The sequence below is a fragment of the Marmota flaviventris genome, chromosome 3, assembly GCF_047511675.1.
Source record: "Marmota flaviventris isolate mMarFla1 chromosome 3, mMarFla1.hap1, whole genome shotgun sequence".
Classification (NCBI taxonomy): Eukaryota; Metazoa; Chordata; class Mammalia; order Rodentia; family Sciuridae; genus Marmota; species Marmota flaviventris.
This window is the reverse complement of record NC_092500.1, coordinates 103,252,742-103,396,920: the sequence shown is the minus strand read 5'-3', so window position 1 is coordinate 103,396,920 and position 144,179 is coordinate 103,252,742. Positions and strand designations below refer to the sequence as shown.

Sequence of the window (144,179 nt, the reverse complement as noted above, 5' to 3'; positions counted from 1 at the left end):
ACTGTGATTATAGGCATGCACCACTGCACTCAGCTTCCTTTCATTTTTGATAAATCATTTTATTTTTTAAAATTGTAACTATAATTATTTTTTTGGTAGTAGGGATTGAACTCAAGTTAGCTTTACCTCTGAACTGTATCATCAGTCATGTTATTATTATTTTTTTTTTTTGAATCAGAGTCTCACTACAGTGCTGAGTGTTTACCTAAATTGCTGAAGCTGACTTTGAAATTGCAATCCTTCTACCTCCACCTCCAAGTCTCTGGGATTACAGGCATCTGCCACCACACCCAGCTGATAAAATAAAACTATTTTTCCCTGTATGCACAATTAAATCAACCATTTTTTATACTTTAGAAGGCCCTCCACCTTTTACCTCTAAATTTTGTTTTTGTTTGGCAATTTTGAAAGTCGAGATCTCTGATATTATAAGGGATTCTATGCATTATATTAATTTTGTCTCTTAAAAATTGTTAACATTTAAATCTATATCTAAGTTTGCTACTTTATGTCAGGTGTTCTTTCACTTATGTTAGTGTGGCTTGGGAGATGCTGCAGTACCATTTTAATTATAGTGTAGAGGGAAAATATACGTAGGAGATACGCATTTTAGAGTTCTTATGTATTAAAATTACAAAAAAATGTGCCCTTCCAAATAAATGGTCCATTTTGTTGACTAAAGTTTTAAAATTTCAGTTTTATCCCCAAATTCCGAGCCCCTATTATATTTTCCTGATGCTTTCAGTCCTGAATGCTAGTTTTATTCTCTTTACACTTTACAGAATGTTATATCTTTTCTTTCTATTGTTTTTCTTTCTTCCTCCTTTTTCTTTCTTTCTTTTTATTGTTATGAATATTTTGGGGGGATTAGAAATATAGCCAACAAATGTTTGAGATTTGATGGATTTGTTCATTTTTCCTATTGGAAAGTTAGTCTGCTCACATGGTCTATGTCAAGATTTTCTTCACTGCAGAAAAGCTGTCCAATACCATTTACCTTTTTTTTTTGGTTCTGTCTGATCATCTTTTCATACCAGTAAAAATAAAATGATGATATCCTTTGTTGTTTCATGTTATTTAAATAAATATAAATTAATTTACAAAGGGATTTTGTGGAATACATTTAAAATCATACTTAAGTGATGTTCTAATCCTAATTTCCAAACTGTATATTAAAATGCCTATTGCCAGGCTCAAGTTATAGCTCAGTTGGTAGAGCATTTGCCTAGCATGTGTGAAGCACTAGGTTTGATCCTCCACACTGCATAAAAATAAATAAAATAAAGGTTTTGCATCCATCTATAACTTAAAAAAATACTTATTGCCAGTGCACTTCACAGGTAACAGTTGGGGTGTGGCTATATAAAATAGGAGACCACTTTGTGGAAATGTAAGACTCTAATTCAGTTTTTTTTTAATTGAAATTTCTTTTGGTGTGTAGGAAAGGGAGATTAAAAATTTAATGAACTTTAAAAAGTTTAACAGAATAATGGTAAATGCACAATGTAATTCTGTAGAAATATCTAAACTACTGAATATTCTGAATCTAATTTTTAAATGGGCAAATTCTGCACATTTATACAGGGATGGAAATATGTTTATGGTATTATTTTGGCAAAAATACACGAATGTGTGTTTTTGGCTGAAATATGTGTGTTTATAAATACATATAATACATACATATGTGTATGAATGAAATGTAAACTTCTTTTAGTGGGACATGGGGCTCAGTGGCTAAATACACTTTTAAATTCATACACTTTCAGTTACAAAATATGTGCTTAATTTTAAAATAAAAATTAACACTAATAAAATATTAAAGCATCAGTAATATGAAAAAACTGCCAAATATAAGCTTCTAGCAATGCAAATTTATCATAAATTTATATTTATTGTTCATTTTTAATATTTTCTTTTCAGATGTTTTATTTTGTTTAAGAAAACATGTAAAATAAAATGCAAATTGTTGATCAGTAGTATAAAATGTTGAAGGGTTTAGGATAAGACATTATAGTATCCATGTCAATTGATAGTTATTTTATCAAAACGTGTATAAGAATTATAAAATACATAAATAGAAAATGTCCAAATGGTGACAGCAAATGTTTCCAAATCAAATAAATAATATAAGATGATTGAATTTCATTTTTTTAAAAGATGAAGGAGGAATACAAAATATACTTTCATGTAAGTCATGATTTTGCCATTTGAATAATTAATGTTGTCAAAATTTCACTACTCATTCTAACCATTTCTTATGTAGTCATAAAAATCTTATGAAAATTCATTATTCTTTGTAATTCAAACACCTATACCAGATATAAAGACCAAGATAATCCAAAGTAATTACACATTTTTCTGTTTCAGATATGTAACAATTTTGGCAATTGTCAGTGCTTTCCTGGCCATAGGCCTCCAGATTGTACATTTCAGATTGGTTCACCAGGGGGCAGTATTGATGATGGAAATATTCTAAAATCTGGTGAGTAAAAGTTCAACTTATAAAACAAAACAAAATTTTGTTTGTTTTACAGGGTACTAATTAAATAAATCTACTTCTGCTTCAAGTCTTTCATGCTCTCCTGAGAAATTCAAAGAGTTACATGTATGGTGTTTCTATTTAAATTAATGTTATACAAATTTTTAATCATATTTTCTGAGACATCCAAGATTTATTTATTTAGTTAAATAAGATAACATAAAATAGCACTCCTAAATTTTAGTTAATATTTTAAAAATCATATAGAATAACAAAGAATACACATGTGATTTGCATTTCATATTATTAAAAACTTTGTAAATCATTTAAAAGCAACTGTAGGATACAGTGTGCAATTAATTTGAATGAAATTTGGAAAAACATATGGCAAAATATAAAAGTATATTTTATATGGAATAATACTAAATCAATTACATTTGGAGTGGGAGTGCATATTTATATTTTCCCCTGTTCCTATGAATGAATACAATATCCTCAGGTACGTTGCTTCAACCATTCATTCATACTTTCCCTCCACAAACGTGTTGTTGGATATTTGGAGAGGCAAATTAAGATCCATATTTCATAAACTAGTTATCTAAGTGTTTTATGGTTTGAATGCGAGTTCCCCCAAAAGTTCACGTGTAAGACAATGCAAGACGGTTTGGAGAAGAAATGATTGGGTTATAGCCTTAATCTAATCAGTGTATTAATCCCTGGTGTGATTAACTGAGAGTGAACTGGAGACAGGTGGGGTGTGGCCAGAGGGAGTAGTTCACTGGGAACATGGCTATGGGGTATATGTTTTGTATCTGGAGCATGGAGTCTCTTTCTCTCTGCTTCCTCACCACCATGTGAGCCGTTTCCCTTTGCCATACTGTTCTGCCATGATGCTCTGCCTTACCTTGAGCCCCGAGGAATGGAGTCTTCTGTCTCTGGATTGGGGTCTCTGAAACTGTAAGCCTCCAAATAAACTTTTCCTTCTTTACAACTGTGCTGGTTGGGTCTTTATGTCACAGTAGTGAAAAGAGCTGACTAAAACAAGGTGTTTGGTAATGTCAGACTGAATGAAAATATATTACTTGAAAAGCAATGACTTTAATTATAAGGGCCTTAAGCAGACAATGAAAGAAGGGAAGACAAGTAAGTTGTTATATAATATCAGGTATTTGTAAGTAGCAATGAGTAAAGAAAAATTATGGAGAAAGATGTTTGAGAATTAAAATTGATACATGGAGAAAGATATTTGAGAATTAAAACCAAATTTTCATTAGAAATCAGAAGAAAGCTGGGTGCAGTGGTGCATACCTATAATCTCAGCCACTCTGAGGTAGGGGGATCACAAGTTCCAGACCAGCCGTAGCAATTTAACAAGGCTCTAAGCAAGTTATTGAGACCCTATCTCAAAAAAAAATTTTTTTTAAAGGCCTGGGGATGGAACTCAGTGGCAAATTATCCCTGGGTTCAATCCCCAGTACCTCAAAGTAAAAATAGTAATAATAACAAATAAAAATAAAATAAATCAGAGGATGGACAGACATGAATATAATCCAATTTTCTCAGAGATTAGTAATCCATAGTTTATGGTTAAGTCATCAAAGCAATTCATGGAATGATAAAATTATGCACAATGAGTTGAGATATAACTTCAGGAAGCAAGAAGAGTTTAGAAACAAAATCTCTGAGATGATTAATAATCCTGGAAACAGAGAGAATGAAAAGGAGCAGCAAAACAGATATGTACTTCTGGCCATGGCAAAGTAATAACAGAAAATTACACGAATGTTTGTCAACAAGTGACAACAACAACATGGAGTATGATCCTTGAGAAAAGGGAAACATGAAATGAGCAGCACAATGGTGAGACATTGTCAACCATTTTTGTGTGTATGTTTTGGAAGATTCAGATGAAGAGAAGAAAGTTAATGTACAGAACAGATATTTTTTTTTAAGTAATGGCCCCAAACTTCCCCCAACCATTATTCTTTTCTAGAGATCAACCAGCAGCTGATTATAATGAATCTTAACATAACAGGAGGTGGTTTGGATCATCCACAACTTTCTCATGCTCCTGCAGCACACTGAAACCTGGTATTAACTTGGCCTCCTTATGGATGAAAGTCCTTTTAGGTTTTTATTCATGAAGACTATTTCTGATAACAGAGTGTGAGGTCTGTGACTTACTTCCATAGGCTGCATCTGACTCAGTTCTCTCAATGTAGTAGTTCAACCAGTAAGAAGCTAGTGTAAAAAAGCATTAGCTTTGTTTTCTTCAACAACCAAAAGAAAAACAATAACCAAACCAAAACAAAATGGTAAACCCCCAAGTAAAGAAGGCAGAATGAGATCTCCAGTTTTCTTTTTTTATTTTAAGAAAAGTTTCACAGGACTTTACCCATTCATAGTTCACAGGAACAAAATTAACAAAAAACATCCTCAAGGAATCCCCAAATATGATGTGTTAGACAAAGGCTTTAAACTTTAAATACTCTCTTATTAAACCTGCTCAACACCTACAGAGAAACATGGACAAAGAACTAAAGCTAATCACAGAAAAGTGTGTGAACAAAATGAGAATATCATTAGAGCTAGGAGTTATAAATAGAACCAAACAAATTTTGGAATTAAAAAAGTACACTAACTAAAATGAAAAATTATAAAGCAGATTTGAACATATAGGGAAAGCAACAGAAAATTTACTGGTAGTTCTGGCTGGTTTGAATGATTTAAGAATTGTTGGTTGTTACATGAATGTCAGTGGTAAGTCTGCAGGTACTAATGTGAAGGAAGCTGAAGGATCTTTGCAAACTCTAGATAAACTGATTACGGAGGAAAATTACTTGTGAGAACAAATATCCAATATGGATGAAACTTGTGTTCTGGAAATGGATACCTGAAAGGCATCATACTTAGAAGAAAAAAGTAATAATCACCCGCATCATACTTAGAAGAAAAAAGTAATAATCACCCCCATGGAAGTTTACAGTGAAGGGTTTAGTAGATGCTTTTGTAGTAGACCTCAGTACACTTCTCAAAAGATTTGAAAATATGGACTCAAACATTAAAAGCTTTTTATTAATAGAGAACGTTCATGGTCCATTCCACCATGGACATATTTCCAAAGAGAATAAAACATCCTTCTCCAGAAGAGCTCAGACAAGTCCTTCAGGAGGCATTTGGAAAAAGACATTGTTGTCGCAGGAGATGACAGCTCCTGTATGTTTTTGCCCCTGAAGATCTTCTAGTGGGACAAGATGTGCAAGTGGACCAGTGAAATTTATTATCTGTCTGGGGCTAAACCTAGACTAATGTTTGTGTTTATATGTTTTTAATAACAAATAAACAGTAAAAAGTTTAATTTTTTTAAAAGTATGTTAAAAACATACAATAAGTGTACAAAGAAAAAAATATTTTACACAGCTATGCAAAGTATTTGTGTTTTAAACAAATGTTATGACAAAAGAATCAAAAGATTAAAAAATAGAAATTTTATAAAATAAAATATTACAGTAAGCTAAGGTTAATTTATTATAGAATTTAAAAACAAAATTTACTGAAGCCCTACTGTCCAGTGTTTATTAATTCTTCTGTAATCCAATCCTTCACATTTACTCACTGACTGACCCAAAGCAACTATGTGTCCTGCATGCAGTTCCATTCATGGTAAGTGCCCTATACAGTTGTATCTTTTTAAATTTTTTTCCTTTTCTTTTTTTTTCGTGGTGCTGAGGATTGAATCCAGGGTCTTGTGCATGCAAGGCAAGCACTGTAACAACTGAGTTGTATCCCTAGCCCAGTTGTATCTGTTTTTATTTTCATCTTTAAATACTGTATTTACTGAACCTTTTCTATATGTAGATATGTTTAGATAACCAAATGCTTATTGTGTTAGTTTTCTCCAATATTCAGTGCACTAATATTTAGTACACATTTGTAGGTGAGAAGAAAAAGGATATAATAATAGCCTAGATATGTAGTGGGATATACCATATAGGTTTGTTCAGGTACATTTGTGATTGAACAATGACAAAATCACCGGTTGATGCATTTCTAAAAACATATCCCACTCTAAGTGGCATATGACTGTATATTAATAGTCATTGTATCTTCCTGATAAAAAGACCCTTTTATCATTTTACATTCTTTCCTTTGTGTCTTGTGACAGTTTGTCTCATGGTGTATACATTTGTAAAATCTCATCTAATTGTACAGTTGAATATTTGCATTTCATTGTATATAAAAAATATAAAAAAGGAAAATACCAGAGCTATGAAATAACCAAGATTTTCCTTGGCTATTGATGGGAATATAATTGTTTCAACCACTTAAGAATATCACTGGAATTATTTACTAAAATTGAATAAAGGTATATGTTGTGAACAAGCTTTGCCACTCCCGAGGTGTACATGTGCAAGAGAAAGGCAAACATGTTGATGAAAAAAATATATAGTAGGATATTCATGGCAGCACTATTCATAATACCCAAATGGCAAAGTACCCACACATCCTATGGAATAGAAAGCTTTAATAGCTGTTATTTCTTTGCAATGATATAGTATCCACCAAAAAGCATGAACTTTTTACCACAATAAGCAATGATGTGGGTCCATCACAAAAGCCAGCAATATTGAACAAAAAATGTGAGATGGATTAAAAGTACATATAGTATAATACCATTAATATAACATTTAAAGTCTGTTGAAAATGATGCATGTTTTTAGAGGCCAAAGTAGTTATTTTTCCTTGAGATGGAAAACAGTAGCCTTGGGAAGTTCTGAGGTGCTGGTAAATGTCATATTTCTGGATTTGGTGGTGATTGCATAGTCATGTTCAATTTAGAAAATTCTTTGAGCTATAATAGTATATGCACACATTTTAAAAAATATTATGTTACACTAAAAATAATAAATAAATGATAATTGGAAAAATAAGTGTATATAGATTAATGTATATATCTATACATAGATATAGATATTTATATATACAGGTTATATATATTAGATATCTGTATTATGTATATATTATATTTGGGTTCTGTTTTTGAGTCCAGGACAGTAGGCATATGCATATTAATTTTATTAATGCATTATTAATTCTACAAGTATATTGATATATTGTATATTTTTCTAAATTGTGTAATACCTTAGCTTTTCAAAAGTGTAAAAAATAACCAAAGGGCAAAACCTTGTAGAATATAAATGAAAGGAGAAGTATATACACATATCTAGAAACACAGATATAGATATTGACACCAGATGGGAAGTCATGGAAATTGCTTCTTGCAAGGAGAGGAATTAATTTAGCAGTGTTATGGACCAGGCTGTATGGGCAATGACCAAACAGACTCCATTTTACCCTAAGACTTCATATCATGTAAGAAATGCTTCCCCCATTGGAAAGCTCCGCCTCTGTACCCATTAATAGTGACCAAGCATAAGATACTTGGCAACACAAAATAGCAATTCTTATACAATATAAAATTGTTCTCTTTGGTTTCCATTTTTCTTGGGCAGTGTACCTTGTCATACATTGATTGTCTAGATGTTAGTAACCATTCTCTAACTTGAACTGAACTTAGGTCATTTTGACTGCTTCCATTCTACTTGCTTGCTGCTATGACAACCTGGAAAGTCCCGTGGGAAGTACCAATATATCCATTGCCCCTAACTGCCCAATTCAGCTTCTGTACCTGCTTGCTTGCAGCTACATCAACCTGGATGTGGTTTTTTCAGCTTTTGCCATTAAATATCCTAAAATGCTCAGGTTCAGGGATGTTCCTTGCAGACACAGTTATGGGTCCTGTAGGTATTGAGCCAGCTGGCCAGCTAAATAAAGACTCTTCAGTTTGGACAGGGGACTTGGTGTGTTTTCTGAGCGACCTGCCCTACAACAAGCAGGGAGTGGGTAAAGTTTTTACAATTTTTTTTAAAGTTTAGCTTAAGTGTTTTTAAAATAATAAATTATTTTTATTTAAATTAATATTATTTTTAACTTTTACATAAAACATGAAAGTTATACATACTAGTGGGGTAACATGTAGAACTTCAATACATATATACATTGTGCAATACTTAAATCAAGTGAAACATACCTCCTCAAAATTTATCATTTTTGTGAAAACATTCAAAACTTTCTTCTGACTCTTAGAAATACACTATCATCATCCGTGGTCACTCTACTGTGCAACAGCACAGTGAAATTTCACACTCCTTCCTACCTGAGAAAGGGAAAGGTTGATCAATGAGTCCTTTTAAATTTTGGTGTTACAAATGAATCCTATGCAGTAAATAGCACTCAAAATGTATACAGCACCATAGTGTTTAAACAAATATGTATAAAAGACAAATTAGAAATGTATGAAAGTATACCATTATGGTTTGGGGATTATGAGCTTAAATGGTTTTTTCCCCTTAATAATTGCAATGTGTTAAAATTTTATGTGTGTGTGTACATTTATATGATTAAAATAAGAAAACTATAATTTATTATAAAGTTTTCAACAAATCTGTACTTTCTGATGTTGCATTTCTAGATTTATTTTTTCTTAAAAAAGGCTATAATGCACATCGGTACAACTGGCTTATTCTGAGTTTCTACATTTTTCTGCCATTTTTTATTTCTTTCATCCTTGTTATCATTAAGAGAAATGAAAGGAGAAAATCAGACAACAGAGAGAAAACAGAATGTGAAGGGTAAGTATGACTCTTGTAGTTAATTTATTAGGTTAAATTGTACTTAATATTAACCATTGTCATAAAATCATACTAATGTTATATAGCATCTGTCATTTTTACTCCTAAAGATGTGCATTTTAATATAATATAAATGCCTTTTTTACAATTTTGCTTTCCAATAGTTTGTTAGTTTATTGAGCCAAGTAAAAAATTAGACTGTGCTAAAACATTTCCTGGTGAGTGTTCCACACTGTACTGGGGTGTTTATAAATCAGAGAAGAATATATTTGGTGCATTATTTTAAGCCTCCTTCTATTTGAATCTAACTTATGTATTGGATTTGGCTTTTTTCAAGGAAAGCCTTTTTTAAATTTAGGAGTTGCATTAAAACTTTTATTAGCAAATTATTTTAATTTCATAATCTTTCTGTCTCAAATAACATAAAAAATCTCACTTAAGATTTCCTCTGAAATTATATACTGTTTCCTGTAGGTTTGTATATGCTATTCTTAGATTTGTGCTTTTTTTCTTCTGATGACCAAACATTCAATTAACTGAAGGCAAGAAACTCATATTAAGACTCTAATTGCAGCTTGGTTGTCTCAGTCTTTTTCTGTTATTACAATTGAATATCACAGACTGTATAATTTATAAATATTTATTCAGCTCACTGTTCTGGAGGTTGCAAGTTCCAAGACTGAGAGATTGCTTCTGTACTGAGGTTCTTCTTGCTAGTGAGGGGGACTCTGCACAGTCCTGAGATGGCACAGGGCATCATATGATAGATGGGGCATCCAAGAGACAGAGACAGAGTGGCTTTTTTATGACACAGTCACTCTCAAGAGAACCCATTAATTCATGAATCTATGAGTAGATTATTTAGTTCCTGAGGTCAGAGTTCTCATGACCTAATTACCTCTTGAAAGTCCCACCTGATTTCACCTCTGTAAACCTCACAATGAGGGTTAATTTCAACATGAGTTTTGATGAGGACATTCAAACCATAACATTCACAAATTGTTTCATCTTCAAAGTGTTGTTTTCTTTTAAGCTGTTGTTATGGATCTGTTTCAGGAAGATACTTTCAGTTTTATACACACAATGCATATTGTTCCAGCAAAAGAATAAGTAACTTAATTAGGCTACCAGCATTTTTCTGAAGAAGAAAAAAAGGCCTTGCATGCTTGCATATGATACAATTGAGGGGATCTGGGTGATGTATGTGCTCAATACATCTCCATAACCCAATATTTTTATTTTTTGTATTTCTACAAGGAACATTTACTTGGATATATTGAAAAGTTATTTTAACCAGTTGTGGAAATATAGGAATATACTCATTTCCACCATGTATTACCTCTTTATTGAATTTTATAAAGGGCTCTATAAAGGGCTTTGAGTCTCAGGAATCTTTGGATATACTTAGTATAGAACCATCTGTCTTGCTGCCTAGCTTCAAGAGTTCCCTTGAGAGTAACAACCTAAGGCTTAGTCCTAGAAAGTCTTTTTTCCTACCCTTGAGTTAGTTCAATTTTTTGATGTCTTAGGTTATAAGTAAAAAAAAATTGACTATGGAATATTTTTTTTCATCTATACCTTGAGTGAATATTTAATGTAAGATAGAGTTGGATTTCTTTTGGTTTCTTTTTTCTTTGTTCATTTATAAATGAGTTTTCCAGAGTAACTTTTTATCTATTTCTGATATTTAGGGGTAAGGATGGCCTCTGCAAACATGCTTTTAGTCATTCTTATCCTTAACATACTCGATCTTTCACTTAAGTAAACTCATGTAAAGTCAATAGACAAAATATTGGACTTTCATATAAAATATGGTAATGATCATTTTCATTCAGATCTTCATAGAAATAATCACTGAAATTAACAGTGAGAATTGAGAATTTCTTTAATTATGTGAAATCCTAGGCACATTCCCAGGTAGAGTAGGAAAAAGAAAAATGAGGAGAGCTCTAGCTAGGCTGGTAAAATTAAGCAAGGATGTTGGCAAAATTTGTAATCTTTTTGGCTTCATGCACTCCCAGGAAAAAAACATGGCCATTTAAAATTTGGAGCGAGGTAAGTTCAAACCCGAGAGAAAATAAGTCTTCCCAATAAGTAGGGATATGATTTTATTGTGTATTAGGGTGTGTGTGAGGAGAGGAGGTGGTAATTGTATCTAACTTTTGTAAATTATACTTTCCTCTCTTCACATATAGTTCTTATTGACTGAAAAGTTGTGCGGATTTCTTGAACCTTGTGTCTTTGTAAAAGATGTCAAGTAAGACATAAGGCATTGTAAAAGTATAGCAAAGTGTGTTAGAAGAGAAGGAAGGGGGAAAAGACACTCTCAAGGGAGAGAGAGGTTGTATTTTAGAGGAGATAAAGAACCTACTTCTTGTGTCCCAGCTTTTATGGGGATTTTGGGGGGAAGTTTCTAAAGGGTCCCACATGAGAATCATCTCCTAGCTTTTGATTGACAGTTGGCTTATATCAGATTTCTAAATCCCTGTTGCATATGTTTACTAATGAGTGTCTAATGAAATCCATGTGGGTGAAAATTTATAATTACACTAAGATCATATCATGTGCCACAGACCTAAAGGCAACTGGAATTTTTAAAAATATATATTTTATAGTAGTCTTAGGCCAGGGCACTCTGTCTTCCTTTTATCAAAGGAGTCATTTTGAATAGACACCTTTTAGCCCTAGGGATAATGTTGCAGATTATTTTCATAATTAAGTCAGAGCAGTTAGTGTGACTTTGTGTAATGGTTTCCTTAAAAACATGTTGAGGGCTAACACATAAGCAGGGTCTTTGCAATTAATGCCTTAATCTCTGTATTTTCAGTGCTTATGTCTACCTGTTCCTTATCATTTCAACTATTTTTCCTCCCATTTGAGCTCTTATTTATTCAATGATTTCACCATCAGGAGAAACAAAGTAGATTGACACTCCCTTAATTATTGTACTGTTCTACAAATCTATAACCATCAAAAAATTAGAAATCATAAAGATTCTTTCTTCAAAACTTCCTGCAAAATATAAACTCTATGAAAGATCAAGGCAAGATAATGATAGGACATATCAAGATGTTAAATTGAAGCCTAATTGTTTCAAGAGTCTTAATAAATTTAAGCAGTCTAAATCCCTTATTTACAAAGCAGATAATACCAGATTGGATAAAAATAAAGAGAACTATGAGCTGACAAGAAACTCACTTTAAACACTTTAAACTTGAAGTTCTGGTGTGCTATTGTGACAAATATAATAATAATATGCTATGTATTTCAAAAAAAGTGGAAGGATGTAGAATATTTTCATCATGAAGAAATGAAACATATTTAACCCCAATTAAATTGGTGTACAGTATATATCTGCAAGTAAATATCACATGGTACTCCATTAATATGTGCAATGTTTATATTTATATGTAAGTTAAAAACCAAATTAAATTTAACAAAATGTCTAAAGTTAAAATACATATTTTAACTTTATACATATATAACTAAAAATATTTATAGTTATGTACACCATGCTAACACCAACCATAAGGTAACTAGTTATACTTGACATGGAGAGCTATGTTAATATCAGACCAAAGGCTTTCTGAATAATTATTTTACATGAAGAGGATAATTCAGTATGCCAATTAGAATAATATAAAAATCAAGTTATTATGGAGACACATAATTGTTTTGTTCTAATAAAAAATTATTTTTATTAATTTCTTTATTTTTACCTTGGCTTTGTGTACTTGAACTTCTGTTATTTGGTGCATGAAAAATGAGCTACAAATATTTGAAGTGTCAACAATCTTCTCTCAACAATTGATAAATTAGTAGGCTGAAGATATAATAAGGACCTAAACAATTGTAAAACAGTAACCAGTAGCAGGAACTTTCAGAACACTCTGAGATACATCCATCAGGAATCATATTTAAGTGTTCCTGAAACTTCTGACAAACTAGACCAATTCAGTGCCATATAAATGTATCAATAATGGTCCCATCATGAGTCCATTATGAGTGTATCTTTTCCCCCACATTTATGCCAACATTTATTGTTGCTATTTGCTTTAAGTTTTTCTTATTCTGCAAAAGCATAGGTAGTTAATGCAAATGGCTGGGCAAAGATAGCATTGGCAAAGGTTTTGTTCATGGATTTACAGAAGTTAGAAAGATAGAAAGCAGAACACTAGAAGACAAAATGTTAGAAAGATATGTAGTAACATTATCAGGCATCCTTGTATTATTCCTCAAAGTGAAGAAACCCATCCCCATAGGTAACCAGCTGAACAAATCATATAGACTTGCCTTCCTTTATTACCTGCTGCAACCAGTGGGCTTCAGGCTGATTCTTTCTCCCCCAGTCCCTGTTTCCCCAGAAGTGTTGACACAGTGCAACATGTTGTGTTTGCTATCATACATACTCCTTCATGTGGTTCTAGTAAATTTTCAGGAGCAATTCTGTTATGTAGGATTACCAGGAAAAAATACAATTATTTTTGTTTAGCAGCAATATTCTTGTAATACCTTGTGCTATTTGACCTGTGGTGGTAGAAAAATTTCTCACCATGTCTTGGCTTATGTATTCTCCAGCACTGCAAATAAGAATAGCAGGTATGTGTTGACCCTACCTTATCATCATAACATGTAAACATGCTTCTTTTTCTTCTGGAAATGGAGTTATGGGGATTTTCCCACTTGAAATCATGTTTTGTGTAGCAAGAGAGGAGTAAAGGAATGCCCTAAAAGGGAGGTATTCCTTCCATCAGCTCTCTAAACAAGGGATTGGTCCCATCCTTGAGTTGGTGGATAAATACTTAAAATCACAGACAAAAATGTAGACTTTGGATTGCAGATAATGCCACCAAAAGTACTTTCATTTATTTCTTTATTGACCAGGAGGATGAAAACTGTATCAAGGCAAGGATGGGTGTGGCCACAGAAGTCAACTGAATGACATTTAATTTGAAGGAGTGTCTGTCATAGCCTCATATTGTTAATCTGGGTGAGACACCTATCTATAAAGTTGGGAATAGATCATGGAGATCCTGGTGCATAGTTTTAAATTAGAATAGCAACATTTATCTGGTGAACGACTTTTATTTAGAAGGTAAGATCTGAAAGGGGAAGATCTTCATGGATTATGACAGTAGGGATGGCATTGAAATTGGTTATAGGAATAATTAAGGGCATGCGTTGGTCATGGATCTATTATGAAATCAGGTGACATATCCAACAGTTGGTTAAAACCATTGCTAATTTTATGACACTTTGGGACAACTTAATTAAAGCATGATCTTTCCAAGTTTGGGTACAGTTATATATGGGCTCTTGTGGGTTCTAGCAGTTAGGATAATAATGATGTTGAGTAAGCAATCTAAAACATAGGGAAAGTAGCCTTTTGGGTGCAATATGTTCAAAATTATTAATATTCATAAGAACAAAAATTACTCTTGGTAGCTAAAACTTAGCATAAGGACACATAAAATAAGGATATTAACTGAAGAAGTTACAGCCGTTGAGCGTATATGATTGATTATGCTTACAGAGAATATGAAATAAGGATTATCAGAAGAAGTCATCAAGTAACTTGTAGTGTTACTAGGGATTAGATTAGTCTCTAAATCAGTCAAAATATCCTGGCTTGGTCCAGAACCTTGGGTTTGTAAGCTGACCATGGTAGATATCTACAACTTCTTGATTTTGAGTGTTAAATCATCAATAGGAGTAACTTCCCAGGAGGATTTTGACATTCTTTTAAATTGAGAAACATGAATCCAAAAATCATTACACTCTTTTAGAAATCTTAATGAGACCCAAGCCCTGATCACTGTCAGGGTATTTGAGGTGCTGGGATGAATATTCTTTATGGGATCCACCTCATGGGTGAGACAGGATTTTTCCTTCTGACCAGCAATGGGATCTATTTATTAGGGGAATTGTATGAAAAAGCACCACATCTTGGAGTCCTGAAACCTCCATGAAGTTCCTAATCACCTAGAAATACACCTAAGGGGCAGGGAGGAGTAGATGCCCTCTTCTCTTTGAGGTGAAAATACCCTCACCTCAAATATCTTTTGTTGATCAAGTTAAGCAACTTCAATTTTCCAATTGCAATTTTGGAAATGACCAAAAGATGTCACTGTGAACTCAATGCAACAAGCAGAGCCAAGCAGGAGTGCACCCCATCTTGGAGCAGCTTCTGTGACAGATCCATATTAAAAATTTTGCCGAATACTATACAGAGACATTTGCTGAAGATCCCTTTACACATTTTTTGTTTCCTTTTACAAACTTAGAAAGACAACCAATATATGCATCATTATATGTAAGGTATAGAAACCCAGATAGTTTATGGAAACAAGAATGTAAAGAAAAAGAAAAGAAAGAGAAAGAAATAAAGAAAGGGAGGGAGGGAGAAAGAAAGAGTCATTGCAAAATTAAAATTAGGTAAAATACTCCTAGGTAACAATGTTCTTTCCTGCTGTTTTGTTTTTGTTTTTATTTTTTAAATAATAGTCATCCTAATGAATGTGAAGTGGTATCTCAATGGTTTGAATTTTCATTTCCCTGATGATTGGTGATACTGAGCATCTTTCCTTGTACCTCTGAGCCACAGGGGATATAGGAAGATATTGTTTAATGTGTATGAAATTTCATTTTTGCAAGATGAAAAGAATGGTACAGTCGTGGTGGCTGCACAACAATATGAATATGCTTAATACCGTGTAACTTAAAATTGGTTAAGATGGCAAAGTTATGCTATGTGTATTTACCACAATAAAATGTATTATTTAAAAATAAGTAAATTGTGAAAAAAATTGAAATTAGCATGTTACAAATTCATTAGCCATAAAATGAAAACTTTTCCATGTTAATTCCATTGTCTTTCCATGTGTGAACGTCCATGTGTGAACATATTGGTGGGGGGAAGGTATGACCGATCTTTCAAATGCTAAAGCCATGGGGCTTTCCAAGAAACAAAGTTGTTCAAAACTGAATAAATAAGTGGTAGTTTTGTATTATGGTTATTTCATAGTTGTATTTTTTTTGTCTGATACTTAAATTATAAATCAGTACTAAAGTCATAAAACCATACACTTTGTAGTTAGCTTCTTGCTTGGACTACTCAGACAGTATTCTTAGACTCAAATTGACTATAAAAAAATTTATTTTTTATTTGTTGATGTTTTGTGTGTTTTGAACTAAAGCATAAAGTAGAACTCCAGCAGTAGATATGGTTACAAATAGGCAACTACTAATGATCATACTGAGAATTTCTTTCTTTTCCTTTATTACAGTAATTCAGCTATTGTACCAGAAAGCTATGATGTGAAGTATTAATATTGCCAAGAAGTTCACCACCAAATGGCCTAACAGAGAAAATGTGCTTTATAACCCCATGTTATGCCCAAATGCATTGTAAATGTCAGATTTTGGAAAATAAAGCCCACATACATAGACAGCAGGCTCCTATGAGTCAAAGGCAACTTGCTGTGGGTGGGTGCTCCTGAGGCTGCAAGTGACACTGGCCTCTGTGTTCACAGAGCTGGGGCCTGGGCAGCTGAGTCCTTCATACACCCACTGCCCTTTGACTCAGCCCCACTTCTACTGCCCCAGCAAGAGTCTAGGAAACAACAGGTGTTAGCCTGCCACAATTCAGCTCCGCAAGTCCACCACCGTGTCCTGGCTGACTGGTGCTCTCTCCTTCCGGTTTTTTCAAGCCTGGGCAAACTGGCATTCCCCAGTAGAATATTGCTGGACTAGGGCTTCCTATCATAGTGCCAAATGGTAAGGAAAGATTTTCTCTTGGTTTAGAATTTCAGACCAGGCTGAAGGGTCCAACACTGCCCAGTTTCAGTGCCCGAGAACTGTGGGGGCCCTGCTAGACCTAGTGGTTGAAGGGTTCATTGCATAACAGAGACACTTATCCCTCACTTACCTGACCTGCAGAAGAAGGTGCATTTCTCCTGGGGAGTGAGGAAGGAGAAAGCTTGATGGAGTCTGAGACCTACAGCCTATAGTTCTTCCACTCAGGGCTGAGGTTAGTAGGCCACAAAGTGTCCCTAGACAATAGTAGAGAAATTCTCTATCTCCTACAGGAGCCTCTCCCAGAAATCAAAGTATAATTTTATGGTGCTTATGGTGTATATGTGGGTGTTGGGGTTTGGAATTATAAAGAGCAATGAGAGATAAAAAAATAATTAAATGAAGAATGAGGATGCAGCTCTACACTGAGAAATGCCCATATAAACTTTGCTCCCCAAAGATTCCAAAACACCAGGACTGCAAATCACAGTGCCATAAAAGATAGGGGAAAACAACAATGAAGGAGATGTTTCAATACAGATAGCCAAGTTTGTGTGTGTGTGTGTGTGTGTGTGTGTGTATATATATACATATACATATATTTTTTTTTCAAAAAACAATGTGGAGAAATCAAAACCCTTGCGCCCTGTTGATGGCAGTGTAAAATGGTACAGCCACCATAAGAAGCAATATGATGAGTCCTCCCAAAATAAAATGTATAATTACCAAAGAGGAGAGCTCTTCCTTTTCTGAGTACATACTAAAAGAATTGAAAAGGTTTCAGGAGATATTTGTAGACCCACATTCCAAGCAACATTATTCTCAATAATAAAATACATTTATATATATATATATATATATATATATATGAATTATCTCCTTAGTGATTGGCCTATGGATTATAATTAATATAACTTACAATGGATTAATACCAACTTAATCTCAGTAGTATGCAGAGTTAGTTCTGTGTACCTTTGTTGTCTCCATTATGTTTGGCCTTATTTTCACAAACACTACTATATGCACAGCAACACAGATTTATAATTATTGCTTTATGTGATTATCTTTTAAATAATACAGGAGAAAAAGTTACAACAAAAAATGTGCTTGCACTATCTTTTATATTTACCTTTACTTCATAGTTTCCTTTATTGGCTCAACAGTTCTTCATATGCATTCAAGTTACTGTCTAATGACTGTTAAGGCATCCTGAGGAACTTCCCTTTAGTATTTCTTATAGGACAGATCTATCTGTTAGTGATAAAATCTGTTTTTTCTCTATCTGGGAATATCTTAATTTCATCTTCATGTTTCGAAATATAATTTTGCTGCTTATGAAATTCTTGGTTAATTATTTCTTTTAGCACTCTATTTCATGCCACCACCTTCTGGCCTCATGGTTCCTGATGGCAAATCAGCTGTTCTTACCTGGTGTCACAAGTCATTTTCTTATATTACTTTCACAATTTGTCTTTCTTTCAGTTGTTTGATTATATGTGTATAATAGGCTTTATTTGGAGTTCATTCCACTTCTTAGATGTGTAGATTTATACATTTTTATCATATATGGGAAGTTATAGCGCCCTGTTGATGGCAGTGTAAAATGGTACAGCCACCATAAGAAGCAAATTTCTTCAAACATTCTTTATGTCCCTTTTCTCTTTTCTCATTCAGAAATTTCTCCTATTATATGTAAAGGCATAATAAAGTCCAGCAGAATTTTAAGGCTCTGCCTTCATTTTTTTTTTTTTTTTTTTTTTTACTTTAAAATCCTGAGACAATGTTAAGGGCTGGATTGTATCCTGCAACATTTGTATGTTAAAGCTCAGTGACCAAGTGACCCAGAATGTGATTATATTTTGAGGTGAGACCATTAGAAAGGTAATTAAATTAAAGCAGAGTCAAGGTGAAGAACATAGAATAGACTGAGAATCAACCTACAGGTATAAGAACAGAGCAAAGATATGGGGACACAGCATGAAGGCAGGGGCCATTTTCCAACTAGAGACAGAGAGGCTTCATATAATAACTGTACAAAAATAGTATTATTAGGTATACTTTCTAACATTTGCAGTTATCTTCATACTAAAAATTTTAAAACTCTATGAAAGACAGCTAAGAATATCTAAACAGATGCACATGAATAAGAAGAATCAACATAATAAATTTGTCCATTTCTCAGTTCAATCTAATGATTTACTAGAAAAAAATAAAAATTTAAAAAACATCAAATACCCTAAAACTGCAGAACAAAATTGGAAGATTCACACAACGACAAGATATACTGTAACACCATATTAGTCAAGAACAGACACACAGATTTGTAGAAAGGAAAAACAAAGACAGTACAGGGCCTCACATACATACTCAGCTTGCATGTGATGATAGTGACAAACGAATGGAGAAATGATAGTCTCTTAACAAATGGTGCTGAAAGAATTGGACATCCACATGTCAATAAATATACACCTCAACACACACCTCATACATTCACAAAAATTGAGAATGGGAAGGAAATCTCAGTGTAAAGTACACAAGGGTAAAATTTCTAGAGGCAAATATAAAGGAAAGATTGTTAGGGAAATGCAAATTAAAACCTTAGCAAGACACAGTTAGTCATGCATCTATTAGAATAGTTAAATTTTGAAACACCTGACAATGCAAAACTCTGGTAAGAATGAATTGCAACAAGTTTTCTCATTCATTGCTGGTGTGATAATATCACCACCACTTTGAAAAGCCATGTGCCAACAATATCTTAGAAAGTTACACACATATTTAACACATAACCCAAACATCTCACTCCTAGTGGTTTGAAAACAAAATGTTAAGTATTGCAATACATAAATCACACTATATTGTGATCAGTATTTATTCAAAAATTTCAATTTAAAAAAGCAATTAATATAATTTATTAAATGAGTAGAATATAATTATCTGAATAGAAGCAGAAGATCTTTTGATAAAATGTAACATCTATTCATGATATAAATATTAGCAAACTTGGAATACAAGTAAAGGATCTTTTTTGGCAGGGGAGGGGGTACTGGAGATTGAACTCAGGGGCATCAGGGGCATCAAGCCACATCCCCAGCTCTATTTTTATTTTTATTTAGAGACAGGGTCTCACTGAGTTGCTTAGTGTCTCTCCTTTGCTGAGGCTGGCTTTGATCTCATGAGCCTCCACCTATCTCAGCCTACTGAGCCACTGGGATTATAGGCATGCACCACTGTGCCTCGCCAGAAGTAAAGGCTTTTAATCAAATAAAGGGTATCCACTAAAAACTTAGAAAAATGTCACATTTAGTCATTAAATATTGTAAGTGTTGCCTCTAATATTGAGAACAAGACAAGAATACCTGTTCTCATTCCTTATAATTACACTACAGGAAATAATGTAATTAGCCAAGTAAAGTGATAAAAATGTTGACAAGTGGAAAAAATTTATTTTTACACAAAATAATTGTGTTTATAGAAAATCCAAAATAATCTCCAAATTAGTAGAATTAGATTAGAGATATTAATATTCACCTTATATGCAAATGCCAATTGCATTCCTATTCACCATCAAAGAGGTAAAGTGAAATGCAAAAGGCTAGACTATATACAACAACATCAAAAATACCTAGGATTATATTTTAACAAGAGTTATATAAGAACCTCTTCATAGAAAACTGCAATATCCAAGAAATATTAAAGAAGACTTAAAAACTAGAAGGATCTAGCTTGTTTGTGTGTTGAAGAAGCCACCTTGTATTTGTGAACAGCAATCAATATTTCTCAATTAAATCTGTTTTCTCAATATGTTCTGGCCAAAATCCAAGCAGATTATTTTAGGAAACTGACAAATATTCAGTGCATTAAATACACTCAAAGGAATGTTGTGCTCATTTTGGCAGCACATATGCTAAAATTAGAATATTAATGAAATTTTACAAAATTGGAGTAAGTATACTGTTACATGTGAAAACTTCTTCTAAACATCAAAGCTAGATAAGTTATCACAGGAAAAAATAAACCATATACCAATATCTCCCCTGAGTATAATGATTCTCAACAGAATATCAGAAACTATTTTAGAAATTTATAAAAAATCATTAGACATTAAATCTGTTATGATTTATTCCAAGAATGCAAGAACAAAATCCAAATCTATTCATAATAAAAATTCACAACATCTTCTCTTTTCTCATTGGAATGATTAAGTTTTGGTGATCTTTTGCACTGCATGGGGGACAATGTTAATAATACTATATATATATATATATATAATATAGTGTATCTATATATAATAGATACACTATATTTTATATATATATATATATATATATATATATATATATATACACACTATATATAAATAAAAGATATCCAGATAGTGTGTGTGTGTGTGGATATATACACACACACACTATATGGAGATTGAACCCAGGTATGCTTACCACTAATCTACATCCCCAATCCCATTTTTTAAAATATGTTTTTTATTATTTTGGAGTCTCTATAAATTCCTTAGGGCCTAAATTGCTGAGGCTGGCCTCAAACTTGCGACCCTTCCTCAGCCTCCCAAGTCACTGGGATTACAGATTATAAACATGCACTACCATGCCTGGCAGTGTATTGTGTACTTCAAAATTGCTAAAAGAATACATTTTTAACAATCTTACCATGAAAATAAGCTGACGTGTATGTTAATTAGATTGATTGAATCTTTCTACTATCAAAACATTTGTACCCAAGAAATATGTCAATTAAAGACAAATAAATAAATAAAATCAGAACAGACAGAAATAGAGGGAAATATCCTCAAACTAAATTAGGAAAGAAGAAATAAAAGATATCTAGATAGCAAAGGATGAATTAAAATATTCTATATATCCAATCATGAGCTTGTGTATGGAAAATTTAAGGAACACACATACGAAACATTAGAATAAATATATGAGTTCAGATATGTCACAGGAAAAAGATCTAGATTAAAAAAAATCAAATGTATTTCCATATCATAGCATAAATAATAGGAAAATTAAAGTAGGAAATGATAGCATCAAAAATAATCAAATACTTAGGAATAAATTTAACAAAAGAAGTACAAGATTTAAAAATACAAAAGATTTCTGAGAGAAATTAAAGAAAATCTAAATAAAGAGACAATCCATGTTCAGAGGTTTGAAGAGTAAATATTGTTAAGATGGCAATTCTCAAAATGACCTATAATTCTAACACAATTCTTATCACGGTTCTTGAAGGGGAAATTGAAATGAAAAGATTACTATGGAAATTCAAATGAATCAGGACATGGGAAACAATTTTAAAAAATCAGAATAACTTTCAATTCACTTTCAATTTTCAGAACATAAACATAAGGCTAAAGTAATAGAGTCTGGTACTGATGAAAAGATGGACCTACATACCAATAAAACAGAATTGAGAGTATAGAAGTGAACCCTTGCATTTGCGATAAATTGACTTTCTATAATGGTGTCAAGTAAAGTCATTGCAGAGAAGAAAGCATATTCAAAGAAGTATGCTGAAACAATGATGTCTCTACATAGCAAAGGATGAATTGTTACCTTTACCTTACATCAAAAATAACTCAAAGTGGGCCAGAGATCTAAAATTCTAAAATAAAACTACAGAATATTTAAAAGGCCACTTCAGGAAAATCTTGATGTCTTTACTTTAGACAAAGAGATCCTAAATATGACACCAAAAGCAAAATTCATATAGGTGAAGTTCATAAATTGGACTTGTCAAATAAAAAGCAATTCAGTAAAGAGAGATTATATCTGAAAGGATTATAACAAGAGGGGGTGGAGAACTAATAGAGACAATTCTCTGATATAAGATTTGCAAGTATCAGAAGTCTTAGGAAAAAATGTTTTTTTTTTTCTTTTCTGGGGAGTAAGAAGTGTCATGATCAGATATCATCAGAGATGAGACATGTATCAGATACTGTTTAACCCTGGAGCCAGAGTTTTCACAGGAGGGACTATTAGGGAAGAGTTGTATATTGTCTTAGACAGAAGATGGGCCAAAGATCAAGGACCTAGCAGAAGGAAAGAAGGTTAATTAAAGCTTGGTTAACAAGAATGTTGTTATAAGTGTTGACCAGTGGAGACCCACAGTTCAATTTATCATTTATGAGGCAAATGGGATGGGGGATTGGTATCTGTGAGCCTTTTCAAGGCAATATAAGTGAAGTTGTGTCTTTGCATGAAGCCATTTTCCAGGACACAAATGGTGGGGGTTTTCTTATTTTTTGATACCAAAGGGATTTGGTAAGTTACAAAATTATCTGGACCTCATCAAAACTAACTACTTTTGTGCTTCAAAATGCAAACACAAACTGGAAAAAATATTTAAAAATGATTTATCTGACAGAGAACTTGAATCCAGAACACAGAAAGAACTGTTACCATCCATTTGCTCAGTTTCCAACACAATGCTTTGTTTGAATTAGGAAATCAATAAATATTTGTTGATTATACAATTGACTTACCCTTTTCACCATCTTGATGACTTTATGATCTGATAAAATTGCTTTCAATCTTCATCCATGGAGACTGAAGAGGGTTACTTTTTAAGACCCCAGACATTTGAAGATGAAAATAAGTCTCCTTATTGAAAATAGAATGATTAAATAAATTCATGCATACTGAAGAGTAAACCTGATCCTTTCTCCAAAGCCTTTCCATGACCTAGACATGGCGGCTGAAACTATAACTGCTGGATTGATACACACACCTCTATCATCAGAAAACTGATTCTGTCTAGGACAGCTCAAGAGATAAGACCTAAAGATAATTGGCATTTGGGGTTTCTCAAAGAACCAGACCTTTTCTGTACCTTTCTTGTGTACAGAGAAGTTTGCCATTTTAAAATGCCCACAATATGATTAAATCTGACTGGTAATTTCTACCATTTCCATTTTTTTTCTTCCTGGAGACATGCCTCTTTGGTATATCTATCTTCTCATTCTAGTCTGGATTATTAGACAGTTGTTATCCCAGGACTTCAGTTCCATCCTAGAAATTCTCAATGACCTCTTTTTTCTGTTGGATACCATCTTTTACTCCTCTGCACCAAGGGTGTGGTTTGTCAAAGAGCAAACTTTTCTGTATCATATTTCTAAGGAAAATTTGAAAATAGCTCCTTCTCAAGGGCATGAATATAGTTTTAAAAACTTTTCAGTGTGTCTACAAACTAAACATATACCCCATAATTATATTTACACAGAGACATAAAGAAATTCATTAAAATATTTAGCAGATTCTAATTTTTTTTAGAGATTATTCCCAGTCTGATTCTGGGATAATAGAATGTACTAAATGACATATATTAGGAGGAGGAACTAGAACCTCATTCTCACATAGCAAACTAAAGCCTACCAATAATCATCACTGCTTCCACCCCTAGTGAACAATCTCCTGAAGAGTCCATCCATATGCTTATGACCCTGACTTCAATTTTGCCATGCTGATTTTCTAGTGAAATTGATTTACCCTAGCTTGATCCTGCTGGTCTTTTCTTTTAGCACAGCAAGAAAACAAAATGAAATGTCAATGAATGCAAGGCAAGGCCATTCTCCCTCAGGAATTGTCACCTTACCCTTTCTTCATTAAAAAATAAATCAATTAAATGATCACACAATACACCTCAAATTGAAGTCATGCATTTTCTTTCCTGAACAAGACTTTGCAGTCAGCAGCAGTGTTCCCATGACCCATTTGATCAGGTCAGGGTTTGTGTACGTACACCACTGCAAGTAATGTGATCTCTCAAATCCAGGCAGAATATTTGAGAGGATTATTGGGCTCTCTGATTTTAATTAATTCATTTTCTGAAGAGGAAAGATTGGAGGGTCCCATTTTATTTTGTCTGTGGTTTCTACCAGGACACAGATAGTTCAAGTTTATACAGAATCTTTTGGGGTGTTGAAATGCAATAGACTGAGGACTGAACTAATTTCCTAACAAGTTCTGTATAAAATAATTTTACTCCATTCTGAACTGATGACTAGTAAAAGATTATGAAATGCTGGTGAAATTACTGAGTGTTCCAACCCTTGGTGTTAAAGGTCACTGAAGCAAATCCTGTCAAAAATAAGTAGGGATTTGTTTTAAAACTCACTCCCCCAAATTAATAGGAATAATAAAATTGGGACTTTTTTTGTGCTTTCTTACTTTCTGGTGGTTCAGAGACTATATTGGGTGACTCCTGGTAAAAACTAAAGATGATTATGCCCTACTTGCCAACACACATGTCATACTTATATTTTTTCTGTTATTAATAGATGCAAAATATTTTATTAATAGACATGATAACTAACAGGACAATTGCACCAGTGAGTACCAGTTATGATCTATTGCCTAACTTGGAAATACATAGTGTTCAACAGATTGTGCTATCATTAATTGTCCTTTAACAAGGTAAAAGCCCTCTTTCTTGACAGCTTCAAAGACGAGTATATCATATCTTCAACGTACTATGGAAATGACTTGATTTTTATTATTTTATTTTATTTTTTGTTGTGCTGCAGATTGAGCCTGAGATCTTGCACATGCTGGGCAAGCACTGTACCACTGAGCTATACCCCAGTAGTGTGATAGAACAGTACTCATAAATACTTGAAGAAAATGTGTGGAGTTGCATCATCCAGTGACCCAAAACAAGAACTAATGCCTGAATGCATGATTCTTCATACAAACAGCAACAGAATCCTGCCATTAGAAATAGAGAAGGAATCCTCCTTTGAAGGGAAGGGGCTTCAGTTGTTCCTCATGACTAGAACCATAATAAACAATGTACCTGTAATATAGAACATAAATATTACAATGTTAATAACAATCTTGCAGCCTTGTTTTTCAAAGTCCATTTTATTTTGATCAGTTCAGTATACTGCACTAATTACTTTAAGTCTTTTCATTATATGAAATCTACCATGTGTCAGAGATGATTTAATCTATTTAAGTGTTGAACTGCTAGCCAAACTTGTACATTTTATAGTAATTCAGAATTAGTAAGGAAAACAGTTCACCAGTGTTTAGTTTTATATTGGGGTGCTCAGGTTGGAATAAAGTGGTATAAAAAGCAAAAAAAAAAGAAATAAAGAAGGAAAGTGTAACTGGTATCTGGTACATGGTACTGTACTTGGTACATGGTACCTGGTACTGCATTTATTAGAAAATAAAAAAAGAGTAAATCCTTTTGTCGAACTCAATTCACAATTTCCCTCACGGTGATTTTTCAAGAAAATCTGTTTGAGAAGTCAAAAATTGTGCTCCATTTGTTTACAATGAATCAAACAGTATTCTGCTGTCATATATAACTAATTAGAACAATTAAATAAATTTTAAAATAAAAATAAATTAAAAAAGAAAAATCAGACAGAATTTGTTATATAGATCAGTGGTAAAGTGCCCCAAGTTTAATCACAAAACAAACAAAAAAGAATATTAAAAAAAAAACAGTGACTTAAGGATCATTTGATATTTTAATTTTCAGAACTCTGAAATAGATAATAAACATACAATTTTTGCTATTTTATTTAGAGGAGACAATAGTGTATTTTAATCTACACTATAGGAAATTACTTATTTTGTACTTATTTTTCAACAGTTTGTTTAAATGATGTTTATTATAACTTTAAATAAGGTTTATGATAACTTTAAGTCCATCAAACTGAGTCTCAAATAGTTTAGAATAAAGAGAGGTTGATCACAGACAGGAAAGCTGAACAAAAACATGAACTTTCCCAAATGCTCTAAACTGCCTTTAACAGAGTGGGAAAAAAAAGAGTCAGAACAGCCTAAGGCTCCTCTTCAGGAAGTACTCTTTATACAGAAAAAATTAAATAAAGGATTCTTTACTAGCCTTAAAAAAAAAAAAAAAGAAAGAAAAGAAAAAATAAAAAAATCTGTATGGTCCAACCCAATTTCAGAATGCACTAGATTTAGGAAGCCAAGGGATTTAATATACTATGAATTTATCACATTCTTATAAGCATCAGGAGTTGATACTCAGCAATAACATGATTAAAATATTAATCAAAGATATAAAAATTTCCAGCAAGTATAAGAAACTTTCCTGGACATGCAAAATGTGTGAAGGATCTCTGTAAAGTTAAAACGTCAAATGATTGCATAATGATTGTATAATAATTCTCCAGGAAGCATCTTTTAACATTCCTACATCTGCACATTACCATTTGGTCATTTTCAAATATTTCAAAATATTTTTCTTAGAATATAAAATACATACAGAAAAGTACACCTATCATAAGTGTACCTATCATAGTGTATGTCAGTTTTTATAAACTTATCTGTGCAAATATAACCTAGGAATAGAAATAGAACATTATCACCTGCCATGGTTCCACTGTAGGCTCACTTGTTTGGACTTTTACAAATGGGACTACTATGTGCCTAGCCCTTTTTATTTGGCTTTGTGTGTATGTGGGTGTGCCTTGTACGTGTTAGACAAATGCTCTGCCGCTGAGCTATACACTTAGCCACATTTATTTATTTGTTTACTTACTTAATATAACATTTTATTTTGAGACCAGGTCTCACCAGGTTGTCCAGTCAGACCTTAAACTTGTCATCCTCCTACCTCAGCCTCCTAAGTAGCTGGGATTAAAGGCCTGTGTTACCAGGCCCAGCTCTATTCACCACCTTTTTCTCATCGATTTATTTAACCAATTACCTATCATGGAAATTTGGATAGCTTCCAGTACAGAGCTTACAGAGATACCGATACCATAAGTATTCTAATTAACACATATTAGTAAACAATTCCATGTATTTTTATTGAAAATACAGAAAGCCATGAAATTATTGGGGCAATTGGTAAAAGATAATGCTACAGAACAAAACTATACAACTCAAAACATTCAACAATGATTTATTTCTAGAGGTTGACAGTGGTTGGGTGGGTGACTCTAATGCCTACTTTAGACCTGAGTCAGTAAGAGCAGCTTTCGGCCTAAGGTCTTATGTCAGGAAGAGTTCCGCGTTAGAGATATGGCAGCTGCTCACCTTAGATAATGATAAAAATAGAGGAGGGCACACTCAATTACAAAAGCATATTTGAAAAGAGAGGTTAGTGTAGACTAGGAGGGCGCTGGGGAAGAGAGATAGGGAGAGGATGGTCAATGGATGCAAAGTAACAAATGGTAGAATTAAGTTTCAATGTTCTATTTGCACAGTAGGATAATTACAGCTAACAATAATGTAATGAGTATTTCAGAGAAGATACAAGACAGAATTTGAATGTTCTCATGTCAAAGAAAAGATAGATGCTTAAGGTAATTACCTGATTTGATCATTATACAATTTATACATGAATAGAAATATCATTGTGCCACTTCCCCATATATGTACATTCATGTGTCAACTGAAAGGAAAAGACAGTACAACTAAATAAAATAAATTCTGATAATCTTTTCCTATCAACCTTTCCCTATCTCTTCCTCCAGAAATGATTAATGGGTACAAAGTTATAGTTAGATAGGAGTATGAATTTCTGAACAGTAGGTTGTCTGTAGATAACAGTTATTTACTGTCAAAAAGCTAGAAAATTTTTGAATGTTTTCACCATGAAGGAATGATGAGTGTTTGAAAATCTAGATATTTTTCACCTCACTCAAATATACTACAATGGTATCCCATTAATATGTAAGTTTTATGTAGTTACATTTCATGTAACAGCTAAAGTAAATTTAATTTTAAAAAACACAATGAAATATCGGTACAATGCTTATAATAGTATTTTAAAGAAAAAACAAAACCAGAAACTAACAAAATGTTCCATGTATGTGAAGTAATCATTGTTGGTGGGAATGTAAAATGGTGTGGATGCCATGGAAATTGTCTGGCAATTATTCTAAAAGGGAAACATTGAATTGCCACATGACCCAGAAATTATACCTCTAACTTTATACCAAAGAAAGTGTAGAAAATGCTCCGTTAAAAACAAACAAACAAACAAAAGTGTATATGAATGTTTATAGCCGTACTGTTCACAGTAGCCAAGTAGAAACAATCCAAATGCCCATGAGCTGATAAAAGAGCAAATTCGGTATATCCACACAATAGAATATTTTTCATCTACAATGAGAGAAAGTGCTGATACATGTTAAAACATGGATGATTTTTCAGAAACATGCTGTTTTAGTCAGCTTTTTTCACTGTTGTGACTTTAAAGATTCAACCAGCACAATTGTAGAAGAGAAAAGGTTTATTTGAGGGCTCAGAGTTTTAGAGGTCTTAGTCCATAGAAGGCTGGCTCCATTTCTTGGGGCTTGAGATGAGGCTGAGCATCATGGCGGAGTGTGGGTAGAGGGAAGCAGCTCACATCATGGTGATCAAGAAGCAGAGAGATGGATACAAATATAAACCCAAAGCCACGTCCCAATTCCCACTTCCTTCAGCCACTCCCTATCAGGGTTAAGATTCTTAGGACCCAATCATTTCTCCCTGGAACTTTCTTGCATCATCTCACATGTGAACTTTTGGGGGACATCTCACACTCAAACCATAACACATACTAAATGAAAGAAACCAGACGCAAAAGGCTGCATGTGGTATAACCCCGTTTATATGAAATGTCCATGAAACAAATAGATACTGAAAGTATTTTCAGGGGTGGAAGAAGAAGGAAATGAGTAATGACTGCTTTATTGAATAGGGTACATCTTGTTTGTTTTCTTGGTGTAATGAAAATGTTCTGAAATTAGATGGTGTTGATTGTGTAACAATGGACTAAATGCAATTGAGTTAGACACTTTAAGATGGCTTAAATGGTGAATTTGAGGTCATGTAAATTTTATCTCAGCAAATAAAATAAATTTAAGAACAAACAAAATAAGGCAACAACTGTTAACATTTCATTAATCAAAGCAATTTTCATGGAGTCTCATCCTCTTGCGATTCTACACATGGCTTTGGGTTCTCATAGAACTAGGATCCAGAATTTATTTCTCTCTCAATCTTTTCACCCAGTTAGAATTTCTCACAGTGAGGATCTAAGACCAGGTTTGAAAATCTAAAATATGAGCTGTGAAACTTCTTACAGTCTGTCTTTGCAAGTACGAACTATTATGTCTGCCATACTCTATTGAACAAAAAGTATTGAGAAAAACCTGGATTCAAGAGAGTGGGAAGCTGACTCCATTTTTTACCAGTTATAATCCACCTGGCCTCTCTCTTGAGCTGGTTCTACTTGCTGCCTAAAGGTTTCCTTGACAGATGTTCCATGCCACTGGCGTCTTCCTGGTGTCTCCATTGCAGCTTTGGCTTTATTCTCACAACTTCATGTGCCATCCTCTCAGGAGTTGCCCACAGGGATTCCATTGCTGTCACATACTGCCTGAACTTCCACAGTTACTTTTAAAATTCCAGTGGAACCCTTTATGACCCTGAAATGCTTACCTTCTTCAAGTCTGCAAAACCGGCACCACATGGATGAGGTCAAGGTCTTCCACCAGTTGGAACAGTAGTGGAACCCACTTGGACCATGGTTGTAGTGGCCGTGAAGTACCTGGATGGCTGCGTACCATTAAACAAATCTTGGGGCAACAACTTCCTAGGTGGCCCTTTGCAAGAAGGAAGCCCTGGCACTCTTTTCTCAAAGCAAAATCTTTGAAATGAATTTACACTTTTACACTATTGAGCGTGTGATGGGTGGGGTCTGGTCAATTCCTGAGATGCCCTTTAGTAATCTTTCCTACTGTCCCTGTGAAAAATATTTAGCTTTTCTTCAGTGGCACTAATCTCTTCAGCAACTGGATCTTCCTTGGCACCAATTTTACATGCACTTTTCTGTCCAAAATTCAAATTTTTAACATCTTTTTGCCCTTATTGTTGTTTCTGATTATCACAGTAAACCCGAATAAAAGCCTGGGACTGTGCTCAGTGGCAACGCACTGGCCTTGCAAGTATGAGGCGCTGGGTTCGATCCTCAGCACCACATAAAATTAAATAAATAAAATAAAGGTATTGTGTCCATCTATAACTAAAAATATGTTTTCTAAAAAAGCCTAAATGCCTGAAATTTCCTCTGCCAGATAATCACTTTAAATTCATTCTTACACAATGTCTCAGCACATGAAAAAAATATAGAACCAATTGTATGCCAGAATATAACATGTATGGTTCAATTCTTAATAGATCCTCACTCCGATCTGAAACCTCATGATCACAGTCTTTATTTACCACAGCTCTATCATCATTCTGGTCTTCTAAGTTCATATCAGAATGTTCCATTAAGCTCCTCTTTACAACATTCTATGGCCTCTATAACCTGTGTTTCTAAACCTTTTCAAATTCTTCCCACAAAACAGTTTCTGAAACAAACCTCATGGACAGGTATAGTATACCTCTTAGTGCCAATTTCCTATGTTGGTCAGCTGTTTGTCTCTATAACCAAAATACCTGGTGTAAACAACAGAAAAGGAGGAATGATTTATTCTTGACTCACAGTTTCAATGATTTTAGTCCATGGTCAACTGGCTCCATTGCTGTGGGCCTGTGGTAAGACCAGACACCATGGCAGAAAGGATGAAGTGGAACAGATATGATTTCCTCATGGTAGGTAGAACAGAGAGGAAGAGAGAAAGAGGTCATAGACAAGATATAATAGTACTTTGAGGGCATAACACATGACCTGCTTCCTCCAATGAATCCCTACCTCATCCATTTTCCACCACCTCTCAATAACACCATTAGTTTGATAATCCACTGATGAGGTCAGAGCCTTCATGATCCAATCACTTCCTAAAAGCTCCACCTCAGAACGTTGTTGCATTGGGGACCAGTCATAAATTTTTGAACACTTTGGCCCTAAGGTTAAAAATAAGTCAAGAATGTGTACTCTTATTACTTCTAAACATCACTGTAACTGGAGGATATTAGATGAATGTATAATAGGTAAGTGATAGATATATAGATAAAAGAAAGAAGTAAAACTGTACTTTTAATATGTGGAATCATTCTATATGCAAAAAATCCTAAAGAATATGCAAACCATAGCTAGGGATATAGCTTAGAAGCAGAGTCCTTACTTAGCATATGCAAGCTTACCAGGACAACTGAATAAATCTTAAAAGGTCAAGTGCCAGCATCTAAAAATAAATTGCACTTATATACTCCCAAATAAGTAGAAATGAATTTTAAAGAAATTACCATTTACGATAGCATCAAATAAATTTAGTGAACAGTTTTAGTGAACTATTTTTAAGACTTCAATAGTAAATACAAAAATTTTAGAACTTTAATAATTGAATTAATGGAGTATTATTATATTCATAGATTATATGATTCAATATTGGAAAGATATGAATTATCTTCAAATTGATTCATAGATTTAATGTAATGTCAATTCCCCAATAGGTATTTGATTTTAGGTTCTTGAAGTTTCCAGAAGAGGACTTAGACTAGCTAAAGTATCTACATAAAAAAGCCTTTACAAATAGTGGTGCTGGAACAACTGAATATTCATATAGCAATAAAGCAAAAAGTAAAAAAAAAAAAAACCTTCAAATTTGACTTCAGCTACACAAAATAAAATCAATTCAAGGTGAATCATAGATTTGTATTTATACAGTTCTTAAGGAAAATCTATATACTCCATATCCCCTTTCAGTTCTTTTTAGTTAAAATTTGTGACATCGGAACATGGGGGTAGGAAAGATAGTGGAAGGAGATGGATAACATCACATATATGAAGTACATGGATGAAGACACGAATGGTGTGACTCTACTTTGTGTACAGAGATATGAAAAATTGTGCTATATATGTGTAATATGAATTGTAATACATTCTACTGTCATTTATAACAAAATTAAAAAAAAAATTGTGACATTAGTTAAGTGGCTGATTCTTACTTGAATATTATATTTGTAACGGTTATGGTATTATAGTGATGTTCATTATTGATATTTGGTATTTGCATAATTTTTTGTTTTTTCAGGGTTTACATTTATTAATGTCTTTATTCATTTTCTTTCTTTTACATTTTTTGAGATTACTTTGGTTATTTTTCCAAAAAATATATATAATGTCAGCAATATACTTCCCATTAAGTGTGTCATTAACTGAATCCCACTCCCTAAAATTTTTGTTAGTATTTACTATCAAAGTCTTAAAAAATAGCTCAATAAAATAGCTCATTAAATTTATTTGATGTTTTTGTAAAAGATAATTTCTCTAAAATTCATTTCTACTTATTTCGTAGTATATAAGTGCAATTTATTTTTAGATGCTGGCACTTGACCTTTTAAGATTTATTCAGTTGACTTGAATCAGATCAGGCAATGAAATGTTTCAAGTTCCATATTAATTAGTATAATATTGTTAAAAGAAAAAAAATTAACAAATTTAACAGTTTATTTAAGCAAAAACTGATTCAGACAATACTCAGAGCTAGAAGAGGTTCAGAAGAGTGTTGTTCTGTAACATGGAATGAGCATTTATAGACAGGAAAGAAAGCAAAGCACATGATATTAGGAATTGAACTCAGGTCATCATACCTGCTAGGATTAGACAAGCACTCTACCACCAATCTGTATCCCTAGCCCTCTAATTTATGTTTTGAGGTCTTCTTAAACCAGTGAATAACATTTAAATTTTTATTCTTTTTCAAACATACAAGAATTTTCCAAGTAGTGTTTTCTTCTTCCTCCTCTTCCTCTTCCGCTTCCTCTTCCTCTTCTTCTTTTTCTTCTTCTTTCCTTGAGACCAACTCCTGCTATATTGCTCAGGCTGAACTCTAACTGCTGAATTTAGGGAATCCTCTTGCCTCAGTCTCCCAAGTAGCTAGAGATATCTACTTGAGGTAGGCTATCACAGTGGAAGGGTATGGTAGAGGAAAGCAGCTTAGCTCAGGATGTGATAAGAAGCCAACAGATTGCTCTGCTCAACAAGAACAAAATGTAAACCCCAAAGGCATAACCCCAAGGACCCACCTTCTCCAGCCACACCCTACCTGCTTAAAGTTACCACCCAGTTAATCCCTATAAGGGGATTAACGCTCTGATTAGATTAAGGCTTTTATAACCCGGTCATTTCACCTCTAAATTTGTTGCATTGTCTCACACAGGAGCTTTGGGGGGAAACCTACTATCTAAACATAATAAAAACAAAACAAAACAAAGCAAAACAAAACAAAAACGTGTTTTTAAGAAGAGTTCTTGCTATATTTCCCAGGTTGACTTTGAGCTCTGAGCTTAAGGGATCTTCTTACCTTAACTTCCTGAGCATTAAGGACTTTAGGTACATGCCACCAGACCTGGCTCAAAGTGTACAGAAATTTAGAACTGTAACTTCCTGACGAATTGAAATTTTTTATGTTATAAAATATCCTCGTTTATCTCTGTGATGATTAGTTTTATGCCAGCCTGGTTAGACTGTAATACTCAGATATTAAATTAAACACTAATCTAAATTTCTGTGAAGGTATTTTGTAGATGTGGTTAACATCTGCAACTAGCAGGCTTTAAGTAAAGATTAAGTTCAATAATTTGGGTTTGACATATTAAAGCAGTTAAAAGGCCTTACAAACAAAAATTTAGATTTCCTAAAGAAATTCTGCCTGTGAAATGCAACATAAGTGCCTACCAGAGGTCCCTAGTTTTTGAGTTGTCTTCCAGGTTTTGGACCTTCTAGCCCCCACACTCATGTAAACTGATTCCTTGAAGTCTGTGTGTCAGTCTGTCTGTCTATCAATCAAAAATTGAGTTCTGCTTCTCAGTAGAATCCTGAGTGATAGAATTTCTAATGATACTAATTGCTTCAAAGTTTAACTTACATAATTATACCAGTTGTTACTGCTAGTGTTTGTATGATGTATATTTTTATTCTCTTATTTTTAAGCTTTATTATATTTTAGATCTTCATATTTTAAATAGTGTATATGGGTATTTTTGAGAGTTTAATCTGATAATCTTTGAATTTTTTAATTGAAATATTTTGTATATTTTCACACAATTTATGTACCATGGATTTACTTTTATATCTAATTGTTTAGTATCATTTTTTTCTTCTTTAATGTCCTCTCATGTACTAATTAAGATTTATTTACTAACAAGCTTTTCCCAACTATTGGCTTGTTGATTATCATTTTATAATTTGGTAATCCAGGAGATTAAAGCAGAAATTTCCAAAATTCTTATACATTTGTTCTAATTCCTCTTTCCAGAACATAGAAAAATTTTAATATCATTTGCACCCCTCCTCACATTCATGAGTTGCATGATGTATTTTATCTATCTATCTATCTATCTATCTATCATTAATCTATCACAAACACCACACTACTTTCTTTGTTGAAATAATTGTTAATATTTTATCATCATTCATTTAGATTCAGCAAGATAGTTGCTTTTTTCTTTGTTCTTCATTTAGTGCTACTCTATGAGATCATTTTCCCTGTGCAAAAACAAACAAAAGAATTTTAGCATTTTCTTGATTATGAGCTTGCTGATGATACATTTAAAATTTTTACTTATCTTAAAAGAGTTTTATTTTATTTACACTCTTAAATAATATTTTCCATGAATACATATTTCTTGGTGGATTTGTTTTTCCTCCTCAGCATTTTTAAGGTATCATCACAGTGTCTGCAGGATTAAATAGTTGTTTTGAGAATTTAGCTGTCAGTCTTATTGTTGCTCTTTTAAAGGCCTTTGCTTTATATTTACTAGAAATTTTAACATTTTAGTGCTTTTTTCTTTGTTTTTGAGTCATGTTACTCTGATGTGATTAATGAAAAATTAATTAATGAAAAGCTGTGCTTTTCATTTCATTTTTTTATTATTGGTTGTTCAAAACATTACAAAGCTCTTGACATATCATATTTCATACATTTGATTCAAGTGAGTTATGAACTGCCATTTTTACCCTGTATACAGATTGCAGTATCACATTTAAGTCCATTTGAGAAACATACTATATTGTCGGTTTGGGACTTTCTGTCTTCTGTTTAAAAACTGTCAACCCCTATTGCTGTAACTACTGCTTACCCTATTCTCCCCTTCCCTTTCCCCTTCCACTAAAATTACATCTATATTACATTTCCTCACTGCACCTCTGTGTCTTATTTCCTTGTCTCTATTTGTAAGTGTATTTTCCCTCCCATCTTTAATCTGTACCTTCTTCTGTCATATCTGTAATTCCATGGATTATTTTTTAAATTATGCTAATTCCAGAATATTAATTAATTTTTTGGTTATTTATTTTGTTCAATCTGATTATTATTTTGCATTTGCTATAGTTTCTGCAGTTCCCAATTTTTTATTTTTTACTTTTTGAATATTATATTAAGTGAATTTAAAAATCCTCTGTAGGTCTTCTTAGAGTGTATTCTTGTCCAAAGTATTGTATAATCTGTGTGTTCATTTTTTCAGGGACTATTAGGTTTCTATTATAGTAGCACCAATACTTTCATGTCTAAGATGATGTTTTGTTCAGGCCACTGAAGGAACAGAAAATACTGAATCACTAATTCCCCTTCAGTAACATCATAAAATTTTCCTAAGAATATAATTATAAAAGTCAAATTTGTCACTATGTAACAAATTTTTTAGAAAATTCTTATTACTAGTAAGTGCTCTGGAAACTTTGGCTATTATTAATTTGCACCAAAAATGGTGTAAAACATAACCATAGAAATACTAATGGTGAATGTCAGTAGATGTTTGTATTTCAATGAGTTATTTTATTAGTCTTGCATGCTCCAGATCACTTGAGTTTTTTTAACCTGAGAATTCTCTTCATTTGAAAATAAAACTATATTTTACAAATTACCATAACATAGCATAAGTAGAAAGTTGGATGCATTATAGAGAATGCCATATTAAGAGGGAATCAATGTGTGTTTAGCACAGCTCTGAATAAAGTTCCTCTGTAGATCTACTTATAATACTGATGATGTCAAAGAAGTCCACAATGAAATAGAATAACAGGGTTTTCAGGTGAAGATGTGCACCAGGCATTAGAAATGTGTCTGTAGCAAAAGGGATAAGTCAGGAAATATAATCATTATAGAGAAAAGAGTAACCAAATAATCAAATCATGCAATATAACAAGGTAAACAGATCCAAGTAAAGGCTCAGACTTAAGAAGTCATGAAGCAAAATGCTGAGTTCTGGGTAAAGTGTTCTCTAACATAGTGACCTGGGCACAAGTAAAATGCTAAAGAGGAAGATAAAGAATCCAAATGTGACCATAAAATTAATATGCTATTCAGAAGCCATGTGAAAGGAGTTATTCAACAATAGTATAATGATATCGTTAGAGTGGACAAAAATTGAAATAAATGGGACTTAATCAAACTAAAAAGTTTTTTCTCAGCAAAAGAAACAATAAGAGAGGTAAATAGGGAGCCTACACCCTGGGAACAAATCTTTACTCCTCACACTTCAGATAGAGCCCTAATATCCAGAGTATACAAAGAACTCAAAAAATTAGACAATAAGAGAACAAACAACCCAATCAACAAATGGGCCAAGGACCTGAACAGACACTTCTCAGAGGAGGACATACAGTCAATCAACAAGTACATGAAAAAATGTTCAACATCTCTAGCTGTCAGAGAAATGCAAATCAAAACTACCCTAAGATACCATCTCACTCCAGTAAGATTGGCAGCCATTAAGAAGTCAAACAACAACAAGTGCTGGCAAGGATGTGGGGAAAAGGGTACACTTGTACATTGCTGGTGGGACTGCAGATCGGTGCAGCCAATTTGGAAAGCAGTATGGAGATTTCTTGGAAAGTTGGGAATGGAGCCACCATTTGACCCAGCTATTCCCCTTCTTGGTCTATTCCCTAAAGACCTAAAAAGGGCATGCTACAGGGACACTGCTACATCGATGTTCATAGCAGCACAGTTCACAATAGCAAGACTGTGGAACCAACCTAGATGCCCTTCAATAGACGAATGGATAAAAAAAATGTGGCATTTATACACAACGGAGTATTACTCTGCATTAAAAAATGACAAAATCATAGAATTTACAGGGAAATGGATGGCATTAGAGCAGATTATGCTAAGTGAAGCTAGCCAATTCCTAAAAAATAAATGCCAAATGTCTTCTTTGATATAAGGAGAGTAACTAAGAACAGAGTAGGGACGAAGAGCAGGAGAAGAAGATTAACATTTAACAGGGATGAGAGGTGGGAGGGAAAGGGAGAGAGAAGGGAAATTGCATGGTAATGGAAGGAGACCCTCAGGGTTATACAGTGGAGGAGGTAGAGAGAGAGGAGGGGAGGGGAGGGGAGAGGTGGGGAGGGGGGAGGGGGGAGGACGGGAAAGGCAGCAGAGCACAACAGACACTAGTATGGCAATTTGTAAATCAATGGATGTGTAACTGATGTGATTCTGCAATCTGGGTATGGGGTAAAGGTGGGAGTTCATAACCCACTTGAATCAAAGTGTGGAATATGATATGTCAAGAAATTTGTAATGTTTTGAACAACCCACAATAAAAAAAAAATGGAAAAAGATGAAACAACCAAAAAAAAAAAAAAAGAAATAAATGAAGATAAGACCAACTGAGAATAGCGTTTCAGAAATATGAAAGAAGTAGACTATGGGGGATTTTAAAAAGGTAGGGGTAAAATTGGAGCAGTAAAACCTTATTGTTCCTTCAAAGACAGGATATATTCAGTGAGGTAACTGGATAAGCCAAGTCAAAAAATCATTTTACCAAAAAAAAAATCATTTTACCAAGACAAGCTTCTTTAAAAATCAATTCTGAGACATAGTTCCAAGTCAAAACAATCCAAAACTTCATTCCATGTTCAGACTCACTTATAGACATATTCAAGAAGGAAAAAAAAAATCATATGAATACTCCCACATTTTCTAATTCTCAAGAATTTTTTAGCATCATTGTCTTCCATGTGGATGTGACAGGTCTTAGTGATTTGTCCTTCCCTGTGCTTCCACCACCCCACCCCAACTTGGGCCAGGTTCTAAATTTGAGTCTCCCGAATAATTTATTTTACAGAAGCTTAGTCATTGTATTCTCTTTGCTTTGTAATTTTGGTTTCAATATCCCTTACCTTTTTTTATAAAGAGGACATATTCTTGTAAAGCCCAATGCTTACAGAAAAGCCATAATGTAATAAAGAATAGTGTGAGAGCTATTTAGAATGTAACCAAAACTATGTGCTAGTAAAATTTACTTCAAGGCCTGATAACCTGGATCATAAACCTATATTGTCTATTAATGTACTGCATAATAACTTTCCCTATTTTCTCCTTTTGATAATCAAAAGGAGATATGACTTCTTCTATTTTCAAAATCTCTCAGTGAACAGACTTTCATGCATCCTGAAAACCTTTACCAAATGTATCATAAATTTTGTATTTTGAAAAAGAAAACAGTTTCAAGATATTTTATCCTTTGCTTTGACTTTTAACATATTAGAAAGTCTACAAATGTGCAAGCATATTGTTTCATGATTCCCTGGCAATCAAATATAGTACATATGCAAGACAACTTCCCTATAAGTGTAAAGAAGAGAGAAGATAAGCAAATGTTTATAAGAAAAATAGGAAGGTGGAGAGGTAATATCTTTCAAATCTGTCATGTTCTTCTACTTTTTCTACTTCAAAGCCATTGGCAATAAGCACTTCAGGGTCTCATGCATTGTATTCCAGGGCTTCTGAAATAAGATATGGATAGTTTTCAAAGACCCCTGTAAGTATAAATGAAAGCCAATGGCTGGATTGACTAAATGATAACTTAGATATAGCCATGGTAAAAATTGTTTGAATTGAAGATTTGAATTTTTCCATAAAATTTTTTTTCTTGTCACCTGTTCCCATAGTTCTTGTTATTTCAATAAAAAGTTTTATGGTTTACCATATAGCAGTAAGCAAATGATGTTCTTATTGAAAAAGCCCTGATAATGAATGCAAACTTTCAGTTTCTTCATATGATGAACAAAGATGCTTTGTGGTTTTATTGTTTATCAAATTACAAATAAAGAAAGTAGAAAATGAAACTATCCCAAAAGTGGAAGTCATTTCTTTCTGCTTACGTGATAAGCTGTAGTCACTGGCTCTAACAATGACTATAAAAAATAGATGTTCTGAAACTTCTTAGAGGCTGAGGAGGATCAGTGGAGTAGACCTCAAGAATGGCACATGATAAAATATCACTTATGGAAGATTCTTGGAAAATCCTTGAAGAGTACCATATAGATGAAGATCTGGGCTTCGCTCTGCCAAATCCACTGGTAAGAGAGGGTGGTGAAATAAGGGGAAATATCACAATTGGAGGCAGAGTTTGAATAACTGTGTCTCTCTGTTCTTCAAATTTTCCTCCTAGAAACTCAGTCATATATGTAGTTCTTATTTACCTAATAGAAATTAAGAATGATTAAATAAAGAAACCATGGAAGGTATTTTACCTTTACAAAAGGACTATACTATAGATACCAAAAGTTGACTGATTACAATCGTTTTTTCTGAGGGTATTCTGAAAAGGCCAAAGTTATTAATGTCCATGAGTCATGCAGAAGCCCCTTTTTCTAGTGATATCTGTCAAACTGGTCAAAGTTTGTGCTCTTGATTTGATTTGGTTTATGAAATGATACATCAAGTAACTTTCGTCTTGTATGAATAATGGTTACTGTTTACTAAGAGTAAGATGCAAATGAGTATGAAATACCTTAAAAATTATATTTTGCAAGTTTTAGCTGTAAAGCACAATGCATATGGAGAAAAATGCTTGCTTCAAAATTATATGTCCCTAAGTTGTATTCTAAAGAATGCCACGTATATCTATTTATCATTAATATTTTAATAATCACACATTTAGAGTCAGAGGGCAAGATAGTCATACAGAGGTGCCCAGCACTCACCTCTTTCACAAAGAAGCACCAGCATAACAATTAAAAGCTGAATTTTGAGGTGAGTGATTTTGGAACCCAGCAAGTTAGAGACAAGAACCCTGTAAAATACAGTCTTGGGAGAGTGGAGAGTATGGTATAAAGCTCACCGAAAAGTGCGACCCAGGTCAAGGAAAGGGGTAAAGTCCCAGCAGACCTCTGTGGCCATCAGCAAAGGCAACCTTGCCATCGACATTGGCAACCTTAGCGACACGGGGGACAAGCTTGGAGCCCAGTTAGAGGGACTTTCTGGAGCGTGCACGATAGCTTGGCTCTAGAGAAGGAGTTTGCACTGTCTCCCCGCACAAACCCCAGATCCCAGGATGCCGCAGGCGGGTCCCACATTGAGGGCGGAGCTATGCTGCCTTTTCTGCTGCTTACGGGATCAGGTTAATTAGCTAAGCAGTGTAATAGGCCCAAACAGCTTCCCTAAAGGTTCCAACCTCTGCCTAATCCGCCCAAGTTTCACCGTCAGTCCAGTTGCCCACAATCACGCTCAGCGGCGGACACAGCCGCAAGTTTCTGGAATAACCCGCCCAAGCAGCCGCCCTACCCCACCCAGGCGCGCAGCAGCTGAGCCACCGCTAGAAGTGGGCGTGTTGGGGGCGGAGTCACAGCGCGGTCCCTCTGGCTGAGGAGCCTGGCGGGGAAGCAGCTGCCTCGCTCCGCAGGTCGGGCATTGGAATCAGCTGCAGTTTCGCCTCCTTGATCTGGCCTGGGTCCAGGCTTCATGCCCCGGCGGCGGTGGACTCTCCCAGTCGCCCAAGCCGCTGTTGGGTCCCAAGGTGCGCCGCTGCTGCTGTGGAAACTCCATTATGCTCCGTTTCCAGCGCCATCACTGTCACTGCCAGAGTGACATCTACAATTGTGTGCAATTTATGAACCCTGACACCTCCCCCCCCGCCCCCCGTGGCTCCTGGAGACCTCAGGGCTTTCACACACACTGCGTCCAAACACATGGATGTAGCTGAAGAATCTCTGTGAATTTTATTTATATCGGTTATTTTGCTTTACAGTTCACTTACAGTCTTAACTTGGTTTTAAAGTTCGAAGCCTTACCCATGTGGAATAAAGTTAAGCCATTTGTCTTCAGTCACCACAGTCCATTACTGATGACCCAAAAGGCTCACTCTGAAGCAACCTGAATGAGGCATTAGGGCAGGGTATACAGGAAGTTGTTCAGACTTCTGCCTGTGCCTCACTTCAGGATTTTGCCTAGGTCTTGCGTTTGTGTTTCCCTTTGGGTTTTGTTTGCTGTTTAGGGGGGTATTAGGAATTGAACTCAGAGGTGCTTAGCCACTGAGCCACATCTCTAGATGCCATTCGGCACCTGGCTGTATATTTTCCTTTGATATGTGATAAAAAATATGATCAGATCAAGAAGACACTTTTATTTGAATTTCATTTGTATTTGTTGGGCAAAAATCAAGCCTATAGTGGAACCAAAGTAGGCAATTTACATGCATACAGTAGTCCACCCTCTATGTTTTTGCTTTCATTTGCTTCAGTGACCTGCAGTCAACCATAGTCTCAAAGTAAAATGGAAAACGCCATAAGTAAACAATTTATGAGCATTAAATTGCTCACTGTTTTTGAGTCTTATAATGAAACTTCACACCACTCCATTCCATCCCTCCCAGGACATGAGTCATCTCTTTTTCCAGTGTATTCATGCTATAAACTCACCTACCTGTTAGTAACTCAGTAGTGCCCAGGTTATGAGATGGACTGTCAAAGTTTTGCAGTGCTTGTTTTGCAACCCTTATTTTTATTACTAATAACCCCAAAGCACAAGAGTAGTGACGTCTCTTGACAATTTAGATATTCCAAAGAGGAGTTTAATGTGCTTCCATAAAGTGAAAAGGTGAAAGTTCTTGATTTAATAAAGAAAAAAAATTGCTGTGTTGTTAAGCTCTATGGTAAGAACAAATGTATCAGTGAAATTGTGAAGAAACTATTCAAGTTGTTTTTGCTGTCACACCTAAAACTGCAAAAGTTATCACCAAAGAGCATAGTAAGTGCTTACTTCAAATGAAAAAGGTATTAAGTTTATCATAGGATGTAGATATAGGGAAAATGCATAGTGGTTAAGTGCTATTTGCAGTTTTAGGCATCAACTGGGAGTCTTGAAACATTTGCTAGAAGCATAAGAGACTTTATCCTATACAGTTTCTTCTATATTTCCAGGTGTATTTCAGTTCTTGAAAAAGATATATAAATTTAAAATAATTTGCACATTATAATCCTTGTCATCAAATATTAAGACATAAAAAGACTATGGATTCTGAAATTGGAAATATATATGTCTGAATTACAATTTGTGTGTGTGTGTGTGTGTGTGTGTGTCACAAGTTATGTAAACTGAGGCCAGGTTCTTTTTATTTATGACATAGAGACAACTTTTGGCACAATTACAAGAATTAAATGAGAAATGCATATGAAATTAGTGAGCAGAAAGCCCAATCCACTAATGAGATTTTCTTCTGTTCAAAGAACTTAAAATCTAGTTGAAATGGAAAAAAATATAAAACACAAGATTACTTAATAATGACATGTAAGGTATACTCCATAGGATTTATAATGGAGAAGATTGATGTTGAATGGTATATACTAAGGAAGGTTTTAGAGCATCTGTTGGGTTGAAGTTTGAAAAGGATGCAAAATGAAAGTGCTTAAAGAGAGAAGAGGTGGAAAACAGAGAAGAGCTTGAGCCCTGTTTGTCAGGTGACAAAGCACAGGCTGGTGTTTTCAGACAAGTACAGGTTTGTTGGGGCAATGATGCACAAAATGTACTTAGAAGCAAGGGGAGTCATCCTCAGGAAACCAACACTATTTTACAGTAACTTCCACTAGCAAATCAAAGTCCTATTTTTTTCTTTCAAGGAGGAACTACCTCATGATTATGACTCCTGGATTTTCATTGCTAAAAATCTTCCTGAACTGATTGAGAATGGCCAACTTCGAGCAGAAGTTGAGAAGGTTTGAAATACATATTACATTTGTCTTCTTGTATGGTTGCTTAACATTTTTAAGTTGATTTCTAAGCCTAAATTAGAAATTGGATCAAGAGTGAATTGGGTCAAGTCTCTCCATTTGTTCTCAGATACCACTGCTCAGCATTGATGAGCTCCAAGGACATAAGTCACAGCGACTCGCACATTTGGTTCTGGGATACATTACCATGGCATACGTGTGGGATCGAGGTGATGGAGATGTCCGAAAGGTATGGAGATTTTCTGGTATTTCTTATGCAACATGAGTGAAAATGAAATCCAATTGATATTTAATGTAGACAATCCCAGTGTCTGGTTATAGTTTCCAGAGCATTTGCCTATCATGGGTGAGGTCCTGAGTTTGATCACCTGTACCACAAAAAAAAAAAAAAAAAAAAAAAAAGAAAAGAAAAAAGAAAGAGAAAAAATTTTCAAAAAGTACTATAACTGTACTTTTAAAGTTAAGATGAGAGAACAAAAAGAAAAGAAAATAAGTTTACTGATTTAGCATATCAACTGTTATGATTATACTTGCCTTTTTCTTGTATAACACAGTTGCTCCATCCTATCCATACACATATGCATTCGACTTCTTTAATTTAATTATATTGTGAACACTTTTTAGTTACTACACAATCATCCTAATTGTTTGGAATAATTGTACAACTGTTCATTGAGTTACTGAACTTTTGCTTACCTACTAAATCTTCTATTGATAAATATTTAACTTTTCAAAAACATTTCATTATAAACTGGGCATGGTCACACGTGCCTGTAATCCCAGCAGTTCTGGAAGTTGAGGCAGGAGGATGCAGTGTTCAAAGCCAGCCTCAGCAACTTTGAGAGACCCTCTGCAACTCAGTGAGACCCTGTCTCTAATAAAATACAAAAAAGGGCTGGAGATGTAGCTCAGCAGTTAAGTGCCCCTAAGTTTAATTTCTGGTACCAAAATAGAAAAAAATCAGTATTATATATGACACTACAATAAATATCTTTGAATGGCTCTTCATGGTTAATGTGTAAGTGCTTCCATCTATCAACATAGAAGAGTATCTTGGTTTCGTTCAACTCTTATCAACATAAAAAAAACCTTAATTTTAAATCATCTTGTATATATATTTATAGGTATGCATTCATGTGTCAGTCATAGTCTTACTATTAAAATAAAAATAGCAGTGAAGATCACATTGTAAATTAGGCTCATATTCAGTATCTGTCCTGTAATGCTGCTAAAATCCTTGCCTTCCCATCTCTTGTAGTGGTCCCAGATTGAGCCAGTGCAAACACAGGGGTTCCAGTTAAATTTGAATTTCAGATATGCAATTATTTAGTGTATGTGTGTGTCCTGAAAAATGAAAATTTGTTGGACATCCTGTATTTTATTTGGCAGCCACAATCTTATCAAACCAATACTGGAATTTATTTATTTATTTGGGGGGAGGTTACCCGGTATTGAACCCAGAAGCACTCAACCACTGATCCACATCCCCAGCCCTATTTTTTGTACTTTATTTAGAGACAAGGTCTTACTGAGTTGCTTAGCACCTTGGCCATTGCTGAAGCTTGTTTTGAACTCTATATCCTTCTGCCTTAGCCTCTGGAGCCGTTGGGATTACAGGTGTGCCCAACCCCACCCAGCTCTGAATTTAAGAATAAACTGGATTCAAAGGGCGTCTTCTACCACTTAGTGAACACTTTCCTTTTTCAGCAAAGCTAATTAGTGTTTTATTTAGTTATTTTTCTTATCACACTGTGCTTAAAGGCAGGTGATCACATATGATCCACCTATATGATGAGTCATTTCTGACACATAGGGATAGAAGTTGTTGTTCTGCATGATCCTGGGAACAACTCATGCTAATCATTAAACTACTACATCCAGATTGGGATGATGCCAAACAGTCTAAAACTGGTTCTAGTCTTATAATCTAACTTAAAGTTTCTTTAAGTGAATAATCTCATTAGATTTGCTAGAAATATGTGTGTCTGTACTGAAAATCAGTCTATGCTAGTTGCCCTGAGCAGAAGTCCAGAGGACTTAAATAGTAGTTGGTGTCACCACTAATGCTCAGAAGACAGAACAACAAGGCAAGAGGAAAAACACTGACCAAGAACGTGGAGACCAGAAGGCATATAGTGTAATTGAAAAATAATAAATGTATCAGACTTTAGGTCAGAATTAAGAAAGAAAAGATGAAAGTGTATTTTTAATTTATCATGGTTTCATAGAGTCTTATCATTCTGAAAATAATCTCAGGAGGTAGTTGTACTGTAAAACCCGTAAAAACATGTTTCAGTGGGGCAGTTATTAAGAAAGAAAAAGTTAATGAACAAAATGTAAATCAATATAAATCACATTTTGCTTGAGAATTGGCAAGAAGTTATCATCTGAGTTTCATAGCAGCTGTATCTGTAATAAAGACATGTTTGAGCACTTTATTTCCTTTTTCCAGATCAGTTCTAGTTAATTATTCAACTAAACGTCACCCTTTTTACCCCTCTGAACATTCTCTAAATCAGAGACGGACAAAATTATTTCCTTTTGAAAAATGTAACAATTTTGCCAGCTACAATGTTTCAGTCTTTAGAAGCACAAGCTCTTCAACATAAAGTATACATCCCAGTGTGATTTGATGACCAGTGATTTTGTCCTAACATTCTGTTCTCCTGGTTAAAGCCCTCAAAAGTCATTAAGCTAATGGAGAGTGACTTGGGTTATAACTCCTGTGGTTTTCACAAAACTGTGGCCCATGACTTATCATCATACCATCTCTATCCACTACCCCAGGCAGGCCATAATCCCTATTCTTCCCCTCCTTAGATACACACATATATCAGCCAAAGGCTGCTGATGACAATGATTATCCCAATTACTACATGGGACAGTACAATTATAAGCTAGGTGATAGTAGATGATGAAGTCAGGCAGATAAAGGATAAAATGTTAGTTTCATGGCTAAGGGAGTTATTGGAGAACTTGGCCTGGAAAGGAGGAAGCAGTGAATGGCTGTAAGAGCTCTCGGAATCAGCTTGCCTACTTAGCCATCTAGTTAGGCAGCATTAGACAGCTGCAGAATCACCCTGTGTGGGCAGAAGCCTTTTATTCTGTGGCTGATTGCAGAACAGATTTTACAAGTAGCAGGTTCAGAAAATGAAGAGTTGAGGAGGAAAAAGGGGCTGAGCTGTGTTTTCACTTCCAAACCCAGCAATTCGATGAGCCTCTATACCTCCTGAGGAAGAGAGAATGAAAGAGTTTAGCCAAAAGTGCCATCTCAGTTGATGTAGTTATTTCTACAGTGAAATACAAAGCCAGGGTAAAGGAGCTCTCTTCTTCCAGGACAATTAAATCTGAAAGATTTACTAAGCACCAGGGTCCTATGGTGAATCTTTCACGGGGAAAAAAAAGTGTCCAGGAGAATTTCCTTCTGCATTGAGCTTCAAGAGTAGCAAACTGCACTTCTACTGTCTCATATCCAAAAGTCTTAATTACAAAGACTTTGAGTATCTTTGACATAATCAATTTTATATTTTTATTTCTGGTGAATAATGTGGTGTCTTGCATAGAAAAATTACTTAATAATTATTCATGGGAGAAATGGATGAGTGAAGGCGGGAAAATAGCTCCCAAGGCCACTGGGAAGTAAAAGACCCAGGCTTTGTACTCTGTTCTTTTTCTTCCTTAGAGCCGAATTATGCCCACCCAAATTCAAAACATGAATGTTTAACAGTTGCCAGAGTTAAGTAATGAAATGTGGAAAAGAAAAAAAATCCACTTATTTGTTTTCAAATGCCATTATACAAAAAGCAGTCAAGGTTTTGGTACCCAGAAAGCAGCAAAAAAAGTAACACACTTCAATGATTCAAACTAAGTATTGTGTTTTAATTAGGTCTTGCCAAGCAATATTGCTATTCCTTACTGCAAACTCTCTGAGAAGCTGGGACTGCCTCCTATTCTGTGTTATGCAGATTGTGTCTTGGCAAATTGGAAGAAAAAGGATCCCAGTGGGTATGTAAACTGTGATTATAACAGATGAATTGGAATGTATGTTATTTAAATCAATATGTAGTTATTTATTGGTTTAATTTTTGACAGTACAGTTTCTCTGGTATTGTCTATTATTTCTTGGACTATTGTGTCTGAAACTACAAATGTACAAAAGTGAGAGAGTGCTGTGTATTTAACATACAGTAAAATACATAGAGATTCTAAATGTTCAATTTGAATTTGCCTTTTGTATACAGGTATGCATGTAACCACGTCCCCAAACAAGCTTACAAGCCACAGAGTACTTCTGTGACCTCCGAAAAGTTCTTTGTGTCTCTTTTTATTCAATTCCCTTCTCTGTTCCAGGCAAATACATTCTAATTTGTCTTATCAGAAATTAGTTTGTTTTTTATTGCATTTTGTATCAATGAAACCCTAGAGTATATATGCTTTGGTGCCTGAGTTCCTTGGATTAACACATTTTTGAGATTTTACCAATCTATTTTTAATTAATTAATTTACTTACATTTTTTGTTAATATATTATGATTAATGCAAAACACTAAAACTCATTATACCATATTCTACATGCACATACCACACTTTGATCAATCTCCTTCCACAGAACATCCCTTTTCCTCCATTCTTCCCTCCCCTTGATTCCTTTGCTCTACTCTGATAATCTCCCTTCTATTATTAATTGTTATTTTTATTATTATCATCATAATTTGAATTAATTTTTAAGTAGTAAGTTGCATGTAAGAGTTTCCAGCAGGAAAGCAGCAGTGTCTGCTTCTCAGAAAAGACTGCACAGAATTGAGGCCACTCCTATCCCTCAGTGATGGGATTTGCTCCAACAAAGACCTGTGGCCATGGGTGTATACAGGAAGGAGTGTTCTACAGGTGGCTGTACCACAAAATGAAAAGATTTGATCTAGAAATTATCTTAACAGTAATAATGAGTTTTTACTATGTGTTCCTCGCATATTTAATTTTTTTTATAAATTAGATATTTCCAATGCAATCCTGAAAGATACAAAAAAAACCAACAGTTTTTCTTTTTTAACTATGTCTTACCTCAGTTTGATCAATAGTATTCAATCTGATAATAGTAACTCAAAACCATTTTATTTCAATTACCTTTCTTTCTCTATTCCAATTGGCTCATGGCTTCCGGATTGATTCTACCAGGCCTATGACCTATGAGTAAGTATTCTAAGAACTATTTTTTATTCAAAGTGAATGTCGATTATCAAAGTATTACAAATACATTTTTAAATAGTTGATTGAGTTCAGGCAAAAATAATTTAGGTTATTATTAAAAGAGCAAATAATCCCATTCCTTAAAACTATATCTATGATTTTAATATGACCATGTCTATTTAATATTATAGGTAGAGACACATACAAAAATACAACTTGATATGAATTATGGAATTTATATGCCTAAATACAAAATGAACATACATCTATGTATCTGTGATCTAATGATCTCCCTGGGCAGAACTAGTTAACAATGTCAATAAGTAGTTATAAAGAAACCTGTTTTTGTTTGCTTGATTTTGCTTTTTACCAGTCCTTATTACTTTTGACCTATGTACTCTACATAGCCAAGAGCTGGAGAAACTAAGGTGTAAGCTTTTCCTAGTGAAGCTAGACTAATGGAAAGGAAAGGCAACTTATGAAAATTGTATAATGTTGCATGATTAATAGAAGGGACAAGAAGGTAAACTGCTAGGAGGTCTAATCAATTATCTAATCATATAACATATTTAAAGGGAAGAATCCATGAGGCAATTTATTTGAAGTGAGTCCAGAAGACAGGAAAGATGGCAGTCTATATAGCAGAGGACATAGCAAGTGTGAAGACTTGGAACTGACAGAAGTCTTGGTGCATTATCAATGCTGAAGGCTAGCTGGTGTCACTGTAGACAATGATGAAGATAACAGTAGGAGAAAAAGATGAAGAAATAAATTTATAAAAAGAAGGAGAAAAGGATGAAGAAATAAATTTGTAAAAAGATTATCACTTATCTTGCCAAGGGACATAGAGCAAGCAAATAAGCTACAGGGGTGGTCTGACTTCAGAAACCAGAATTCTAACTACCACAAAACTCACAGATACACAGACATTGAAACCATTTTTGTACCAATGCCAAGACTTCAACAGAAAAGAAAAATAGGGTCTAACCAAGTTATTTGAATTTCTTGGTCAATTCCTTTATATCAAATAAGCCACTGATAAATTGAGTGAGGTTCACAGAAAAAATTTTAATATATTTATTTAAACAAAAGATTACTCCTTCAAACTCTACCTCAGATTTCTCTTAAAACCTTGAATATCTATATCTATTTAATGGAATAGTAGAAACAGACATATTTGTGGACTTTCTAGTTCTAAATCTAGAACAAAATCCAAGTCCCAGTGTAATTTTAAATATTATTTATTACTAATTGTATGATCTTAGATAGTGTGCCTAATATAGCTGTGTGTGTATGTGTGTGTGTGTGTGTGTGTGTGCGTGTGTGGAGTTGTTGATTTAACATGTTTGCAAACTATAAGTTATACTAAAATATACTGTGATTTTGCTAAATTTCTTGCCTATTTTACCTGACTTTCTTAGCAACATGGACATTTTGTTCTCATTTCCTGGTGAGGACTGCAGTAAAGGATTCTTCCTGGTTTCTCTGTTGGTGGAAATAGCAGCTTCTCCTGCAATCAAAGTATGTCCACTTACTTTTGAAATTTTTATGTCAATTCATAACAGAGTAATTCCTTAGTAACTGAATTATAGTAGCATGAATTGAGTTTGTGTTGGTTAAATACAATATAAGATCACTTAATTAGGGGTAATGGATTATCTTATAAAAAATATTTTATTTGCTTTTGTGTATCATCTAAAATATAAAACTAGGGGTCATATATTTAGAATCAAATTTGAAAATCCTGTAAGTAATAAAAATTTTCAATGCAATTTGTCATTAATAATACATAATGACATAATCCAATTGTTTTGACTTTTAAAATATAAATGAAGAAATAAATTTAATTTGTGGGTTAAGCTGGGGGAATTTTATATCAATGTTTAGTGGTAGGAGATCTTACATGTTTGTCTTTTATTTTTATTTTTTAAGGCAATTCCCATTATACTCAGTGCTGTGAAACAGCAGGACCAGGATACTTTGCAAAAGGCACTTCTTGATGTGGTTTTTTCTCTGAAAGAAGCCCTAAGAGTGTTTCAGGAAATTCATGGCAAGTACTGTACACATTACAACATTCTAAGAACAGTCAGATGTTTCTGATTGTCTGAAGGGTACAATCGGTTAGGAAATGAAAGTAAAAAACAGCTGTCAGTGAGCGTGGTTTCACTTGTTATATTTATCTCATTAAATAATTCCACTTTCCATATGGTAGATTTTATTATCTCCATTTTACAGATAAGGAAATATAAATTCAAAGACATAAAACACTTAAGGATACACAGGTAGTAACTAGTAAAGCCAGAATTTCATACCAGATCTCTTTAATTCTGAAGAGTTTTTTGCTTGCTTCTAATAATTACGAAGACATTTGCTAAATGGGAAGGAAATTTTAAATTCTGAAAAAAAAATCTTAGCTTCTGCTTGATAAGAGCTCTCTGCTAATTCTGCTTCTTCACAAGTTCACTGAGAAGCAACAGAGAAAAGCCATTGAGCTCAAAAGTTGTTGCAAAATTAACAGCTAGAAAAGCTGCAAAAAACGAACAAACAACAACAACAACAAAAAGGTTTGGAAAAGGGCATCTGCCCTACCAGGTAACAGATTTAACAAATATGTGAGTATTTATCACTGGGCTTGGAGCTACTGCTGATTGCTCCTTGTCAAAGGAGACACATTTTCAGATCAAATGTTAGTAAGTTTTGGGGAGGGAGACCTAGGGATATATATATAGTCCATGGGGCTGCTGTGTTTGTTTGTTTTCTTTTGTTAAAATTTTTGGTCTCCCTCACTCTTCTGGGGGCCTCGTACATGTTAAGCAAATGCTGTACCACTAAGTCATATCTCCAGCCCGGGTTTATTTCTTGCAAGCACTTTATCTGTGTGTCAGTAAGAATACAAAGTAGTACTAGAAATGCTGACAGTTTAACTGGCCTGAGGATGTAGAGTAAGGAGGTGGGTGGCTTCTTAAACAAGCAATGTAGCAGTCTGACAGTGGACCCCATTCCATGGACATGGGTGATGAGCCTGGCACCTCCACCATTGGTAGGAGAGTGAGAAGGGCTTTTCCACATGGGCTTTGTTCTGCATAGACTGACCTGATCCCTTTCCTGAACCCTGTGATAAAATCCTGTGAGTTATTTACAACACCTTGAACTCCCTGTTTACCTCTAATGAGTCTTAATTAAACATATTCCATCTTTTTACAGAATATGTGGACCCCAAACTATTTTTCAATGTTCTTCGCATTTATTTGTCTGGGTATGTAGTATTATGCTTGAATTTGTTTTATTTCAACTAATATAAAAACACACCAAATACTTATTGATGGTTCCTCACCATTCATGAGGTTTGGATAACAATTATGCTAAAAATGTATTTTGTAGAAAAAGAATAGATAGTATTCTCTGTTATTACTGGTCCAGGATTGCCCTAGAAGGGGAATAGGGAAACTTGTCATTTTAAATAGAGTGAATGATCTGGCTAGTGCAAAGGTAAGTTTCTTTTCTGGGAGTATTTATACCAAATTTTCTCAGAATATCATTATTATTCGCATACATGAAAATTAGGGAGAGATTTGGATAAAGAATCACAAAATCTGTCTTGTCACCTTCTAATACCTCTAGAGCAAGATTTTAAATCAGAAAATTGACAATTAATATAAAGAATGATTTTTTTTTCTTTCCTTCCTGGTCTAGCTGGAAAGGAAACCCCCAGCTGTCAGAGGGTTTGCTGTATGAGGGGGTCTGGGACACCTCAAGAAAATATGCAGGGGGAAGTGCTGCCCAAAGCAGCATATTTCAGAGTCTTGATATCCTTCTGGGCATAGAGCAGATTGCTGGTGGAGGTGAGTGGAAATGGCAAATAATAATCATCGCTTGCAATAATATAACTTGTGTCTTAATATTTATAAAGCTTCTTCCCTTTGGCATCTCATCTAAGCTTATTGGATGCTTTCAGGAGAATCAGAAAAGTAAGGATTACATGGCCAACATCCCATTTCACGGACGAAGATGCAAAAACTTAAGAGGATAATGTGACAGGCTTCTTGTTAAACAGCTAGAAAGTGGCAGAGCCAAAACCCAGATCCAATTCATCCTTCTCTCAATCTGGATTTGAATATGTAATTATAGGCTGATAGACTCTGGGGGAGCCAGGATCACATGTTCTGAAAATGTAGGATGAGATTCAGAAAGAAAGTCACCTGCAAATGAAACCCAATTGTAAGCAGAAGTTGGGGAGATGAAGGCCGCAGTGACAGGAGAGGCCTGGCATATCTTGTGTGCAGCCATCCTACGGACCCAGCAGCCCAAACAGGCTTGCACAGGAGTTTAATGAGGAGCTACATTCTTCAGGAGCATTCCCACATACCTGTCATCCCATCTGCTGGGAAGGCTGAGGCAGGAGGGTTGCAAGTTCAAATCTTTAGCACTTTAGCAAGACCCTCCATCAAAATAAAATAAAATAAAATGAAAACATAGTTCAATGGTAGAGCATTTTTCTGGCATGTATGAGGCACTGCACACAGAAAAAAAAGAAAGAAAAAAAGATGAGCCACTTTTTTATATGTCTTTTTATATGTATTTCTTCTTAGAAAAACTTCCCACTTAAGCTTCTATTTTATATACTAAGAGGAAAGCACTGGGCTAGGTGAAAATGATTTTTTCTTAATTTAAAATGATCCTTTAAACTCTTTTAAACTCAATGTCGTGACCTAACAAGTGTAGATTATTTATACCCTGCCTATAACATCAGCCTCTTGGAAGAACCAAATACAGTAGAAAAATGATAAAGAAAACACATATGAACATTCTTAATATGAAAAATAATTTTTGCTCATTTTATTTTCAGAATTAACTGTAGTTTTGTGTAGTTACCATGGCTGGCTGGTAGCAGCCCAATAACTGTTTATCCTCCAAACAGGGTGATCTTAACCTCAGAACTTTTTGCTATAGTTCCTAATAGTGATCTCCCATTTGCTCTGACCTCCCTCAGCTTTCTCCCCTGACTGGGGAAGACTTTGGCCTCCCTGTTACCTTGTCTTTATCTTGTTCCTTTAGGACCTGCTGCTGAGTTCCTCCAGGACATGAGAACATACATGCCACCAGCACATCAGGACTTTCTTCGCTTCTTAGAGACAGGACCATCAGTCCGTGAATTTGTTGTTTCAAAAGATGATGCTGGCTTGCAGGAAACTTTTGATCAGTGTGTGGAAGCTCTGGTCTCCCTGAGGAGCTACCATTTGCAAATAGTAACAAAATACATTGTGATTCCTGCAAGCCAGAAACCCAGGGAAAATGAAATGGCAGAAGAGCCAACTGGACAAGAAAACAGAGGAACTGGAGGCACTGATATCATGAATTTCCTAAAGACTGTAAGAAACACAACCAAGAAATCCTTTTTGAAGGATCGTTAATGTAACCCCAGCAAAGGTACATTTCATTTAAGCACAGAAATTGACATATTTTCCTGTCACTGCTCATTGAATCAGACCCATGAATTATTGATAGATAGTAATTTACTAATGATACACCATAAAAAGATTTCTAAATAATTTTTTCTTTTATCTATGGATCTATGTAGGAAAATAACAAAAAAATGATAGTATAAGCATACTACAAACAACATTAGAAATATTATAACCTGTTTGTCAATGGAATATAACGATGAAATTCAATAAAGAGAAAAGTCATGTAAGATCTAATAAATCTTGCTTCATTTTTGTCTACCATTAAATATTGCTTCAGATGAGGTATACTCCACACTATTATCCCTTCAGCAGGGCCAGTGGATTCTGGTACTTTCAAAATGCTAGTGCTTGTTCATAATTACTCGTTTATTTGTATTCTCTTTGCACAATAAGCTTCAGGATGCCAGAAACACTCTGTACTATTTATTGGACCTATGTTCCCTCAGCTCTTAGTACATACTTAGCAAATAACTACTGAATAAATGAATGTATGAAGACATCTATCAGGACATACAAGAATAGGTCACCTTTGAAATGCAGTTTCTTCCTAGGTTATTGAGCACTAACACTCTAGCATGAATTTGTTTAATAATGGAATTCTGGAAAGGTAGAGATGGAAAGGAACTTAAAAATCATCTAAGCCAATCTCTGCATTTTAAAGATGACAAAATTGAGGCTCAGAAAAGTGAAATAACTTACTTAGGATAATAGTTGATATAAATAGGAAGAAATTTTGAGTTTTTGATAAGTCTTATTTTTTTTCTTTCTATTTGGAATAGACGAGGTTAGAGGGAAAGGAAGTATAAGTGAGGATAGGAAATGAGATGACATAGCAGGATCTTATCAGGAAGCAAATGGTCAGCCAGAAATTGGTTGCATAATGAAAGATAGAAGGAAAAACTATTCAATGCCCAGGGTATGCGATTAGCAAGCACCTTGAATTCATGAAAAGTTCAGCTCTAAGGATAAGGAATATAATTCAGAAATTTCAACGAGTATGCACAACTATGTTTGAAGAAGGAAATGCGTCATGTACTTCTAAAATCAAAATGTCTAAATACCATTTTAACATCATTGCTCAAATACACCCAACCCAGTGAAATCTTGTAGCTTATAGCAAAATTTTACTTGGTTGCCTACAAAATATGCTAAATTTCAATGGTAATCATACTTATTTGGTGAGATACGTTTTTCCCCTGTAAATGTTTCTGCAATTGACTACACATACTTTTATAGTGGGCAAAGTATATATCTATATAGATGATAGTCTATAGGTCCAAATAACACAAAACCAGATTTTGAATTTTCCTCTAATGAATTCATATCTGCACTGAGAGAGGCACAATGAAATGCTTGATATATTTCTAAAGATGTGGCTACTTCACATCCACTGCCCCATAGTCTCTGTTCATCACAGTGAGTGTTCTTTTGGGCACTGTAGAGGATGTGTCAATGGAGCGCAAAAGCGATATCTTATTACAGGAAATGTTTTAGCTAGATGTCATAAATTCTTAGTAACATGGTTCCTTTTTTTCTTAGTCCATTTTCTCTTGCTAATAACACAATACCACAGACTGAGTATGTTAGTTGACTTTCTGTTCCTATGAAAAATTACCTGATAAAATTCAACTTCAAGAAGAAAAAGTTCATTTTAGCTAAAGTTTCAGATGAGCTATGATGAGCGGGCTCCATTGCTTTGGGGCTTGTGGTGAGGCAGAACATCATAGAAAGGAGCACATGGTAGAACAAAACTGCCCAGCTCATAGCATCCAGGAAGCAAAAAGAGACAGAAGAACCCGGGACCTATGCCCTTCAAGGGCACATCTCTAGTAACTCCATTTTTTTCCATCAGACCCCACTGCCTAAAGGTGTTTCTACCACCTTTCAATAGCACCAACTGACTGGCAACCAAGACTTTAGTCCATGAGCATTTAAAAAATGTTGATGGAAATTTAAAATAACACTGGGAAAGTTATAAAGAAAATAAGTTTATTTTGGATCACAGTACTGGTCCAAGATTGAGAACCAGCATCCAGTGATGGCCCTCTGGCTGGCTGAATCTTGAGAGAGCAGAAGGAATGTGCAAGTTCTGGTCTCAATCTCTTTTCATAAGGTTACCAGGGTTCAACCATGGAGATTCCACCCTGATAAACATAAGTTCATCATAACTAATCCTAACCCCCTCCCAAAGCCTCAAAACTACCTATGAGAGTCAAATTGTTTCCATCCTCTCTTTACCTCAAGATGGAAATGTACATTATGAAATGCTGTACATACTTTAAGGCTTCACAAATTAAAATCAATAACACTGAAAACTGAAGTGGCAGAAGAAGACTTATGTCTTTCACAGAATGTGTACCTGAAAGATTTCCAGTGACGAACATATAATTACTATGTACGAACCAAATGATGGAAGAAGTTTTCTGTTTTTGATTACAATGCACCCACCTACTGACAGTGTTAGTGGTTACAGGGTTGATAATTTACTAAAACAGAATCCTGGAGTAAATATGAATACTATTCCTTTGTACAACTTGTAAGATGTGTTTCCTAAAACTATATGTTTTTTACAAAGTACTATAAATGCAATCCTGGAGTTGATTTTGAGGTTGGGTATTATGATGAAGTCAAAAGAGTAAATTTAATGTCAGTGGTTGAAAAAACTTAGAAAGGAGAAACTGAAGTTGATAGTTTGAAAGAGGAAATGAAAATATATATGGTTTTCACTAATGAGGCTCATTGTATTTGTTGAGCACTGGAAACCAAGATTTCAGAAGAGGGAAATAATACTGGGATTACTTCCTTCTATCTGGTTATTCTAGAAAAACAGTCTGGCAGTACTAGTATAACTATGACCTTATCACCTCCCCCTGTGGATCAAAGTTCCCAGTGAGAAATATTGGATCTTGTAATAGACTGCCATGAGTAATTTTACTTCTGCATTCCTAATCTAGCTATTGGTATATTATGTAGGATCTGGCTGAACAGCAGCAATTTGGGTACAAACTTTTGTTCCAGTGCCCAAAATATTATCTTTAAAAATCAATATAACTTTGACTTCTATTTTTATGAAAAGTGTTGGTGGAAATACACAGTAAACTAGTGGATCCATGTGGATATAGTTTCATGATGGCTTACAGTTTATCCTGGAGGTGGGATTATTTTCTATTAATTATGAAATATACCAAAACAACTAGATACCAAGAATTAAAACAATTGTAGTTTATATAGAAGAGAAATTACAGTGACTTTCTTCTACCTCTATCATGTTTTCTAATACAGATCCTAGTTTTCATTGGTTATAACTTCATTTAGGTATATGTGTTAAATAAATAATTTATCATTCCCTTAAAGAGAAATTATTACTTCATTTAATATAACTTTCTGTTTTAGGAAGCATTTCTAAAAGGGAATTTTAATCCATTTCCAAATATCTGTATTTTAACTGAGGGCAAAAATGCAAATAAATCTTCAATCCTTACAATGTAATGGTTGAAAAGTAAAATAAGGAAGCAATATAATTTTGCTTTTGAAACATGCCTACAAAATTATTGTATTCATATATTTGTAATGAACAGTTTTATAAAAGCCAAAATACAAAATGTGTGTTATGATTGGGCTTTTATTGTTTTTCCTACTTTGCAGACATAAGAACATTATAAACAAAAGTTATTAGAGTTTGGGAACACATAAATAATTTTAATTACTACAAGTTACATATAAAAATGTGTATTTGTTATATAATTTTGCTTCAACAGAAGTTTCTGAGAGACTATTTCTGCAAATTTTTTTATAAAAATTTATTAATGAAGCACTTTATCCTTGATTTCTTTATTAAATAATTATTTTTTAAAAATTCTAACAAAGTCATCTTTTTAAATACTGCTGTGAACATAAAACTACTGGAGATAATTTAGGGAAAAATCTAGGTGATTTTGAGTTTGGCAACAACTTTTAAACACAAAATCAAAGTTGGATTTTATTACAATAAAAAAGTTCTTCTCAGCAAATGATATTATTGTTAATGGAATGAAAAGACAAACCACATACTGGGAGAAAGTATGCATAAAAATATCTCTGGTAAATGACTACTATAAAAAACATAAAAGGAACTCTCAAAATTCAAAACTAAGAAAATGAACAACTTAATTTAAAAAATGGACAAAAGGTTTGTGCAAGACACTTCACTAAGAAAAGACATACAGATGGTAAACAGGCAAATGCAAAGATGATTAACATCCTATGTCTTTGGAAATCTCAAATTACTTTTCTGGATTTCTACATTTGTAGAGCAGCCTTGAAAATCCACAATACTGACAGCACCAAATGCTGGTGAGAATGTGGAGCAACCGGAACACAGTTGATGTCTGGTAGGGAATGCAACATGGGACTGTCACTTGGGAAGACAGGTTAGCAGTGTCTTGCCATGCCACCCAGTAACCACGCTGTCAGTTAAGTCAGAAGGGAAACTGTTTTTATTTTGTCTTGACTTTCAAAAGTGTTGTAAGCAGGGAAAATGAGGAAAGGCAAAGAGCAGAATCACCTGTCTTCTGGTGAAAGCAGCTTTGGAAGAGTATCTGTCTTAGAACTTTTAATTCTCCAAGGGTGTGAGGAGCTTGATTACTCTGATACAACCACTTTTACCTATCCATTCCCATTCGGGTACCACTGCTTTGGCCATTATTCAGTCTCACCTGGAGAACTTTTAGGGAATTCTCTCTCACTTCTATTCCTATGGATTTTTGAATCTCTTTCAATACATGTTACCTTTGCCTTCACAGAGTGATTATTGCTGTATGTGTGTACATATGTGCATGGTATTTCACTTGCTAATTGGTCTATGGGCGGATTGACAGAATTTTCATTTTATATTGTAGAATTTAGCAACATATTTAAAACATTGGTTATTAAACATAAGCACTATAAAAAGATATGTAAATGCCATGATGAATAATACTAGAGGCATGTTCATGAGCTGAGAGGGTATCAAGTAAGTATGAAGTGATGAGAAAATATCAGAATAGATTTGAAGCAGTGAGAACAGTTATGTGGTTGCTAGGTGGTTATTATAATATCTCAATAGTAAATGGCAAAAGACTTAAAGCATGACCTTGGATTGGAAAAAGAGAGAAATATTAGAAGCATTAGGACAGCTAGATTGGAAAGACCAGTGTTCTATTGGATGAGGGTCTGCTGGAGAGATGACTCGGGTCTCTATCTGGTCAACTTTGGGCAGTCACACAGGGTCTTACACTTCATTCTCTTCTATCAGGGTCTTATAATTCTCAATATTTTTGAACAAGAGAACTTACATTTTTATCCATTATTAAGCATCTCAAATTATATTACTGGTTCTTAGAGATACCATTAACTGAATATGGAATATAAGAATAAGCTAAGTTTTATTCTTGTTACAAGAACATAAGTGACAACTTTAGCTTACAACTGACACTAGACAGTGGGATGTCTGCTCAAGGCCTTCAGCCAGTAGCTGCAGATTTTGGCTTTGCCCCTATCTTAATGGAAGACATCTAGTAAAAGTTGAAGGAGTTGAGATATTTCATAAGAAACCTCTATAGAGCATCCAAGTCCATATGTCCAAAGGACAGAAAGACACATGAGTTTAGAAATCTGAAAAAAATCCAGCTGGAAGAACCACACTGTAGTCACCAGGCTAGAGAAGATGGTCCAAGTCATTGAATGAATGAATAAGCACACTCACGGAGAGGGCACAGAGTAAGCAGAGGGGCAATTCAAATCTTTACCATGAAGGTGACCAATAATCAAGTATAACCAGGAAAAAAGGAGAGAAGACCCAAAAAAGGCAAGCCATGGTGGATGGGATCATGACTTTAAATCAGATTATCAGCGTTTCAGTCCTGGTTTACCACTCATAGAACCATGACACTCAGCTTTATCTTAACTTTTCTGAGCTGCAGTGTCCTCAAGTAAATAATAGAAATAATAATAGTACCTAACTCACAGGGCTGTTGTGAGAATAAAATGAAATGCACTATGGAAAACACTTACCTTAGAACTCAGCCGAGAGAAAAATCAAGGATCATTGGCTGCTATTTACCACTATTATTATTTTACAGCCAATAAAATGAGGAGGAATACATGTAGTGAAAAATGTCAAGGAGAGAAGAGAGTTAAAAAAAAAAAGTAGGCAGCAATGTCAGATACCTGAACCGTTCATTAAGGAAAGGACTAGGAAGTCCCCAATTGAATTTAGGAACAAAGAAATAATTAATGAGCTGGAGAAGAATACTCAGTGTACCAGTACTATTTGGGACTTTACTTATCAATTTAGAAACCAAAACTAAGTATATCTGATGGTGTTATCAGTAAACAACTGAACTAAAAATTTTTAATTGGGAATATGTTTCTTTCATTTTCTAAATATTCCTTGGTCAATTTCCAAAAGGCTCAAATACCTAGTCTCAAAGAGATGAAGCCCTTTTTGTATACCCATACTTTTATGGGAAAGCTGATTATGGAATCCAGGACTCTGAAACTCCTGGCCCTACTGATAAGAGGGGAAGTTTCTGGGCACAGCCACATTTCCTCTTGGTAACTAAGAAAGACACCATGCTTTAAGTAGGATGTGTCTCTGTGTTCTTTACTGAAGAGTAAATTTGCGGGGCTGGGTCTAAAATGGTACAACTTGGACCAGAGTAAAGCTCTATCTAACATCAAGACCCTAATTCTAAAATATAAAGTCCATAATCTTGGAAATCATTCCTTCTACAAACATTTATTGAGTGGCAGACACTAGGCTTGCTGCTACAGGAAAACACAACATTGGGTTCGATATGGGTTCTGTTTTTTACAATTGAATAGGAAAGATGAGGTGAATACATTTGTAATAATCAAACTAGATAGAATTTGAAATAGGACATTAGCTGATTATAGAATTTTGCAGTGTGAGAATAATTCTAGAAAAGAGTTCTTGGAAGTATTAGCATTTGAGATATGTCTTAAATGATTAGTTCAGCTATGGACACAAAGTATCATGGAAACCAGAGATAGTATAAATGAAGAGATGCAGTAGGTAGCCAAGTGCTGGTTACTCAGGAGCAGCAATTTATTTTTTGAAGTTTTGAGCATAAGTCTTGGGTATGTCAGCTCAGTGAAATGTGAACTTTATCTCATCACCAGATAGGAGCTCTTGAAAATTTTTGTGGCTATAGCTGAAAGAGTCACAGACCAAAGGTACGTTGGTCTAGGGCTTGGGAGCAAGAAAGGTCAAGACTGAATGTGCATATTTGGGGACCTGGGAATAGATTCAAAGTTAATGTCAGATGGATATATTTAAGAACAGCTTTGTAAAGAAATATCTACATGTTAAGAGTGAAATAGAAAAAGGAGCAGGTGTGATGTGCATGCATGTAATTCCAGCAACTCAGGAGGCTGGGGCAGGAAGATGGCAAGTTTCAGGTAAGACTCAGCAACTTAGTGAGGCCCTAAGAAATTTAGCAAGACCTTCTCTCACGATAAAAACATAAAAAGGGCTGGGGATGTGGTCAGTGGTATAGTGCCTCTGGATTCAATCCCGAGTACAAAAAAACAAAAACAAAAACAACATCAACCAAAAAAAAAAAAAAGAAAGAAAAATAAAAAGAGTTATTGACTAGACAGAAAAGATAATATATTTTTCCCAATAGGAAAAACGACCCAAAATACACAATGTTAAGACATGATTTTTAGAATGAAGGGAAACAAATACGAAAAAAAATGAATTTGTTATTATATGTTAGGTGCTTTGGTTGTGATTTCTCATTTGTTCATCATGCAGTGTCTCTGGGATAAACATTACTATTTACTTCAGATGTAAAAACAAAAAATTTGGGATTTCAAGCTGCCTGTCAAAAGGTCACACTGATAAAAGTGATAAAACTGAGATTTCATTGTCAGATCATCTTCCCTGAGTGAGTTAACAGTGGGAAGATCCTATACTGAGAGACAGTAACTCAGGAATGCTGTCAACTCCCAGGATGACATTTGATAAATCATTTAATTCCCTTAAATCTTGGGTTGTTCGTATAATGAATGAGGGTGTTGTACCATATCATTTATTCTGCAATGGCTCTTTGAATTTTAATATTTTATGATTTTATAATTATGCAATAAATTCATGGGAGGGTGTAGAGGAAATGGATAGAAAATAACATGACTGGTATAAAAATAGAATTGAGTCATCTTTTCATCCGAGATTGAAGGGAAGATCATGAGGATGACATACAAAGATGGAAAATTTTTATTTAGGAACCATAAGAAATCAATCTTCAAGTTTGGTTGGATATTGAACTAAAGGCTAGTGAATAATTGAAAACGGATCTTAGTTGTCTCCTAATGAACCATTAATATGTTAGGCTGCTTTTGGTACACAAACTTCAGAATTTAAACCTGCCTTGGATCTGTTAGAGGAGCTATCACAACAATTCTTTCTCTTCTATATTTATTTTAGGGAAAGGGATGAAGGAGAGATATGTATAGATGAATTATCTTTCAAATAAATTACATTTAAAAAAATTCAGGGTCCATGAGTGAAGGGCAAGACTTCAGAATCTCCCCAGTGCAGGTGTAGGTCCTGGTAGTCATTATGGTGGGCTCCACATTAAAGACAATTGTCACTGTGATGGCACAGATGACAGTTAGCCTGGCAGCCTGATTAGTGAAAGGAGCAATGTTCTGGTATTACCTCACTCTGGTAATAATTACCAGCGCAATACTGGACAGCGCAATTCACATGTGCATGCTTCAGCTTACTAATCTGTAAAATAAAACTCAGTACCTATTTTTACATTAAAACCACTTATCTTGTGGCTGGGGTTATGGCTCAGTGGTAGAGCGCTCACCTCACACGTGCAAAGGCCTGGGTTCGATCCTCAGCACCACATATAAATAAACAAAATAATGCTATAAAAAACCCCCACTTATCTTAATGATAGGTTCTCAAAAGTTATTTGACAAAAGGAGAGGATTGAGTACAATCACTATGTGTCAATTAAAAATGAAAATATTTTTAAAAATATTAGGTAGTTGAATCAATAGATCTGTTCAGGTTAAATTCAAGTTCGTTGGTATCCATTGCTTTATTTGTTATACTCATTTGTTATCCAAGTATAATTTCTTAAAATAAGTTGAAACAAGCATGATATTAGATTACGCTGTTTTAAAACTCATCTGAGCTTCTACTCTGCTGTTGGAATCCTCCCCATTCTGCTCACCATCCACTGCTGACCACCGAAATAACACTGAATCTAACTTCTACTTTTAATAGTTACTGCTTTTGGAGAATAATTATGACCCAGTCATCGCCACAAACCAGATTCCTGTCAGCGTACATGTTTCATCAGGTGTAACCAAAAGTCTATTTTATTTCCCCTTTTCCAAGGTTGAACATATATGGTTCTGTTTTAGACCAATCTTCTCATATTGCATGTGTGAGAATGGGAAGAAGGGATTTTCTTCTTGCAGTGGGTTGTTTGCCTGTTGGTTTTAATCAGCAGTTTTTAATTGTTTACTTATCCTTGTCTGAAAGCAAGTTCAGGGCCGTCTGGAATTCAACCTGAGGGCAAGGTTCTCTTCTGTTGCTGAGACATCACACAACCAAAAATAGTTTTGAAGCTCCCTTAACCTCAGTCTGTGATATATATGGACCAATTGTTTCTTCAGTGGCAGCTTCACTGAAGATACTTCAAGTAAAATATGGAGCCTCAAACAGAAAATTTGAAGACAGCATGGCAGTTGTCTTTGGGAAGCTATTACATTTCTGAGGAGTATGGCTTTCTACTTCCAAATCCTCTGGTAAGCATGGAGTCTTGGATGAGGTTAGAGGAGGTGTCCTGAGATTCTGGTTTATTTGTGTTTTAAATTTATGTCATCATTAAGAGAGAAACAATATAATTTCTAAGTCACTAAACCTAAGAAAGATACTACAAATATCACAGAGTGTAATTACTGACTAGAGAAGTGACAGCTATAGCTGAGGATAGTTTAAATCAAATGCTTTGGTGCTGGTTTCTTTTAATAGATTGTCATCGATGCCAGGAAAATCATAAGAAAATCTGTAGTTAGCAAGAAGAACTCTGAATATCGGTAGAGGATGAATTACATGGACAAATATAGAGCCCTGGGAAGAGTACCATGGTGCTTCTGAGGTGCATTCCATTCCTAAGCAGCTCTGGGACACCACTGATAACCTATTATGTGAATTAGTTTATCTTACTTGCTAGTGGAAGGAAAAGAGAACAAGAGGAACATTAGGTGCTTTCAGAGCTGATTAAAGTGATTAGATGGTATCAGGGATTTCTGAGAAGGAAATTTGAAAACAAACAGTATTTTTTTCTTTCAGTGTGCTTAGCAATCCAAACCATAGTGTAATTCTGTCTTATCAGCCAGCTTTATCAATACTGGTTTTCTCCTTAAATATGACCAGAGACATAGACTACTAAAACAGTATTGGTCCCAGGAAACTATCTGGTACAAAACCCCTCTTTTTACCCCTCTGGCTAGTTGAAGTCCAGAGGGGGTGACATAGCCAAAGTCATATTTCTGGAAAAAGCAAAACTGATACTCAGGACACTTGATATCTTTGTTCTATTACACTATAGAAAAAGGGTAGGGTCATTCAGTTAACAAATACAGGGATGATTATGTTGCAATCACTGTAACAATTTATTGAACAAACAACTTGCCCCAGCCTAATTTGCCACTTTTTAAGATTAAGTAATTGTCTGGAATTCAAAGAGCTTTTATCAAATACCTATTCTGATGTTTGCTGATTTTTTTTTGCTTCTGAGTGTTACTGGAAGCATTTAAATGAAGATAAGAATTAAATGCTCTGTACAGCATCAAGTCACAGACCTACAAGTACTTGGCATTGGCAGTACAGGGTGTTTTAGATGGATAGGTTTGCAGTCTGGATTACTGTATTGTGTTCTCTGATGCTTCCACTAGGATCACCAACTTTCTTTGTGCTAAATGAATTCCTGTGATGCAGGACTCTCAGTTGTAAGCTACGAAAGCCCTGGAAAAATCTGAAGGAGTCAGTCACTATATCTTGTTCTTACTAATTCTTATGACTTGGGTGACTTACAAATATCACCTGACCCTCAGTTTTCACATGGATGGAGATCTGCTGTATGGATATAAATACACTGTGAAGATTTAGTGTGAGGACTAGAAACCAGTTCTCCTGATCCTTAGATCAGTGCTTGTAACAACTCCATTCCGTGTGAATAACTATAGTCAAGGATGCTCCCATCCTACCTAGTCTAAAAGGAAGGAAAGATAATTAGCCAACATGATCTTGTTGAGGTTAAATATAAAAAAAAAATGAGCTCAGGAAAAATATTACGAAGCTGGCAAACACTGGGTGGAACCACAATTGTAGAGTTCCTCTCTTTGTTGTTTCCTTTTTTAAAAAATAAATATTGGAGCCAGATGAGAAACAATAACAACATCAAGTTCTCATGACATTCTGAGTCAGATAGAATTGTGGTGTGGTTTGGTTGATGGATAACCCTTAGAAATTTCCATTCCTGAGCTCACGTAAAAAATTCCCTGGTCTTAACTGTCAGAGTCATACTTCCCAGATCTCTTAAAGTGTAATTCTTTGTTTCACTTTTAATTTTCTTTCATTCGTGCTGAGATTTCAAGCATCTCCTTTTCTGGGAAGAGATAGAGGAAGGAAATTTTCTTGAGAATCTACCCCAAGTTGCCCCACAGATCAGGAGACTCAGTCCCCAGCATCACCAGGGGCAGCACTGTTGCAACCCATCACAAACCAGGTCAGCAGTCAACACCTCTAGTCAAGAGCACAACTGTGCCTTGCTTTCCTCCCACTTAAGAGCAAGTGTTAGGAGGGGTGTTTCTCCATGTCAGCTGGCCTCAAAGGGGTTCATCTGGCATCTCTTCCAGGTGGACTTTGGGTTTGGTACTCTAAATGCTTATTTGAAAGTCTCTCTAAAGAACTTAATGTATAGGAAAATATTTGGCTTTGGGGGAGAAGGCTAACTTGGTTTCAAATATTCTAACCTGCTGTTTTCTATAAATTCTCAAACATTTCCAAGTTCCAAAGTTTCAGGTTGGACAACTCTGATAGCTATAAATCAACCACAGAAATCCTTTGCCAGATCATGTTTCCTGTGTGTGTGTGTGTGTGTGTGTGTGTGTGTGTGTGTGTTGGGGGGGACTATTTCCTTTAGACAAAGAACATTGGAAATTTAGCTTCCCAGGAATGGAGGGATCAAGAAAGATAACAGCTGGAGACTAGATTGGAGCAGAACTTGAATACTGCATTCTGGAATTTGTATTTAATATATCTGGTGAATAACATGTACAGATGGCATTTCAACAGTTTCCTCAAACAATGTTAAGGGTGGGGTAGTTAAAAAAAAACAATGGTTCCAGGGCTGTACTGCAAAATTACTTAGGGTGTTTTAAAAAAATCTCAGTGCCAGAGATTGATATAATTAAGAATCTATCACCTATTTGACCTTAATACTCAAATACCAGCTTAAGTGGAGGACAATGGGAGACCACCACAGTGGTCAAGGTGAAAGATAGAGGGCTACACCTATGAGGTCAACTTGGAAATAAAAGTGTCTTGGCTAGAAGAAACACTGCAAAGAGCTTGAAAGCAGTTTAAAAATCAGGGAAAAGAGACATTTTACATGAACAACTTGGGCAGAAGAAAAGGACTGGTATAAGTAGCCACAAGGATGTTGGGTACTTTGTTTTTAATTATGATTGATCTATCTTTCAGGAAAAAATGAATACATCCATGTTCTCTTGTAGAAACACAAAACACTTGATAGAAGCTGTGGACTCCAGCTAGTTAGAACAAAGTGTAGAAAATTATTTGCCACAATAGGCTCTAGCTTCCAGATAAGGAGTACATGGCAAGAGCTCAGACATTTCCCTAGAAAAAAAATGATATACCATTGGTAGTTTCTGGGGCATCTCTGATCAGGCTGAATGTGGATTGGAGACAATAATGGTACCATAGTAGACACAGAGACAAGAAGATCATATTTAATACTAGTTAATACGCAAGTTTTAAAATATGTTTGGGGCTGGGGGAGAATGTAATGGATGAAATATAGATTTTGTGCCAATATTAAGAGAAAAGTGGATAGAGACAAAGGGGAAACAGATAGGCATGAGGAAGTGGGAGCAGGGACAGACAATCCTCTACAAACTGAAATGTTGAATACTGAAGCAACTTAAAATGTTTTCACCTAGGTGGATAAAAAAACCTGAGACAACATGAGGAAGGGTGGATAGGCTGATGGATCCTAAGAATGAATGAAGAAATCAATCATGGGAAAATATGTGCCCAATACTTTCAGCCAACATGAGGCTCAGGGAGTGTTTTGGGTTCCTAGGTCAAACCGAACAAATTACCACAGCCTGGGTGACCTAAAGCAGCAGAAATTTCTTCTCTCAGAATGCTGGAGAACAGAAGTCTGAAGTGAAGGTGTAGACAGGCACGTACTTCCTCCAGAGACTCCAGGGGAGAATATTTCTTTTTTTCATTTTTTTTATTTCTTTCTTTCATACATGACAATAGTGGAATGCATTACATTCATAATCATCCATTCATAGCACAATTTTTTATAACTCTGTATATAAAGTATGTTCATGGAAAATTATGCCACTATACATGAGCTCTCTTATTAATTTTTTTTTTTTTTTTGCATTACAATTCTTAATTTTCAGGTTCTGAGGGCTTCAGATATTTCCTGGCTTCAGGTTGCAGAACTCCCAATCTTTGCCCCCATCTTATAGGTCCTTCTCTGTGTCTGTATCTTTCCTCTCTGGTGTCTTCTCTTATAAAGACATTTAGTCTTTGGATTTAAAACCCATCCTAATCCAGGACAATCTCACCTCCAAAGACTCTTTTCCAAATTAGTCTATAATTCATTTCCAATGAACCTGTATTTTTTGTAAGTGAGGTGTAGAGACAGGTACCATTCAACCCACTACAGGAAGTGGGAAGAAAAGATGAAAGGTGAGAGGGATACAGCAACCTGAGCAATGAATTTAAATACTATAATATTTAATGAATTTAAATATTATCTTGTTCATAGATTCCCCAAACTGAGTTTATAGGTATTAAAAGGGGAAAGAGAATGAAAATTGAGAATGAAAAATATAAAATTGTCTATGAAAAGCTGAGGGTGTATCTCTGAGTATTAGAATGTTGTCTAGCACCCATGAGGCCTTGATCCTTAGAATAATAATAATAATAATAATAATAATAATAATAATAATAAATTAAAGAAAAATAAATCAAATGGTGAGGAAACACAGGGATAAACAGTGTATAGTTGACTTGGTTAGTGTTGTTAATTCAAGGAATAAGTTTGAGTTCATACTTTCTTCATAAAATACATCAAATGCCTTCATATCTTTATCTGTACTCTGATATATTTTTATATATCAGTACAGATTCCAAGATCTCTGGACTATAGACCATTTGGTGAGCCATTTTAAATTACATTTTTTTATTTCCTCCATGCTTATTGTTCATTGAGGATTCCTACTTCTAGACAAAATTTTCAACTTTCATAATTTCTGAAATGGGGAACCCAACTGAAATTTTTGAAGGTATTGCAAAACTTACTCACGGTATTCTTTTTCTTATTTGCTGCCATATCCTTTTTGTAATACATAAAAAAATTGAAGAAAGTTCTTACTTTGTACTTGGCTCTGTGTAGGGAAGTAAACTTTGCCTACCTCTTGCTTTCATCTATTCTTCACAGTAATCTTCACCATTTAGAAATATTCCATTTGTTAATGGATTCAACTCTACCTCTGAGATCTGTCTCGTAGCTGACCAACTTTCCCCATTTCCACCCAAGTCCAATCTGCCATCCACATGTCCCCTAGACAATCTCCTCCCATCTTGTTTCTTTATTTCTACTCTTGCCCAGTATTGTGTGTATAACAGTCAAAGTGAGTTTTGAAAATGAAGATGAACCATGGCACTTTGCTATTTGAAAGTCTCCAATTGTCTTTAGAATAGAATCCTACAAGGACCCCCATGTTGCTTGCCTATTTCTTCCTGGGGATATCTTACCTTCTTTCCCTCCACTTTACTACATGCCATATCAGCATCTTTTCATTAAAACATTCCTGTTGAGATATGCCTGGTTTATTTTTACTCAAGTTTTTATTTTATTTTTAACCCTCCTCATGCTATTTTCTTAACAAAAGTTTTAGTTAACCCAACCAAGTGATAATCTAACAGTGTATTGCTTATGAAAAACACATTCTTAAAAATCTGTTTTCCTTGTGGGCACAGTGATGCACAGCTGTAATCCCAGTGGCTTGGGAGGTTGATGCAGGAAGATCTTGAGTTCAAGGCCAGCCTCAGCAAAAGTGAGGCTTTAAGCAACTCAGCGAGACCCTGTCTCTAAATAAAATACAAAATAGGGCTGGAGATGTGGCTCAGTGGTTAAGTGCCCCTGAGTTTAAGCCTGGGAGGAAAAAAAAAAAGTACTCCTTTTGAATATAAATGTGTTAAGAAAAATTTTCCAAAATAAAGCAAAAGGATTGTTAAACATTCTTTCACTCTCATCCTGAAGCATGATCTAACAGATCACTCTAGGATTACTAATCATCTGTGGGTTGTCCCACTGACCAGGGCCCAATATCTGAAGTTATCTGCTAATTGTAGATTTCTGAGTTGCAATTTCTGTTGAGTAGAAATTACAACTCTGATAATTATAATCACAATACCCTGTAGGTTATTAACAGATTATGTGTTTAATCCACAAATTTATTTCAACACTATTTTCTCACAACTCCATAAACCTCAGTTTTTCAATTACTGCTTGAACCCACTTTATCATCCTGCAGATATTAACACTAATGAGCTAACTATATTTTGAAACATGTTCTGTATTTGTGTGAGTCGCTTTTTAAACTTTTTGAAAAATACACTTTGGGAAAAGCCCTAGAAAAACAAATACAAAGCAGGAAATTTTTTATAAAGAAAGAAAAGTTGAAGATTTTATTATTCCTGCTCATCCCATTTCTGGGGTTTGTGATTTGGGGAATGAGGGAAGAAAAGCCTTTAAACCTTTTTCAAAAAAAATTTTTTTAAGTCAAATCGGTTTCTTTTTTCTTTTTTTAACATTTATTTTTTAGTTGTAGTTGCACACAATACCTTTATTTTATTTATTTATACTTGGTGCTGAGGATCAAACCCAGGGCCTCGCATGTGCTAGGTGAGCGCTCTATTGCTGAGCCACAAACCCAGTCCACCTTTTCAAATTTTCTTTCCTTTTGCACTAGTACTCCATACCCCCCACTATGCCCTTCTCCCTGTTTGCTTTGAAGAGGTGTTGGAGAGTACACTGAATTTTGAGTCCAAAGAGGTTTGGTCTGGCCACTAACCAGATGTGAAACCTGGAGACAATCATCTAATCTCTCTGAGTTTTAACCCCCTCAATTTCAAAATGAAATAATGAAAAACTATGTGATAAAGATATACAACATGAATGCATATGGATTAAAGACTTAACTCTCAACAATAAAACTAGAAATATTTTAAAAGAAATGAGGTTGGGATGAGATAAACTTTCTAAATATGATTTAAAATTTTCAAGGATGAATAAAATATTGGTTTATTTGACTAGTCTGTTAGGCATCATTATTTCAAGCACACACATAAAATCATAAAAGTACAATGACCAAAGCATTCTACCACTGAGCTATATCCCCAGTCCTGCTGTGAAATTTGTAAACCACGAATGATGGTTTACTGACATGAACTGACAAAGATGCATGAACTGACACCAAAAGGGATGTTGCTTAGTGAAACATTCATCTGTTGGTCTTGTATCTTAAGCTGTAGGAGCAACTGAAAACTTATAGCTGAACTTAAAATATAATGTTAGCAAATTGACAATGGTCCATGTAATATTCACAACATGTCATGTCTGGAAAATCACAGGAGAAACTTTCAAGTCATCACTGTTAGATGGAAAAATGGGAATTAGGAACTTTTATGTTTTACATCATAGGCTTCATGCTTTTTGAATGTCCTGTCATAGGCATTGATTACATTGTTTAATCATCATGCCTAAGATAAGTATATTTCTTGAAGGATTACTTTAATTAGTTTAGTAAATATTAAAATAAATATAGAAATTTAATGCAAATAATCCCAGGAAAAACATAAAAGCTGGGTGCAGTGGTGCATGCCTGTAAACCCAGTTGCTCTGGAGCAGAGATAGGAAGATCATGTGTTCAAAGGCAACCTCAGCAATTTACTCAGCAACTTTGAGGCACTAAGCAACTTAGTAAGACCCTGTCTCTAAATAAAAATATTTAAAAAGGGCTGGGGATGTATCTCAGTGGTTAAGTGCCCCTGGGCTCAATCCTTGGTACCAAAAAAAAAAAAAAAACCAACCAACCAACCAAACAACAACAACAAAACAAACAAACAAACAAAAAATAAAAACAAAACAAAACACCCAGCTACTCAGGATGGTAAGTTTGGGCAATTTACTGAAACCCTTTCTCAAAATAGTAAATAAAAAAGGCAGGGAATATAGCTCAGTGGTACAGTAGCTCTGGGTTCCCTCTACAGTAATGCAGAAAGCAAGTATAAAAGAATTCCAAAACATAACAAAACAAAAAGTCTAGTAATGTCTTTAGTGTTGCCCAAAGCTTAGATGAATTGTCACTCCCATTATGTATCATACACCATGAATGCAATTATCAATTGATATAATTTTTCTCTAAGAAACTCAAGGAATGGTTTTCAACCTTTAAAACCTTTAACCCAGAAAATCTGCTTTTAGAAATAATTTTAAAAATCTGAAATACATATAGAAGGAGGATTATTCCAGATATGTTAATAACAGTGAAAAATTATAAAAACAATTAGTAGTATGTAACAGTAGATTATTGGAATACTATGCAAGTTTAGCTTTTTGCAGTACTAGCATCCCTCACACACTAGTCAAGTATTGTACCCCCGAGTCACATCCAGAGCCCTGCTATACTTTTAAAACATGTCATAGAGATGTATGAACTAACTCCAAAAGCGATATTGTTTAGTGAAAAATCCATCTGCTGGTCCTGTTTCTTATCCTGTGGGAGCAAGTGAAAATGTAAAACTTAACTTTAAAAAATAGCCTGGCAACAGAAATTAACACAATTTAATACTCTTCAGTTTCTTGAGAAAAAACTAAAAGGCAGAATACATTTTAGATGAATTATCAAATAGCCTTCAAATACTTTCTCACTTTTGGATTATGTGCAAGGTTTGTTCTCCAGCTCACTGATTTTCCACTTTAAGGTGTGTTGGAATCTACTGGAAAGATTTTTAAACATGTGCTGCTGGGTTCTCCTCCAGAATGTCTGATTCACAAGGTCCAGGGCAGGGCCCAAGAATTTGTATGTCTAAAGAGTTCCCAAATGATGCTGATACTGCTAGACTGGGGACCACACTTGAAGAGCCTTTATTGTTCCATATAGAAGTCCAAACACTAGACTTTGGAAAGAGAAAAAATGAAATAAAGGAAGAAGGGAACTTTCCTCTAGGAATCTAATGGAAGAGAAAAACTAGATATTAGAGAGTAAAATATAGCCAAGATTCTCAGTCTACCAAATGAAGCATTTAAAAATATCTTTGCGAGTCAGGAAGCCAAAAATCCAGGAGGATTTAACTTTTAGAATGTGACTCATTATCCAGTAGAATGAACTGGGCATAACTTTCCTGTGTTCATAAATGAATACATGACCAATGTTACCCCACATCATGTACAGCCCCCAAAATGGGAAGTTATACTCCATGTATGTATGATATGTCAAAATACATTCCATTATCATCTATAATGAAAAACAACCAATTAAAAAAGAATGTGACTTATTACCTATATATCAAAGAAGGAAAGACAAAGATGATGATTTAATTACAGCTTCTTTTTTAAAAGCTTATTTTAAAAATATTTTTCAGTTGTAGATGGACACAATGCGTTTATTTATTTATCTTTATGTGGTGCTGAGGATTGAACCCAGGGCCTCACACATGCTAGATGAGTGCTCTACCACTGAGCCACAACCCCGGGCCTAGTTACAACTTCTCTATGGATGTGTATGTATGGTACTGGCACTTGAACCCTGGGGCGTTTTACCACTGGGCTACATCCTTAGCCTTTCATGTATTTATTTTTATTTTTTTTAATTTGGCTGGGACTACAGGTGTGCATCATTTCACCCAACTACAGCTTCTTCTCTAAGACTCACTTTAAAGGGGCATTCTGAATACCGTAACTATGCATTCTTGATTTTCTGTCACAGAGTTTATGTCAGCTCTGCAATTCCATCATTTCTGTCACTGTATTCAACTTTTATTCATACAACATGGGCATCAGATAGACATTAATGGAATGAAAAATAGGTTGCCAGTTCACATTTAGTTTACCATTAATTTCTCAGTCTGAAGTTCTGGGGATCACACTCAGAGCCTCACACATGCTAGGTAAGTACTCTGCAGCTGAGCTGCATCCCCAATCTCTGCCTTTATTCTTGCAGCATTGTTACTCTGCCACTAGTCTGTAAACCCCGAACTTTTGTCAGTTTAATAATTAGCTTCCTTCAATTCTGAACCTACAGCTGAATTTTTGCTGGAGAAAATGACACCATCCACTTTTTTCTCCCTATGGTAAGAGCAGAGGGAACATAAGAGCCTCTATTTCCCAGAAGCTGAGATGCTGTGAGAAGTTAAGAACATAATATAATCTCCTCCGTGGGAACATGCACATTTATAGTGAAAATTCAACAATTGTCTGTAGTGGAATTAGATTTGTTGTGAAAATGAAATGTGCCCAGCTTGTCCTGAATCAATTCAGGAATAAAGATCGAAAGGAAAAGATTAAATAAAATCCATAATTTTCAGAGTAGTAAGTATAAGATATTAGACATGTCCAGGCTACAAATTGACTAGAAGCTTGAACCTAGGATTATTGTAGGTTCTGAGGGACAGTGGATTTCTAACAAGAGATAAGTGGGTAACTTGTAGATCTCTGCCTCTCCAAGTCTATAGTTTTTTAAAGTGCTCTGGATTCTCAGCGTAAGTTCAGTATTATTTACATTTGTTTATGTACAGGTCCCTATTCATTTCTTCTTTATTATTAATTTAATGCCTACCCCTATCTGCCAGTTACGCACCCTGGTTTTCACTCCAATGTGCTAAGAAATTAAATGCGTAAAAAGTGGACTCCTTCAGGCTCCAGATCTTCTCCTCTTACCACCTTAAGGCTGGATGTTCCTGGCTCTTCTCTCCTTCTTCCCTTCCTCCTTGACCTTCTGTCTTTAATTACTCCCCTCTCTTGTCAGTAGTAGAATCTGAAACAGTTCTGTTATTTTTAGAGAAATAGCACTCTCAAGCACAAATCCCATCTTTGCTACCATCTCCCCTGAAAAAAGGTCATTTACTTTTTCTCTATTTTCTTACTTCCTTAACGTATCAGCATTTGAATTCTGCTTCCAAGACCCTCATCTTTATTTCTACACCACATATATACAGAAACTAGTATATTACAGAAACTAGTATATTTTAGTGACTTCCTTGTTTTGTTCTCTAAAGAGTCCAATCTTACTTTAATTTTCCATCAATGCTTTTGACCTTCTGATGATTGTCCACTTGTGTGAAATCCTCTAATGTCTTGACTTCTGTATGGTCATTCTCTTCTGGCTCATTGAATCTCTAGAAATTTCTTTCTTTCTTTTTTTTTAAATCTGAATCAATGGATTCAACTTCTCTACCTACCATGTGCATATTACCTAGTGTGGTAATCTAGGCTTACTTCTCCTTTTAATTTGCAAAATCTTCAGGAAGACTTTACACTTTTGTGGTTTTAACCACTACATGGGTTTTTTCCTGCAGTTATATTCTGCTATGACCTTTCTACAGAACTCTGAATTTCTCAGTACAGTTATATTTTTAGATTCCACAAATATTTTAAGCTCAATAAATTCACTATTATTATGCCCACTCTTTTATTTCCACTTGCATTTCTATTTCAACTTGTGTTTCCACCCATTCATGTAACCTCCAAATTCATAAAAATAGAAGTCATTTTTATTTTGTTGTTGTTTGAACCCACAGATACTACACTCATTTGTACAAGCTATATGCTAAAAAAGGATGCCAGATCATTGGTTGGCAAGCTTTTTTCGAAGATCCAAATAAACTTGAAGCTGTGAATACCATATGCAGTTATCCTACTCTGCTGTTGTAATGCAAAATCAGCCAGACATGAAATGTACACAAGAAAATGTGTCTGAAAGTAGAACCTCCTGTGAACGTCTAGAGCGTTTGGGTCCCTGGGTAAGGGTCACGAAATAACCGGGACACAGGGGATGCAGAGCCAAGGCAGCAAATGCAACTGCATGTTGAAGTTTATTTGCAAGTTTCTTTTATACACTTCTTCTAACAAAGCAAGCAATTCTTCAATAACACTTTACCCACATTGTCCAAATATCATGCCTCAGCGGATACACAGAGCTAGATTCAAATTGTTCCTGTTTGTTTGATAAGTACCCTCCTAAAGTTCTTTGTAGACATTATCTACTCCTCTGAGGATGTATTTGTTTCTTCAGAATGTACTGTTCCCAGGATAAGTATGCAGGAAGCTTCTTCCTCTTGGCCAAACCATGCAGAACTTGTGACTTGCGATAAGGGGAAGAGAACTTTTCCTCCTCCTAGCTGAGGTTTGCCTCAGCTGACCTAAATCACAGCCACAGCTCTTGCAAACTGTCAGGCCTGAGGGAGCTAAACTCTGCACACTTAAACCCCAACAATTTCTTTTTTTTTCTTTTGCTTTTCTAAAACAGCTTTCCACAAAGTTAATATAGCGTTTTGAGATGGTCTTATGCACATACAATATATAATTATAAACAGGATAATAACTAAGCATAACATTATTCCCACTCCTCCAGCCGTATGGGTAAGACTTTGAGCAATTCCTTTGGGATTTAATCCCTCTAACTCTTTTAAAAACAATTCAGCTATTTGTGCAGCAGCATCATGTTGAAACCCTTTTCCAAAAATTTCAAATACATCCTTTTGTAAAGAATCAATCATTAATTGAGTTGTATCATTACCATCGAGATAATTTTGTATGATACTCCATTCGTGTAAGCTTTGATTATATTGTACATTAGTTATACAGAAAGAAGTTGAATTCCAGTCACATTTTAATCTAATTTCTTGTTCTAAGGTGAGTATCTTTTTTCCTAACCAATTAACTGTCTGTTTTAAAATATCTATTTGAGTTTGAAGTCTAGAATCAATTTGAGTCTGGGATAGCCATAACTCATGCGAATCTTTATGCCATTCCTCAACAAACTGTTTTGTCTGTAAAGAAGTATGTAAAGCTATCCCTGAAACTGTAGCAACTGTAGTCACTGCAATAAGACTTAGAATTACAGCAACAATAACTCCCACAAACCGTTTAGTACGTTTTAACAATTGTCTAAAAAATTTCAAAACCAAAGTATTTACAGGATCTTGAGACCATGGTCTTTGTAAATTCACAGGAAGCCAAATGTGAGAGCGCTGTTGTAACAGCACAATGGAATAACCAGGAGGAATAGAAACAGATGTATTAATACAGGTATACAATTTACAATTAAAGCATAAAATTCCCTCATCAAAAGTAACATTTCCAATTAAGAACAGGTATGGCATGGGCACACATGTGGTTATATTATATTCTGTTTGTAAATGATGAGGGTACTGCACTGAAGCCAAGCGTGGATCAGCAATTTCGCCATCACCCCAGGCCATCAATTTGTTGTTCCGAATGGTTTCATTCCATCTCTCTTTCGGCGGGATTCTGTATGTAGGCTGGGGTAGTAGATAGGGTGCCCCCCTTGGTGCCGTTCTGATTGTGACGGGTCTGGATCCACCGCCCTGGGAGCCACTGCTGGTGTCCATTTTCTGTTGAAACATAAGCATAGCCCTTTCCTCTACAAAGTAAAATCCCTGGCTGCCATTCAGCATCTGCCGCAATTTTTATCCAAATTGGTTCATGAACTGTTTCTAAGGTTTTTTGCTCAAAATGTCGTTCTGCTCTTGTCAATATTTCTCCTTGTGGAAGATTAAGAAAATTTAAAATAAATAAGGCTTGAGGTAACAATGCTTTAGGTTGATTTTGTAGATGTCTAAACAAGTGCATATTTAAATCTGTCATTTTTCTCCTTTTTAATTTTTTAATTTGTGTTTTAAGCGTAGCATGTACATGTTCTATTAAAGCTTGTCCTTGTGGATTATATTTTATTCCAGTTAGATGAACAATATCATATAATTTGTAAAATTCTTTAAAATTTTTACTAGTATAAGCCAGACCATTATCAGTTTTAATCATAGCGGGAACTCCCATAATAGCAAATGTTTCCACTAAGTGTTGAATAACATGACGGGTGGTTTCTCCAATTTGAGCGGTAGCCCACAAAAATTTAGAGTATGTGTCAATAGTAACATGAACACAAGAATAACGTCCAAACAAGAGAACATGTGTAACATCCATTTGCCATAAATCATTAGGTTGAATCCCTCTAGGATTTACTCCAGAAGGTACAATCCTAAGATGTAAAGGTCGACAAACTGGGAAATTTTTAATAATTTGTTTTGCTTGTCTATATGGAATCTTATATTTAATGTGTAAATGTCCGGCATTAGAATGAAACAGATTATGTTCTTCTTGAGGAGTTTTGAACATCACTAATTTGTCTACCTGAGCATTACCATATGTCAAAAATCCTGGTAATTTAGAGTGTGATCTTAATATGATCTATAAATATGCGAGCATTACGAGCTTGTAAAAGTTTTTGTAAAGTAAGAAAAAGATTTTGTAGAGTAGGTTTATTAGAATAGGCTACTGCAGTAAATATATTTTTAATTACTCCCATCGTGTATGCAGAGTCAGTAAGAATGTTAATGTCTTGATTATCAAAATCATTTAAAACTTGAATGACTGCAAATAATTCATTTTGTTGAACAGATTGATAGTTTGTTATTTGAACCCAATATTGATTCTCTGTCCAATAAGCACTTTTAGTTTTTGATCCATCAGTAAACACAGTAACAACATTGTCTAAAGGATATTCACTAATAATATTATTGATTACAAATTGTTGACGTTTTAATATGTCCCTTAATTTACCCTTGGGGAAATGATAGGAAATACCTCCGGTATATTCAGCCAACGCTATTTGTAGCATTTCAGTCATTTGTACCAAGTAAGTCCATTGGTCTTTAGGTAATGGGGTAATTATGTGAGAAATGTCATTGCCCGTCAAAGTTATACTTTTCTGTCTTCCTTGTTCAATTAATAATGCGATCTGGTCAGCATATGGCATAATATTTTTGGAGAATCTATGTTTTGTATGTAGAAAAGTGTTAGAGTCAAATATTCAACTCAACAAAAATAAGAAACATTTTTGATTTCTCTGTTAGATGTAGATTGTTTCTCCTTTTGCTAATGAATGTTTTTTAGTTGTAATATCACTGAGCTGAACAAATAAATCACCTTGAGTACATAAGGAAAAATAAACACATGTTAAATGGATAAATTACATCTTTACTAGATCATTTTTACCTCTAATACTTCAGAAGCTTAGAGATTTAGAGTATTCTTACATTAACTGCAAGAAAAATTAAAAGAGAAATTCCTTTTGAGATCACAACTATGAAGTCATGTGGTTATAAAATTTTGCATTTGTGTGCAAAACATGAATCACATTTACCTTTATTTTTCCTACTTAGTCTTGTCAATCAGTTAGCAGGACTTAACAGATACCTTTCAAAGAAACAGAGATTGAGATGTGTTTATATAACTTCAATAACCTCATCACTATAGTAATGAGAGATGTAGTATCCTTTTGTTATGGTTCAAGACAACAGGGAAGGAGAGATCACAAGAAAGAGAAATCAAAATTATTACAACTGAGAAACTACTTCTCATTAAGTTTTACCATGGTGCCACCTTCATTTTTACATAAGCATGGTGGCATAATTCAAGCTCAATAAATCGGAAATCTTAATATTTAAAATTTATCTTGACTTAAATGCCATTAACTTTAGAAAAAAATTTAGTGGAGAGAAGAATGTTATTTCATTTAGGAAAAATAACCATTATCTTTTTTTCCTAATCTTTAACACACACAATTTAAACATATACAGTTGCTTTAACATTTTACATAATTCCTATGTATTGGAGCAAAATTATTATAATGAGTAGCAAAAGCATTAAGCAATGCTTTTACATAATGGGATTGAGGTCCGTACATTGTCATTGCCTTTTTTAATCTGCTAATATGATCAATATCAATCCCCTCATACCGAGGTGGATGTGCCATTCCATTAACTGGATCAGGCCTGATTATAGGAAAAGCAAAGAAAGGAGTTCCATCCACATCATCAGAAGGTTCTGAGTCCATTTCCTGGACAGCCTTTAAAGAAGCTGCCAAAAAAGGATTGGTGGCCGGAGGGGCAGAGGGCCTGTTTCCCGATAAAGGCCTAGGGTCCATTTTAGCTTCTAATTTATTAAGACGTCCCAAAACCTCCTCCATAACAAGTTTGAATTGCTCTGAAATGGAGCGATCATCAATCATCGTTTTTACTTTTGTTTTCTTTTCCGTAGTAGTACCAATTAAATCAGCAGAATTTTGTGAAGAATTATGAGTCAATTGTTGCGTATCTTTTATTACCTCTTCTTTTTCACTAACATCCAGAGGGAGATCTAAAATAGAGGGAGCTAGCTCCTTTTGTAAGTTGCCAATTAACCTTTCTTCCTCCATAGCTTTAAACATTGTATATAAAATAGACCAGATAGACCAAAAACGAATTGGAATTTTTTCACCTTGCCTCATGGCCTTTTCAACATTGTGACGGACCCGTTTTCAATTATCTACATCCATAGATCCTTCCTCCGGGAACCAGGGATTCCATTCCCTGACCATCTTAAGACACATCTCTATATCAGAATGGGAAATGTTAATACCATAGACAGCAAGTGAATGCCTAAGAATACGTAAAAAAGGAAAAGATGAAGATTGTCCCATCACCCTGTAATATAAAGAAAAATAACTTACCCTTCCTGACAATCCAGCAGGGTCCCTGTTCGGGCACCAATTGTGAACGGCTAGAGCGTTCGGGTCCCTGGGTAAGGGTCACGAAATAACCGGGACACAGGGGATGCAGAGCCAAGGCAGCAAATGCAACTGCATGTTGAAGTTTATTTGCAAGTCTCTTTTATACACTTCTTCTAACAAAGCAAGCAATTCTTCAATAACACTTTACCCACATTGTCCAAATATCATGCCTCAGCGGATACACAGAGCTAGATTCAAATTGTTCCTGTTTGTTTGATAAGTACCCTCCTAAAGTTCTTTGTAGACATTATCTACTCCTCTGAGGATGTATTTGTTTCTTCAGAATGTACTGTTCCCAGGATAAGTATGCAGGAAGCTTCTTCCTCTTGGCCAAACCATGCAGAACTTGTGACTTGCGATAAGGGGAAGAGAACTTTTCCTCCTCCTAGCTGAGGTTTGCCTCAGCTGACCTAAATCACAGCCACAGCTCTTGCAAACTGTCAGGCCTGAGGGAGCTAAACTCTGCACACTTAAACCCCAACAACCTCCCATAAAAATCGATTCATAAAAAGAGATGAGTTTGTCATCCCTTTGGATTAGAGTTGGGTACAGTAAATTCTACATGGGGCTACTGGGTAAACCAAGGACAATAGGAATGGTACTGTTTGGACTAGTGATCTTCTTGCCTGAAGTCTCTACCCCCAAATGTATTCATAACATCATTTTAATATTATTTTCCAAATATATCTTGGATACATGCTCTTTCCTTTTCAAATTCACTGCCCTTATCTAAGTGTAATCATGGAAGAATATTTCAAGGTCTTCCTAATCTGATCTCTTATGGTGAAATCCTACAAATAAAATCACCTTTATAAAATTAAAATCACACTGAGGTAGGATAGAAGAAATAGAAAAATTAATGGAAAGGATATATAAAGAAAATTGTAATTCAGAAGTTTTACATACTGTTTTAGGCCTGTCACTTCCTAAAACTGTCTCTCTGGCAAGCCCGTGACTTCCGAATTCCTGGGAAATCTGCAAATCTTCCTGTGCACTGTTCATTAACCACCCAAGAGATAAAGCAGAGAGAGATGATATTTTGAGAAACTCATAGTTCAGGGGACTTTATTTTATTTTTTTTTCTTTTTAGATATACATGACAGTAGAGTATATTTTGACATACTATACATACATGGAGTATAACTTATTCTAATCAAGATCCCATTCTTTTGGTTGTACATAATGTGGGGTTTCACTGGTGGTATATTCATATATGAACATAGTTATGTCCAATTCATTCTACTGTCTTTCCTAGTCTTATCCCTCTCTCTCCCCTCTTTGTTTAATCCACTGAACTTCTATTCTTCCCCTCTCCACCCCTGGTTGTGTGCTAGCATCTGCATATTAGAGAGAACATTTGACTTTTAATTTGGGGGGATTGGCTTATTTCACTTACTATGATAATCTCCAGGTCCATCCATTAACCAGCAAAAGTCATAAAGTCATTCTTTTCTATGGCTTAGTAATATTTCACTGTGTATATATCTCCCATATTTTCTTTATCCATTAGCTTAACTATTATTAGAATATTAGAATTGAGCTGCTATAAATATTGATGAGGCTATTAGAATTGAGCTTCTATAAATATTGATGTGACTGTGTCACTGTAGTATGCTAATTTTAAGTTCTTTGGGTATATTCTAAGGAGTGGGAAAACTGGGTCAAATAGTGGTTCCATTCCAAATTTTCTAAGGAATTTCCATACAGCTTTCCAGAATGGTTGCACTAATTTATAGTCCCACCAGCAATGTATAAGTGAAACTTTTACTCCCACATCCTCACCAACATTTATTGTTACTTGTATTCCTGATGATTACCATTCTGATGGAATCTCAGTGTACTTTTTACATTGCATTTTTCTAATTGCTAGAGATGGTGAACATTTTTTTGTCTATTTGTTTACCATTCATATTTCTTCTTCTGTGAAGTGTCTGTCCATTTCTATTGTCCATTTATTGATTAGGTTATTTGTGTGTGTGTTTGTGTGTGTGTTTTAAGATATTTGCATAATTCTGGTGATTAATGCTCTGAGGTGTGGATGGCAAAGATTTTCTCCCATATTTCTACCATATTTTCTCTTAATTGTTTTCTTTGCTGTGAGGAATGTTTTTACTTTGATACCATTCCATTTATTGATCTTTGATTTTACTTCTTGAGCTTTAGGAGTCTTGTTGAAGAAGTTGGTTTCCGAGCCAACATGATGGAGAATTGGGCCTATATATTCTACTAGTTGGTGTGGTGTCTCTGGTCTAATGCCTAGGCCTTTGGTCCACTTTGAATTTTGCACAGAGTGAGAGAGAGGTGTTTAAATTAATTCTGCTACATATAGATTTCTCATTTTCTCAATACCATTTATTGAACAGGCCACGTTTTCTACAATGTATGTTTATGGCACCTTTGTCTGTATTAGATAATAGTATTTATGTGGGTTTGTCTCTGTATTTCTTTTCAGTTCTAGTGATCTTCGTGTCTGTTTTGGTGCCAATGCCATTCTGTTTTTATTACTACAGTTCGGAGGTGCAATTTTGGGATTGTGATGCCTTCTGCTTTACTTTTCTCACCAAGGATTGCCTTGGCTGTTCTGCAATTCAGGGACTTTGTAGCACTATTGTTTGGTCAGATAATGAAGAACATCTTATCCTCAGGATCTTGAAACTCATCAAATCATTTCCACATACATTTCCATACCCCCCTGTACCAAGTTTACTTTAAAAGAAAAGCTGGGGACCTAAAAAATGCATCTTTCACTCTTGAGATTACCAGAATTCTCCCTTGAGTCTGTATTCCTTGCTTTACCCCAAAAGATGCCTCTTTCTGAAAATTGTCCCCATTCTCCCTTGAATGTGTACCTAATTTCCTAAATAAACCTTTGCCTGTACCTCTGACTTCCACATGCTGAAATTCCTTTCCATCACATAAGCCAAGGTTGAGTTGCCCCTTCTCTCTAGGAACTCCTTGGACCTTTCTTTGGAGACATCTCATCTCTCATGACAAGACCATATCCAACTCTTACATAAAGGGAAAACTCTCAATCTGTGTAAAGCACATTTTATCTAAATTTCTAGACTCATATTCTAGTAATCTTTTCTCTGGAGCTTTGCAATCTAGCAACATTGATTAATTTGGAGTCCCAAGAAGCTTATGTTTGTTTATCTGCTATCCCATCTACCTTTACTACTTTACTTCCTTCAAATTTCTACCTGCAAAAGTCACCTTCAGACTCCAAAACTGGGTTCAACTTTCACATTTCTATGAACATTTTCTTTTAATTCTCCACAATAACTGACAAAATTAACCAGTTTCACTTCTTTGCAAATCTGTAAGCTTATGCACACATTAGTAATTAAACATATTATACTTCATTGGATCCATCTGATTAAATTTTTTTCTCCTTTACTAGACCATATAAGGACAAGAATTATACTTTAGGCATCTAGGTTTCTTCAGTGTCTAGCACAAGGCCTAAAAGATAGAAAATTCTCACTTTGTTGAACTGAATTGACTTGAATTCCCGCAAAGATTGAAATCTGAAAGTAATTACTCTCTGAAGCTATGTCCCAGGAAGCTCTAAAATATTGAGATTTTTTTTAATTTTAAATGCAGAGGGAACTTCCAGATCATTACAGGCCTTGGATGGAAATTGCCAAAAAGCTTCCTCACTTGATTGAAAGTCACCAGCTTCGAGCTCATGTCAACAAGGTATTTACTTTTCTTTTTCGTCTCTTTATCCCCTTCTTACCATCTTGCTTCCATCTTCATACCACTTTTACATTTCAGTCTTGTGGAAGTGAAGCAGTTGACCCAGAGAATGGTCATTGCCATTGTCATGGCATATTACCATGACAATATAAATATCTCATCCTTCCTAAAAAATAGGGTGACTCCTTCCTGATCTTGACTTTCCCTAAAGTTTCCAGAACCTATACAGACAATACCCGTAATGTAGTAAACACCAGCCAAATGTTTGTTAAAGAAGAATCTGGCTGGGAATTGAATGAAAGTTAATGAAAAATGTGTGACTTGGAGAGGATAGGTGTGGACATCCTCAGAGGCCTCATTCCAAGTCACATGATAAGTGCTCTGCTGCCTCTGAGTGAATCTGTGCTGATTTTATCTTGGGTCTCACAGAATACTTGAATACAAGAATTTCTGAATTCTAAAGTCAGGATTAGCCTTGGATGATACAGAAATAATTATCTGCAAATATCACATAAGTATTTACATAGAGTTAGGTATATGATGAGTAATATGTGACAAAATGAATATTTTTTTTTCTCAAGAGTATGTAATGAATCAAGAAAATTCCAAGGAAAACCAAAATGACCTCACAAGGAATAATAAGAAGGTATAATAGGAAAGCCATAGACTTCCAGAAATACCTGGATTTAATCTTGATTCTATCACTCAGGTAGCACATGGACCTGGTGAAAATCTATTGACTTCGAAAATTTACTTCCTTCTTAAAAAAATGGGAGAAATTCTAGTCTCATAGTATTGCTGTGATAACTAAATGGTTTTGAAGGGGACTTCCAGGGCTTGATATATGTTTGATATTTCCTTCTCCTCCATCCATCATAATCATACTACATGATTTCAGAGGCACAAAAAAGATTTTTCTACTCTTCAGAACTCTATTTCCTGATGGAATCATATTTAGTATCTGTAATTACACACCCATTTAAAAATATTCCTTGATGTTCAACTGTAATGCACCAATAAAATGTAGAAAAATAAATAAATAAAAATATTCCTTGAATGTCTGTTCTGTGAAAAGCACAAGATTAGAAACACATAATAAGAGATTGTCTTCAATGTCTGTGAAGATGTTAAAAGTAAACCTTGAAAATTCTTTGTCATTTGTGTAAAAAGTTTTATGGGCATGACCAAAGAAATACAGAAAGAAGAAAGAAGAAACAAATAAAATATCTCTAAGGGCAGGAAAAGAGAGGAGATTATAGAGGATGGAACAAAAACTTTAAGGAGTTTTAAATCACATTAAGTAAATCATGTGTCAGATACACAAATAAGTTTATAGTGTTCATAGCAAGCGCTCAACTAAAGCAAAAGAAGAAGCTCATGGTTGCTCCTTCCCATCTCAGAAAAGTAGAGAAGCAAGCCTGGGGTAACCCTGGACAGTTGGAAGGAGGGAAGAATGGAATTCAATTTGTGAAATATGTAGTCTCTTGTACCAGACTTCCCTAAAGTTTTGATTAACCCAACATTAATAAAGGAAAGGGGGCTGGGGATGTGGCTCAAGTGGTAGCTCGCTCGCCTGGCATGTATGGGGCGCTGGGTTTGATCCTCAGCACCACATAAAAATAAAATAAAGATGTCGTGTCCACTGAAAACTAAAATATAAATATTAAAAAATTCTCTCTCTCTTTTTAAAAAAAATAAAGGAAAGGACTTGTCCAGTTGGTACTTTTCAAAGACAACACTGAAATCAATCCCTTGACAGTTGTTACTTACGTTAATATTATCTCCCCAGAATTTATGTTCACGTAAAACTTTGGAAATGGTCTTGTAGAAAGAGTATCTTTGTAGATGGAATGAATTTAAGAGTTCATACTGGAATTCCATACTTTATAAACCTGATATTACTGGAGTCCATATAAGAAGAGGGAAACTTGGACACAGAGACAAAGGAATGCAGGGGAATCCATCAAGAGAAGACGGTGCAGTGGTGCATGCCTGTCATCCCAGCAGCTTGGGAGGCTGAGGCAGGAGGATCAAAAATTCTAAGCCAGCTTCAGTAATTTAGCGAGTCTCTAAGCAACTTAGCAAGACCCTGTCTCAAAGAGAGAGAGAGAGAGAGAGAGAGAGAGAGAGAGAGAGAGAGAGAAGATTAACACAGATAAGGGAGATATGCAGCAATCTAAAATATGCTAAGGATTATGGGCACCCATGAGAAGCTAGGAGAAACACACGGGAAGTCTCCTTCTAAGACTCCAGAAGAAATCAACCCTGCTGATATCTTAATTTTAAACTTTTATCTTCCTTAACTGTGAGAGAGTAACTATTGTTTTAAGTCACTCATTTTGCTATAATTTGTCAGGGTAGCTGTAGGAAACTAAGACAACCTTCTTAACCTCTCTCTCTACTTCTTTTTACTTATAAAACGCCCAACAACACAAAACCACTCAGAAGAAGACTTCACTACCAAAGGCTGAAGGCTGAGACTTAATCAGCTGGAAATCATTTCCGAGGAGATAATATGATCATTTCTAAAACCTCATATGGAGATGTGGATGAAAATATCTGTCCTCTGAAATCTCTTACTTGGTACAGATTGCAATATAATAAGTGAGTATAAGATTCTGATCTTACAATACACCAAGTCAACTTAGAAAGGCCCAATAGACTTATTTGTATTCTAAAACAAAACTTGTTTATTGGCTGAGTCTCATCCTCCTACATTTCCTAAGACGATATGTTCACGTGGAGTTATACAAGAAACTCAGTAGTATTCTGCAAATAAAGGAAAGCTTTATTAGTTTTTAATCTTGATAAAACTGACCTTCTCTTGTGAACATGAATAGATAAACCAAAATTTACCAAACAATGTAGAAATCATGAGTAATAGAAAGCGATGGTGGTCTACAGGACATGCAGAGCCAATGTCTTCCAAAATATAACCAAAGATGAGATTGATATTTTAAAAATTCTAATTAGTGTGTAGTATATTGTCTTCACAATTAATTGAAGGTTGATATGTAAAAGGAACTATCAGAAAGCAAAGAAACAAATATACAAAATGCTCAAATCCAGTAAATTCAGTGAAATCTTGACTTTAAAAAAATGAGGTTTAGGAACTCCCCTGAAAAATTTCATAAAGCATACAGCAAGAATCAAAGAAACAGAAACTATCAGAAACATGAACATATATACATATGTGGAAAAAAAGAAATGCAAATGATCTAAACTGTTATGTAACAGAATATTACATGGGATTACATTACAGATTATTATGGGTATGAGAAAAGCAGAACTTCCAACATTTCAGATCTTATGAAATATTTGAGTTTTTATATAAGAAAAAAATATGAGAGGTTGAGTGAGGGAAACTTATAATTACCCTGGTGAATTTTCAAATTTTCTTGCATAATAAAAAAATTCTGCAACTTCTTAAGGAAAAATAAAAAAAATGAAAAGTAATTTAGTTTTAGAGCAACCACATAGAAATATTTATCTATAATATCACATATTAAAATGTAATTGAATACTTATTTTGCTAAAATTAAATATATATATATATATATATATATATATATATATATATATATATATACACACACACACACACACACACACACACACACACACATTCAGCCATACCAAATGCTGGAAAGGGCTACAGTGACTCAGTATGCCAAAGGAAAGAAGATCCAGGGAAGAAAGTGGTCCAGTGCCCTAACATTGTGAAGGAGCAAGAGACCAAGAAGGTGGTAAATCCTCTTTGAGAAAAGTCTTCAGATTTGGGGCATGGCATGGTACACTCAGCCCCAAAGGGACCTTGCCTGCAGGCTAATAGTGCCTTCTGCAATTAAACACTTCATCCGCCCAAGTCTGAATTGCCAAAAGCTACCCACTATCAAACTGGACTTTTAAGTATAGACCAAGTAAGAGACAAAGCAAGAAAAGAAGCCAGAACTGTTGACCCTAGCTATAAAGAAAACTGTTGACAAAGAAGTTATCTCTACTAAGAGACCACCTGTCCTTTATATATGATGTCATCAACTTGGTGGAGATTAAGAAGTCTCAGCTTCTGGTGATTGCACATGAAGTAGGTCCTGTCAGAATGGTTTTCTTCTTTTCTGCCTGATATTATAAAATGGGAGTTCCCTACTGAATCAACCAATGGGAGAACCAGACTGGGGCATCTAGCCCACAGAAGATCAGGAATATGTACAACACTGTCACCATAAGGCTGCTTAACTGGAAGGCAAATGTGCTCTGCCTAAACTAATAGAAGCTGTTAGGACCAATTACAATGACACATGATGACCTTCATGGTTACTGGGGAGGCAATACATTGGGTCAAAACTGTGTGGCTTGTGTTCCAAGCTGGAAAAGGCAAAGTCTAAAGAACTCATCACTAAACTGGACTAACTATATACTGTTGAGTTTTCTGTACGTAAAAATAATTTTTAAAATGTCTGTATGTAACAATATGAACTTTCATTCATTGTTGATGAGAATGCAAATTTCAAAGCCACTTTGAAAGATAGCTTCACAAATTCTTGTAAAGTTCAATAGACTTAACATACAAATCAGCAATAGTATTCCTAAGTATGTATCCATTGAAATTGAAATTTTATATTCACAAGAAAGCTGTATGTGAAACTTCATTCATAATTACCTAAAAAGACTTTGAATCAACCAACATATCCCTAACAGAAGAGTGGATAAACTGAGTTAAAGCCTTTCTATGTAGTGAAATATATGGCCAAATACTATTTAGTGATAAAAATAAATGAACTATTGATTTGTGCAACAGCATGAATGAACATTAAGTATACTCAACTAAAGAAAGTTGTCAGACCCTGAAAGTACATATTGTATGATTCCCTTCTTTACATTCTAGAAAAGCCAAAACTATAAGCACAAAATCAAGGGTTACTAGGGTTTGGTGAGGACAGAGTACTTGACTCCAACAGGGATGCACACGGGGACTTTTAGGATGATGAAATTCTTTGTTCTACATGGTACCCAGTAGTGGGCACATGACACTCCACAGTGAGCAACTCATGGAATTGTACAACATAAAGAATGGACATTCACCTGCATAAAATTTTAAAAAGTAAATCAGAATATTGGGAGGTCCCAGGATGCAATGTACACTGTGATGAATGAATCTAAACTGGACTACAGACTTAGGGCAGAATCTCAATAAAGAGGGAGGGAGAAATGGGAGCTGACCTAAATTACCTTGGAAAATAATATTCGACTAATATTATTAGCAAGGCTAAAGAAAAAATGAACTATACACAATCCATACTCTAGGGGATAAATCTGTTTTTCATTAGATACAGTATAAACTTGCTTTACTTGTACTTGGGTTGAGCAAATATGTATTAGGATTGTGGATGATATTTCCCTGTGAGGGAGGAAAGTTACAGATTATCAAGAAGAGAGGGAAGCTAGAAATAATTTGTGGTACTGGAATAGAGTTGGAGACATCAGTATAAAGTCATGTTCAGCGATATATATATATATATATATATATATATATATATATATATATATATATATATATACACATACACACACACACACACACACACACAGACATGTGTGTGTATCTTTATGAACATATATGGGTAGGTGGATACATATACATCAATAAATTGATACTAAGCTCATGCGTGTAATGCTAGTGGCTCAGGAGGCTGAGGCAGGAGGTGAATACAAAGCCAGTCTCAGCAAAAGCCAGGCATTAAGCAACTCAGTGAGACCCTGTCTCTAAATAAAATGCAAAATAGGGCTGGGGATGTGGCTCAGTGGTCGGGTTCCCCTGAATTCAATCCTTAGTACCCCCCAAATAAATCAATAAATAGATAATAAGTATATAATATTATAAATATGTACACACACACACACACACACACACACATACTTTTCCTAGCTCTGTCCACTGACAGGATGTGAAAGTAGGGACATCCCAGGAGCAATGAACAAACCCATCACTCAGAGAAATACTCTTTTTGACAACAAGAACCAGGGCTCCCTGATTATTCACCTGGGGCAGAGAAAATACAAGAGCACCCTAGAACATCTTTCTAGAGAGTAAAACACTGCTCAAAAAGAATTGTTATGGAAAAATCAAATGGAACTCAGGAGCCAAACTTAAAGAGCTACCAATGGCCAGGCTGGAACAATTTAAGCATGTAAATAAACTAGTATTCACTTTCATTGTATCTCAAAATTAGTGTACACACACACACACACACATATGTGATATATGTATGCACACACACACACACATATATATGTGTATATATGTATATATACACACACATATATACTGATATATCTTAAAAAGATAATTTACAGGTCTGGGGGTGTGGCTCAGTGGTGGAGCACTTATCTGGCACACTGAGGCACTGGGTTCCATCCTCAGCACCGCATAAAAATAATTAAATAAAACAAAGGTATTGTGTCCATCTACAACAACAACAACAACAAGGACGATGACAATTTTACAAAATATAATTTAGGAATATTTATAAAGTTTGAAGAAAAAGAGTCTTTATAATGCTGACGTGTATTGATCATCTATGAGGACAAAAGATAACAAGTAATCCCTCCAATCAAGAAGTAAGAAAATATACCAGCCAATCGAGCATGTGTTCCAAACAACAACAACAACAAATTACAAACCAATATAAAGGAATTAGAGAGGAAAATATGAGTATTTCAGAAACACTGCTAAATGAAATTTTAAAAATTTATGACTGATTCTAAACAATCATTGATAACATAACTATAAAGGAATTTCTGTAACAATGTGTGCAGGCATGTGTGTGTATATATGCATTCTTGTATCCAGGCTATGTTAATATGAAGTAGCTAAAATTTCAAAATTCTTTTTAACAAAATTCAAGACATAGAGTCATGTGAGAGTTATGTAAGTTTATACTACATTTATGTCCATTTGCTATTCTGTATTATGAAGCAAATCAACCATAAATAATGTATATTTAACAGGAAAGTAAAACAATTTGCATTGCCAGTTGTTATGACATACTTTACTACAAAGAAGTTGACATCAGATGGTATGGGGCAGCAGTAAACAGAAAGAACTAAAAAATTAATAGAAACCTACATACAGATCTGTGTATATATTGAAACTTGATATGTGGCAGAGGTGGAATTATAGAGCAATGGGGAACTTTCTCATAGCAGCATAGCCTATAGTCCATACACGCTGCATGCATAGAGCAAACTAAGTTTCATCTGCTTCTTTCACCACAAACAAAAATAAAATTCCCCATTCACAATATCCTCAAAAAAAAAATAAAATACTTGGGAATCAACCTAACAAAAGAGGTGAAAGATTTATACAATGAAAACTACAGAACCCTAAAGAGAGAGATAGAAGAAGATCTTAGAAGATGGAAAAATGTACCCTGTTCATGGATAGGCAGAACCAACATCATCAAAATGGCGATATTACCCAAAGTTCTCTACAGGTTCAACGCAATGCCAATCAAAATCCCAACGGCACTTCTGGTAGAAATAGATAAAGCTATCATGAAATTCATATGGAAAAACAAAAGACCCAGAATAGCAAAAGCAATTCTAAGCAGGAAGTGTGAATTGGGAGGTATAGCGATACCAGATTTCAAACTGTACTACAGAGCAATAGTAACAAAAACAGCATGGTACTGGTACCAAAACAGGCAGGTGGACCAATGGTACAGAATAGAGGACACAGAGACCAATCCACAAAATTACAACTTTCTTATATTTGATAAAGGCGCTAAAAGCATGCAATGGAGAAAGGATAGCATCTTCAACAAATGGTGCTGGGAAAACTGGAAATCCATATGCAACAAAATGAAGCTGAACCCCTTTCTCTCGCCATGCACAAAAGTTAATTTAAAATGGATCAAGGAGCTAGATATAAAATCAGAGACTCTGCACCTGATAGAAGAAAAAGTTGGCTCCGATCTACATATGGTGGGGTCGGGCTCCAAATTCCTTAATAGGATGCCCATAGCCCAAGAGTTAAATACAAGAATAAACAAATGGGACTTACTTAAACTAAAAAGTTTTTTCTCAGCAAGAGAAACAATAAGAGAGGTAAATAGGGAACCTACATCCTGGGAACAAATTTTTACTCCTCACACTTCAGATAGAGCCCTAATATCCAGAATATACAAAGAACTCAAAAAATTAAACAATAAGATAACAAACAACCCTATCAACAAATGGGCCAAGGACCTGAACAGACACTTCTCAGAGGAGGACATACAATCAATCAATAAGTACATGAAAAAATGCTCACCATCTCTAGCAGTCAGAGAAATGCAAATCAAAACCACCCTAAGATACCATCTCACTCCAGTAAGATTGACAGCCATTATGAAGTCAAGCAACAATAAGTGCTGGCGAGGATGTGGGGAAAAGGGTACACTTGTACATTGCTGGTGGAACTGCAAATTGGTGCAGCCAATATGGAAAGCAGTATGGAGATTCCTAGGAAAGCTGGAAATGGAACCACCATTTGACCCAGCTATCGCCCTTCTCGGTCTATTCCCTGAGGACCTTAAAAGAGCATACTATAGGGATACTGCCACATCAATGATCATAGCAGCACAATTCACAATAGCTAGACTTTGGAATCAACCTAGATGCCCTTCAATAGATGAATGGATTAAAAAACTGTGGCATTTATACACAATGGAGTATTACGCAGCACTAAAAAACAACAAAATCATGGATTTTGCAGGGAAATGGATGGCATTAGAGCAGATTATGCTAAGTGAAGCTAGCCAATCCTTAAAAAACAAATGCCAAATGTCTTCCTTGATATAAAGAGAGCAACTAAGATCAGAACAGGGAAGAAGAACATGAGGAAAAGATTAACATTAAACAGAGACGAATGGGGGGAGAGAAAGGGAGAGAGAAGGGAAACTGTATGGAAATGGAAGGAGACCCTCATTGTTACACAAAATTACATATAAGAGTTTGTGAGGGGAAAGGGGAAAAAAACAAGGGAGAGAATTAAACAACAGCAGATGGGGTAGAGAGGGAAGATGAGAGGGAAGGGGAGGGGGGATAGTAGGGGATAGGAAAGGTAGCAGAATACAACAGTCATTAATATGGTATTATGTAAAAATGTGGATGTGTAACCGATGTGATTCTGCAACTTGTATTTGGGGTAAAAAATGGGAGTTCATAACCCACTTGAATCAAATGTATGGAAGATGATATGTCATGAGCTTTGTAATGTTTTGAACAACCAATAAAAAAAAAGATGTTTGAAGAACTTAAATGTAAAAGACAACAGTAGTCAAGTTTTAAGAAGGAAACATAGGGGATTTTTTTTAAAGTACTGGAACTAAAAAAGAATTCCCTAACAAGATGTATAATTGGGATTTTTTTTATAAACCCAGTATCATTAAAATAGGACCTTGGATCATCAAAATAGGCTAAAAGAAAAACGAAAGAAATAGCCATAAACAATCTTTTCTTAGTGCTTAGGCAGGAGTGTGCCCTTAGAGGTGAAAAAGTATAATTAATCTTAGCAAAATATATGCAATAGTTCTGAAAGTGAATGAGGTGCAGCTGCAGGCTGTAAAGGCTGATGAATATCAAAACCACAGTGTTGAATAAGAAAAGTAAATCACAGCATACATTCAGTATGATGCTATTCTGTTAAGTTCAAAGTCATTCCAACTAAATAACACAAGGTAGAGTGGTCATATGTATTTTTACATGACCTATAAATAGCAAGGGAATAAAAAATGCATCAAATAGATGCTTTTGAGGGACAGGCAGGGTATTAGGTAATACAATTAGAAGCACTCACAGGGCTCTGAAGGTTTGATCAAGCTCTGTTTCTTAAGTTGAGTAAAAGGTAAGTAAGTGCCTATATGTATTCATTAAGCTGTAAACATATATCACATGCATTCAATTCATATGCATGTGGCATCAATTCACAAAATACTTCTAATAAGTAAACAGCTATGAGATGAACTTCAGAATGTTCAGTGGAGAGACACTGTTCAAACAAATTGGCCTGAGTCAAGTTGTAGATTCTGAAGGAATGTTCACTATTTCTGAGAGGCTCCTCAACTGTTTTTGTTTGTTTTCTGTGATGCTGGGAATCCAACCCAGGGCCTCATGCTTGCTAGGTTAGCACTTTGCCACTGAGCTACACTACCAGCCCAGGTTGTAGAGCATAACATATAATTTGAGGCCTGGGGATACAGCTAGGTGGTAGAGCCACAGGATGCCCTGACTTTGAGCCCCTGAATGGCAAAACCAGGACAAAACCAAAGGGAAAAACTCATACTTCTCTCTGCCAACCTGAGTCCAGAAACTCTCAAAATGTTACTTGAATTTCATCAAGAAAGATAAAGGTTCCATTGGTAGAGCACCTTTTTTTCCTGTTGTGATGGAAACCATAATTTATACTAATTAATAAAATTTTAATATCTTCTTATAAGGGAAAAAAATAATTATGTGTTCATATTTCCAAAGTCATTAAAAATTCAGAACAAATTGGCTGAGGAATAAAATGCAATCAATATATTTTATTCATCTGTGAAAGAGGTATTAATAATAACCCTCTCATAATATCTTTTCAATGTGCCCAACTATAATATAAATAATGTTAAGGTAATGTTCAAAGTATTATTAAAAGAAAACAATAAACTTGGAGAAAATTTATATCAAATATTAAGATCCATATGGAAAATGTGTTCCACCACATCAATAAGATGAATAATCACTGGAAAATATGGGCAAAGGAGATATATATATATATATATATATATATATATATATATATATATATATCAGTTACAGAAAGAAATATTCAAGTTGTTAATAAATATGAAAAATGACCTCATCAACAAACCAAATATGCAAGTGAAAACAATGAATTAAGTGTCTTTATCTAGCAGGTTGCAATGAATTAAATTAAACAAGTAAACACATTAGCATAGTATTAGTCATGATCTAGAGGAACAAACACATGTTCAAGATAACTCTTTCTGGCAAACAATTTTAAAATACCCATTAAAATCTTAAATTGCTTCAATCCAGAAACTCTATTTTTATGAATTCATCTTGCAAAGATATATACTCAAAAGGGCAAAGATGAGTACACAAATCTGTTTATTGCAACAATTATAATAGCAAAATAAAAAGATAAAATATTCTAAAGTTCTATTAATAAATGGATCTGTTAAACAGAGGAAAACTGCAGCTATTAAATTACAATGTATGTGTGTATACAATGTATATATGTATACATGTATATGCCTATATATACATATTTTTTGCCATATAGGTTACTGAAAACAAAAGTGTATAACAGCATATAATGTGGACTATATGATGTATACATTAAAGGAGATTGAATTATTATTGAAAAGATAGATGCATAGATAGAAGACATATTAAACTTTTAATGATTATATCCAAGAAGTAATATAGATACTAGCAGAAACAAACTTCTGCTTATAAATTATGTATGTTTTTGAGATATATTGACCTATACTGTATTTGATACTGTTTACAGCAATGTTTTATTACTTTTGTAACTTAAAAATATGAATACTATTTTTAAAAGACAATGTTTTTCTCCACAAGCTTAGTCTAGCTGATGAGTGAGACCTGCCAAGAAAAAAGATTAATGCTAGCTCTTTTAATACTACAATGTCACCAGCAAAACAACATGTGACTAAAGAAGCAGTCATTGAGCTGAGCAAAATTCTGGTGAAAGAAAAGATATTGAAACCAACTAGTGGAAATGCTGATTCTTATGTTGTACTTAAAGTGGCTTCAATCCCACCTCCTTCCTATCAAAGGAGATTACAACAAATACTAAGAAAATCAGGAAATAAGCCAGTTCACTGTTGTGAGGTACGAAAGGGGAAATGTTTTAATATTAAATTAAGCTAAACTATTTCAGCCAAGTATATACTTTCCATCTTACAATGAACCAAAAGTAGGAAATCAAGTTGATTGCCTTAAAATGAGGGAAATAGGTGTATGACTCACTGTTTCTCATATACACACACTTCCATACACAAATATATAAAATATTCTCCTATAAGTTTTTCTTCTTTCTTTCTTTTTTTCTGTTTTAATCCCTTTAGTTGTTTTTAGGCAAGTGATTTATCACTGAGCTAAAGCCCCCAGCATTTTTGTTGTTGTTGTTGTTGTTATTGAGACAGGGTTTTATTAAGTTGGCCATGTAGGCCTCAAACTTGCAATCTTCCTGCCTCAGTCTCCCCAGAAGTGGAGACTACAGACCTACACCACCATGCCTGGCTTTTAGTTGATTTATAACTGTATACTTGGAGGGTAAGGCCAGGGACTCTGGAATGCATGTGCATGAAGTTTCCTAAAAAGTGTCTCCAATCATGATGAGTATTTCTCATCTGAACCGTATTCCTTTACCTAAAGGCTGCCCCGCAGGTTAGCTGTGACTATTTCCACAGCTAAAATGTGACTAGTAAAAATTAAGGAGCTACTAATGGATTTTGAAGGCTTTGAAAGAGCAACTGTAAAATATCTTGTTATTTTTATATTGATTACATGTTGATAAATCTTTAATACAACCACTTGATAAAATTTAAAACTCATTTTACTTTTTTTTTTTAATGTGTTTTGACATTTTTCAAACGAAACGTATGACTCACATATTTCCATTAGACAGTGCTGACATGGAGAGTAGGACTGTGGTCAGCAGACCTGACCCGGTCTTTCCTGGCCTTGTGACTTTGGGCAAATATTTTAACGTCTTTGAATCTCAGTTTTATCCTCTGGATTTGGGGGAAGACAGCATACCATCCTGCATGGGCAGTTTGGATACTTTAGTATGCGTATTATAAGAAATACCTTAAAAGTAATCTAACAACTGTTATAATTCTTAGCTGGTGCCAGCTAAAATGCAGCATCTCAGCAGGGCCCGCAGGATCAGCTCCCCAGCCACAGCCCAGAGCACTCAGTGTTTGCGGTAGCGTTGGAGAATTCTAGTCCGGCGATGAGAGACTGCCCCCTGGTGGACTGAGTAGGGATGCAGACGAGGCGACCTATGCTCCAGAGCCGCGGGCACCAACCTCTGCGCTCTGCCCGCCTGGCAGTGCCGGGAGAGCTGAAAGATGCTGGAAACTTTCCCCGCCATCCCATTCTTGACCTTACCCCCGGAAGAGAGTCACCAGCAAGATCTAGCTTGGGCAGTGTCTAGAGTAGGGGGTGCACAAAGTGGGGAGGAGAGCAGGGGGGATGTGCTCAGAAAGACAGTGCGCAGAGATTGCTGAGATCAGCCACGATAGCCAGGGGAGCCCCAGGCAAAATTGAGAAATCGGTAATATTTGTTAGGTGCAGGGCTGTCACAGATACCTAATGTCTGGCTTGAACCCAGGGATCATTATGCATGCGAGGCAGGCACTCTACCAACTGAACTATGTCCCCAGCCCAGGACACTGCTGTTAATAATGATACTACCTTTAAATGTCTCATTGAGGCCATTGTTATCCCCATTGTGGAGAAGGAAAAAATGGGCATGGGAAGGGAGCAGGTATAAAAAGACCTTGCCACCTTTATTGCTTATAGTTTTCAAACAAAAGCTGAACCTCTATTTTCCCCAGCTCATTTACCTTTCTATGGGGATATAGTCAAATTCCTAACCCCATCGGACCTCCTTTTACTCCAGGAGTCAATGGAGAGTGCCCTGCGTGGTGACTACCATGTGGGACTATTACAGGGTTAAATGATGTCAAGTAAGCAGGCGGCTTTGATAAAACAAGACTGTAAAAGTTGTCAAAAGTGACTCCTATGAAATAAATTATCTCAATCCTAGGAGCAATTTATTCTACAATATTCGAACCAAGCAGTAGCTTCAGCAATGGAGACCAGAGTCTTTGGCACAATTGAGCGGATAATTTAGGGATTCAGGTAGGGTAATTGGGTACTTCCTTAACAATACCAAGTGGGTTACCTCCCATACTGAGTGTCCTAGGATCTGGGAATAAATAAATGGGCATGAAGGCTATCGGCTTCTTCATTGAAATCTAACAGGCTTCCTTACACCTTTCAAATCACAGGACCCTGTACCTATCTCCCACCCTCACAGCTGTTAATCTTTGGAATGTCTCTTGAACAGATGCCCCTCCTGAGCTGCCAGTTCCTAAAGAGTTACCGGCAACAACGCTTGGCCCATTTAGTCCTGAGCTCCATTACCATGGGATATGTCTGGCAGGAAGGAGAGACACAGCCTAAAGAGGTAAGAGGCAGACAGATGCCTGTCCTATCATCTGCCTGGTCCTCTGCACCTGGGATAAGCTCTCTGCTTGGTACTATATTTTTTAAAGTGTACTTTCTTATTTATTTTGTGGGATATCAGTTGAAGGAGAGGAAAAGAGACAATTTAAATAAAGAATTACTTTTTTTTCCTGGTAGGAAGCTAATATTCTTTTAGACTGATAGTCATATTCCCTTTTATTAATTAGTCTTTGAGATTATTTTCTCTGGCACTTTCCCCCATGAGTGTGTAAAGAGCTGCATTTGAAGACATCCTGAAAACACATTGAAGACTTACAGCTGTCTTATACTCCTAAACATATCTGTTGTTTTGGATGCTTTTTTACAATCTCATAAATATGTAGGGTTATACTATGTCAATTTTACAAACTGAGGAGCACAGAAGTTAAGTCCCTTGTCCAAAGTCAGAGAGCAAATTAGTAGAAAAGCCAGGGCCAGAACCTGGTTCTTCTGATTTCCCTCACGGAGCCTTCTTTTCCCAGAGGGACACGTTGACATTTATAACACTGATCTTTATGTAGTAATGCTGTTTAGGCTAATTATAAGCCTATCTCTTGATAATTTATCTGTTCTTTTCTGACATTTTGCATAAACTTTTATAATTACAACATGTACTTTGGGACATAAATTCCTGGGCTCTACTACCCATCTTCTAAACTAATATTACTTTTCATTTCTTATAAAGATCCTTATTCCAGAAATCAAAAAGTGTTCCATGTTCTAGAAAACACAGTTAAGTGAACAGCCTGTGCCCAATTTGTCTGCCCGATTGATTCTACCTCTTATTCCTCCCCAAAGCACAGGAAGGAGCCCTAGGGACAAAGTGTAGAGCTGCTTCGGGGTTTTTATGATGTACATCTCATTTTGAAAAAGTTGTATGTCTGAAAAATTTGAAATCTAGGCACATGGACATGCCAATGAGGCTCTCTATGCTATCTTCTCCCTAAATCACTGTCTTAAAGTAGGGGGAGAAGTAGTCAAAAGGCAGGGGGAGGCAGTCTCCAGCCTACTGCTGTATCCATGTGGTTTCAAGCCACCCCACAGGGCTCCTCATTTCCAGACCCCAGACCTGGCCTTCGGTCATCTCTTACTGTTTTAAAATGTTCTTATTAATACATACTGATTGCATGAATTATTGGGGTTCATTTATATTTCCGTGCATTGTCAAATTCAACCTCCCTTTTCCCACCCTCTTCAAAATACCCCTTTCAATCCATATTAATCACTATTCTGTTTTGAGTTCCAGTTTTTTGGTTTTTTTGGTAAAGTTTCCACATATAAGAATATGTGGCACTTGCTTTTCTGGCTAATTTCACTTAATATAATGTCCTCTGATTACATATATTTTGCTCTTATTAGAGGATTTCATTCTTTTTTTGGGGGGTGGGGGGTACTAGGAATTGAACTCAGGGGCACTCAACTTCTGAGCCCCAGTCCTATTTTGTATCTTATTTAGAGACAGGGTCTCACCGAGTTGCTTATCACCTCAATTTTGCTGAGGCTGGCTTTGAACTCATGATCCTCCTGTCTCAGCCTCCCCAGTGGCTGAGATTACAGGTGTGCACCACCACACTCAGCGACTTCATTCTTTTTTATGGCTAATCCACTATTTTGTATACATACCACATTTTCTTTATCCATTTCAGAGGCACCTAGGCTGATTCCATACCTCAGCTGTTGTGAGTACAGCTGCCATGTGCAGATGACTCTTGTGCAGATGACTCTTTTTTGTATGCTGGTTTCATCACCTTGGAATATATATAGCTAGGAGTACTTTTAGTTTTTGAGGACTCTCCATACTGGTTTCCAAAGTGGCTGTGCCAATTTGCATTTCCAACAAGAGTGTACTAAGATTCTATTTTCTCCACATACTTACCATAATTTGTTATTAGTTTTATTTGTTTATCTATCTATTTTGATAATCACCATTCTGGTTGAGTTGAGATGGCATCTCATTGTGGTTTTGACCGCTTTTTCCTCATGGCTAATGACAATGAGCATTTTTCATATTTGTGTTGACCATGTATCTGACTCCTGTTGTCACTCCTGCCCTTGCCTTCTAAAGAAAGTGTTCCTTAGAGTTTCAAAATTCAAAAGTCTTTATAATTTTTTATCTAAAAATGCTGTACCAAATCTACCTAAAACTCCAAGTTAAAAAAAACAACAAAGTGAAGTAGAGCTTCTTTAACAGATATTTCTATCTTAAAAGAATATGAGGTGAGGAGATGAGGAGCATACAAATGTTTTTTTTTTTTTAATTTGGACTAATCTAACTTTAATTTAAATAGAGAATCCCATGGATCTGAGTAGCTTTTCTGGGATGTAAGCAGATAAGGCTCTGTGGCATCTGTTCAAGAGAACTCCAAAGATTAACAGTTGAAAAGGTAGAGAAGGGGATAGGGGTTCCGTGACTTGAAGGATCCCTTGGGTGTAAGGAGATTAGGTGTATTTTAATGATGTCATACCATGAGTAATGGAACCAGGGACTTCATATCTCAAAGTGTAGGTTGAAACTACAAAAAATTATGCAAAGAGTCAGAGGCTATAGAAGAGGGTAAATAGTGTCTGTCCAGAAATGGTTTATTTGAAAGTCATTATTGGGTTTGACTTAGGAAGTGACCAACAGACTTGGTTTCCACACAGACTGAAATGTCTGTCTTTCTCACTCTTATCCAGTGTGCTCTGATCTCTCTGATTGACACACAAACACACAAGCACATACATGTATTTCCATCTATGTGTATACCCGTATCTAGAGGTCTAACTATCTGTCTAGAGAAAGAGTTTTTCCCACTGCTAATTTATTTAGCTCCTGCTTTAGTACTGTTTTTTTGCATAGCCAGTTTCTGAGGTTAGTAATTTTCATACATGTTGCAGTGTGTACTCATAAACAGTGCTGCCACTAAGTTACTGTTCATGGATATCTGCATGAAGCATGTGAATAAGGATCACCCCGCTAATTCAAATGTGATCCTCAAATCATTTCTTGACCACAGGATTGCTGGAATAAAAGACAACCGTAGGTATTTCCTCTGCCACATTCTTCCTAGAATGTGATATTTGTCTGGATTTATATTTGAAAGGTGCTGCCAAGAAATCTTGCCATTCCCTTTGTTGAAGTCTCCAGGAACTTGGGGCTCCCTCCTATCCTGGTACACTCAGACTTGGTGCTGGCAAACTGGACGAAAAGGAACCCAGAAGGGTAAGAAAGGGAGAGAACATTTCGGATTTTGAAACTCAGTAAAAGGTGGTCTTAAAACTTCACCTCTCTCCACAAGGAAAGTCCAGACTTTTTAGTTCCTTTATCATTAGGGATGTTCACATTGATTGTCTGTTTTTGTGGTTTCAAAGATTAAACTTGATCATAAGTGTCCCCCAAATCCACTCTGAATACATGGCCCAAACCACTTTTCTTGCTGTTGTCACATCATATCTAAAATTTTTAACCCAACCTTCGAGGTCCTGTATAATCTTACTTTATTCATTTTTTTCTAATCCTACTTCATTTATTTCTTCTCATTAAATTGTTTCTTCCCTGATATGCCCTCCATTGGAGTCAAGTTAGAACCTTCAATAAATGATCATTATACAGTGATCATAAAATAATGATTGTATGTGATTCGAGAGTTGGTGATCTAGGTATGTTAGACTGATAATTTGATTAATAATGTCATCAATTCTACCTAACACATCACTTTTTGATACTTCTGCTGGGAATAAAAGCTTTTGTCTGTGGAAAAAATAGCATGATTTTGTAACAAATAAGAAATCCAGTAGTCAGAAATGAGTGGGAGAGAAGTATTAAATTTCCCATTGAAGTTTTATTTTCACAGACAAATTTATTTCTGGCTATAGATGCAAGATATAGCACTTACTTTTGTCATAGATTAAAATATCTGAAGAGACATTCAGGTTGGATGTGAGGAAGAACTTCTTCAGCACAATGGTTGTAGGTAGCCAAGGATTCCTAAAGGAGATAATGGGACTCAACTGTAAAGGAGTAAATACTTAATATACAACTTAGCTTTTAGGTTAATTTATATCCCCATTGGAAGAAGAATCAATGGGTCATCTCAGGTCTCTAAGGACCTGGAAATTTGTTTTGTTGAATAATTACATTTTAATTTTGACCAATTATGCTTTAATAACAAAAGTGGTGATCATTGAAAATAGCAAAATCTAGCTTAGAGTTTGGGTGGGAAGAGATAATGAATAAACACACATGAATTATTCTTGTCAATGCATTGGATATTGAATAAGGTGAATTTACAATTCAGAAAAAAAGAGTGGAAACAAGAAGATTAAAGGGAAAAATGGCAGTATTGGATTGGGAAAGTCAAAAAAACAAAATAAAAGGCTGACGTCCTACAAAGTGAGAGTATTGGGCTTATTTAACCCCAGATAAGCAGGCACAGTCCTGGGCTTCCTCACAAATGCTTGTTGGTACATCTTGAAGTCTTTTAATATGCCTAGCACAGAGCTAAGTGCTTTGAATAAATGAAAGACATAGTAGTTAAGGACTTCCAAAGTGGTTAAATAATGAGACAAAGCAGAGCATGACAAATGTCAAAGGGTGACACAAACAATATGTTTATTGGAACCACACAGTGGTTCCTAGTCCAGTCATAACCAACAATGTGCAAGATGTGTGTCAATATATGTATTAGTTGTATCACACACGAGTGTGTGTTCCTGGGTACATGTGACCCTAGAAGCTATATCTGGTTTACAAACTCAATTGTTTTTTTTTTTTTCTCTTTCTTCCTCTTGGTGGTTGCCAATAACTGAACTTTGGCTAGACCCCTGGAAATCAGGTAAGTTGTCAGAAATCTTTTACTCACTTTAGAATCTAAGCTAAATTTTAAAGCTTAGAATAGAACATGAACATCCCAATTTATTTGTATTGCACAGTATCGACTATATAAAAACACATAAAAAAGATAAAAAAGGAAATATGCCAAAAATTTACAGTCCAAAAGTTGGAGATGGTTGATTTTGCCTTGTAAAAATGAGGAACTTACTTTTCTTTATGTCTTGATTTTCCAATCTATGCATAATAAAGCAAGTAAAGTGCAATAGAAGGAAACAGATTTTAAAAAGAACTTTACCAAGTATATGACTCTTTGAAGTCTAATACTCTGAAAAATATTTCTGTCTCACAATAACTTCTACGAAAATCAAATTGTAGGCAGATTACACCTATAGAAGAATTCCTTTGAAACATCTCATTATTATATGGACTAGAGCTCATGGGGCAGGTATGGCCAAGACATTCTTAGGCTCCACTTTCCCTAAAAAGTAAAGCTACCTCTGAAGCCACTGTTGCTTCTCCCATCCTCAGACCTCAGCCTCTATTAAAGAGTCCAGAATAAAAGCTGTAGTTCAGGAGGTAGGGGGGTGAAAGGCGAAAATATCACTCCCCACGCTAATGTAACTCTGTTGAATAATGCAATTCCTGTCTTAAGTTTTGTTTTGTTCTCATTTGGTTTGTTTTGCTCTGTTCTTAAGGTGTGAAAGACATCTATGTTACAATAATCTTTGGAGTTAACTTTATAGGTTTTGTAGACTGGATCGACATCTGAGATATTTGAATCAATCTAAAGGACAACTGGTCATTTTTTAAAAAAGATGTATTCCTCTGTAATGGTCTTACAGCTTCTGGTATATTGCATGGCATTTAGTTCCAGATTAAAAGGAACACTGGTCTGGTTATGTGTTATAGGAGTTATATGTTGACCCTGAACAAGCCATTTTGTGTCTCTGGACCATAATTTTATATCTGTAAGAAAGGAGCATGGTTACCCCAGCTCGAAAGACTCCTCATCTTTGGACAACAATGATGTGATCCTCAAGAAACAGCTATACCTTTAGCTAAGAACTGCCTATCCATATTTCACCTGGCCATTCCACTGGGTTGATAGTCCAGGACCATCAGGGCCATGCTAAACTTTGAGTGAGAGTCCTCAGGTAAGGTTAATTTGGATTTGAACGTATTATTCTCATTCCTCCATGATGCTGCTGAAGATAGATACTCATCCTCAGGTTTGTCTTAAGGAGTGGAAAACATGTTTTCCTGACTGTATCTGTAGTAGGCTACTTGGTGGAGACCTATGGCACTGAGTACTTGTAGCACAGTGTCCACCCCTTTAACCATGTGACAATCTCCTTCCCAAGCAACCTGGACACCATCATCCTGTTTCCTGGGGGAGAGAGTCTGCGTGGCTTCATACTGGTGACTGTTTTAGTGGAGAAAGCAGCTGTGCCTGGAATTAAGGTATCTTCTCACTTTATAGCCTTTTTTTTCTTTTAAATTTGAGAAATTAGTCCGAGATCACTCTCTCCAACCCCAGTTCCTTTCCCTGAAGTAGATTTCTCAATGTAGATGAATATTAACCTTGTCCTACTTAGTTCAAATATGAGAGAAAAGATCTCAACTCTAGTCCACAGTGTTAGCTTCATTTGCTTAACTGCTGTAAAACTTGGAGTAGATAATTTCTGTATGCATCACTCTAGGAATGGGAAATCAAGGCAAACAAGATGGAAATTGTTCCAGCCTTGATGGAAGCGCAGGATCTAGTGGAGGGAGATGGATTAATATAGGGTGAGAAGGAGAAAAAATGTCATGTTTCATGAAAAGACAAGTCTAGAGTTAAAGGATCAGGCAAAGCCTCCCCAGAGAAATGACAGCTAAGTTAATACCTGAATGATGATGATGAGAGAGAGAGAGAGAGAGAGAGAGAGAGAGAGAGAGAGAGAGAGAGAGAGAGAAATCAAGAGCACACACAAATATATTCCTGGCAGAAAACATTGCTATATAGCCTCAGAGAAAAATGAAATGAAATGTATTTTATGTATTTAGTGCCAGAAGGCAGCATTAAGATGACCTTGCCCTGGGGATTGCAGGTTTGAATTTTTTTCAGGTATCCTACATGTATCAGAAAAGGCTGGGGGAGCTTTAGAATTTGTCTGATTTTTATCAAAGACAGAGCTTTGGAGTTAGGATGCCCTAGTTGGCAATATAGTAGAAATGAACATAATGTGTAATAAATCCAAAAGAAAAAGGAATAAAAATGATAGAGCTTAGTCTCTTCAAGATGTATAAGGAGTAGCAGCCACTAGAAAGAATCAGAAAAAACCTAACCAGGGTTCTGTCTGGAAGGTGCCAGAAAGATTCTGGCTTTCAATAGACTTCATGGCAAATCTCATTTTAAGAATACTCCCAGGAAGATGTGACAATCTAGAAGTTTGTGGGGTGCCTGCCCCTGGGTTCCCCAGCCGTGGAACCTCAGTGGGCTTTAAGAGAATGCTGGCAAACAAAGCAATCTCATCCCCAGGCACTTGCTCAAGCAATGCATGCTGTCCTGCAGCCCAGCCAGGATGCCCTGCTTGAGGCCCTGCAGCAACTGAAGCTCTGCATCCAGGACATGACCAGAACCTTAGGACGAATGCATGGTATAATGCCCCCTTGTTTCTGAAGGATCCAAGAGGTTGAAGGCTCTGCAGATGGGAAAAAGGGCCTAAAGTTTGGGCACATCCAAAATAGGTGAGGACTGATCTTTCCACAAGATGGCGCTGGTGCACTATATTTCTTTTAAGGTAGAACTAATTTTGCTGTTCTAACAGAGAATGAGTCTGTAGAGGCATTTTCACAGTTTTGCCCTTCTTTCTATTTTCCAGGGATTAGCATAATTTCCTCTCTTCAGAGACCAGATATATTTTTGGTCTTGTAGGAAGCTTGGGAAGAGCGGATGGGCCAACCCTGTAATATTGGTCTTGTGTGCAGTAATTAGAATATATCAAAGCCATTGAACCCCAACTTAATTTCAATTTTTATTTACCTTAAGTCCAATTTTATCATGTTTATGGGTTAAGTCCTAAAATAGACATTTGTATACACAAAGAGCTCACAAAATATTGAGGATTTTTATCAATCTTTAGAGAAGACTTCTTAGAGACATGAAAACTTAAATTACATATCATACATCAAAACTACATAAAAATCTACAATAATTATTATAATTTTATATGGTTATAATTTACTTTGATTTGCTTATTTATTTACAAACTTTTAAAATCTTCACTCCTTTTGTTGCTGGGGATTGAGTCCAGGGGCAAGCGTTCAACCACTAACCTACATCTCCAGACCTTTTTAATTTAGTTTTGAGATCAGGTGTTGCTAAATTGCCCAGGCTGGGACTCAGTCTCCTAAGTAGCTGGGCACAGGGGTATGTGTCACCTCCCCAGCTTGCTTGTCACTCTTTAAACATATTTCTTTCATCTGAAGCACATCTCTTAGGATTTCCTCTAGTGAGCAGCTGCTATGGCTAAACTCTTATGTATTTATTATTTATTTGGTCCTGGGGATTGAACCCAGGGACATTCAACCACTGAGCCACATCCCCAACCTTTTTTGCATTTTTTATTTAGACACAGGGTCTCACTAAGTGCTTAGGGCCTCACTAAGTTGCTGAGGTTGGCTTTGAACTTGTGATAATCCTGCCTCAGCTGCTGAGATTACAGGTGTGCACCACCACGCCCAGCTAGATAAATTCTTCCATCTAAAATTCACCTGATTTTTCTTTATCTGAAAAATAGTTTTGTTAGCAGTTATATTCTTTCAGATGTTAAATATATCAGTACAGTAACTTCAGGTTTCCCTCATCACTGTTGAGACATAGCTTTCATTCCATCTTTCTCCCTGATTGCTTCTCAGAGCTTCTCTGTGTTCATCTAACTTCTTTGGTGGTTGCTGTTTGTGTCTTGTTTCTTTTCTTTTCTTTTCTTTTTCCAGTGGGTTCTGTCAGTTGGTCGTCATCTTTTCTTGTGTGTTGATTTTTTTCTTTCTTTCTTTTTTTTAATTTTTTATTGTTGGCTGTTCAAAACATTACATAGTTCTTGATATATCATATTTCACAATTTGATTCAAGTGGGTTATGAGCTCCCATTTTTACCCCATATACAGATTGCAGAATCACATCAGTTGCACATCCATTGATTTACATATTGCCATACTAGTGTCTGTTGTATTCTGCTGCCTTTCCTATCCTCTACTATCCCCCCTCCCCTCCCCTCCCCTCTTCTCTCTCTGCCCCCTCTACTGACATTCGTTTGTCCCCCTTGTATTATTTTTCCCCTTCCCCTCACTTCCTCTTGTATGTACTTTTGTATAACTCTGAGGGTCTCCTTCCATTTCCATGCATTTTCCCTTCTCTCTCCCTTTCCCTCCCACCTCTCATCCCTGTTTAATGTTAATCTTCTTCTCATGCTCTTCGACCCTACTCTGTTCTTAGTTACTCTCCTTATATCAAAGAAGACATTTGGCATTTGTTTTTTAGGGATTGGCTAGCTTCACTTAGCATAATCTGCTCTAATGCCATCCATTTCCCTGTAAATTCTATGATTTTGTCATTTTTTAATGCAGAGTAATACTCCATTGTGTATAAATGCCACATTTTTTTTTATCCATTCATCCATTGAAGGGCATCTAGGTTGGTTCCACAGTCTAGCTATTGTGAATTGTGCTGCTATGAACATCGATGTAGCAGTGTCCCTGTAGCATGCTCTTTTTAGGTCTTTAGGGAATAGACCGAGAAGGGGAATAGCTGGGTCAAATGGTGGCTCCATTCCCAGCTTTCCAAGAAATCTCCATACTGCTTTCCAAATTGGCTGCACCAATTTGCAGTCCCACCAGCAATGTACAAGTGTACCCTTTTCCCCACATCCTCGCCAGCACTTGTTGTTGTTTGACTTCATAATGGCTGCCAATCTAACTGGAGTGAGATGGTATCTTAGGGTGGTTTTGATTTGCATTTCTCTGACTGCTAGAGATGGTGAGCATTTTTTCATGTACTTGTTGATTGATTGTATGTCCTCCTCTGAGAAGTGTCTGTTCAGGTCCTTGGCCCATTTGTTGATTGGGTTGTTTGTTCTCTTATTGTCTAATTTTTTGAGTTCTTTGTATACTCTGGATATTAGGGCTCTATCTGAAGTGTGAGGAGTAAAGATTTGTTCCCAGGATGTAGGCTCTCTATTTACCTCTCTTATTGTATCTTTTGCTGAGAAAAAACTTTTTAGTTTGAGTAAGTCCCATTTGTTGATTCTAGTTATTAACTTTTGTGCTATGGGTGTCCTATTGAGGAATTTGGAGCCCGACCCCACAGTATGTAGATCGTAGCCAACTTTTTCTTCTATCAGACGCCGTGTCTCTGATTTGATATCAAGCTCCTTGATTCATTTTGAATTAACTTTTGTGCATGGCGAGAGAAAGGGATTCAGTTTCATTTTGTTGCATATGGATTTCCAGTTTTCCCAGCACCATTTGTTGAAGATGCTATCCTTCCTCCATTGCATGCTTTTAGCCCCTTTATCAAATATAAGGTAGTTGTAGTTTTGTGGATTGGTTTCTGTGTCCTCTATTCTGTACCATTGGTCCACCCGCCTGTTTTGGTACCAGTACCATGCTGTTTTTGTTACTATTGCTCTGTAGTATAGTTTGAAGTCTGGTATCGCTATACCGCCTGATTCACACTTCCTGCTTAGCATTGTTTTTGCTATTCTGGGTCTTTTATTTTTCCATATGAATTTCATGATTGCTTTCTCTATTTCTACAAGAAATGCCGTTGGGATTTTGATTGGCATTGCATTAAACCTATAGAGAACTTTTGGTAATATCGCCATTTTGATGATGTTAGTTCTGCCTATCCATGAACAGGGTATATTTTTCCATCTTCTAAGATCTTCTTCTATTTCTCTCTTTAGGGTTCTGTAGTTTTCATTGTATAAGTCTTTCACCTCTTTTGTTAGGTTGATTCCCAAGTATTTTATTTTTTTTTGAAGATATTGTGAATGGAGTGGTTGTCCTCATTTCCATTTCAGAGGATTTGTCGCTTATATACAGGAATGCCTTTGATTTATGCGTGTTGATTTTATATCCTGCCACTTTGCTGAATTCATTTATTAGCTCTAATAGTTTCTTTGTAGACCCTTTTGGGTCTGCTAGGTATAGAATCATGTCATCTGCAAATAGTGATAATTTAAGTTCTTCTTTTCCTATTTTGATGCCTTTAATTTCTTTCGTCTGTCTAATTGCTCTGGCCAGTGTTTCGAGAACTATGTTGAACAGAAGTGGTGAGAGAGGGAATCCCTGTCTTGTTCCAGATTTTAGAGGGAATGCCTTCAATTTTTCTCCATTGAGAATGATGCTAGCCTGAGGCTTCGCATAGATTGCTTTTACAATATTGAGGTATGTTCCTGTTATCCCTAGTTTTTCTAGAGTTTTGAACATAAAGGGATGCTGTACTTTGTCGAATGCTTTTTCCACATCTATCGAGATGATCATATGGTTCTTATTTTTAAGTCTATTGATGTGGTGAATAACATTTATTGATTTCCGTATATTGAACCAGCCTTGCATCCCAGGGATGAATCCTACTTGATCGGTGCACAATTCTTTTGATATGTTTTTGTATCCGAGTGGCCAGAATTTTATTGAGGATTTTTGCATCTAGGTTCATTAGAGATATTGGTCTGTAGTTTTCTTTCTTTGAAGAGTCTTTGTCTGGTTTAGGTATCAGGGTGATGTTGGCCTCGTAGAATGAATTTGGAAGTTCTCCCTCTTTTTCTATTTCCCGAAGTAGCTTGAAAAGTATTGGTATTAGTTCCTCTTTAAAGGTTTTGTAAAACTCTGCTGTATACCCATCCGGTCCTGGGCTTTTCTTAGTTGGTAGTCTTTTGATGGTTTCTTCTATTTCCTCAATTGATATTGGTCTGTTTAGGTTGTCTATATCCTCCTGACTCAATCTGGGCAGATCATATGACTTAAGCAATTTATCGATGCCTTCACTATCTTCTAATTTATTGGAGTATAAGGATTCAAAATAATTTTTGATTATCTTCTGTATTTCTGAAGTGTCTGTTGTGATATTGCCTCTTTCATCCCGTATGTTAGTGATTTGAGTTCTCTCTCTTCTTCTCTTCGCTAGCATGGCTAAGGGTCTGTCGATTTTGTTTATTTTTTCAAAGAACCAACTTTTAGTTTTGTCAATTTTTTCAATTGTTTCTTTTGTTTCGATTTCATTAATTTCAGCTCTGATTTTAATTATTTCTTGCCTTCTACTTCTTTTGCTGTTGTTTTGCTCTTCTTTTTCTAGGATTTTGAGATGAAGTATGAGATCATTTATTTGTTGGTTTTTTTCTTTTTTTAAGGAATGAACTCCAAGCAATGAATTTTCCTCTTAGAACTGCTTTCAATGTGTCCCATAGATTCTGATATGTTGTGTCTGTGTTTTCATTAATCTCTAAGAATTTTTTAATTTCCTCCTTGATGTCTTCTATAACCCATTGATCATTCAGTAACCTATTGTTCATTCTCCAAGTGATGTATTCTTTTTCCTTCCTTCTTTTATCGTTGATTTTCAGTTCCATTCCATTATGATCAGATAGGATGCATGGTATTATCTCTACTCCTTTATATTGTCTAAGAGTTGCCCTGTGACATAATATATGATCTATTTTTGAGAAGGATCCATGTGCTGCTGAGAAAAAAGTGTAACTGCTTGATATTGGGTGGTATATTCTATATATGTCAATTAAGTCTAGGTTATTAATTGTGTTATTGAGTTCTATAGTTTCCTTATTCAACTTTTGTTTGGAAGATCTGTCCAGTGGTGATAGAGGTGTGTTGAAGTCTCCCATGATTATTGTATGGTGGTCTATTAGACTCTTGAACTTGAGAAGAGTTTGTTTGATGAACATAGCTGCACCATTGTTTGGGGCATATATATTTATGATTGTTATGTCTTGTTGGTGTATGGTTCCCTTGAGCAGTATGTAGTGTCCCTCTTTATCCCTTTTGATTAACTTTGGCTTGAAATCTATTTTATTTGATATGAGTATGGATACTCCTGCTTGTTTCCGAAGTCCATATGAGTGATATGATTTTTCCCAACCTTTCACCTTCAGCCTATGTATGTCTTTTCCTATCAAATGCGTCTCCTGTAGGCAGCATATTGTTGGGTCTTGTTTTGTGATCCATTCTACTAGCCTGTGTCTCTTGATTGGTGAGTTTAAGCCATTAACATTTAGGGTTATTATTGAGATATGGGTTGTTCTTCCAGCCATATTTGTTTATTTATGTTACTAAACATGGTTTGTTTTCCTCTTTGATTATTTTCCCCCCTTTAGTGTCCTACCTCCCACTGTTGGTTTTCATTGTTATTTTCCATTTCCTCTTCCTGTAATGTTTTGCCAAGGATGTTTTGAAGAGATGGTTTTCTAGCTGCAAATTCTTTTAACTTTTGTTTATCGTGGAAGGTTTTAATTTCATCTTCCATCCTGAAGCTTAATTTCGCTGGAAACACAATTCTTGGTTGGAACCCATTTTCTTTCAGTGTTTGAAATATGTTATTCCAGGATCTTCTAGCTTTCAGAGTCTGTGTTGAAAGATCAGCTGTTATCCTGATTGGCTTACCCCTAAATGTGATCTGCTTCCTTTCTCTTGTAGCTTTTAAAATTCTCTCCTTATTCTGTATGTTGGGCATCTTCATTATAATGTGTCTAGGTGTGGGTCTCTTATGATTTTGCACATTCGGCATCCTGTAGGCTTCTAGGATTTGGGGTTCTGTCTCATTCTTCAAGTCTGGGAAGTTTTCTCGTATTATTTCATTGAATAGATTGCTCATTCCTTTGGTTTGAAACTCTGTCCCTTCCTGTATCCCAATGACTCTTAAATTTGGTCTCTTGATGTTATCCCATATTTCTTGGATGTTCTGCTCATGGTTTCTTAACAGTCTTGCTGAGCTGTCTATGTTCTTTTCAAGTTGAAATACTTTATCTTCATTGTCTGATGTTCTGTCTTCTAAGTGTTCTACTCTGCTGGTAGTATTCTCAATTGAGTTTTTAAGTTGGCTTATTGCTTCCTGCATTTCTAGGATTTCTGTTTGTTTGTTTTTTATAACCTCTATTTCCCTGTATAGTTGATCTTTTGCTTCTTGGATTTGTTTATGTAATTCATTGTTGAAGTGATCTTTCATTGTCTGATTTTGCTGTCTGATGTCTTCCTTGAGACTCCAGATCATCTGAAGCATGTATATCCTGAATTCTTTATCTGACATTCCATCTGCTGCAGCTATTACCTCTTCTAACGTTGAGTTGAACTGCATTGCTTGTGGTCCTTTCTTTCCTTGTCTCTTCATACTGTTTGCGTTCCTTTCTACTTGGTGAAACTGTTGTGCTATTGAATTTTCCCCCTATATATTTATATTGGTCTTGTATAGTTGCAAAGTCTCCCTCGCAGGCGCGGGCGGTGGCTCTGCCCCTCCTCCAATTGGGGCAATGTGCCTACCACGCCGGCAGGCCGCTGGGCCTGCTCTGCCGGTCGGTAGCAGGTCCGCCGACCTTGCAGGCGCGGGCGGCGGCTCTGTCCCTCTGTGGGCCGCTAGGCTTGTTTTGTCGGTGGTCGCAGTTCTGCCTACTTTGCAGGCGCAGGCAGCGGCACTGCCCCTCTGCAGGCCTCTGGGGCTGTACTGCCAGTGGGTCGCAGGTCCACCTACCTTGCAGGCGCGGGGGGGGGGGCGGCTCTACCCTTCCTCAGGCCACTGGGCCTGTTCTGTCTCTCGGTTGCAGGTCTGGCCTGTTCTGATGGTAGTCACAGTTCCGTCTACCTTGCAGGTGCGGGGGGGAGGGGGCGGCTCTGCCTCTCAGCAGGCCGCTGCTCCTCTTCTGCCGGTGGGTCGCAGGCCCGCCTACCTTGCAGGAGTGATTGGAAGCTCTGTCCCGCTGCGGGCCACTGGGCCTTTTCTGTCGGTGGTCACCGTTCCACCTACCTGGCAGGCGCGGGGGGTGGGGGGCGGCTCTGCCCCTCAGCAGGCCGCTGGGCCTGCTCTGTGCGTGGTCACAGTTCCCTCTACCTTGCCGGTGCAGGGGGAGGGGGCGGCTCAGCCTCTCAGCAGGCCGCTGCTCCTCTTCTGCTGGTGGGTCGCAGGCCCGCCTACCTTGCAGGAGTGATTGGCAGCTCTGTCCCGCCGCGGGCCACTGGGCCTTTTCTGTCGGTGGTCACCATTCCACCTACCTGGCAGGCGCGGGGGGTGGGGGGCGGCTCTGCCCCTCAGCAGGCCGCTGGGCCTGCTCTGTGGGTGGTCACAGTTCCCTCTACTTTTCTGATTTTTTTCTTTTTCACTATGCAATGCTGATTATCCATGAAACAATATTTGCAAGCAGTGTTTTGAGACTGGAATAATGAAACATTTGCATTTAGTTCTTCCTGGTTCTTGGGAACACTAACATCCTGAACCACCTTGATTCAAATCTGGCAAACGAGGGCCCATATACCAATCAGGAAGTTGCACTGGGGCTAAATCAAGTAAACTGTGGTTACAACTTTGCAGGGACTTTTTTTTTTTTTTCTTAAATATTGTTTGACTCAGTACCAAGGTAATTCTCATTTTGTCTCCTGGGGCAAGCAGGAGTGAGGTAGGAGGTTGTGTTTCTTACTGAACTTGAGGATACTGGCATCTGGAGCTCTCAGCTTAGTATGAAAAGTCTATCATGTGAAATTTGTCACCATGGCTGGGCCCAAGTCCTTGTTTCTGGCCCCATTACACAGAGAAGCCACTAAAACCAAGCCACATTGTGTCAGGATTGGACAAAGTGGTTGTTCACTGAGTCCCTGTTTCTGTCTGGTAGTTCTGTCTGGTAGTTCCTTGCTGCTATCACAGATCTTAGATGTCTTTTAGATGTTTTTATGTTTTATTCAGAGTTTTTGGTTGTTTATAGTAAAAAAAAAATAGGTCCAATTCATAATAGCACTCCATTATACAACTGGAAGTCTCTTTCTTAAATATCATTCATATCTCTTTCTTTATTTGTTTTCATACCAACTCTTGCATGGACTTCTCCTGTACCTTTCCAAATCCTTTTCATCATCTACTTTTACCTGGTATAATTCATTGTCTACACAACACCTTGAGTGAACTTTTAAAGTGTAAATCAGGCTGCATCACTTTTGATCTTAAGATTCTGAGTGTCCATGTGGGCTCTGTCCCATACAGTGGCCTCTAGCCACATGTGGCATTTGAACACTTGAATGTGGTCAGTATGATTGGAAAACTAAATTTTGGGTTTTAATTTGAATTCAATAAAATTTAAAAATTGAATCAGCATAAAATAATTTTCAGTTAAAAGCCCTTTTATTATGACAAAGACTATATTACACCTAATTATTGAAAATGTGGCATCCAAAACCAAGTTGACTTGAATGTAGAAGAGTGATTACTAGAAGTAGGAAAGGCTGTGGGTGGTGAGAATTGAAAAAGGGAGAGTTCAATTGATTGGTGCATGCTGGGTATTCGTATAAAAATATCATATCAGACCCCACTAATATGTACAATTAATTCCTGTTAATCAAAAATCAACTAGTTACTAAAAAATAAAATAAAATAAAATTTAGCATCCAAACTAAATTTGCTGTAAGATAGAAGTGTGAGTGCATGCACAGAATTATTACAAAAAAAAACCTCATGAGTAATTTTTATACTGACTAAATATTGAAATGATAATATCATGGATATTTGGGGTTAAGTAAAATATACTATTGATTTTAATCTTGCTTAATTTTTTGAAATGTCACAATAAAATTTAAAATTCTACATGTGGATCGTACCACATTTCTATTAAATAGCACTAGTTTACCCTAGGGATAAAGCCCAAATCCTTAACCTTTTCTCTAAGACCCTTTTCTGATATGACTCCATGCTGTTTCAATTTTAATCTAAATTTGTTTGCTATCAAGTTTCTCTTGGTACCTTTTTCTGTTACTAGCTTTTAGTTACTGAAAATAACCTTATTTCTTCTATTTCAAGGTCTGTGTTCTTGCTTTTGCCTCTGGCCAAACACTTTTTCCTACTCACCCTTCTCCTAGTCAACTTCTGCTTATATATCAATCCCAAAATTACTTTCTCTGGAAGAACCCTGGTCTCATCCAGGGCCTGAGAGCTGCTTAAGCCCTGACAACTTTGCTATCAAACCTGGGAAGAGAGGAAGAGGCTGAAGCAATGATGGAAATAGGAGAAATGAATGAAACATTAAAAAAAAAAGACTGAGGATGGGCAAAGTTTAGGTACATTTAGTAGCAGAAATAGGTATCAAATATGTATGTGTAATTTCAAATCTGGATACTAAAACAAAAATCATGATGCCTTTGGTAAAGATCTATCATTTGGTGGATGTAATCAAGTTCTGCTTGGTTGGTTGTTTTTCAGAGTAGATGGGGATTCACAGGAAGGATGCTAAGTTTAATTGGTGATTTCTTACATTTTGCAATAATTTTCTCAGATTTGGGCACTGGATAATGGTCATTAGCGATTCAAGTGGTTGGGATTTGGTGAAACAGTGAAGCAAAAGGAAAAAATAAACCAAAATGCTGCTAGATATTAGAGTTAATTTGTGAGAAGATTATGACTCAAAATATATTGATAGCTTAAAAATAAAAAAATATATATATACACATATATACATCTTCAAGAGATTGAGAATAGCAGTAAGGTCTGAAACGTTTGCTCAATAATTAAAGAGAATATTCTACATAAAATGTTCTATAGAAGTCAATAAATTTGACAAGGGAAAGTGGCATCGGGAACCTGAGTGTCAGAAAAGCATACTGTTTCTTCTCAACCTTGTTGTACTTCTTAAATTGTGTACCAAATGCATGTATGACCTAGTCTCAATAATTTACTTTCTTAAAAATTAAAAAAGGGAGAATTTAAAAAATACTCATTAAACTTAAGGTAATGGTGGGACATTCAGTGGAGATATATGGCTTTCCAAGATACAGCTTAGTGGTCAAGACCCTGGAAAGTGGAGTCCAGTCTCCTAGAGTGGCCACCCTCCAAGCCTTGCCTTCTGAGTTGGCCAATAGAGCACTGGCCACATCACGTGTCTCAGTGGGATTGTAGTGAACATGCATACAACATGACAATACTGCAGTCATTCTGGGTCTATGGTTTTTGTGACCTTGACCTTTTTGAGTTCTCTTTGTTTAAAAGCTTCTTCCCAGCATAAAACCCATTATCTCTACTCCTAAAAAGCTTCAAAAGCAGGTTTCCTTGGTTTTATCATCATTGTCACCATCACCAATATCATCATAATGTTTATAACGTAAAAATTTTGATGAGCTTCATGCAAATTGATCACAACCACATAGGTTTTCTGGAGATTCACATGAGTTTCAAATGAGATATTTAACCAATATTTTATTTGTTTGTTTATTTATTTTCAATGCTGGGGACATAACCTGGAGACTAGTAGCTTAGTGGGTGTGAGGCAAGCACTCTACTACTGAGCTACATCCTTAGCCTCCTATTTTGCGCATTGCTGAACAACAACAGAAACATGGGAAGATATTTATCCAGGCACTGAATGCACCTGGGAGTGCAATCTGAGCAGAAGCCTTAGACCACAATGCCATTTTCCCACTCTGCTAGGAAGTCATTTGGAAGGGGTTTTAGGAAACACCCTTCTCAGCCAAAAGATACATATTGACCCAAGGCACTATGTTGGTAGAGGAAGAACTTATCTACTTGGGATCCCTTAGACAGTATTTTGTTTGGAATAGTCCCCCCCACCCAAATTGCTTAAAATTTATCCCAGAAAATCAACTGGGTGGTAACAACAACAAATACCAGATTTTGAATCAACTCTGAACCTACTAATAGCCTTATATACTATAAACACTAAGTTGTTTTCTGGAAAAAAAAAGAACAAAATATTTAATGTATAAACAAGATAGAATATATGTATTGTCCACAACCCAGTTGTGGTAAAGCAAATGGATAGAACAAAACAAGATACCCAGAAATGGCACGTAATACATAAGGTTTACTAAAAACTGCTTACAGTAGCCTCAGACTGGATAGATAGCACCTCTGTCCCTCATGAGGCTTTGCCAGAAAGTAGTGTCTGTCTGTCAAGGCACTTTTTCTAGGGGTAGCTGGCTGGACTAGAGTACATCTTTCCACAGTGGTCTGTTCTGCACCAGTTCCTACAGGGACAGGGGTTAGGTTACATAGGCAGTGACATCCTTAGATTGCTCCATTCCATTTGTATGACCAGCATCCCAAGGAGCTTAGCGTACGTGCAAGAAAGTGGTTCCTACAGATAATGCTAGTTTGCCCCAGTTCCCAGTGCATGCAAGAACAAGTCAGTGTTCTTCAAGATAGTGCTTATCTGGACATTCCAGTGTGGGCCTGCATTCATTTTCCCTTGACTTGGCCAGGTTCTTGGGAATGGAAAGTGGCATTTTGGGGACATGGTGTTTTGCTGGCCGTCTTTTTTCAAGGATGAAACAACATAAAATTGAATATATAGAATAAAACCCTCATGCCCAGCTTTCAACTTAAAAAGTGGACTGTTACCTAAAACTTTGAAACCTTCTAAATGCTTCCTTTCAACTTCATTTCCCCAAAACATTTTTCCTGTTGTCAACATGTGGATTACTATATTAGTCGTTCTCTTTCACTTCTGTAAATTTTCGTTATGAAAGTATTTCATAACAGTACATTATTTTACATGCTTTTGAACCTTAAAAAAGAAGAAGAAGAAGAATTAAGATGTATGTTTTCTTCCCGAATCCTGACCATTTCACCAAGTGCCTACCTTGTAGGTCATATAGATTTAGTGCCTTGTCACTGTTACATAGCAGGTTTTTGTACAACTAGACTATAATTTACTTATTTTTTCTGGGTTATTCCTCTTTATTGTTTGTTTATTTTGTGTTTTTTATAATTTTTTAGACTTTGATGGACCTTTATTTTATTCATTTATTTTTATGTGGTGCCAAGAATGGAACCCAGTGCCTCACACATGCTAGGCAAGGGCTCTACCTCTGAGCCACAACCCCAGCCGCTGTGTTTGTTTTGCTATTAAAAGCAATGCCACTACAAGTATTCATGTCCATAACTCCTGGTGTCTGTACTTAAGAGACTACTATCTCTAAGGTAGATGCCAAGGAGCTGAATTGCACAATAAGAAGGTATGTACATCTTCAGTTTTACTAACTAGCACCGAATTGCCCTCAAAGCAGTTTGGTGCTAGTTAGTAAAACTGAATGTTAGTAAAGGATGGAACAATCTAAGGATGTCACTGCTTATGTAATAATTGAAATCCTACCTCACTGACATTTAATATTGTTAGTTCTATTCATTTACTAATTCATTTCACTCATTTATTCAGTTATCTATTTGGTTATTGCCAATCAGATAGATATGAAATGGTGTTTCTTCATGTTTGTATTTGCAATTTCTCTCATATCTGATAAGTTCACAACTCTGTCTCTGTCTTATATCTCTGTGTGTGTGTGTGTGTGTGCACATACACATTCATACAGCATAGGCTCACCATTCATATCCATTTTCTGTAGGATGTGTGTCTTTCCTCACTTTCATATTGAACTTCACCTTTTACTTATTGTTTTTTCTTTTTTTGTACACTCTGCTGATTTTTTTAGCTACATGTGCTACAGACGTTGTGATTTTATAAGCAGAATGTCTTACAAAGTTATATAACGTGTGACCTGACATATTCCACAAAGAACTCTGTTCTCTTTAATGCATTTCTTCTCTTAGATATTGAATTTTCTTGTCCATGGGTCCAGTATATAAAGATTATCCTTTCATGTCCTAGTTTTTCTTTAATTTCTTTCAAAGTAAGGGACAGTCCTGAATGGAAATATTGACCTTTTTTAGTTCTACTCTTTAAAAGAGTTATTTTTAATATTTTTCTATTAAGCATAGCACTTTTTGTAGATGTCTTTTTATCAGTTTAAGAAGGTAAGTAAGAAACATAGAAATTCCAAATTAGCTGAATTATTTGGTTGCTTTAATCATGAATGATTTTTTTTTAAATCTATTACAATTTCTTTACTTTAAAAATATTTTACATATATTGAAATAATCATTTGACTGCTTTCATATGTTAATTTATGTAAAATATTAAATTACCTCCAATCATTTCTGCTTCAGCACAAAAGTTGCTTAGTCATTTGGGTGGGGACAGAGTGCCTAAGGGGGAAAAACCAAGAAGTATGACTAAGGGAAAAAACCCAACACTTGGTCATTGTCAGATATGAGAGGTGAGAGTGTGACATTATCAAGGAACATTTGAACACTCTGAGACGAAAGTAAGAGACTAAGAGTATGAGCTACCTGAGTCCATGATGGTTCATAGAAAATAGAGACAGGAAAGAGATGGAGGATCACAGACTATGCATGACGGTAGAAAAGGGAAACCGATGGTTGTGCAATGTTATTTGGCCTCATTTAATAGAGTTTTCTTTTTCTCTTAAGAAACAAAACAACCTAGATAGGAATTTGGATAAGATGAAAATGTAGGAGGTCACAGAATTCAGAGGGGCCCCATATATATCATGTGACCTGACATATTGTGAAGAGGGGAGAGAATGGCTCTCCAAAGCTGATGAAAGAAATTTAGTAAAAAGAAGAGAACATACTTCTTTACATACAAGTTAACAAACTAGTAGGATCAGTTATCCTCAAGCATCAATGTAGATTCAGCAATGGATGTACACATTAACAAATGCAGTTTAGATCTAAATGAATTTGTATCTGACTTGTTGTGGCAATCCTGGGCATGCTTGTGTCCTTTGTTGACTACACAGACCCTCAGCTGAGCATGGATGGATTTGGCTTCCCTCTCTTGTGAAAACGTTGAGTGGGGTGACTCTCTGCTTTTCTTCCCTCCCCTTCCCACATTCTCTCACATATCATGTCTCTTTAAAATATTAATTTTGAGGATGGCCTTGTTGTGATTAAGTAAGAAAGGGAAGTTCCATAAATAGAAAAGGCCAGCATATGGAATCATTTAAAAGTTCTGTAAGGGCCAATGAGGGGGGCCACAGAAGAGAACATTCCATCTGCCTCTTGTTGCTACTTCCATTCTGGTCTCTGTGCAGATCAGATAGAGGATGCAGCCCCAGGAGAGCAGCAGGGCCCATGCACATGTAACCAATTGTTTTCTTTTGCCTGTAGTAAAGTTCATATTCTGATTGATTTTCCAGATTATGTAGATCCAGACATATTTTATGCAGTCATCCGGATCTTTCTCTCTGGGTAAGCATAGTTCAATTGTTTCTCTGCATGAGGCCTCTGTAGCATTTTCCAAATTTATGAGAAGAGAAACAAACAGAACCTTCCTAAAGTAAGAAACATACCAAGTGACCCTTGCTAGCAAAGTAATCATCTGGATCCACTCTTGGATCAAGGAAGTGGGGCACCATCTGCAAATGATATAAAAGGCTGACTATTTGTAGAGTCTTTAGGTCTTCATATTAGATCCATTTATATTCACTTTTCTTAGACTCCCACTTCGATGACAGAGTTGAATACTTCACCCACATAACTCTATCACTTATACCCATTCTCTTCCTTGTTACTGAAGCAAGTGGAAATAGATAACAATATAGAAATGTTCTTTCAAAGTCCCTAGAAGAGAAACTTTGTATGGTTTGATGTCTGCACCCCTTTGAAATTTCTTTATATTGCAACCTAATCAACAAGATGAGGGTATTAGAAGGTAGAGTCTCTGGAAGGAGAGTAGGACATCATGGCTGTGCCCTGGTGAAAGGCACTAAAGCACTTGTGAAAGGTTTAGGGAGGGCTGGGGATGCAGCCCAGTGGTAGAGCACTTGCTTAGTACCCATGAGGCCCTGGGTTTATTCCTTGGCACTGATAAAATAAAAACAACAAACAAACAAACAAAAAAACCCACTAGGCCCTTTTTACCCTTCCACCTTTTCCACAGCATTCAAGGAGTCATCCGGAAGCAAGAGAGTAGGTCTTCAGCAGCCTGATCCTGTGAGTGCCTTGATCTATGACTTCACAGGCTCTACAACTATGAGAAATAAATTTCTATTATTTACAAATTATCCAGTGAAAAATATTTTGTTATAGCAGCAGGCATAGACTAAGACATTGCTTGTTTTAATCAGATTGCCTTCCTATTCACATTTGACAGTTTTATGTGTGTGTGTGTGTGTGTGTGTGTTTAATGTTTAAATGGTGAAAAGCAAGGTTTCTAGAATAACTTTAGAGTAATGAGTATGTGACTTAAGGGAAGAAATGAAACAAATAGGTAGATTATTATGGTTTGGATATTAAATGCTGCCTAGAGGCTGTGTGCGCTATTGGGAATCAGTGGAATCTCTTCCAGGTGGGGCTTAGAGGAAGGAAGTAGGTCAGTGTGCGCATGCCTTTGGAAGAGATATTGGGACCCTGGAAGCTCCTGGCTGCCATGAGGTAAGCAGCCTTGCTCCACCACACTGTCCCTGTCTCTCTATAGTCCTTAAGTGATAGGATCAAGTGACCATGGACTGAAATTTCTGAAATTCTGAGCTGAAGTAAAATTTTCTATCTTGTATGTTGATCATATCTAGTATTTTTTTTCTCTCATAGAAAACGAACTAACACAGGAAGGAAGTGTATGCAAAAAGAGTTGAGAGCATAGCTGAGAAATTAGGCTTTCTTTGTATACCTTTGGTAGGATTAGACAAGAAAAAAAATCCATTTATTTTTTAACAAAAGTTTATGGAACCGTAGAGAAAGCTTACACTACATACAGAAATAGACCGGGATTTAGGAAACATTTATTCCAGGAAAATCTCTTTGTGCTTCACTTTGCTTTCTAAATCTGTATTCATTTTTCATTTGTCACATAACAAATTACCACAGATTTAGCAGCTTTAAACAATGTGCTTTTATCATCTTACAGTTCTGTAGATCTGAAGTCCAGACAAGCTCAGTTGGGTTTTCTGTCTAGAATGTCAAGAGACTGAGGTCAGAGTATCTGCTGGGCTGCCCTTTAGCTGAGGTTCTGAGTGAAGATTGGCTTCCAAACTCACTGAGGTTGCTGCAAGAATGCAGTATTTTTGGAGTCCTAGAACTGAGAACTGTTTCCCTGCAGACAACTGGGCAGGAGTTTCTCTCCGTTTTTAGGGCCTGCTGATCCCTGAAGTGGCTCCCTCTACCTCAGGAACACCACCTCTAAACCTTCTCTTCTGCAAGTTTCCCTAACTCCTTTTTCCCCCTGCCAGTACACAGAGGAAACTGTGCACTTAAAGGTGTGTGATTAGATTCAGTTCACCCAGATAATGCAGGATAACTCGCTGTATTGAAGCTAATTAATCAGTAACCTTAATTACATCTGCAAAGTCTCTTCTGCCTTGACATATAATACACCACATTGACAAGATATCTCTTAATATTAACAGTTCTAGAAATGAGAGTGGAAATTTTGGAGAATTCTTTTTAGAATTCCATGCACCACAGCATCTTTCAAGTGAATAAATAAGTTCTACATGTTTATGTCAGAGACATCAGATAAAAATGAGCAACATCCTCTGAAATCTTCATGATTAGATGAGCACCAGAGAGTGACTATGTTTTCATTAAAATAAGTTCTGGGTCAGTGGCACATTTTAACTGTAATCTACATAAATGCCTCCCCATCAATTTCTAATCCTCAAAATATTTCCCATGTAACTATGTGGCCAGTACTAAATTGTAAAGGTATAGTATGTATAGATGGCCAAAACATCTGAACTGTTGAGAATTCCCAAGAGGGTTGCTTGGAAAATGCAAATTTATTCTTTTGTACTTGATTTGTCCTATGTTTGGTTTATTATTTTTTGTTTATTCCTTTTAAAAAATTTTATTTAGGAAAGTTGAGGGATTTCATCTGTAAATGAGCATATTCCCTTCTGTTCCTACTCGCATTAAATTTCTCAGGGAAGTTAGATGCCTCTATGGAAAAGATGTCATATCAAATCTGTTGTTTAAACTTCCCATTTTCTTGGGGTTGTTAGAAATATGCTACAATACTCCTGGGCCCAAGAGTACATGGGATTGATACTCTGGCTGCTCAGAGAAATCCAATTTCTCTTCCTTGAACTGAACTTACTCTAGCTAGAGAACATCAATTTTATCTTTTCTTTTTTTGGTCCTCCGTACTGGGGTTTCTTTAGTTCTTCAATATGGCTTCAATATATTGTCTCCACTTGGGACACTAAAAGGAGATTGATTAATGTGTCGATAATTTGAAATATCTGGTAATTCTTTTAAGCTGGCTGGATCCTTTCAAGAAATGCATTTGGGTTTGCATATTCTGGATATTAGATACAGATAAATAGAATGCTATTTTTTCATTCATTCATTCACCGGATATTTAATGATGAGTGCTTACCACATACCAGGTACAGTTGTATGTGCTGAGAACAGAGCAGTGAAGCAAAACAACATCTTGGTTCTTGTTTGAAGGAGGGATAAAAGATAATAAATAAATAAACATGGAAAACAAGTGGACCTTCTAAAGGCAAGGATCCTACAATGTGTGTTGCAACAATAGGCAATGTAGGGAAATGATAACCAGAATATAAGGTATTCTGGAAAGAGTGTTAGGTGTGGTGGCTGAAATGTCTTATTTGATAATTGTCATCTAGGAATGCCACATCACAAGTGGCATTTGAACATTTGAGCAAACACTTGAAGGAAGTAAGAGAGTGATCCACCCAGATTCCTGTTCTAAGCAAAAGGAAAGGCAATTGCAATGACCCAGATGTAGGGTCATTGTCATTGCCTTTTTTTTCATGATGGGAGAACTGCAGGGCTGGAACATACAGGGAGAATGAGAAAGATTCATATGGGATGTGAGGGCATGTTGGCTCTTGCTCTCTCAGTGAGGTGAGCAGTTTTGAGAGTAATGGCATGATCTGTCTTTGGTTTCGGATCATCATTCTAGCTGCTGAGTGGAAAAGAGATGATTTGAAACCAAGGAAAGTGTTTGAGAAACCATTATTAGGATTCAGTGTGGTAGCCTGGACTAGGGTGGCAATAGTGAAGGTGTTGAGAAATGGCCAGAATCTGCGTGTATATTGATACTAAGGTTAACACAATTTGCTGTTTGGATTACACAAGGAATTGAAGAGAAGTACACCAGTCTACAGTGATTGTGAGGTTTCTTGGCCTAACCCACTGAAAAAAATTCATTCTGTTATCTCTTCTGCTGGGAAGACTGTAGGAGAAACAGGCTTGGGAAGCAGGGAGGGGTTCTGGGAGATTACTTCAAGGGCATGTTCATCCTGTGGAGATCTCAAGTGGGGAGAAATAGGATTCTGAAGTATGGGGTGGCGTCCAGGTATAAGTCTAAATTTTAGTTAAAGTTGGTTTTGTTAAGATACTAGTTAAGATCACTTGTAAAATAAAGAGTACTGAGAAGTCCAAGGAATGACCTAACATTTAGAAGTGTTCCAAGATAGGGAGGAAATAATAAAAGAGATTGAGATGATCATAGACCGTCATCCAAATTACAGAAAAATCTGATCAAGTCTGCAGTTGTGTCATGGTTCTGATTATCACCCAGAGGTAGTCATGTGTTCTACATTTCTTCACCACAGAATACCTATCATTCAGCAATTTTATTAGATTAGGGTCCTGACATTGGACAAGTCACAAAACCTCTCTGGATCTCATTTAATTCTTCTGTTATAGGAAGTAGATACAAATTGGGGTACCTGAGGTTAAGAAATATTTGTACAGTTACCAAATAATGAAAAGGGAATTAGGGGGGTTGTAGTTCAGCAGTAGAGTGCTTGCCTCACACACGTGAGGCACTGGGTTCGATCCTCAGCACCACATAAAAATAAATAAAATAAATAAAGATATTGTGTCCATCTTTAAAAAAAGAAAAGAAAAGGGAATTAGGAATTCCACCTCTTTCTGAATAATATGATAAAAATACTAATGTTTATCTAATGCTTCAATGTATTCCAGGCACTGGGCAAATGTTATTTTGATTAGTTCTCACAATGATCCAATGAGGTAGATAACTGATATTACTCTCATGAGGAAACAGCATCTAAGAAAGTTTAACTGAGCCCAAACTCACAGTTAATCAATAGAAAAGTTGAGATTAAAATCTCTATCTGCCTACATCAGAGGCCTTGCTCCTAACAGCTACAGCTTGTCATCATCCCACAGTGGGAATCTTTCCTTCCGTCTTCCCATGTGTCCTGCTCTGCTTTCTGTATTTGATCTCTTTCCAGTGTGATTGCATCCTAAACTGCAAGGGCTACTGTGCTGTTCATCCAGTGAAAACCACAGGACATCCAGGCCCAAAGAAAACAACCCTGCCCCTTCTAGCCTTTCTAGCCTCAGGGCAGTATTTGAGGAAGCTCACACACAGCTAGCAGAAGAGTCTGTGGCTTTTGTATATGTCTTGCATCCCTTCTCTGTTGACGTATAAGTACAGGAAGAACAGGGAACATTGATGTGTATCTGTTATGTAACCTGACATAACAGGGAAGGTAGCTTGATCCCAGCCACAAGAGGTAAAGATTCTTTTCCTGAGTAGAAGTAGAATCTACAAAATGGTGTTCTGAGGGAATAATAAAATAGGTAATTACAAGTTTGGAGCTCAAGATCTGGTTTCATTGTTTTTAACAATATGACCCTGGGGACTTAACTTCCTTGAGTCTTTGTTTCTTTATCTCTAAATGGAAGTTAAAAAAAAAATCTGCCCTGATCTACTTGCAAGAGGTGAAGTGAGAACACGGATATGAAGGTGCTTTATAAACCGTAGAGCACCATAGGTGCGGATGTAGTGAGCTCCCGTGGCTATGGTCCTGTCTCACTGTGGAGTCACCAGGGGCACTGGTCACTGGTCAATAATGTTTATGTGTGTGTGTGTGTGTCTGTGTGTGTGTGTGTGTTGTATGCATATGTGTGTGTATTTGCATGCATTTGTGAAGTTGTACTTTTATAATTACAACCCTGCTAGAAGGGGCAGGGTTGTTTTCTTCGGGCCTGGCTGTCCTGTGGTTTTCACTGGATGAACAGCACAGTAGCCCTTGCAGTTTAGGATGCTATCACTCTGGAAAGAGATCAAGTACAGACACAGAAAAGTGAGTAAAGGAGGTGGCAGCAGAAAGAGGAGGCTGAGGGAAGACAACAAAGAAGGCAACCAAAGAAGCAGGAGAGGGGAGGTCTGGAGGGGTGGGGAGGAGAGCCCACTTGATCTGAGTGTGACTATGAGCCCAAGCACCAGTCCTTCTCCATGCGGTGCCATTGGCCCTCTGATAAGCCCAAGGATTGTGTAATGTTCTCTTTGTGGCTGCCCATATTCCCAGAGCCTGCTGTCAACAGAGCATTTGGTAAATGCAATTCTCATAAAAGCAGGTCATATTTAGGACTGATAGTTTAATGAGACAACTGTTACAGTTATTGTTTCCAGGGAGAGAAATCAATAATGTTTATGTGTGAGTGTGTGTGTGTGTGTGTGTGTGTGTGTGTTGTATGCATATGTGTGTGTATTTGCGTGCATTTGTGAAGTTGTACTTTTATAATTACAAGCATCAGGTCATCAAGGTTCAGATTAGGAGAGGAAGTGTTCTCCAGAGCTCCCAGATTTTTCTGTTGATTAGTATGGAAGCCATCATGATGACTGAACTTTTTGAATAAGTGTCATGCAACCAATGCCAAAGATTCCTCTCTAAGAAGCCTTTGCTTCTTGGAAATAATCCTTTAAATAGGGAAGAGAAGGGCTGCAATTCCTTGGCGAGTTATGAAGCTGAGGTTGATGATGCATCAGAACATATCCTGCAAAGACTCCCTATCTTTTGTCCCCAAACCACCACATCTATATTCACTTTCTCACTCACTCTCCATATGGAAAAATACATTCCTCAATCCTATTACCCACTTCTCCCTGATTTTTACTTCTGCTTAGATGGAAAGATAACCCAGCAATGCCCATGGGGCTAATATATGAAGGAATCTCCAAAGAACCCTTGAAATACTCTGGAGGGAGTGCAGCTCAGAGCTCAGTACTTCATGCCTTTGATGAGTTCCTGGGCATTCATCACAGCGAGGAAAGTGGTAAGTCAGGCATTTTCTTTTCTTTTTCCAAGGGGAGGGTGAACAAAGAGGTGTTTTTACCAATTGATAAAACCAAATCTAAGTGAGAATGTCAGGCAGTCTGTACTGCCCTAAATTAGTTAGGACACTGTGTGCCTGCCACATGTTATGGTGTCAAGTCAATTGACTCCAGATCTTAGCAGGATCTTGGCTTTCCTTTTACAAATCTTAAAACATTGCCATAATTCCAGCTGTTCTCTGTAATTTTTATTTGGATCCTTAGGCGTGTAGCTTCCTTTTTCTAAAATGGGGAAATCTGGAGTTTGAAGGTACGACATGTGGCTGAGTCTGGAGCCAGATGGAAATGGGTCTGAAGTTCTCCACTGCAGTCCTTCCCCATGAAATGGTACAAGTTCCAGCCAAATCCATTTGGCCCAGAAGAGGGGGGTCTGTCATTTTGGAAGCTTGAAATTGCTCATTTCCTTTCTTGCCAGCACCGAGCTATGTGCTTAACAGCTGCAAAAAGGCACTTCGTACTATAAAGTTTTCAAGTTGGATTAGAAAAAAATGAGCAAAATTCAGTGTCATAGAATCATCTCTATGACAAAAGTCAATTCTGTGGAACTATGAAAAATTTTCATAAATTTTTGCATCGATGATGTTGTTACCGCTGTTGACCGGTGACGAGTTCTTGCTTCCCCAATGTTGAAGAATAACACCAAAGAAGCATGCCAAGGCAAGGTCAGAGTAGAAATTAGAAGTTTATTAAAGGACAGCAGAAAAGACTTCTCCCAGAGGAAGAAGGGGACCCAAGAGGTGGAATCCGTGGAAGGGATGTTGTCTCCCCTTTTTATAGTTCTTTCAGTGATGGAATGTAGGTGGGAAGGACCGAGGGGTGGGACACAGGTGGGCCAAAGAAGTAATCTGGTCAGGAAGGACTTCTGAGTCAGCACCTTTTTGCTGGGGGCTGTTCATTAACCTTTCTTTGAGGTGGACTTTGGCCTAGGGCCTTTTCGGGACTTCATTAACATTCCATGAGTTGTCCTGTGTTTTCCCTGAGTCATTCTCCGCACGGCCTCCATTTTAGATTTCACTGATATTAGACCCATATTAGACCCGATTTACCTAACTACACTGACTACCTAACTTTAAATCTGGCTTCAATGTTAATACCTGTTATACTACACATAATATTAAACACACAATGAACTTTCCATACGTATCTGTTGATTTTTAACCAACTTGGCTTCAAGAGTCTATTAGTAACACAGTTGCTCATTCTTTGTGTTTGGGCCCTTATAAACATTCTAACTTTTATTGTTCTTAGGACTCCATCCAAAAAAAAAAAAAAAAAAAAAGCACTTAGGAAACAAAATTTATGAGAGTATTTAGCAATTTAGTTTAAGGTTTGTATCCTACATTTATGGATATCCCTCATAGAAGCTGGCAACTACACACTTGGTTTCTATTTGGTATATGATAAATATTTATACATTGGTTGACAGATCTAGTTCCAATTCAGCTATCTGCAATGCACTTGCTTCCTTTCCTCTATCTCCTGTCAACAGTCAGAAATTCACATTTGAATATATGACATATACAAGCAAAAAAGCCAGCAAGTAGATTGCGTTAGGACACCATCCACAGTCTTTGGTGCCTTCTTATCTGGAAAAGCAGCCAAGCTTTCCTAAAATTCCACATGATGCTAAGATCGTTCTGGGTTGTTTCTTTCAGCTGACTTTCTGTACAGAATGAGAGACTACATGCCTCCTTCCCATAAGGCCTTCATAGAAGAAATCCACTCAGCTCCTTCACTGAGGGACTTCATCCTATCCTCTGGCCATGGTCACTGTCTGACAGCCTATAACCAGTGTCTGGAGGCCCTGGCAGAACTGCGCAGTTATCACATCACCGTGGTGACCAGATATCTCGTCACAGCTGCAGCAAGAGCAAGGAGCAGGAGGCTAGACCATCTCCCAGGGCCACCTCAGGCTTTAGAAGACAGGGGCACTGGAGGAACTGCAGTTCTGAGCTTCCTGAAGAATGTCAGGGATAAGACCTTAGAGGCAACCCTCCACCCAAGTGGTTAAGAGACCACCTTCTCCCCAGTGGGGAGACCCCATTGGAGGGTAAGTGGACCTTGACAATGAAGGTCAGGGTTCTACCTGAAATCAGACAGCACCATTTATACCTCTCCTCTACAGTATGCCATATTCTCCTTTGCTGAGAGCTGTTGTCCTCACAGAGGAGAGTTTATATATACGGCCAGAAATATTCCTGCCCTACCTGATCACTGCCTAACAGCAAACAGCTGTGGATGCTTTCCCTCAGAACTCCACAGAGAAGAAGATATGCCCTATTCTGTTTGCCAAGTAATAGAAAAATAATATAAATTTTAAAAACTGAATGAAATTGCTCATGGATACATCTCCTTGTTGATTTCTTTAAAGAAAAAATTCACCTAATTTATTAAGTTACTACCAAGCTCTGATTCAGGGATTAGAACAGGGATTTCTGTGACCTCAGGGAAGTCTCCTTGCATGTATTGAATTTGGGGTCTCCCTGCATGTATTGAATTTGGTAGCAGGAGTTTAGGAATGCTCAAGTGGAGATGCATATGAAGAGGATGTTGATAATAAAGACATGGTTGTCATGCATGTGAAAAACAGCAGCTAATGATATGAGATTCCCTGATGCATGGTACATAGATTTGCAAATTCTATTTTAGTTTTCTCCTCTGTTTTTAGAAGAATGTTTCCTCTTTTCTCCTTAGACTAAAAATCTGTACTTATAAAATGAAATAATTGACCTTTGGAAAGCAAATGAGCCAAATAGAAATAAATAGTAAAACAACATATTCAGTGTGCAAATAAGTGTAACTGTTTACTATATTAGTTTCTATCTCAAAGTCCCTTTCTGCCTGACAGAAGGTAGTCAGAAAATTTTAATCTTGCCAATTGAAAGTAAATTCCATTAACTTTGTTCCTGCCCCCAATTTGTACTCACAAACACACCTGGGATGTTATCTAAATACCCAGGGGGTCTCTGCTGTTCTGGAGTCAGGGAGTAGCTCCTGATCTTTGAGCATCCTCTGTCTGAGTTAGTGCCTGGCAAGAAGTCGCCTCCCCATGTGGACACACATCAAGTGTAACTGGCAGCATATCTCATCTCCTCTAAAAGGCCTTTGGGATTAGCCCTCAAAGTCCTATCATGGCACTGGGAAAGCATTCATCTCCTTCCCACATTTCCTAGAAATATTTAGAGACTATAACTGCTCAGGATTGCTACCCAGCACTCACAGCAAAGTTCTCCACTCTCCAGTACCTTAGAGGACCACAAGTTAGGGACTCTTGTCAACTCTGGGGCCTTTGATAAGTAGACATGAACCATGTCTTCCACCAAGGCACCATGGGGCTTGGTTGTAAGTGATGAAGAAAAGGATAATATGACCCCTAAACAAGCAACAGGGTGAAACATATCCAGGACTTTCCTTGGTCTCACTCAGTTACATTTGGTGAGTACACAGATCTCTGATTGAGAACTTAAGAAGCAATGCCACAGCCCTCTTCAGGTTTTTTTATATAGGTCTTTTCTAAACAGGGCCCCATCTCGTCCTTCAAAGTGACAGGATTAACAAAAAATGATCTTTTTTCCTTTTGGGTACCAGGGATTGAACTCAGGGGCACTCAACCACTGAGCCACATCCCCAGCCCTATTTTGTATTTTATTTAGAGACAGGGTCTTAATGAGTTGCTTAGTGCCTCGCTTTTTTGCTGAGGCTGGCTTTGAACTTGTGATCCTCCTACGTCAGCCTCCTGAGCTTCTGGGATTACAGGTGTGAGCCACTGCGTGAAAAGAATGATCTTAACTGGTTCACTTTAAATGCATCCAACTTCACTCAAAGAGACACCAAAGCTTGACAAATAATTTTCAATAATGTTAAATATGTGGAAAAGTGGATAAATTGAATGAGGAGGGAAAAGGAATATTCAAAGCTTTGTCTTTCAAACTCTTCAGAATAGGTTTTATTTGTTTGGGATTAAGCCTTATGAAGAAGGATGGAACAAATGTAAACAAGTCTTTATTTTATTTGCTGATGAACAATAATGAATCCAAAAACTTTGTTCATGTTTCAAGAGATGATTTTTTGAGGCAGAGCTCAATTTTCAATTTTATGATACAATGAAGGGCATAAAACTTCCAGCACAGAAGTGAACACACTTTTCTCAAGATTTCCAGGAACAAAATATGTGACCATTAGAGAACAACAACAACAACAACAACAACAACAAAAAAAAACATGAACTAAGAGTAGAAATAATTTTTTTATCATTATTATTAATATGATGATGATGGAGAAGAAGAAGAAGAAGAAGAAGAAGGAGGAGGAGGAGGAGGAGGAGGAGGAGGAGAAGGAGAAGAAGAAGGAGGAGGAGGAGAAGAAGAAGAAGAGGAGAAGGAGGAGGAGGAAGAGGAAGAAGAAGAAGGAGGGAGAGGGGGAGGGGGAGGGGGAGGGATGCAAGCATGAGGAAATGATAGTGTGCGGAGTCAAGCTAGTGTAGATTCTAGTGTAGATTTTTATGTACCACAAAATCTGTTTACCTTGCTTAGCATTTCTAAATCAGAGCAATCAAATATGTAAATTAGTGTAATAGCTACCTTGCACTGTTTTTGTGAAAAGTAAAGCTAATATGCATTTGCTAGGTAGCACCCTGAGTAAATGGTAGTGCTGTGATGATGGTGTATGCTCCTTGTTGATTCAAACAAAAAACAAACAAACAAACAAACAAACAAAAAAAGTCTAGGAAATAAACAGTGAATGGGGTTGGAGGCCCATGCTCTCCTCCCTGCCAGTTCCAAGGAGAATGCAGAGCAATCAAGAAGTGCTACAGAAACCATTTTCTCAGATAAAAGTAGGTTGCTTTCCAGTTGCTCTGTGGCTCAGGATTCAAGCAGCAGGAATACTGCTTTTCAGTGGGAAGGGTGAAAGATGGAATTCAATGAAATTTAATATTGGACAATCAGAGTCTCTTAGACACTCAGAAATCCAGGTTCATTGAACAGAGAATAAGAAGCTGTGTAATGGAACGCAGCCAATTGCAGTAGCAGCAGAAGCTCTAGCTTATCAGCAGAGAGGTATAGGATGAAGAAGGAAACACAACAGACACATTTGGTGTGGAAACCCTGTAGAACAGAAAAGCAGCCTGAACTTAGGGGATCTGGAAGTACACAGCAAACTGGTGTTTAAAAAGTTGTTCTGTGTTTCCCAACTGGTGATTGGAGAGCTTAGACAGCAGCCATCTTGAGAAGGCCATGCTGCTCCAAAATGAGTCCAGGAGCACATAGCAAATATTGTCACACTGTTCTGGTAAGTCCCTATCCAGTGGCCTAGGGTGTACCTAGCAAAATGCCAGTGAAACAGGCCCAGAAGATTGTACCCAGGGAGATTCAAATCCAAAAAATGAAGAGGAGTCCAACTAGCTTCCTCTTGAGTCTGGCAGTTTATATGACCAGCTGAAGAGGGTCGAGAAACCAAATAGGCATAATTATACTCAGGGGTCTAAGCCTTGGAATATTTGTGGGTGGTGGAGCGTGAGACACCTGTGGAGGGTCTACCTGAGTAGAATTCTAAGGACACTCCTGAGATCCAGAATCACAGCAGATTGACATCTACCCAGCTGGAGGGGTGTGTTGATATCTCTCCAGAGCAGATACCACCCAACAACATTCTTGAGATCTGATTAAAGTTAAATCCCAGCCACAGCCCACCCCCTCTCCCAGAACTCTGCAGCAGCCCCACGCTGGGAGTACATGGATGTGGTCTGTGCAGACCAAACTTCCAATGGTCAGTCCTTCCTTCCCATCCAGTTCTACTTTAAACTGGTGAGAAGGAAAGCTGAAAGCTACTTCATCCAGTTTCAGTTTTAGGCCATTCCAGCTGGCCTAAATCCCTGCTTTACACACAAATTGGCTGACAGCTTGGTGACTAACTCAAAAAGCAGGAAAATTTTTAAAAAATCCTAACTCTTGCTTTCTCTAAGAGGTACATAGCCCAAGAAGAAAGAGAGAAGGACAGTCGAGCTTAGAGTGCAAACATCCATCTTCGTTAATGGTTTTTACCCGCAGTGGAGGAAATTATTTCAATTTTCATTAAGAATTCATTAAAAATATTTTTTTCCTCTTTTATTTGGTGTTCTTGCTGTGCTTATTGATTCAGGGATGTACACATATACACTTTTCTTTCTTTTTTTTCATTTTTAACATTTTTTTACTCTTGTTATTTTTCTTTGTCTTGCCTTTTGAGGGTTAGGAATTTTTTTTTTGTTGTTGTTGTTTATTTTGGAGTTTGCTTTCGTTTATTTCTTTTTTTCTCCTATATTCTGCCTTTATAGTCAAATTCTCTTGTTCTCTTTCTCATTTTCTTTACCTACTTTGTTTATTTTTTTCTCCTCCTTCTATATAGCCATCCCTTGCTACATCTCTTTTGCTTTTTCTCTATTTATAGTTTGAATATTCTAAAATTTTATTTTCCTCCCTATAAATTTTTCTTCTCTTAAATGAATTGATTTTTACCATCTTTCAGAACTATTTGGCTTATATGTCTCCTTCCCCCACCATTTAGGTTGTTCTTTATGTAAGTACTACAGATGGCATAGTTGACACTTAATACTAAATTTAATGCCAGACCTCATTCATGGCTACCAGTTATTTTTGCTATTGTCAGTTGCTGACCCAAACATTCTTGTTTTTGTAGTAGTGAATATTACAGATGTCATAGTGCACACTCGATACGTACTTTAATATTATATATTGTTTGCTTTTGTGGTTGCTATTATTTATTTCTGCCTTTGTGAGGCACTGGGAATCTGCTGGTAAACTACAAGTTCATAGGGTAGATATACTGCTGCTCAGCTAAACCCAACCAAGGGACAGTGTAGTGAGCCCCCTGCTTTACACATAATTTAGCTATGTTCAAATATCAGTGATACTTAAATGCAAATAATAGGAGAGACAAAACCTTCAAACTAATGATCAGGCCCTAAATAGGAATGGCTGGGGCAGAGGAAGGGTGTCAGGTCCAACTCATGGACATTCACTCCCATAAAAAAAATCCCAATTAACATAAAGTCAATGGATATCACACCCATGAAGTGTCTCAGCCTAGACCACTCTCATACCCCTTTAAAATACACAGAGTTGTTAAGAAGAACATCCCAGATATTACCTCACATGCCTTGCTATACACAGCATAATTTCCAAATCTTTTGAAACCTACAGAGAAAGTGGAATCCTCAAGCTCTGACACAATATACACTGATTCAAAACGTGCTTATCACCACCAAAGAAATGGCAGGGAAAATATTACAAAACCAATTTAGAAATGTATTAAAACATTTACAACTTTATATGTCAGAATTTTCTGGCAAGAGAAGTCTGTTCCCTAAGAAGGCCCACCTGTAAGAGTAGAAGAGAACTATATCACAACAGATGCATAAAACACAGTACAGGAATATAAGAAATATGAAAAAAATTAAGGTAACATGATACTTCCTGAAGTTCATAATTCATCAACAACTGGCTCCAAAGATGCTAAAGTGAATAAAATACCAGATAAAGCATTCAGAAGGAAAGTTAGAAAAATGATCAATGAATTTCAAGAGACATAGAAAAACAACTGGATGAATTAAGGAAGTCAGGAGAGGACATAATTAGAAATTCATAAAGAGATAGAGAAATTGAAAAAGAACCAAATGGAAATCTTGGAAGTGAAAGATACAATAAATGAAATAAAATGTTCAATTTCCAAAAGGAAGACTTTGAGCAAAAATTAATCAGAAGAGACAAAGATTGGTAAAGAGACTTCATATTGGTAAAGGAACAGTCCAACAAGAACATACCATGATAAGAAATGTTTATGTCCCAAATATTGTTGCACCTAACTCCAAAAAACAGAAAATACTTGAAACTCAGATAAACTCCAATATAATAATACTGAGCAATTTAACTCAACTCTTCTACCAATAGATCAGTGATTCAGATATAAATTCAATAAAGACTTTCCAGATCTAAAAATGTTATAAATGAAATAGATCTAACAGAAATATGTAGAATATTTCATCTAAAACAACCAAATTTACTTTCTTCTTGGGCTCATGCAACCTTCTCCAAAGTAGATCATATTTTAGGCCACAAAGCAACTCTTAGCAAAGACAAAAACATTGATATAATTTCTTGCATTTTAGTGATCATAATGAAATGAAATTAGAAATAATCACCACAAGAAATTATAGTACATAAACACTTGGAGGCTGAAAACATATGCTGTTGAATGATGAATGGATTATAGAAGAAATCAGGGGAGAAATTTAAAAATTCTTAGAACCAAATGCAAATAGTGATATAATATTCCAGAACCCCTGAGACACTGTGAAGGTAGTTGTAAAAAGATGGTTTATAGCTAAAAGTATCTACATGAGAAAATCAGAAATATACTAAGTAAACAACTTACTGATGTATCTCAAGTCTCTTGAAGAACCAGAACAAACACAAGTAGTGAATATGCTGAGAAGGAAATTAGGAAAACAGTCTTATTCACACTAGCCTTAAAAAAATAAAATACCTAGGAATAAATCTAACCAAGGAGGTAAAAATATGTACAATGAAAACCATAGAATACTGAAGGAAGAAATTGAAGAAGACACAAAAACTGGAAACAACTCTCATATTCATAGACAGATAGAATTAATATTGCCAAAATGGCTATATTATCAAAAGCAATATATAATTCAATGCAAATTCTATTAAAATATCAATGACATTCTACAGAGAATTAGGGGGAAAAAACCAAATGGTCTCAAAGTTCTTCTGGAAGAATAAAGGACCCAAAATAGCTAAAGCAATTCTAAGCCAAAAAATCAATGCTGAAGGCATCACAATATCTGACTACAAATTACACTGCAGAGCTATAGTATCAAAAACTGCATGGTACTGGCATAAAATGAGACACATGAACTGATGGAACAAAAGAGAAGACACAGAAACAAATCCACACAGATACAGTCATCTGATATTTGGCAAAGGTGTTAGAAACATACACTGGAGAAAAGACAGCTTTTTAAACAAATCTTGCTGGGAAAACTTGTTATTCATATGCAGTAAAATAAGACTAGATCCTTATCTCTTATCCTGCAAAATAGTCAATTAAAAAATTGATCAAAGACCAAGAAATTGGACCAGAAATTATGAAACTCCTTAAAGAAAATATAGGGTCAGCTCTCCAATATATAAGCTTAGGCAATGACTGTCTCAATAGGACCCCTAAAGCTCAGGAAATATCAAGAATTAATAAGTGGAACAGCATCAAATTAAAAAACTTCTTCACAGCAAAGGAAACAACTAAGAGTGTGAAGAGAAAACTCACAGAATGGGAGAAAAATTTTGTAATTACTCTTTTGCCAGAGAATTAATATCCAGAATATACAAAGAGTTAAAAAAAACCCTTAGCACCAAAAAAAAAAAAAAAAAAAAAAAAGAAAACCAATTAATAAATGGGCAAATTAACTAAACAAGCACTTCTCAAAACACAAAATAACAAATATCAACAAATATATGAAATAATGTTCACCATTGTTAGTAATTAGGGAAATGCCAATCAAAACTACATTGAGATTTTATCTCACTCCAGTCAGAATAGCAGCCATCAAGAATACAATAATGCTGGAGAGGAGCTGGAGAAAAATGACCACTTTTACACTGTTGGTTGGGATTGTAAATTAGTATAACCACTATGATTCCTCAAAAGACTAGGAATGGAACCACCAAATGGCTCAGCTAAACCATACTCCTTGATATTTATCCTAAAGAATCAAAGTCATCATGTTATAGTGGTAGGTGCATACTTATGTTTATAGCAGCACAATTCACAATATAAAAACTATGGAACTGGCTAGGTGTCCATCAATGGATGAGTGATTAAAGTGAATGCAGTATATATACACAATGGAGTTTTATTCAGTCATAAAAAATTATGTAATTTGTAGGAAAATGGGTGGATCTTGAGAATATTAGGGTAAATGAAGTAAGTCAAGGGTCATATATTTTCTTTCATATGTGGAAGTTAAAGAGGAAAAAGGAAAGAAATGGTGTGTGTGTGTGTGTGTGTGTGTGTGTGTGTGTGGTGAAGGATGTCATGAAAATTAAAGGAGTATCAGTACAATATAGGAAAGGGACTGGGGGAAAGAGGAAGGGAAACAAGGGGAAATACTGGGGAACATTGGTCAAATTATATTGTTACATCATGTGCATGTACAAATATGTAACAATTAATTCCACAAATATGCATAATTATAATGCACCAATAAAAATTTGGACAAAAACTCTGGGGGGCACATGTGTAATTCATGTGTGTCTGTGCATATAGTTGTCAAGATGTAGAATTGTAACTGAGAACTAACAGACTGCTGGACTAGTCCATGGTCAAATTCTAGACAGATACACTCTGATCTAGGATTAGAAAGTTTTATCTCTATGATAAACAAGAAGGATGCTGTCATATGCTTATCTTATGAAGTCATCCAGATATAATCAAAACCACCAAATGTAGTGTCTAATTGTAGTGTCATGGCTTCTCAATAAGTGTAGAATCAATCAACACCCAGACTGAAAGAAATAGAGGGGTAGAGTATAAGTTCTTTCTTTCAGAAAATGGTTTTATCCAAGATACTAAATCTTTTTGCCAGGACCTCAACGGAAGTGAACAAAATATGTGTTTTCTTTGTATCACAGGGAGTTTGCATCTATGATTACAATAAAAGTTTAGTCAACAACAGGATCAAACACTATCCTTCATGTTTTTGATGTGAGCAATATTCACCAGATTATGCTCGAATGTAGATACCTCCTTTGATGATCTTATGAATTTGTGAGATTCCTTAATTAGAGCTTTGAATTAGGGTGTTCCAGAAATTGGAAACAACAATATATAGAGATAGATAGATCCATTATATATGTATCTATACCATTGTATCATATGTATAAAAATGTATATTTAGATTTAACTATATATGTACACACATCTGTCTCTTTCTCTCTATGTAATTGTTAAATTATATTGTCATATCATGTACAAATATGTGACAATAAATCCCCAATTTATGAAAAATTACAATGCATCAATAAAATATGGAAAAGAAAAGAGAGATTTGTTCAGGTGCGTCTATGAATATAGTTGTCTATATATATATACATATATATGTGTGTGTGTGTGTGTGTGTGTATATATATATATATATATATATATATATATATATAGAGAGAGAGAGAGAGAGAGAGAGAGAGAGAGAAGATAGCGGAGGCTGGAAGTCCAAACCTTGCAGGGTAGGCTGGCAAGCTGGAGATCAGGGAAGAGCCAGGAACTGCAGTTGGAGTACACAGGACATCTGCTGGCAGAATTCTTAATCTTTTTTTTTTTTTTTTGCTCAGAGGAGTCAGTCTTAGTTCTATTAAGTCTTGAATAGAACTTTGAAAAGACTCTCCCATATTTTGGAGGGAAATCTGCTTTACTTAAGTCCATCAATTTAAACATTAATTTCATGCAACAACAACAACAACAATCACAAGCACAGACACTTCAGAATGATATTTTACCAAATACCTAGGTGCCATGGATCAGCCACGTTGACATTAAATTAACCATCACAAGTCTCCTTAAGAAGTACCTGAATTAGGATAAGTTGCATAATTTTCCATTAGAGAGAAACAGTTCTCCTTATATATAGTGGCAAGAAGGTCACAAGCCGTGAACAGTGTAGCTGGCCCTTAAGAGATACCTGGAAGGGAAGTGGCAGTGAATTGGTTAGAACATTGTGATAGAAAAGTGGGGAACACCCACTTTTAATAATCTAAATCAGTAATCTGATTTAGATTATTAAAGACTCCATGCTGAGTGACCCATGAGGAATGAAAATTCTATCTATCTATCTATCTATCTATCTATCAATCAATCATCTATCTATGGTTATTTCTTTTTTTAATTTTATTTTTTATTAGTTGCTCGAGACAATACAATGATCTTGACATATCATACATTTGATTCAAATGGGGTGTGAATTCTCATTTTTCCACTTGTACAGATTGCAGGATCACATTGGTTATACAGCCACGTTTATACATACAGCAATACTAGTGTCTGTTGTATTCTGCTGTCCTCCCTATCCCCCCTCCCCTTATGGTTATTTCTTTATTATTTATTTTTTTGCAGTGCTGGGGCTGGAGCCCAGGGCCTCAGGCCTGCTAGGCAAACACTGTACCACTGAGCTGCACCCAGCCCCTGAAAATATTTCCTTATTAAAAATACAAACTCAATGACCTGAGGTTGGCAACACAGAAGAGCCTTAACCTGGGAGGGGATGACAAGGATGTGGAGACCCAAGCCATGCACACAGATTCCCTTTTACCTGGGCTGCCCCTACCACTTAATAGTGCCGGTGACAAGAAGAAACTGGTTCCTCTCAAGGTTGTGACAAGTTCAACAAGGACTAGTTTGGTCATTTAAAGAGGCTGTCTTGGGATGATTTTAAAAGCAATGAAAGCAAAAACCACTAAAGGAATAATAGCTATATAACATGGACTTATGCTGCTGGTTCTTGGGTTACCTGTGGGTGGATGGGTCCCTCAAACTGGGACACAGAGGTCTCTCAACCTGAAGAGTGTGAGGGTAAGACAGGGAGGCTCATGGGATGAGTTCCAGTTCCTTCAAGGTTAGTTTGAAATTCATGGTTTGATGTCTCCAAACCAAGGTTAAAGTCTAACAAAAACTGACCTCTTCTTCCCCAGAAAAAAAAAAAGACAGAGAAAAAGGAAAAAGAGACACAGAGAGAAAGAGGTAGAAAAGGAAGGAAGGAAAGAATTTCTTAAAAACTGTGAGCTGCTGTGGGTAGGCTGCCCCTGGGTTCAATCCTCAGTACCGAAAAAAAGAAAAAACAAAAACAAACAAACAACAATAACAAAAACACCCTGTGGGCTCCTGTTCAATTTAAGATCTGTACTAGAAAACTGTCTGTACCTACAAGCCAATTATTCCTTCCAGAACATGAATTTCACCCACCCCATTTTGTCTTGCGTTTTCTTGGGCACAGATGTTCTATTTGCTTTGCTAATGGAAGGAACACTCTTCTTCTTCTTTGCTCACTTAACAGTAAACTTAATAAAGAAGTCGGATATTATTGCTTTCTGAAATGCAATCGTTAATTTTTGCAGTTTAGCATCTGCTTCCCAGTAACATTAAAAAACTGAATTCCTGAGCGTAAGCACCATCAAAACATAAATGAGTATTTTTGCAAAGTCATTCCCTTTGTAAACTCAAAAATCTATTGGCCACATGCTTCCGTGGCAGCTGCAGAGATGTCAAATGAAACTCTATTGTGGATTTGCCTGTTAATTGTCCATAAACAGTTTTGTCACTTTTCAGAGGTACCCTTCAGAGATTTCACCTGCACTCTGTTGGAATCCATTTCTGTAGGCCCTGAGACTCCACTCTATTCCTTGCAGGCAAGGGCACCAGGCAAGGAGACCTGGGGCCTAAGAGAATCACTCCTAGGATAAAAAACATTTTACAGAACAAACTGGAGACATGACTATACTAGATGCAATCTTTAAAAAATAATAATTATGCACATACTACCATTTTATCACTAAGACAGGCAAGATAAGCATCCATTTGAAATCATATTGTAATTGGTAGTACTTTTCTGTCACATAAATGTTTTTATTTAAACCTAAAAATTTTCCAGTTAACAGTGACAATTAGCAGTAATTAATAGTGGGACTAATTAAGCAAATAACAGGTAATTGTTCTCATTTTCAGTTACCTAAACTTATAGAAAGAGCTCAAAAACCTAATCATGATATTGAGAAGGCAGAAAATTAAATCCATACTATCTCAATACAGCACCCCAGTTAATCCACAGGCAAAGTCAAAGTCAGACTGGCCATGCTCATGATTACAAGGCAGGAAAATAGCATGCTTTAGCCACCTCATTCACAGTAATCAATGGATGATCCTTTACTGGGAATCACAAATCACAGCTGTTAACATCAGCAATCAGAGGAGAAAACAAAACAAAACAAAACAGTGGCAATGGCTATGGACGATGGACGGTCTATGCTGTGTCCATTTGACAGTAAAAACTGTTTCACTTTAGTCCTTTATTGTGGGCTCCTTAATGGGTTATGTACTTCTTTGCTGGGAGCCATTAGCCAAGTAGGTATGACAATTTCCTTGCCAGCGTACCCCACGTTGCCGACATTTTGCAGTGACATTGCATGTAGGTGACCTTGCTCAAGGACCAGGGCGGATTAGGGTGTTCCCGGTTTAAGATAATCGGGTTTAGGGCGTTCCCAGACTGCGGCACTTCTTCTTTTAACTTTTGATGCAATACTGAGAACTTGAAAATCAAGAATCAATAAATGGGGTGGTATCGAACAAAAAGCTTTTTCACATCAAAGGAAACATTCAAGAATGTGAAGAGAGAGCTTACAGAAGGGGAGAAAACTTTAGCCACATGCACCTCAAATAGAGCATTAATTTCCAGGATATAGAAAGAACTCCAAAAACTGAGCACCAAAAAACCTCACAAATAACCCAATTAATGAATGGGCTACGGAACTGAACAGACACTTCACGGAATAAGAAATACAATTAAAATAGTCAACAAATATATGAAAAAAAATGTTCAATTTCTCTAGCAATTAGAGAAATGTGAATTAAAACTGCACTGAGATTTCATCTCACTCAGAATGGCAATTATCAAGAATACAAGTTGAGGACGTGGGGGAAAAGCTCACCAACATTTATTGCTACTTGTACATTGCTGGCTGGACAATGAATTGGTGCAATCACTCTGGAAAGCAGTATGTAGGTTCCTCAGAAAACATGGACTGGAACTACTATTTGATCCAGTTATCCTGCTCCTTGGCATATACCCAAAAGACTTAAAATCATCAAACTACAGTAACATCATTACATCAATGTTTATACTAGTTCAATTCACAATAGTTAAGCTATGGAATCAACCTGCAACAGATGAATGGATAAAGAAAATGTGGTATACATAAAAAATAGAATATTACTTAGCCATAAAGAAGAATGACTTTATGACTTTTGCCAGTAAATGGACAGAACTGGAGACTATGATGGTAAGTGAAATAAACTAATCCCCATAAGCCCCCAAACCAAAGGCTGATTGTTCTCTCTGATATTCAGATGCTAACACATAACAAGCCAAAGAAGGGAAGAATAGAAGTTCATTGGATTAGACAAAGGGAAATGAGGAAATTGAGGGGTATGGAATAGGAAAGACAGTAGAATGAATGGACTTTCCTATATTTATATATGAATACATAACCAGTCTAACTCCACATCATGTGTAACCACAAGAATGGGAAGTTATACTCCCATTCTTTATGTCAAAATACACACTACTGTCATGTACATCTGAAAAGAACAAGTAAAAAATAGAAAAACATAGACTGAGAACTTGGCTGTAGCATGCTGATGGACTTCCCAGGGCATGGGACTTTCAGTGCTAAAACAGGACGGATCTATCCACACAGGTTTGGATGCCCTAGTTGCCTTGGAAGAATCCGTGTCACTTCCACTGCCTTCTGGATTATGCTCTGGAGACATGGGAATCAGAATTCTTACCAAAATTGGCCTAAAGAATAATTTTAGAATTTACACAGTCCTCTCTCCGGGGTCTGTTCTTCACTGTTATTGATTGCTTCTACAGTACATGATTGGTAGTGCTTCTCTGTCACATAAATGTTTTTATTTAAACCTAAAAATTTTCTAGAGAGCCAATGAAGCTTAGCCAGCGTGGCACTTTTTGGTTCCCACTTGGGTGTTCCTTTGGTGATGCTTGGGATGAAACGTGACCTTGAGCATGCTAAGCAGGCACTCTACCACTGAGCGACAGCCCTGCCTGAGAATTTTAATTTGATATAGATTTACAGGTCAAGATGAAATTAAGGTAATAGAGTATCTGTTATATTTATTTATAGCCTTTAAATATATATACGAATGGCATCTTGGTGTCCATTTGCCCAGCAGATCTTAAGGGAGTGGCAGCTGGTTCTTTTCATTGCATTGTCTTTGCTTGTAGTTCTGATGGGTGACCACCAGAGGGAGATAGCAACCTGCAATACTCAGCATTGCATTGCGTTCCAAGAAAGTTAGAGATTGTGGACTTAACTCACAGGCCAAGGATTTTTCTTATTTTATTTGTGAAAGTTAATAGAACCACAGGTAATTTGTATTCTTCTTTTATGTTTTTCTTCATTAAAAAGTAAAATCAGTAGTCACTATATTGTTTTGTTTTAAAATCGGAGAGGATTTCTTTATCCTACTTCCCTGGGCCAGTGTTATCTGGAGATCTTTACTGTCAGAGAAGCTTAAGTGCAAAAAGATTAGTAACAGGACTAAGCACTGAAGAGGAAGATCAGTAAATAGTCAAACAGGAAGAGCCAAATCACTGCCTTGGGCTTTGAAGGAGATT

The 144,179-nt window shown here is 36.1% G+C and overlaps 2 protein-coding genes across 2 annotated transcripts; both read left to right on the top strand.

Moving 5' to 3' along the window:
- Nucleotides 1-40,029: 40,029 nt before the first annotated feature.
- On the top strand, nucleotides 40,030-54,752 carry Ido1 (indoleamine 2,3-dioxygenase 1). The gene is made up of 10 exons (XM_027939368.2): nucleotides 40,030-40,215; nucleotides 43,753-43,848; nucleotides 43,973-44,092; nucleotides 47,750-47,868; nucleotides 49,038-49,052; nucleotides 50,471-50,570; nucleotides 50,982-51,099; nucleotides 52,254-52,305; nucleotides 52,743-52,891; nucleotides 54,105-54,752. The coding sequence occupies exons 1-10, from the start codon at nucleotides 40,117-40,119 to the stop codon at nucleotides 54,458-54,460; spliced, it is 1,224 nt and encodes a 407-aa protein (XP_027795169.2). The 5' UTR covers nucleotides 40,030-40,116; the 3' UTR covers nucleotides 54,461-54,752.
- A 9,476-nt stretch (nucleotides 54,753-64,228) lies between these two features.
- On the top strand, nucleotides 64,229-129,732 carry Ido2 (indoleamine 2,3-dioxygenase 2). The gene is made up of 10 exons (XM_027939226.2): nucleotides 64,229-64,327; nucleotides 84,311-84,406; nucleotides 98,556-98,675; nucleotides 101,797-101,915; nucleotides 103,513-103,527; nucleotides 104,888-104,987; nucleotides 106,048-106,165; nucleotides 120,780-120,831; nucleotides 127,499-127,647; nucleotides 129,361-129,732. The coding sequence occupies exons 1-10, from the start codon at nucleotides 64,229-64,231 to the stop codon at nucleotides 129,714-129,716; spliced, it is 1,224 nt and encodes a 407-aa protein (XP_027795027.1). The 3' UTR covers nucleotides 129,717-129,732.
- The last annotated feature ends 14,447 nt before the right edge of the window (nucleotides 129,733-144,179 follow it).

Coding starts and splice junctions, on each gene's coding strand:
- Ido1 (XM_027939368.2), top strand. CDS start 40,117: ATGGCACATGATAAAATATCACTTATGGAAGATTCTTGGAAAATCCTT. Junction 43,849..43,972: donor TTCGAGCAGAAGTTGAGAAG/GTTTGAAATACA, acceptor ATTTGTTCTCAG/ATACCACTGCTCAGCATTGA. Junction 51,100..52,253: donor AGTGTTTCAGGAAATTCATG/GCAAGTACTGTA, acceptor ATCTTTTTACAG/AATATGTGGACCCCAAACTA.
- Ido2 (XM_027939226.2), top strand. CDS start 64,229: ATGGAGCCTCAAACAGAAAATTTGAAGACAGCATGGCAGTTGTCTTTG. Junction 64,328..84,310: donor TTCTACTTCCAAATCCTCTG/GTAAGCATGGAG, acceptor TTTTAAATGCAG/AGGGAACTTCCAGATCATTA. Junction 84,407..98,555: donor TTCGAGCTCATGTCAACAAG/GTATTTACTTTT, acceptor TCTCTTGAACAG/ATGCCCCTCCTGAGCTGCCA.